Below are 144,179 nucleotides of genomic sequence, written 5' to 3' on the forward strand. Positions count from 1 at the left end.
CTTTATATAATTAATCATGCACAGCGTTGAGTCACCTGATTTTGTCCTAGAACAATGTTTTGCCGTGTACTACACCAGACCCAGACACCGGCACGCTCTAAAGGCATTCCCATTCCCAACACCATGATGCGGCTTATGAGCTGGAACACAGACCAGGAGGTCCTGAACCTGTTAAGCGTATAGTGGGTGGAGCAAAAGGGGAACACAAAGAGAATACACAGACAAGCACCACATCTTACCCCAGTAACAAAAATAACCATATGTCCTTATGGACATAACAAGAATTTATAAGTCATCAAATTACTGTAATTAAAGATCACAAACACAGCTTTGCTCTGATGACCCCTTTCAGATCTGTGAAATATACAAGGGCAGAATGTTGGCTCAGAGAGTCTGTTTGGTCAATTAATTGTGTGTATAGTTCATGTTTAGAAGTGTGTTAGACACAGAGGTGTTGAGGTTTTTGTGTTGTGGAAGGAGCCATTGACTTGATGAGTGCTGACAGATGAGTTGACACACCACCAACACCACCATCCTTTCCTGTCTCTAGGGCTAAAACTGTCTACTGACATTTTCACTCTCTATTTGCTCTTATGTTTAAATCAGAGGTCTTAAACAGAGTGTCTACCAATGTTTTCTTTTTTTGGGGGAAAAATGAAAATATGCTTTAAACAAAAATTCAATCTGAGCTAATATTACACATTCATTTAATATTTAAATGCAATGTACATTATATAGCATAACTGTACATCAGTAATAATAATAATAATTTTTATGGTTTTGCAATATAAGGATCATAACAAAGTTAAGTTAACAGAAAAATTCATTACATAGCTCTCTGGAATATTCAGCTGATCAGTCAGAGCATTCAGCAGTCTGACCAGCTGTGTTTATCTTATACGAAACAATTGGCCTATAGCAACATTAAAATAACAGTTTAAGTTAAAATTATTGCTCATAAATTTTTTTGTGTGTGCATTTTTTACCGAAACACTGAAACCGAAATTAAAGTTTCTGTAATAAAATTTGGGTAATTAAACTTTTTATGCTGTTCAAGATAAATTAAACCAGTCATAGTAAAGTTCTTCGGCAACGAGCTGCCTCTAGCTTAATTTTTGGTCACGGTGAAGTGCGTTCACATGTTGACGTTTACCTGTTGTAGCGCATTCACATTGTGTGACAGTCACTGACACAGTCAAAATGCATCATCGGAGAAGCACTAATAGTTGCCGCTATTTCGGTTAGTGACCCTCCAAAAAGTTATTTTGTTTAGCAAAATTATGTCGCTTCACTATATATACTGTATATATACAATTATAAGCCTAATAATTAAAATATATATATATATATATATATATATATATATATATATATATATATAAAATAATTTCAACTTTATAATTTCTAATTGTTCATGTCCATGTATACATTAATATAATATAATATAATATAATATAATATAATATAATATAATATAAAACTTAGAATACAAATGAATCCTTGGCCTAGTTTAAATGCTTCTATATGCTTCCATCATTGATCATTATTTTCCTGTTTATCACTGCAAATCTGCTTTGAAACAATCTGTATTGTATAAAGCGCTATAAAAATAAAAATGACTTGACAATACATATTTGTACAAATTTAGCTATTTTTTAAACTGCCTTCTTTGCTCATATTACTGCACTGCATTGTTTCAAATCAGCTTTTCAGAAAATGCAAGTTTCAGTGTTACAGTCAGCATGTATTCTGTTATCAGTCTGAGATGAGTGTGTTAATGTCCATACACGTAGCAGTAATATACAGCTATAAGACAGATAACACAAGTTATGTGGTTAGTAAACATCATGTATTCAGATACAATGAAAATTTTAGGCAAAGATTACAGCTTTGTCACACGCATTCATTGTTTGTTCTTACTTTCGATTTTCGTGGACTTTCAGTTTCATGTGTTTCTTTGTCCAAGTTTCCCGCCAGTCGTCGATTGTCATGGACACTCGTTAGATCATCACACATGTTCATTATCTTCTCATTATCACTGTGTATTTAAGTTGTTCTGTTTCATCCTTCAGTTGTCGGTTGTTTGTGTTGGACACACTGTTACGCCTGATTACCTGCTTACTTATTAAAATATTTGAAAGTTTTGTGTGTCAATCCAAAGATGGCATCAGTCACTCGTCATTTTTATGCTTCTACTGTATGTCTCTCTCTCTGACACAGCTGTTAACCCAGCACGGCCCCCCCCTGTTAGCCTTTAGCCCAGTTGTGTCTGTCTAGTAGCACTCCTGCTGTGAAAGGGTCTAATGCAGAGCAAACAAACATGTCAACAGTACATTGACTCTGTCACACACACGCACACACATATCGGTCTGTATGATAGGAGATGCCACTCACTAAGATATCAGCAGTAAAAATAGAGATCTGTTTTGGTCTGAATCACATGTGGGACATTGCTGAGGTTTATAAGCTTTAAACAATGGCTGACACTCAGATTCAGGTATTCTCAGTGGCTCAACATGACAGACCAGCCCATAAAACCCACTTTGACCCAACAGATGGATTTGATTTTATTGCTGTTCTGAGACCTTCCGGCCTCATCTAATGCTGTTACAGGAAGTGCATGCTCAACTGATCTTAGATCAGACCAAAGACACACTCCACCAAAGACTCTTGGGAAGAGAAAGAGTGAGAGCAGAGATGGTAAGATGTCTCTGAAAAGCTTGACTTTGAAATGTAATGGAAAGCATTAGTTACTTTCAGGTCTAATAAACTTAAGCCAAATGTATCGACAAAAGCAAATGCCTTCTGAAAGGCTTTTAACAATGTCTACCAAATGTCTTTTTCTCCTTCTCTCTTTCTCAGTCTGTTCTTTGGTCTTTCTGCTCATCTCTTTGCCACATCTCTTTATCCCTCATAACTCGTTCATTCTCTCACCAAACATCTCTAGTGGCAACTTGTCCACCCTACACACAGCGAGCGTTATAAATCACTTAAGAAGTCCAACACATATGTATCATTCTTTGTGACTTCTATTGAATTTCAGCTGTGGGGGAGGCACTCAGACGATAGAGCCAAGAGTGCTCAATCTTCATCTACTGAGGGGGGCTCATTTTGTCAAATGCCTCCTTGGTGCCAAAATGAGACCCAGGTGCAATGGACATTTCACTTGATTCAGTGGCAATCATTGCAAATTGTACATTTGGCTGAAGTAATCAATAAGGCAGTCATGTACTTCTGTGACCCTCAATATAGTTTGGGCTTTTATGTTCCCATAATCCCAGTCAATAATGATCTCCAACACAGTATAATGGACTTTTTTTGGATAGCTAAAATAACTTGAATCAGCTGAAACCGGAAGTCAAGATAAAAAAAATTTTTTTTAAATGGCTGTGCCCGCTCTTAAATTAAAAATAAGGTGGATACTATGGCTTTCATTTCTGAATTGGTATTTATTCATTTAGCCCAACTGCGTAATTTTTTTATATAGAAAAAAATAACAACAATATAATCTTCACTTCATTAAATATTAGAATTGAACAATTGAGGTGTCAGGAGCTTAAAAATATCTTCAGATTTTGCATTTGTGATGATTTACATTTAATTTATCTATGACTTATTTTTTGAAGGCCATGACAAATTTACAAATACTAATTTTCAATAATCAAAACAAAACCAGCCTTGTCTATTTAAGATGCTGTACTTCGGACAATGCTAGCAAAAAATAAGATGAAGTAATTAAAATAAGGGGACACAAACCTGTAATTATGACAGATATGGAATTGTATGTCATTTTAATAAGGATAAGTTACCATTTTAACAGGGTTAACACATCCTGGCCACACAACTTTATGTATTTTTAATCAAATATGTAAACTTAAGTATAAAAAGAATTAAAAAATAAAATTAAAAAATAAAATTCTCGTGGAGAAATAGTTTCTGAATTTTTGGTAACACTTTAGTTTAGAGTCAACTCTCACTTTCAACTTGCTTAACATGCATATTACTAGGATATTGGCTTTTTATTACTTATAAAGCACATATTAATACCTTATTCTGCATGATCATATTCTACATCCCTTAATCCTATTCCTAAACTTAACAACTACCTTACTAACTATTAATAAGCAGTAATTAGGAGTTTACTGAGGCAAAGTCCTAGTCAATAGTGAGAAATGGACCCTAAACTAATGTGTGACCTGAATGTTTGTTAACGTGTTAAGAAAAGTTTCACTATTTAACACATTGTAGTTGATGTCAGCTTTTTATTGTTAAATGTAGTAGTAGTTGTATGTAGTTATCAGGGTTTGTGCGTTTAAATAGCATGTTTAGCTAAGTCTAATGCCACTCAGATGAACCTGTAAAATATTCAAAAAGAACAGATAAAGGAATCGGTTGGCAGGATAGCTGTCACACACGCCGCTGTGTGGCGCTGATTCACTGTGCGTTGGGTTCCTTCTGACATCCCTGGAGAGCACGCAGGGATCGAGTCGGCGCAGCACAGCGCTCCAGACCTTTGCCTTCAGCACCGGCAGATCCTGCACAGAGCGTGCACCGTATCCAGCGCGGACAAACACCGTGAAAACAAGCCCAGCAGGATACTACGTGGGGTGATGGCTCCGTTAGAAACATCTCTGTGCTTTTTAAACCAGAAGCTAAAGCTCTGATGTGAAGTTTCACACCGCTCTCCGTTGAGTTGAGATGAAGATCTGAGACGCTGCGAGAGAAGGAACTTTGCGTCTCCGCGCACCCGGACGCCCTGCAGGGACATCGGGCGCTTCTGTGATCAGAGGACTGAACTTCTTTTCTGTATTTGTGGGTTTCTGACTCTCTCTGACATAGTAGATATAGGAGGGATCCTTTGGTGCGGATTGTTGAAGCCTCTCCGGTTCGTGGATGGAATAACTCATAATGGAAGGGCAATGAGACCCCTCTCTCCTGCTGGGCAATAATCCGGACCACCGCACTAACAGGTATGCAGCTTTCATTATTTATTTTGGTTTGACAGAAATTGACACTTAGATTTGCTTAAATGTTTGGTTTTTTTTCCTCCCAAGATGTCCACAAAGAAGAATAAGGTTGTGTTTAGTATTCCACTTAGTATATTTAGTCCACATAAATAAATAATAAATAAACCCGTAAAATAAACGGGTATTGCCTGTTTTAGTGATCCATGACAATTGCTTCAGTGAGTCATGCATTCGGATCGTGACCGGACGCGGGTCACTGAAACTTAATAGGTAGGTTATAGTCTGTGTGTAAACCCGAGAATCGCCCTTGGAGCTTTAAAGCTGGACTATTTTGTGTCAAGCGTGGTTAAGAAGTAATACTATAGAGTAAAAAGGGCAATGAGCTTGATGAGTTTGCGTGTGCGCGCGCGGGAGAGCGAGGGTGTGTGTGTTGACGGTGCATGTCTTCTTACCGCATTAACAGTATATTCCATGTTAAAGTCAGGCTTACCCCTGTAAATCAGCTTACCCTGGTTGGGAAGAGAGTAAAAGGTCTCCGGTCCCAGTACACGGAGCCTGGCAGGCTGGCACGCGCATCTAGATGCGCCGTCACGCGCATACGGCCACCAACTCACTCAAGTGATCTACTGATGGCAAGTCCGTTTCATTTTGTCCATCATTTCCTTTCAAATCAACAGTTTAAAACGATTCAGCTATCGTTAATGACAAAACACGTACACTTCTGTGCAAAAGTCTTAGTCACCCCCCACAAAAATGGTTTTAAGCCACTTATTTATATCTTTTGCTGAAGTGTGTCAGTAGGAAATATCAGCTTACATTTCCAAACATTCCTTTTGCCATTAATTGTAATAATCCAGTGAGATTTTTGTATGCACAAGGAGTCTGACAACAGCTGACACTCCACATTGAGATCTGATCTTACCATCATCAAGTCTGTATGGGATTACATGAAGAAACAGAAAAGACTGAGACAGACTAAATCCAGAAGAACTGTGGCAACGTTTCCAAGATGCTTGAATAAACCTAAATGCTAAAATACTAACGTGCCTACGTTTTTGCACAGTACTGTATATCGTATTTATAATGTATATATAGAGTCGTATTTCCAGCACTTCTTTTTAAATAATTTTTGCAGTAAATTGCACCAATTAAGATAAAGTGTTTTATAAATCATCAACATCACTTTGGAAAAGATAAAAGAAAGGGGAAAAAAATGAATACTGCTGAATATGGCCATATAAATTTGTAGTTGGAGCTATAATTTGCGCAGTAATTGCATTGCCTTGGCTGATGTGGTTGGCTGATATATCTCCCTTTAGGCCACAGTGCGCATTTATTCTCCTCTAACAGAGCTGGTTATGTGTTTGCTGTGAGGGAGGATGTTGTCGGGAGCAAAAGGCTTAGGAACACACAGATGCCCCGCTGATACTGGCTGCTGAAATAATCCTTTGTGAATCACAGCTGAATGTAGAAGTTTATTTGATTTGGCTCTGTTGTGTGCAGGTCCTGGATCTACTGTTAGTGTGAGAGTGGTTTAACCCGAGCACTTCATGCGGGACAGGCCTTGCTATGCTGATAAACTCATTCTCACTCACAGGATGGATGTGAAAGACGCTGCCAATGGTTGAAAAGGGGCAAGGGGCAGTGTGTCTGTCAAATGCAGTGATCTGCCAGTCCTGACACCCAGAGCAAGTTTAATTAGCCTGTAGATTGACAGGAAAGTGAAAGACATCATAGAGAGGGAGGGGCAGAGAAAGAGAGAGAATGTGCTTATTACATTTGACTTGCACCATCTGAGGTGGAACATTTGGAGACCTTTAAGAGCCTGGTGTAGTTTTAATGCCCCAAACCTGGTTTGAAATATTTCTTTCCAGTCATAATCAATCTCTTTTTCTTAATTATCTTTCATGCCAAGAATTTGTAATGCTAATGTTTTGGTTAGCTGCTAGCTGTTGCTTATTTTTCTCTCATTATCTCATTACCAACTTAATACACTCGAACTGCACGTGCATTGTGTGTGTGTTTGTGTTTATTAAGATGTTTGGCTGCATTATTGTGTGTGTTTTCACAGGCTATTAACTGTGACAAATAACCGTTACTTGTTGGAATGGCTGATGTCTGGGTCAGAGCGGGAATCTCGGGTTTCTGTAGCTGGTTTGGGTTACAGTTAAAATGATTTGAGTGTAGTCAGCTGACCAGACCCTGTTCGTTCAGTCCCACTAATTTATCGAGTGTGGTGTGAATAATTCATCAAAGCCTTCACAGAGAACCAGTGTGTGTAATTATATGTTTGTGCCATTGTGCGTGTGTGACTATCCACTCACAGCAGCAGAATACAGGTGTCAGTTCAGTTTTAAAGTGCTAAAATAAGTTACATTTACATTTGTAAAAAACGATATGATCAATAAGTTATGACAACATATTTATTTTTACATTGCTTTAACTCATCAAAATAAGTTAAGCAATTTTCAGCTTTTTTTTTCTAAATTATAATCATTTTTAAAATCAGTTTAATGTTGAATTACAAGTTGATTGTACTTAAAAAAAATGAAGGCAACAACTTTTTCTTTTCTTGGTGATTATATTTTTCTGCAAATTGAGTTTTTGCACCTGTTCTCCTCTCATAATGTGATGAAATACTCTATAACATTTCTTTGATGTGTTTGGAGTGCAATGAAAAATGAAGAAAATGATTACTTGATTTTTTACTTTATGGCATCAGCGTCTGAATAGGAAGTTATATAAAATGAATGACTATCAACTATTAAATAAACATGACAATGCTGTCAAAACGTTGGCAGAACAGTCTGTTGTGGATCTGCAGTTACTTGAGTGTGATGATGACTGTAGGTAAAACAGTTTATTTGGCAGACATGGTCTATAGTTGTAATGAGGTCAATTTTTTACGCATTAGTTTTCAAATTTTCCGTAAATGGTGAATTTGCAAGTTTATATACATTGATATGCCTTCATAAAGTGGGTTGTAAATGGATTGATTAAACAGAATTATTGATACAAAATGTGTTGTTTAGAAGGTAATTTGGAAGAAAGAATGGAGAAGTTTGAAACTTCTGAATATTTATGCATGAAGGTTTCATGGCTCTCATATTGGGGATTGGTTATTTTCAGTAAATTGCTTTGTGTGCAGCTGAGCCGTCTGCCAAAGTGTTGATTAATGAGAGAATAACAAAACACCAGACAGATGAAATCTGCACCTTTCACAAAAACAAACACTCTCTGCGTCAAACCTCATCCTACATTATGATCCCATCATGTGGAATCACACGGAGATGATCTCCCAATGAGAAACTAAGGGCAGGGATGACCACAGCTTCACTCTTCACCTCAGAGTTTACCAGACCTTGGCTGAGACACAGAGAGATAGAGAGCACTTTATTACTGCAGTCGTCTCGCCCTCCTTTCTTTCATTCGGTCGTCATTTCTGTCTCACAGGACAAGATTAACATTACTGTCATGACACAGCCTCTGCAGGAATCAAGAGATAGAGAGAAAGAAAGTAATAGAGAGTAAGTGACCCCCAGTGTTTCCCGAGGTGAAGCGTATACATTAAATGGATGACTTGCTCAGTCACAGGGTGAGCTGGGTGGAGAGGTTGTGTGTTAGAACGCGTGTGTGTTTGTAGGTTGAAGTATTTATTTGTTGAAAGAATCTTTATTTTTTACAGTGAGCGACTGCTAAAATAACTGCCTAAAAAAAAGAACAGGTAAACAAACAAAATAGAAATAACCAAAGGAGAATGTTACTCTTTTATGCTCAGGAGACTTGATATAGTTATCAGTTATGCTTCATTTAAGTTTCAACTTTATCCAAAGTGTTTCTCCTGAAACAAAAACAAAACTAGACGCAGATGCGGCATACATGTATAGCATAGAACATAGCATAGCATCCCAGAAACATTTGGTCTTGGGAGAATTCAATGATAAATAATTGTGTTCATAGTGAAATATCTGACATTTCATTGCAGATATTGGTATGTTGGCACAGTGATGTGAAGTTGTGTGAGTCTTTTTCTCGGGAGAGAAATTAGAAGCAGGAGACGTCAGCAAAGTCTGCATTTGATCTCCGCTTTATCACATTGCTGCTGTTTTTATAGTAAATGTTAATGTTATAAAATTGAAGTCGACTATAAAGTGAATGAGAATCTAATTTAAATTCAACATATAATACATTTTTGAGTATTAAAGGTAGGGTAGGTAATCATTTTTCTAAAAAAAAAAACATTCCAAATTTGTTTAAACTGTCTTTATATACCAATACATAATTAAAATGTAAGTACTCTGAAAAAGAAAATATAAAAATCGCGTGACTGTAGACCTTTTAATCTGCAATAAACACAGCTCATTATTTCCATTCACTCCACCCCCTCCCTTCTGAGCTCCTTCCAAAGCCACGCCCCCAAAACACATGAACGTGCGACGCCAAACGCTCAGGCTCAGCTGGAACAAGACGCATTTATTACCTGAGACGAGTGGAGAGGAATGAGCGCAGTACATACAGTGACATCATGTCAGAATCACATGTAATAAAATACCTAACTTTATCACTATGAATATAAACAAATAAGATTTCTTTTAGTACTCACTATCAAGCTAGCATATCGATAATGGTAAAGTTTCATTCGGTAACGAGCTATATTTATAAGGCAAAACTAAAAACAGGTTGCATTGATACACGTTTTTCCATTACCATCAGTTACACTGTGATGAAGATGAATTTCGTGTAAGATTCATAACATATACGGTGTTTTGCATGTAAGAGTTTCCATGATGAAAACATTGTTGACTCTAATGAAGACTAACGTACACTCCGAGTCCGGAGACAAGTACCGCATCGTCGGTTCGAGGACAGGTCCGGGGTTGAGGGCGAAGCAGAGGAGGTCGTTCAAGAGTGCAGGCAGGGTCCGAGGAAGTAGTTTTTGCCTTGTTTGCCTTCGCTGACTGCATGCAGGTGCTTTGAGCTGAATATTTCCGGGAACGGTGACATGTGATGAGTGCACGCAGGGCAGCGCGCGCAGTGGGGCTCGGGGCGGGCACGAGACATGAAGGCATCTGATTGGTTCTTTACATTCGCACCGAATGGCAGTGATTGGTCAGAGTTTTTACTGTCCTGCAGCTGCTACAGAGGTCTGATTTCTTTCATTCCTTTTTCTAAACACATAATGTATTGACTACTATCAGGATGGAAGGACCATTTCACCCAGTATAAAAAAAAGTGTTTCTGAACAGGATTACCTACCCTACCTTTAAAGGGATACTCCACTTTAAAATGAAAATTCTGTCATCATATACTCACCCTCATGTTGTTTCAAACCTGTATGAATTTCTTTCTTCTGCTGAACAGAAAGGAAGATATTTAGAAGAATGTCAGTAACCAGACAGTTTCTGGTCTCATTGACTTCCATAGTAGGAAAAAATATATACTATGGAAGTCAATGAGACCAGAAACTGTCTTGAGTGGAAATGGACGCTACTTAACATTTAACAAGTTACTAAAAATTACAACAAAATAACTGTGCAAATAAATGGACATACAGTGAAAACTTGGAACCTTATTAACTATGCATACCTAACATGGGAACACCAGCATTGTAAACATAATCACTTAATTTTATACCATTAAAATGTATTCAGATATAAATATATACTACAAGGCATTTCTATTTTGTGATTGATACTTGAAATTTTAACAAACAACTTAATACTACTTATTTATCTACCTTTAAATATACTTTAATGTTTCTGAAAAAAGTCTCTGCATGTTCGTTATTGTGTTTGAAAGATGTTCACCAAGGCTGAATTTATTTGATCAGCATTACAGTACAGTAAGGTTGTGAAATATTTACTTTTTTAATATATTTTTAAATGTAATTCCTTCTTGTTTTGGCAAAAGCTGAATTCTCAGCTGCCATTACACCAGTCTTTACGGGCAGTCAAGGACTAGTGGTTAGGGAGTTGGACTGGTAACCCATAGGTTGCTGGTTCGATTCCAGAACCGGTGGGAAATGACTGAGGTGCCCTTGAGCAAGGCACCTAACCCCTAATCGCTCCCCGGGCGCCACACAAAGGCTGCCCGCTGCTCTGGGTGTGTGTATCCACGTTTGCAGTGTGTGTGTGTGTGTTAACTACTCACTACTCTGCTCCTAATGTGTGTGCATTAACTTGGATGGGTTAAATGCAGAGGTCAAATTCCAAGTATGGGTTACCATACTTGGCCGTCACGTGTCACTTTCACTTTCACTTAGTGTCACATGATCCTTCAGAAATCATTCTAATACGCTGATTTTCTGCCCAAGAATCATTCATTATTACTATCAATGTTGAAAACATTTGTTGTGCTGCTTAAGCTTTTTGTGAAAAACATGAAAATTCTTTTCAGGATTCTCTGATGAACAGTATTTATTTTAAAAAAGAAATCTTTTGTAACATTACAAATGTCTTTACTGTAACATTTGATCATTTTAATTCTTGCTGAATAAAGGTATACATTTTTTTCTGTAACTGTATAGCGCTCATTTATACGTATGACCTATTTATATTTATTATTAAGTTAAAGCTTTAACTTAAAATAAATTATTTATTGTAGAAATCCCAAATAAAATTCTATTTAATTCATTATAGCCATTCACTGTTGCTGTTGATGTTTGAGTGATGTTCAGATCAGCACACCTTATGTATGGCCGCTCTGTCCCTGCATCTGTCAAGTGTGTTATAACTGGACACATCTATACACTTGTGTTCTAGTTTGAGTATCATAGTGGGTTTGTATATGGTGCTTCTGGCTGAGTTTCACTCTATAGGTCCCTGATGCTGTGGCTACTGATCTTGTTTGCCAGAATTCAGGCAAAACAAGCACCTCTGAGCCTAATTACACCAAACCCACTGTCTGATGTGAATTTTCACTTAAAGGGGTCATAGACTGAGAATTCAAATGTTCCTTGATCCTTTGACAGTTAAGAGTTAATTATATATTCAGGCTTTGCAAATTATATGGATCTGCCAGCAACGCCACAAACATGTAAGTAATCTTGTTTATTCTAATGCCTGATCTGTGATCAGTGATTTCTGATGTATTTATTCAAGTTCAGATTATCTCTCAAAATATTGTTCAATACTGTTTATGCATCAGTAAATCATGCCAGTGACTAAACAATCAACTTCACGTCGTTTTTCTTAGTAGGATGAAAATAATCTTATTTAAACTGTGATTAAATTATATAAAGAAAGCGATCAAAGAACGCTCCTTTTTCAACTGCCCATGTCAATCAAACAGCGCGAGTTTATCTGGACACTTGCCAAAACTCGTTGAAATCTATCATCACAAAATCATGACGCTGTTACAATGTACAGTACGAAGCTCTTACTGTATTTACATCGTGTTTGCATTGTTATTTGGTGAAAGCCAGAGGTGTAAAGTCCAGGTTCAGAAAGTAAAAGTCCTCCTCAGTAGCTATTGTACCAATCACCTGGATTTGCTAATTAGCACAGTTTTTCAGCCAGGAGATAGAACTAATTAGTGAAATTCATGGGTGGAATAAATATACAGCAGGAATTTTACTTTCTGACCCCTGGACTTTACACCTCTGGTGAAAGCATTCGTGAGAGTGCCGAAATCGCGTTGCAGTGATAAGATCTTTTCATATGCGATCAACAGACTGTCCGTCATCTGCTCAATGCTCATCACTGCAACCTTTCATGTGATGGGAATAGATCATTATGATCAATACTTTTCACGATTCCTTAATCTCAATAGCTGTAATAGTAAAAACGTAGTAAAAGTTTTAGAGAGAGTTCCACATGTAATACTAGCTATTTCATATGCAAACATGTCAGCCAATCACAGCAGTGAGCGTTTACACTGAAGTTTCACAACAGACACGCCCCTTAAAACAGAGCGTTCAAATCAGAGGCTAAAATTAGGCTTGTAAAAATGCCTTTTATTTATAAATTATGACAATTTTTTATGTTAAAATCATATATAATCAAACATTATATATAAAATAATAAAATAATCCAGTCTATGACCCCTTTAAAGGGGTGGTTGATTATGATTTCACTTTTCTAACTTTAGTTAGTGTTTAATGTTGCTGTTTGAGCATAAACAACATCTGCAAAGTTACAATGCTCAAAGTTCAAAGCAAAGAGATATATTTACTTTTAAAGAAATTGCTTTTAAAGGACTACAACAAACGGCTGGTTGGGACTACACGACATTCCTCCCGGGTTAGTGACATCACCTACCCTAGAACTTACATAAGCCCGCCCCCGGAACACGATTTATAGATTGTCAAGACAGAATATGCTAATCAATGACTAGAAGATAACTGTACATAAGCTACATAAATTCATCAACTAACCATTCAGAAACGTTGTCTACATGTTGTCACTTTTTCTTGAGTCTCTCCATCATTGTCTGACTCTGGTTTGAACATAAAAGGCTACAAGTTTTTGATATTCTTGTCTGTGTGTGTGTGAGCGCAAGCTGTTGTAGCTCTGCCCTCTGTGATGGGAACAGCAGTGCATTTGCATTTAAAGGAACAGACACAAAACGTTTTTGCTCACCCTCAAAAAGTAACAACTTTAACATGCTATATAAAAATATCTGTGGGGTATTTTGAGCTAAAACTTCACATACCCACTCTGGGGACATCAGAGACTTATTTTATATCTTGTGAAAGGGGCATTATACCACCCCTTTAACACACATGAACGGATCAGCCAGAATTAAAGCAAACAGTGGTGAAGGCTTGCTGAAGGATGATGCATAAGAATGGATCCACTTTGAGGTTTATTTTAGGACAAACACGTGTGTGACGGCCATCAATCATTCAGTTTGAGGTTTTCACTGGACTTACCTAGACTCAGTCAAGCTGTAACAAATAGCAAACTTGCTAACAGGGAACAACTCTGAACTCTGAACCCAGCTGAACTCTGGCTAACGTTCTGTCAAGGTTCTCTCAAGGTTATGAGCAAACATTCTTCCAGTAACATTAATAGAATGTTGATTCTAAGTTATTTGGTCTGAGGTTCTAAAAATGTTAAAACATTAAATAAAAAATTATTTATACATTGTTCATGGAATGCTTTTTTTCTGAAACATTTTAGTTGCACATTTGTCTAACATTTTTTTAATGTTACTACTTATCAGAATTAGAGATGCACCGATATAAAAATTTTGGCCGATACTGATAACCGATAATTCTTTATATTTGAAAGCTGATAACCGATATATTGGCCGATAAATCTAAATCCAAATTTTATATAGTTTTTGAAAGCATGTTTACAAAAGCAAGTCTCACCATTAAAAGCTATGTCCCAAGCACACAATTATAATGTTTTCATTATAATTTTATGTAGCCTATATGACAGACTTGTGCTGCATATGTTGCACTTAGCTGTATTTTCCGTTTTTGAAGTGATTCCAAGCATGTTTCAAGCAATTCAAAACCATTATGGGGAACATTGCGCATCTGAAGTGTCTCAACGGAAGGAAATAATCCATTATTTATCTGATTTAATATAACAGGCACATTTTCTTATCGGACCGAACAATGAAAAATGAACCGATACAGATATGGTGGCTGATAAATCGTACATCCCTTATCAGAATGCTCAGATACATTAAAAAGTAAAGTTCCCATTTTAATTTTTTTACATGTTTCAAACGGTTTGAATGTTCAGAGAACATTCCGAAAAATAACATTTCCATAAATAAATGGCAATGTTAGCAAAATGTTTTTAGAAATGATTTGTGTCAGCTGCAAAGGAAGCGTCCCACTGTACCTCTCTTTCTTAATTGTTTGTTTGCTATAATACTTAATTGTTTCATTCTGTCTTTTTTCCCTATTTTCTTTCTCCCAATCCTTTTCTCTCCTCTCATGTATTTTGGTGAGATACAGCTTTCATTCAGAACAATTTGTTTTCAGTGAACCACTAGGTTTTTCTCTTTGTCTCTTACTGTGTCTAGTTTTTCATTTTCTCTCTCTCTGTCTTTTCTCTGTTGTGAGGGTGTTATGGGAATTCATGCTGGAAAGAGGACTTTCTGCTTCAGGGCTGAAAAAACAATGAATATCAATTTTTTTTTTTTTTACCTTCTTTTTTTCCCCTTTACGTTGAGTGTATTTTTCCACTCTTTTTTTCTTGTGTGTGCATAATTCCAAATGAATAATCAGATATTTTTTAGCTATATCAGTAGTAACATCACTGCATGCTTGGGTAATTTTAGTTAAGTGAGTTCTGGCATTTCAGGTCATTAATTACAAACACACAATTGCTTTAATCTCATGATCTGGTCTTAATTAACAAATCACTTGATTTATTGTTTGATGCCTGTCTCTTTCAAAGTGACTCACAGTACATCTAATGCCGATGGGGTTAGGGTTCTTAATTAAGGGCAGAATGGTGATAAACTGGGGGCTTGAACCCGCAACCTTTATGTCAGCCTCATAGATCCTCAACCATTCGGCTTCCAACATCCTTTCCTCAGAACTCAACGCTCTAGTAATTTAGCTCGTCTATCATGCTGATCTCATAAGATAATGTGAAGTTTGTAGACGTGACTAAATATTATTAGTATTAGTATGAGTATTATTAGTATATTAGTATTTGAGTTCAGATGACTTCATTTATTTTGTTCTATGTCTCATTGAGAGGTCTCTGAATGCATGTAGATGTCCTATAACATTCTGGAGTTGAATGACTCAAGCTCTGGGTCGTTCCGCAGAGAGTTCTCATGATTACCAGCCCATAATTACGCTGATGAGAGACCGTTATTAACAGCACATTCGTTCACCCGTCTCATCATTGCGGACCTAACAGATTACACAGTTACCAGCTTGGTGGACGATGCTGGGAATCAAAAGTATCTGCTAATGCCCAGCTGCGTAAAATAATTAAAATACATTTTATTTTATTTTGTTTTGTTTTATTTTGCTTCCTTTTTGTGTGTTTCATATTTTGCTACTTTTTTGTTTTGTTTTAGCAGTAATTTTGGGGATTTTTGTTGTGTGCCATTTTTTTTTCTCAGTCAGAGTTTTTTGTTGGTCTTTTGGTATGGTGAAGTGATATGGATCTGTAATGTGGCCAAATGCCATTTCCTTTTCAGGCAGTTACTGTATAGAATATTAGTTAACACCTTCGGAATGTTTGTCAACCAATCAGAATCAAGCTTTCAAACATACTGTCACTGTTCTTAAATACTAAGTAAATAGCTTCCAACTTATTTTCCCCCTAAACTCTGTGGTTTAATTTTGTGTGAGAATCAAGTCACAGAGTTGACAGGCTGTTGCAAGATCCCTACAAATCTCCATAGACAATTTCTCATTCTTATTTGACACACCATATTTACTGCCATGGAGTTACATGGTATGTGTGTGTGTGTGGGTTGTTTAAGCTGTCTGAAATGAATTTGGACAATGCAGTGCTCTGACGTTGCTCAGATCCCCGGGCAGAGTGAGGTGATATCCCATCATCCTCTGCTCTCAGGCTTCGCAGCGCATCTGCAGCCGTTTGATAAAACCTCCATGTATCTTTCCAGTCTTTTCTGATTCTCTGACATGTCACACAGCAAGACTTGCTTTGACTTCACTCTGACTAGAGCGCTCACGCACATCAACAGAAAGAGCACCAGAGGAAATGGAGAAAAAAAAAATTTTCCCCCGTTTTCTGTCTTCTGTTCGTCTGGTGTGTCGCTGAGAAGGTTTGTTGGATGGCCTACAGCTACAGTGACATGACAGTATGTGCATCATATAATATCAGCTCTAAAAAATCCGGTCTGCGATTAACCTAGCAGTCAGAATCTAGAAAATGAAAAAGTCTGTTTTAATTTGCAGTTGTTAAAGAGCTGAAAATATTTAGAGGCCAAATTGTTTGGTTTCTTTTTTTATTGTGCGAAAGTTCATGTTCTTATATATATATATATATACACACTGTATATATATATGTATATATATATATATATACAGTATATATATAAGAACATGAAATGTGATATATGTGATAAATGATATAACATGATATATTCTCTCAATATATATTGAAATGTTTGTTTATTTTAATAATTCCCATTTTTATTATAGATCTTAATATTTGAAGATTGAAAGGACAAGAGAAAAATATTTAAATCTATACCTTAAAATTATTTGAAATGCAGCAAAATAAACGTTGAAGTCATGATAAAAAGTTTCCAAGTCAGTTTTAATCCTATAAATATGTGTATAAAGAGTGTGTTTTCTGTAAGAGGTTCTCATGTACTGTAGCGTAGTCTTATAATGAGGATAAATGTTGATGTATTGTCATCTAATGTTGAGCTAGTGTTTCAAGACTAATGCAGATACATTTTTAATTTCCTGTCTACGATGGCCAACTTCCTGCTTCCTTGATTTTAAGGGCACTTAGGGAGTCTTCCTCGAGAAAACACAGAACACCCCCTATACCCGTTCATTTCAACTTTTAAAACTTGAATTATTTATATACTACTGTTGGCAGTCGTAACACATTTCTTTGCTAACACTAACACTAACACACACACACACACACACACACACACACACACACACACACACACACACTGCGATGAGCTGCAGATTTGGGTGGACTTGCGGCCAAACTCAACTCATTAATTGATGCATGAATCCCTGCTGGAGACCTGCTATCTCCTCCTTCTTCTCCAGCACTCTCTCTTTCTTCACATTTTTCTTTTGGTGTGCTCGTCAGGGAGGTCGCAGAGGAAAAGATAGAAAATAGGTTTCGGCTGCGCTCAAGAAGGAGAGATTTGAGGAAAGGAAAGGGAGGGCGAAGGCAAGAGTTTTAAGCTTTTAGTGGATTTAGTTCAGGAGTGAGACTGAAAAGGAGAGGACAGTATGTAGCAATGCTTCAGTGCGTTAGCCAGCCTCTCTCTCTCTAACTTTCAGCACTCACGCCATCTCAGTTTTTCAATTCAGTGTTCTTTATGGCCATGGCTGGCTTCCAGACAATATTGTCAAGCACTCAGTCAATACAGGAACAGTGGTTAGGGAAAACAATTGGTTAACTATAAAAAATGGATGGTGGGTGGAGTTCATAGAGCTGAGTAAAAAGAACTGCAGAAAAAGAAAAAGCATTTTCGTAGATTTAAGTGTACTAAATCAACAAAAAAGATTTTAGTTAATAATAAATTATTCAAAGGCATTGATTGCAAATTAGCCTATATAATATTAATATTATTGGAGATATATAATAAATAGCATGCACTGTTCAAAATGCATTGCCCAGTCGTGGTCAGAATTATTGCCACCCTTGGTAAATATGATCAAAGAAAGCTGTGAAAATAAATCTGCATTGTTTATGCTTTTGATCTTTCATTCCAAAAAAATCACAAAAATCTAACCTTTCATTGAAGTAAAACTAATGAATGTGGGGTGGGGGGGTGGGTATTCATGTTCATGGCTCTGCGTATACTAAATGAAGCAAGGCTGTAGAGCAAACTATTTTAAAGCATGAAGAATTTTTTTTCACTGGAAAAAACATTTAAAAATTACATTTTTACGATCAAAGATGAGTTTTAAGGGATCAAATTATTGACTACAGGGGGACTTTAAAGTATCATCTGCAAAAATATTTACTTGATTAATTTAACAGCGTTTTTGCATCTCATGATTTCAGGATTTTTTGGTAAAAATTCCAAAATCAACGAATGTGTTAACATTATATTGTTCGTAAGTTTTAATTAATATCCTGAGTTAACAACTTGACTACCCTAAAAATACATTTTGCAGAAAAAAAAAAAAGTCCTCCAATTATGCCTTTGCAAACCCCTGGTGGTCTTTGAAAACCCGTTCATCTAGCACAATTATGTCTTTTGAATTATCTTCATTTGGGGACTTTTCTTAGCTAATATGAACATATGTCATTATTTGTGATTAATTGTGATTAAATAAATGTAATCCAATGAGCCCTATATCTAATATGAAATTACACAGACATACATAAACATCGAAAAAATATTCAAACTATAGCTATCAAAGTAAATTATTCTTCCCTCTGCTCCAGGGGATGTATATTATTGTAATATAAATGTACTGCAGTGCTTGCATAAGACTCTCCCCTGGAGGCAATTGCAATTGTTCATTTTCAAGTCATTTTAAAAAATGTAGTATAAACCTGAAAAGTTTCTCAAAGTATTTCTCAATGTGGATCAGCCTCTCAACTTTAACAGTCTGGCAGTGACCAACAATTCTTTTTCTTTTAGAACTCATGTCTCATGTCTCTTTTATACATGGTAAGTAATCACATTTTCTCCTTTCCTGTCCTCTTCTTTCTTTTCCTCTCTTCTCATTTTGAAGAAAAGAGAATCTCTTTGAAGACTTTTCCGTTTGGTGTGATATTTTCTGATCTTGATTTTGATACAGATTCTTTCACGGCAGAAGATCAAGGCATTGACCACTGAACCAAGGCCTATTGATTAATGAGGTTTATACGCTTAAAAAAAATCTGATGTCCACATCTCTCAGCTAATCTTTCTGATTTAATCAGATTACAAGAATATTTCGGGTTAAACTCAGTCAAGAGTGTTCGTGGCATAATATTGTTTACAACAAAAATCATTCTTATTTGTCCCTCGTTTTCTTTCAAATAACCAGCCAAAATGTAGATTTTAAATGTAAGATGTGAACAATATGGAGGTAAACATGATTTTAGTGTTAAAAAATAATACAGACACAATTGTGACCCTGGATCACAAAACCAGTCACAAGTCGCAATAGCCAACAATACATGGGTCAAAATTATCCATTTTTCTTTTATGCCAAAAATTATTAGGATATTAAGTAAAGATCATGTTCCATGAAGATATAAATTTCCTACCGTAAATATATAAAACATTTATTTTTGTGAGTGAATGCAGCACAATCGCGAACATAAATGGAAAACTTTAAAGGCGATTTTCTCAATGTTTCGATTTTTTTGCACCCTCATAATCCAGATGTTCATATAGTTTTATCTTGGCCAAATATCGTCCTATCAAATCATACATCAATGGAAAGCGTATTTATTCAGCTTTCATATTATGTATAAATCACAATTTAAAAAAATGTAGCCTACCCATGTGACTGGTTTTGTGGTCCAAATTGTGGTCACAATTTAGGTTTCATTAAAATATCTTGTGTTTGAAAAATTAGCCAAAGTCCTATAGGTTTGGAATGACATGGGGTGAGTAAATGATGATAGGATTTTCATATTTGGGTGAACTATCAAGTTACATAGGTCAGGTGAACAAATGATCTTTTGATATCACGTTTCTCTTGCCTTTATTTGCATACAAGACCTTTAAAAATTAGGTCAAATTAGGTTACTTAATTTTCACTTGCCATAATTTTGTATTTGGTTTATAGGCCCATCTCTGTCTAACACATCCTCTCTCTCTCTCTCTCTCTCTCTCTCTGTCTGCCTCTCAAACTCCCCGTCACTCTCTATCTTTCTCTGCAGCTTCACTTGTGTTTTTGCAGTTAACTTTGATTGGACCTAACAGTTTTCAAAAAAGCTCTGAAGGAAAGGCCTCCCAAATCCATAATGTGCTCTAAGCCAAAAGGGGTCATAAAACATTGATTTGGCCACATTTTTCAGAAGAAGGTGTCAAGTGTTTCTTTTTCTCCAACTGCACAGACAGCTTACCATACACAACTGCTCCAGGGGCCATCGCCGAGGAAGAAAAGAGAGGGAGCGAGAGAGAAAGGGAGCGAAAGAGGGATGAGAACTGAATGAGCGCATCAGAAAGATTCCATTAGAGGATCATCTGTGATCAAAGACATCTCGCCAACAGATACTTAGTCATGATTGGATTCATTAAAACGGGGCAGACCAGTTAATCAATGCGGATCAGGAGGAGTCCTCATTTATCTGAGGATAGAGCACATGAAATGAGAAAGGCATTAAATTACAATTTGAACTCAAAGTGTCCAATTTACTTACGCATTTGGATGTGTTATAAAGATCACATCACGTTACTCCTCGCTGATAATTACATCATTAAATAAATTGCATTTCTGACAGTAAGTAATAGTATAAATCACATGTTTCATTGGTTAAATATGTGCTGTGTCTGCCCATACATTATTTCAAATATAATTACAATTTCTGAAAATGACAAGAAGGTGGCCCTTTAAGATCTGCTTCCCTCTATCTATCTATCTATCTATCTATCTATCTATCTATCTATCTATCTATCTATCTATCTATCTATCTATCTATCTATCTATCTATCTATCTATCTATCTATCTATCTATCTATCTATCTATGCTTTGGTACATTTCTTGAATCATCCTCGACATTAGCAAAACAGTAAGTGCATTTCTCAAAACAATTCATACAAATAGCAAAACACCATGTATTACCTGCAAAAGCCAGTCTCTTGCTCTAAATCTTTAGTTCATCTCTCAAAAGTAGATATCTGTGTCAAGGAACATGTCAGTGCCATCAGAATGACAAGTCCTTGTGTCATTGTGTACGGATAAGACAGTCAGATTGCTTAGTCATGTTGTCAATAAAACACTGAACTCTGTTACCTGATGTAAACTATGGCAACAGTTTGGATGACAGTTACTGTATTGAAATGTACAAAGCTGCGGTTCTTCTGTATGCCATGTATCCATTTCAAAAGTACAAATTTACACACTACTGTACGTGAGTTATTGATTGAAAGAGACTGGATAGGGTTCACAGTTACAACTTTACTAGTGGTCTGACAAAAAAACATTACAATATCATTGTGATATAGAAGAGAAAAAGAAATAGGGGCACAAAGGCGAAAATACACCATTAGAAAGGCAAACACAGGAAAGACCCCTTAGGCAGAACTTTGCTTTTGCATGCAGCACTGTATGCTTGCCAATTGAAAGTTCATGAGATGCAACTTTGAGCTATTTCAGAGAACTGGTTTCTCATTTGTAGATCTACATTCTCTTCATTGGTGAAAGTCAAGATTCGCCTGCATAATTCATCAATTCATGGCACATTTACAAAAAGTCTAATAGAAATGTGTAGAAAATATGCTTGACAGTCTATGTCTATGACAACTAGATCAACCATTTTGCATTTAATGACTTGTACGATGAGCTAATAACTAGATGTTTTGAGGGGTAGGACTATTCCACAGAGAACTATTTAATACATTTTGAGCAACATGGCATTAGCAACTGATAATGTAGGAAACCGCAGACAATTGCACATAATCAATTGCATGAATGCACCAAAGCAATCGCAACTTGTTCAAAAGAATGAGAAACTGCTTTTATGATGTGCACAAGTGACTAGATGATGTGGAGGTTGAACAAGTAGTTTCGAGAATTTCATTTCTGATCTGAGAAATGCACCAAAGCGACTGAGAAAAACTGTATTATTTGAATTTGTCCTAAAGCTGCTAACTCCACTTTAAAATGTTATCCCATTCCACAAGGACAATTTTATATATCAGATATTTAGATTTGTAAATGCGATTAAAATAAGTGTTTTACAGTAACAAAAATAAGTCATAGCTTTAAAGGGATAGTTCACCCAAAAATGAAAATGCTGTCATCATTTACTCTTCCTCAAGTTGTTCCAAACCTGTATGACTTTCTTTCTTCTGCTGAACACAAAAGAAGATATTTTGAAGAAAGTCGGTAACCAAACGACTGATGGACCCCATTGACTTCCATAGTAGGAAAAAAAAATACTATGGAAGTCAATGGGGACCAGCAACTGTTTAATTACCAACCTTCTTTAAAATATCTTCTTTTGTGTTTAGCAGAAGAAAGAAAGTCATACAGGTTTGGAACAACTTGAGGAAGAGTAAATGATGACAGCATTTTCATTTTTGGGTGAACTATCCCTTTAAAACCTTTTGGGTCAATATGCCCCATTGGCTTCCATTGTAAGTGCATTACTATATGCATTTTTCCTCTTTGAGGGATGAATCAAAATAATTTTCCTTGATAACAGTTTGCCACAGATCTTGAGCTTAAGTAGTATTTAGCTAAGTTATAAGACAAACATACATATAAGAAAGTATAATATTTTTCTTCCCAGTGTCTTATAATGATGTCTAGGGATAAATGCTTTTCTTTTGTATATCACACACATTGTTACAAAACCTTAAAATCCGTGTACATTGGCGTGTCTTTAAATATATATATATTTTTTTTTTCCTACTGGAAACAAAAAGTTGCTTTTGTTTGTGAAAAAGTGATAAATGCTTGAAACTATATCATTTTGGCCTATATACTTTGCAAGTGTTTTTTTTTTAAATTTTTTTAGCATTAACAGTTATTAGGTTATTATTACAGTTAATAGGTTAACACTGGGATTGTGAAGTAGAAGCATTTATGTACATGTAGGTTCCGTACACAACTAATATTGAAGTGACAAAAGAGTTTAGCTGATATAATTGATATTCACTGTAGATATTGGACCACGAGAGCATGTTAAATAAGCTAAACAAGCGTTAGATGATTTAGTCAGTTTGATTAAGCATTAAGGATGCAGGTTTAGCTGGCCGTACAATGTTTATGTGCTTTCTTGTTCCTTACAGAGTGTTTAATATTAATGAGTGAATCAGAGTTATATATCTCTGGTCACATCTGAGCAATTTTCATGATGCATTACATTCAACATATATACCTAAATAACCTTCTTGTCTAGAGCTGAGCCCTACAGCAAAATAAGTGTTTGTAGATTACTTCTAATGCTGTTAAAAGCAATAAATGTTTGGTGAAAGCAGGACAGCACATTTTCTTATAAATGAGGAGGGTAAAAATGTAACTGTGGGAAGAGGAGCAGCTCAAACAAGCAAATGAAGAGGCTGGACCAGACCACTGGCCAGCTGTGCGCTGTTGTTTGGGTTGCCAGATTGGGCAGGTGGTGGTGAGAACCCTTTTCTCTGGGTGGATTATGCCCCTGTGTGCCCTCCATGTGTCTGTCTAGAACAGGATACGACAGCACATGAGCACATCGATAGAACAGCCTCACACGGACATACTCCATTATACCGCTGAAACTCTATTAATATTTAGCAGAAGGAAAACTGTGCATTACTAATGTAATGATTTTAAGGCAGGAGTCTTTTCCCATGCATGCAGTTTTTTGTTCAACCTGTAATTCTGATTGGACACATGAACTGGAACTAGGCTTTGGCCATATAACAAAAGAAGAATAATTTTTGTGCTTATTGTTCATAAATTCATTCTCATGCAGATGAGAATGAAGCCTAGGGATGTTTCACTAAAAAAGAACTGGCTCATAAAAGTTATTTGTTCAGGAATTGGACTGTGCTGGTTGCATTGTATGTTTTGGATTCACTAAATAGAACCTGCATTTACATCCATATTTATGAAAATGGGGTGGCAATGCTTTTTTAGGGTCGCAACTCCGCCCCTGTCGCACTGTCTGTGTCATACTGAGTAAATAGTGCAGGAAACTCTTTCAGTATGGTGTTCCGTTCTCACATGTGGAGAAACTCACAGGAGAGAGCCGTTAATGGAACCGAACATAATTGGAACTGGCTTTGAAAATCAAAATGTTTTCGGTTCGCAACCCTATTGAGGTTCACTGTACTTTGGGGTTTTGGTTAGTGATTTGAGTACTTGTTGTGTAGCCGGTGAAACTGAGGGCAAGCCAGATACATTTCTGAACGTTGCATCATCATATCAGCCAGAGGTTATTGCATGAAATGACACTTTGTGTTTCAGGAGGGCAAATGTCTCATTATTCACTGTCTTATTTGAACGAAATGAGACATTCTGTGTCACAGGTTAAGTTTACAATATTCTTTACAATCTTCCCATCAGGGTGCTGATGTGATATACTAGCACACAATGAACTGATAATATTTTAAAAGATGGAGCCCAGGCATAGATTACTGATATTATGCCACCTTCCCAAAAAATGTCATCGCTTCCCATGAGATGTTCCTGCTCTATTCTATTGCCATATGTGATTATATAATACAATAAAGCAGGAAAAGTCTCAGTTTCCACACAGTTTAAAATTGGTTCACTAGTGAAGCTCTATGTGTCATACTCAGGTATAATACCTTTTTAAGGTGTTAATAGAAAACTTTACTGTTCATTCTTCAGGTTTTATTTACTTTTAATTCTGTTAATTTGCACTGTATGTGTACATGTGTTAGATGTGCAGGGACAAGTTTGGTTTTAGTTTGTGTTATTTGAAAATGAATTGTCAGCTAAAATTCTGAATTGACTCGCTTTCAGGTCATGACTTGTCATTTGATTCAAATTCACCACATTTTACATGAAATTAAATTGGAAAAACAGGAGGGAAATTTGATTTTGTTTACTGTATTGTTATTTTTGTACATTTTATTACATTTTGCAAGACTGATTCATTTTTTGGCACCAATTTGAAGACTCTGAGGCAAATAAGACCATTCTGGGAAGTGTAGCAGTCTTCAATCATCGTTAATGTACCCCTTGATGCGTGTTTGATGAGAAGCTCATTGGTAGGCTAATGTATTATTTAAAATCACATTTACAGAAATTATATGAATGTCTTTAAATTTCATTCCATAGTCATTCTGCTTTCTTATAGAATTACAAAGTCTGCATCCTATTTGCATCTTCTTTCAAATTCAGGAATTTTAAAGCAATCTTAAAGTGCCCCTATTATTATTTTTTCAAATATTACCTTTCATGCAGTGTGTAAGGTTTGTGAGTGTAAAAGGTCTGCCTATGATCTTCATTTGCTGTCCGCGAACAACATCTATTTTGACCCACCCTCAAATATTGTAGTTGTAGGGGCACTTTAAAAATCTTATTAATCTTTTAATGGTTTGTTGTGTTATATATCTCATGATTATACTGTATTGTTTCAGTTGTAATGCTTTTGAGTGGGAGTTATTAGTTTTGGATGGTGATGGCTGGGTTTAGTGTGAGAGTTGGTCAATAACAGTGTCGTGTTTGTTGTTGGTTTGATGTGTTTGTTAGCAAAAGCAGCACATCTATAATCCTGTCACCACACACCATGAAGAACATCTGCTGAATGCTAAAGTACCATCAACTGGCTTCAGGACAAGTCTTCTGCCATCCTCTCCTGTTACCCTCTTTAAGGACATCTTCTACACACACACACACACACACACACAACTGTGTGTAAATGCCCTTGCATTCCAATAATTCTAGGAATAAATCTAATGGTTGGAGATCAGAAAGCTCCTGGTTTGTGTTATTCTTTCCTTTAAGACGCCTTGTAGGGAATTGAGTTTATGGTTCCATTGTCAGAATGTTTCCCTTTGGGTTCAGAGTTCTGAAAATGATGAACTCTCTGTTTGATTTAATGTGAGAAGGTTGCTGAAGCATCTAATAACACTATTAAGGGTGGAAATAAGGGGCGCTGCTCTGTGATTTGTTCCATAATTCACCACGTGTAGCTGGCAAGGAAACCATTGCGTTTTTGTGAATATGAGAATTTCGAAAACGCTGTTTTGAGAGCGGGTTGGTTTTGCTCTGTAAGATTGAGGCTGACATGTGGGTTAAACATATGATCAGTAAAAGCATGCCGGCTGATGAAATGGAGATAGGTTTGTGCCCTCAGCTGTGTGAGATCTGTCAGATGTACGTTGAGCAATGTCCTTGAAAAACAATCAGATCTTTTTTCCCATGTGGATGTTACAGGCAGGTCTTGTGGCTTCATTTCCAGCTGATGTTTTGTGTTTTAGAGCTGTTTGTGCAATGACAATGTTCTTGATGTTACTTCTGAGGCGATATTGGCCTACCTCGCAGCATGGAGCACTAAAAAGATAGTCACTGTTTAATTAAAGCTCTTTACAACTAATGGGGTAAAGATGTGTCACAAACTAAACACACAAAGGAACACAACTGTCTAATAGCATCGTCTTTCTCTCTCATGTGCTGCTTTTCAAGTCTTGCTGCCAGACTTTTGAGGAAAACAGTTGGCAGTTTGTGGAGATTAACTGGCTTTTGCTTTTCGACTCTATTCAATTCTTCTTAGAATAAGTGTAGTTCCGTTTAGTTAAATTCAGTTCATTTAGTTCATTTCTGCTCAGTTCAGTTCAGTTAGATTCAATTTAGTGGCTAGTTGCATGAACTGGTTAGACTAGTCTTAAAGGTTCGTTTTTTCTTCAAGACTTGTCTTAACTTTTTAAAGTCAGTTACATAAAAAGGTAGATCAGTCTAATTTGAATTGGAAAAGTAAAACTGATTAGCCTACCCCTTGGTTAGCTGCTATTGGTTAAACACAGTCTTAAATGTCCCGTATTGTACACCTTTCTGAAGTTTTATTTTAGGTTTTGATGTCCTTAAGAATATATATTTGCGGTATAAGTACCAAAAACCATCTCAATATATTTTTACAGCTCCTTTCTCGGGAGCTCTGCCAAGAACAGGTCGATTTTGGCCTGTCTACTTAATATTCATGAGCCTCTCTTCTGATTGGCCTGTTGTTTTCTGAGTGCCGCCAGGCCAACCACAGGTAACTAGACTCATGTATGCTGTAGCCTGCTGTGGCTTGGTGATGCTCACAAGTAAGGTAAATAAAACACCTATAATAATGGTGATAAATTATTTGTTATTAAAGCATAAACATTCACAAACCACTGTTAATTTAACATAAAAGCAAGCATAGGCTACTACGTGCATAGTTTGGCATGATGGAAGTAGCGAAAAGTGCGCTCCCAATTCCTAAAAAGCTGATATCTCAGTTCATCGCGATCTCACAAAGCTCAGTTATTATCAGTGAAGCTGACTACACAATACATCTTTCATAATGTCAACATTTCGTTTGTTATAATCAGAGGATTTGCCAGCATGCAGAATTCAGCACTGAACAAAAACTCAGTTTTGAGCGGTGAGTGGATTCTATCTTAAATGCATCTCATTGGCCATTGCGTTCAAGAAATCATCACATATGTCTGTGATTGGCTACATTGCTCAACGCTGCAAACATGTTATAAATAGAAACTTGTTCTGGCCTGTAAATAGTTTTTATTTAGTTTTAGTTATTCTTGTTGCTTTTGTGCAACAGATGAATAACAATTTATTTGTTTTTAGATGTTTTATTTTTAGATATTTCTATTTTGCGAGAGTCCCGCAAATCGTTTTATTCTCCCGCAACCCGCACACACTCGAGTACCTTACGCCCGCAGTCGGCCAGCAAATCTAGTCCCGCGCCGCACTCTGTTGCATTGGGTCCCCCCAAAAGGATGGAGGGATGGTGGGCAGTGCTCGGGGTGGTGACTGAAGGCGGTGACTGAGTAGTTCTGACATCACATTTTTATGGAAGTCACAACGGCTCGTGAAAAGGCACAGCTACTTTATGCAGGCTGTGTGCATTTGTCTGTGGATTGACTGTTTTGAAACTTATATGGTAGTTACATAGCCCCTAGATCTCTGTTATCATGAAAAAATCCAGGAAATTTCATTTTTGACAATATGGGACCTTTAACATGACTAAGTTTCTTCAACTGGCCCCAGTCCAGTTCAGTTTTGTTCGGTTCAGTTCAGTTACTTAGACTCATTTCAGTTCCATTTATTTCAATTCAGTTAATTCGTTTCAGTTCTATTCAGATCAGTTCAGTTTAGTTCATTCAGTTCAGCAAAATAGAAAATAATACTGCAAAATCTAAGAATGCATATAAAACAGAGTAACATTTTTAAACTTAAAGGGATGGTTTAATCAAAAATAAAATGTCTGTTTTTATTATTATTATTATTATTTTATTACTTTTTCTCACATTGGTCCAAATCTATATTACTTTCTTTCTTGTATGGAACACCACACAAGGTGTCTAATTATATTAATGGACAGAGGCTTACAAGCTTCAGAAAGGACACCATTATAAAATAAGTATGTTAACTGCCGAATCATCCAAGTTGAATTCAAGAACCGGATTCAGCCGATTCACTTTGTCCCGATTAATCATACTGGGGTGTGTTTCCCAAAAGCATCATTGGCCAACTATGATCGCAATTTCCATTGAACTCTATAAGTAACGACGTGCGTTGGGAAACGCACCGCAGAGAGGTTTTGTGCATTGGATCAACTGATTCATTAAAAAAGAGTCAAAGTAAAGTTCTACCAGAAAGACTCGGGAGGCAAAATAACGTAACAAGTATGCATTTATTAACAGCCCAGCAAGCAAGTATGATATAAAGTTCTTTGGTGTAGGCCACGTCCGTAGCTCGCAGTCCGAGGGTACGGAATCTGCATTTCCTGCCTGAAGATGAAGGCAGGGGTGCAGCCGATCCCCCGGGAGGTATGGGAAGGGACCACCCTGGTGGTGGTGGGGAAGATGTAGGTGAATGTAGGCGTCAGCATCTGCGAACTCAGACATGTGTAAGTACCGATCTTTTATACTACAAGTATTAGAACATGATTGGATAGATGAGAAGGCAATAAGTGACGTAACAATTGAGTCTTCCCGGCAGAACTTACGCTTAAGCTTTCATTTTTGTTCACTTTGTGTATGATATCAATCTTTTTTTTAATCTTTTTTTTAAAAAATTTCTCCTTTTTCTCCTGTTCTCCAGTCTGTTATTATTAATTAGTTTCTTAGAAAAATAAATCTTAGAAAGGAAGGATGCAAACAAGAAAGAAAACATTGTGCTTTCTTCTCTGGCTCCCATTTTGTGCATTGTTTACACTGAGGTGTGATTGTTTTTGAATGTTACGAGAGGTTCTGTGTCTTCAAGCCAGACTCTTGTGAGATTGTCTTGAATTGCTGTTCTGGCAACTGCTGTTGTTTTTGTGTTTCTGCACGATGTTTGAGATTAGATTATACTGAAGCATCAGCCAAACATCCCAACAGTGAAGAAGCTGAGAGGCTGCAGAGAAGCTTTCAAATCACAGGATCAGAAACTCAGAAATGGATAAGCAGCTCAAAAATGAAAACAGAGGCTGGTGTGGAATCCTTCCCCAAGTGTCTCTGCATGACTGTGTGTTTATTTCAGCCTTTTCTCTCGTATGCTTACTGCGTAAAGCTCTTGATTCTCCTGCACAAACACAGGAAATGCAAAAATGTGAGGATATTGGCAGCAGTTTGAATAGAAGCTTTGCAGCTGCCTGCTTCATCTTTCTTCAAGTTTAAAGATGGTTTGTCTGATTCATTTCGGAATTGCTGTTGTTTAGCGGTGAACGCGTGTGTGTGTGTGTGTGTGGGCCGAGTAAAATGCTTAGTGTGCACTCTCTCCCTCCCATTTCACTAATTCATGTAGTATTCTTCATATTTGTAGCCTCACTGATACTGTTGATGATATAGTCGATATAGTTTCCTGTTTCCTATAAACTACATTGCATATGGTCACAGTAACAGATTGATTTTAATGTTATGTGAGTCACTTCACCCTGGCACATCAACAATGTTTGCAAACATCATGTGTGTGTGTGTGTGTGTGAGGGAGAGAGAAGGACTGAAGTAATATGTTCAACATGTCCAGATGCTCTCTCGGCAGAAAGTGTGGACAGATGTACAGAGAGGAAGATGGAGGAGAAACACTATGTAAATTAAACACTATTCCACTTGACTTCCTGCTGTTTAACTGTGGATCGCAGCAATCAATAAACGAGTGCTGAAGACGAAATAATAGCACAACAGGCGCTAATGTTTTGCCGCTGCTGGCGGGACCAACAAGGCATAAGCAAACACATTTTAGACCAAATGTGTTAATTGTGCAGGTGACAGCATTATAGTGCTCTACAGACTTTTTGAACTGCACTAATGTTGCTTTGTAAATTCACCTACTGTATGTACAGTAACAGTGTTTAGGGCTCAGTGATACTGAATATTTACAATTATTTTTGTTGGTTATATACAATTAAGTAAGCTTGATTGATGATTACTTGATAATCACAGCCTTTGGTTAAGGTGGCTTTTGGTTTGCCAAAAAGTTTGTGATCCTGCCTTATGAGTAAGAAAACATTAAGACTGTCTTTGATTTAAACTTCTGTAGTTGTGATCTTGACTCTGATTCAATCAATGTTTCATTTGCACTCATGTGTCCTTGTAACTCTTTGCATTGCATATTTAATTTATTAAAATATTTTAGGACAAATATATGCAGATAAAATATTTAAGTTTAAGGATACCTTTATTATTAACTATTAACTATTTTGTTTTGTGTAGCCTTCTTTTTAAAGCTATTTTAGAGCAAAAGCAAAAAAATATGGTGATGAATATTGTCAAATAGGTAAAAATATAATTGCGATTAGTTGTTTAGCTATATCATGATTACCCTGATTTTCTACTCTACCTTGTGAAAGTGAAAGTAATGTGAAGGCTAAGTATGGTAACCCATACTCAGATTGCATTTAACCCATCCAAGTTAGTGCACACACATTAGGAGTAGTGAACACACACAGTGGGCATTCACTGTGGCGCCCGGGGAGCGTTTGGGGGTTAGGTGCCTTGCTCAAGGCCACCTCAGTCATTTCCTCCCGGTATTGAGAATCGAACCCTCAACCTTTGGGTTACCAGTCTGACTCTAACCATTAGGCCATGACTGCCCCTTGTGTGATGCTGCAGTACGGTACAGTGAAGACTTAGAATAGCATTTTGTCGAACAGATTACACTTTTATTTTATTTTTTAACCCCTTTTTGATGTGGTTTCCAATGAGTCCTGCCATAACAGTACATGGTAGAGCCCTAAGCAGATTGTGTTATTGGAGCCTCTGCCCTCGGCCCCTCTGGATCTGACCTGCTGTCACTGCTCTACAGAGGAGCTGCAGTCAGAGAATACTAATATTATGTAGTTTGTTGCGCCAAGGGTTTACAACAAAGACCAGATTCTCTAGCTGCTGTAATGCCTGTCTTCTCACAGAGGATGAGAGAGAGAGATCAGAAGGCAAAATAATCACTATATGCAATATGTAAAAAAATATTATTGATCATCTTTATCTTTATCCTTCTTATTTACTCATTTAACTAATATTACACTAGTAATTTATACTTTAATGTTTTTTTATTACTGTTTTAAATTTTATTTATTTCATTTCATTTCATTTACCCCATAATAATAATAATATTAATAATAATAATTATTATTATTATTACTATTATTATATAATATATACTAATTCTTGAATAATAATACAATATTTTTTTTTACAAATAATAATAAACTTTTAAACAAAAATAAAAATGTATTAAATTACTAATGAGACAATAAAAAATTATAATTATAATGATAAAAAAGAAAATAATTGTGTAGTTGTAATGTGCTTTTCTCATATGCAAAGCACAACAACAGAAAGCGTAACACAAAATAATAAACTGAAACTGAAATTTAATTTGAAATTGAGAAAGATGGAGGGAGAGGTGGTGGTTTTTCATGTGCTCCACTGGGGTTTTCTAACAGGTCGACAATTTGATTCTCCTCTCTCACTTTCGCCTATAATGCAAACCAGAGTTTAATGAGGTCCAGACACCTTCAGAGATTCATTTACAGATACTCTTTTTCTGCAGTCACTGCAGCAGTCAAATATCCATGTACATGTCAGTATACATGTGGTTGTCAGGCCCATCTGGTGATCACCATGTGCTGCTTTTACAGTGAGTTCTGTCACAAATCTGCGTCAGTGACCTTGGAGCACAGGCAATGGTCGAAGCTCTCTTTCTCTATCTGTCTCTCTCTTTGAATAAAGAGGATTAGAGCAGTTCTGGACATAAGCTTCCACTTATGTAAATACATGCAAATAAGCCGGTGCTATGAACGGATTGGCCATGATCCAGAACAACTTGTGTTTTTGAAAGGATAATAAAAAGTGCGGAAGACAAGTCGGGCCACTTCGCTGCTCTGTGCGTGGATAAATGTTTCTATGCTCTCAAATCCGTGATTACAGTTTAAGCTGTAGAGCTGTCAACCTGGAGAAGGACTCTGGAATCGGAACAGCTGTAGAGATTCATTAAAAAAGCACTGCTCGGGTCCTGAAGGCCATTAGGGCATAAAGTGGCAGGTAGACAGTGATGCATACATTTACAGTATTGGCTGTTATTTTAACATAAGAAGAAAATATACAAACACCAATACATAATCTAAGTATCCTTATTGAGTATATTAATCAAATTTACTGTTGTCATTCTCATCGATTATTTTCTTCTTTAATGATAAAAAATATTTTAATCATTTCACCGTAATCACAGTCATATCCTTTAATTCATATGATTAAACATATTTTATTATATCTCTATTAATTGCTCTACATTGAACACTGTTTATCAGCAGATATGCCAATAAAGCTTCAGTGAGCTTTGAACTCAAAACAGTCTTTCAACGATTCTTCTCTCTCTTTCTGTTAATTAGTTAAGTTTAATGAGATCTGTTAGTGAGAGAGGTCACATCAAAGTATATCTCTTCTGTAAAACAGCTCCAAGGGAAGAGAAAGAACAGACTGTAACTTGTGAGGATGGAGTTTCTAAAGTTAATACTTTTTTACTGGAAATCATTCTTGTTTCCGGAATTAAATAAATAAATAAATAAATAAAGGTAATGGTGACTTTTTATCTTACAGTTGGATATAAAGATATATTATATATACAGTATGTAAAATAAAAAATATAAAACAGAAATAATTGTGAGATGTAAATTTGGAATTGCAAGAAAAAAAAAGTTCAAAAGTTCACAAGTTTGTGATCAGTAAGTTTTTTTTAAATGTTTTTGAAAGCATCTCTTATGCTCACCAACTCTGCATTTATTTAATAAAAAATTAAATGGTAAATTACTAAAACAATAATATTGTGAAATATTATCACAATTTAAAATAACTTATATTAACTTCTTTTTAATATATTTTTATCTTAAAGGGGTTGTATAGGGTATTTGAATGATTGTATAGGGTATTTCACACTGTTCCATAAAGTATCCAAATAGGGTATGTAACATTGGTTGGGCTGAAAATTCCCCGGTGGCTGTTTTATACGCCCTAATGCAACCCTGAGAAATAGCCCCAGAATGAAACGAGCGGTTTTCTCCCTTTTATGGTATGCTCGTGAATATTTAGATGAGCTGCACACTGATTGGTTGGTTTACAACGAGGAATCTCCAAAGCAAAGACGTAACATACCCAATAAAGATTGGCAGCACTCACTGTGTATCTAAACTACTATCGAATAAATATTTCAATTAAACCAAACCATCTCATTAACTGTACCTGCTAGATAGCAATAGCTACAGGGTGTCTACAGATATGAACGAGTTAAATTTAAGTCTTTTTAAGATCTTTTTAATACCACCTTATATGAAATTTAAGACCAAACCTGCAATGGAAATACACACGTACACATATATACAGTGGGGAGAACAAGTATTTGATACACTGCCGATTTTGCAGGTTTACCTACTTACAAAGCATGAATCTAAGACGGAATCTAAAACAAAAATCCAGAAATCACATTGTATGATTTTTAAATAATTAATTTGCATTTTATTGCATGACATAAGTATTTGATCACCTACCAACCAGTAAGAATTCCGGACTTATGCTGGCAGACATGTTAGTTTTTCTTTAAGAAGCCCTCCTGTTCTCCACTCATTACCTGTATTAACTGCACCTGTTTGAACTCGTTACCTGTATATAAGACAGACTCCAGCCTCTCCACAATGGCCAAGACCAGAGAGCTGTGTAAGGGCATCAGGGATAAAATTGTAGACCTGCACAAGGCTGGGATGGGCTACAGGACAATAGGCAAGCAGCTTGGTGAGAAGGCAACAACTGTTGGTGCAATTATTAGAAAATGGAAGAAGTTCAAGATGACGGTCAATCTCCCTTGGTCTGGGGCACCATGCAAGATCTCACCTCGTGGGGCATCAATGATCATGAGGAAGGTGAGGGATCAGCCCAGAACTACACGGCAGGACCTGGTCAATGACCTGAAGAGAGCTGGGACCACAGTCTCAAATAAAACCATTAGTAACACACTACATGGATTAAAATCCTGCAGCGCACGCAAGGTCCCCATCCTCAAGCCAGCGGATGTCCAGGCCTGTGTAAAGTTTGCCAATGACCATCTGGATGATCCAGAGGAGGAATGGGAGAAGGTCATGTGGTCTGATGAGACTAAAATAGAGCTTTTTGGTCTAAACTCCACTCGCCGTGTTTGGAGGAAGAATAAGGATGAGTACAACCCCAAAAACACCATCCCAACTGTGAAGCATGGAGGTGGAAACATCATTCTTTGGGGATGCTTTTCTGCAAAGGGGACAGGACGACTGCACCGTATTGAGGGGAGGATGGATGGGGCCATGTATCGCGAGATCTTGGCCAACAACCTCCTTCCCTCAGTAAGAGCATTGAAGATGGGTCATGGCTGGGTCTTCCAGCATGACAACGACCCGAAACACACAGCCAGGGCAACTAAGGAGTGGCTCCGTAAGAAGCATCTCAAGGTCCTGGAGTGGCCTAGCCAGTCTCCAGACCTGAACCCAATGGAAAATGTATAAAATACTTGTTCTCCCCACTGTATAAATCATCACATATCACAAAATATCATTGTTCGATGATGATGTTGTTGATGGTTAATGAATAGATGCTCAACTTCTCATCTGCAGCGATGCGTGTTGCACTAGCGTCGTCATATCTAGCTATAACATGACATTATAGCATAACACGCTCTTACACGTTTATTTTTTTAGCATTTTGGGGAGGAGTACAATTTACATATGTGGTTTCAACAACCAGATGCATTTACACTTGTCTAGTTTCATCTGGAATGTGGCCCAGACCTCCTCCTGAAGTGGTTTCAGCGATCGAATTTAAATCCGTCTCTGCGTTTCAGAGGGCATTTACACCTGGTCTTTTCACGATCGGATAGCTATCCGATCACAGAAAACGCATGAAGAGGCCAGGTGTAAACAGCCCCCAAGAAATCAAAATTGACAGCAGCCAAAGAGCTAGAGAAATACAGTTCTACCAGAAAGACTCGGGAGATAAAATGATGTAACGAAGCATACATTTATTAACAGCCCAGCAAGCATTATTATAAAGTTCTTTGGCGTAGGCCCCGTCCATAGTTCGTAATCTGAGGGTAGCGGATCTGCATCTCCTGCCTGAAGACGAAGGCAGGGGCGCAGCCGACCCCCTTGGAAGGTATGGACAGGACCATCCTGGTGGTGGTGGGGAGGGTGGAGGTTGTTGTTGCGTCGGCATCTGCGAACTCAAACATGTGTAAGTACCGATCTTTTATACGGAAAGTATAAAGACGTGATTGGATAGAAATGAAGGTAATAAGTGACGTAGTAATTAAGTCTTCCTGGCAGAACTTAAGCTAAAGCTTTCATTTCTTTTGAAGGAGAAAATGAATTTTCAAAAACCTTGATTCCCATTGTACCCAGGTTAAAACATCTTTGACAAACGGCGCAATTTGCCTCGTATACATTTCCAGGCACCGGCTTTAACCACCATGAGAACTCATGTGGCCATTGTGGCTAAACTGTGTCTGACTGCACGACCACCATTGATATTCCTGGGGCCAGAAAGTGGGCTGTGTGTATGCAAAATTAGGGGCGTAACAAAGGTACAGACCAGATCCAAATAAGGAAATCCCCCAAGTGTTACGTCATAGCTGAGATGATTTGAGATCTGACTGTTTTACAGCTGCAGTTTAAAGTTTTGAGATTTTCATATTAAGGAGGTGACATAGGATTTTGAGATTCTGTGTATGGCCATTTTTATCCACCGAGCTGCTGTTATTCAACTATGCCAAGGTAAACTTGGTTTTGCATTCTTTAATATATTATAGCCTTTGTTTTATTTATTGCTGTAATGGCAAAGCTGAATTTTAAGCAGCCAGTACTCTAGTCTTCAAAAAAAAAAAAAAAAAAAAAGAGAGAGAGAATTGTACATAAATTCAAATTAGCAAGAAAAATGTCACAATTGTGAGATAAAAAAAAATTGTAACAGAAACAAGTTTCCATACATTTTTACTCTACATAGTTTATCATGTGTTTCATAAACACAATTGTCACCACCACGTCATCACCATATCATGGATTGTCTGCACCTGTGCTCGTTTGTCCCTAATTAGTTTACCTTCACCTGTCTAATTAGTTTCCTTCTGCGTATTTATACTCCCTGTTCTGTTCAGTCCTTTGTCGGTTCTTGTATGTGTTAACGTGGTTGTGTCTATTCTGCCTGTTTCTGTTTAAATAAATGTTATTGTTATCTTCATCATCGTCTTGTGCCTTCAACAACCTCCTACCACCCGTTACAACAATATCCTACTTTTTTTATTTATTCTGTGGCAGAAACAAGCTTCCATACATTTTTACTCTTCATAGTTTATCATGTGTTTCATAAACACAGTATCCTACGTTTGCAGTGACAAGTAATTTGTCTGTCCACGCTGAAAGTAAAAATGTCAGTTGGAACATATTTGCTTTTTAACACTGTAAACTATTAGTCCAAACTTCAGTCCACTGTAAACTGTATATCCTGTTAAATTTACAGTAAAAAAGGCAGCTGTGGTTTTAACAAAAAGCACTTAATGTACATTACTGATAACAAAATGAGAAGAAACAAAGTTATTTCTATACAGTATAATTATAAGTTATGTCACTTTGCTTGTCCTTTTACTGTTTTTACCATAAAGTATACGAGAATGCATAGTTTTTACTTTAAAAATCATAACATTTACAGTATTTTACAGTATAATGAAATATAATGCTGTGTTAAACCATTTACAGTTTTAGTAAGACACCTACAGTCAACCAATTAACAGGTTTTGATTGAAGCATTTTTTTCCCCATTACAGTTATGTGGTTACTATATGTGATTTTTTTGTGTGATTGATATTCTTTCCTCTACATTTCATCGTAGTTTGACTCTATTTGTTCTTGTTCAATAGACTGACTTGTTCCAGAGCTCATGTTTCTTTAAGATTACAGTTTTCACACATCCTCTAGAAATATTGATCCTGGCACCTGAAATGACCCGAAACGCTGCTAATTCCCTCGCGCTCTTCTCTCTCTCTCCTTCAGACAGGCCTGGTCTATCAGACAGTGTGATGTCAGAGCTTAACTTTGTCTAAAAGTGTTTTCTTGTTCTAGGTGTTGCACATAACAGGGTAAAACAGGCAGATGACATATGAGTAAGCTCCATTAGCCACAAAGACAGATGGAGAGATTGAGGCCAGGCTTTCATATAAGGGGCCCCTGGTGGACATGATATGTGTTGGTTGAAGAATCAGAAACCCCTTCATTTCTCTGTACACACACTGTTCTTTCTGAAGCGTCTTCCCATCTCTTCACAGATCTTGACAGGCATCATCAGAGTTCGGATCTGTTATGGCTGGATGACCTCTAAGTCTTGTAATGGTACACAGCTGTTAGTCTCTCACACATTGTGAGTCAGTGGCATGTTCTGCTAAAGTTAGCCGGGGTGTTGAGTGTCCCGGCAGGTAAAGGTTTGGCTGTGAAAATCTGCGTGGCCTCCGGAGAGAAGACTCACATGAGCTGGGCCATCACTTTACCGCAGGCTCAAATTTCTCCCCATATCACCTTCATCACATTCATTTGTATATTTTATGAAGCCCATACACTTAACTAACTGCACAATTATTATTTTTTTAAATGTGATATTTTTGTATACTTATACTACCGTTCAAAAGTTTGAGGTCAGTATGATTTTTAAAATGTTTTTTAAAGAATCTCTTAAGCTCAAAGCTGCATTTATTTATTCAAGAATCAACCTAATTAGTAATTACTAAATCAAACAGTTATATTATGAAATATTATTACAAATTTAAATAACTGTTTTACAATATATTTTGTAAATAAATGTAATTTATTCCTGTGATGGCAAATCTGAATTTTCAGCATCATTACTCCAGTCACATGATCCTTCAGAATTCATTCTAATATGCTGATTTAGTGTTCAAAAACATTTATTAGGCTACTATTATCAGTGTTGAAAACTGCTTAATATTTTTTTGTGGAAACTGAAACTGGATCCTTTGATCAATAGAAAGTTTTAAATAGAAATCTTTTGTAACATTTAAATGTCTTTACAGTCACTTTTGATCAATTGAATGTATCCTTGTTGAATAAAAGTATTCATTTATTTTCTTTCCCCAACTTTTCATTTTATGGGTCAATGAGAAACAACAGTGTCCTAAAGGAAAATCTATTTCAAAACACATGTGTCAAGTTCATACAAATGTGCTCTTTGTATTCACATTTGTTTCATTTGGATAAAGAAAAAAATATATATATATTCTTTAAAATAACTTTTAAGTTATTATTTATTTATTGACTCTAAAAATGTAATGTCATGTGGCTTTTTTCCCACTATTTTCATAAAAAAATTTTTTAAATGTAAATCATTTTTATACAAAAAAGTATTATTATTATTATTATTATTATTATTATTATTTTCTGTTTTAATAATTGTGAAATTAAGAAGGAGTTGTAGCCAATTACATTTTATAGCCTGAACTGCCATGGTCATAAGTAGGTCAAATGATATGCTATTTTAAGAGACTTAGGCTGTGTTCGAAATCGCCTACTCTTTTTGAATAATAATCACTTCTTGACTGCTAAAAAAGTATGTTCTATATAGTATGAATGTGTGTGAAAGTAATCTGGACATACTACATTTGCCACGCCTGTCATTATCATGTGACCACCAGCATCACTTCCATTCATATATCCTCTCCTGTGGCCTCATGGGATAGTAATTTGTCCATCAATTGCACACTTCAGAATCTCGCCAGTAGTAGGTCATCTGGGTACTTTTTGCCTACTATTATGAGTACTGTGAATTCGGACATACTTATTTTGTCTCACACTGTTTTTCGGCTACTAAATACTTTAATTTCAGATGCAGTCCTTTTGACCTTGACATACTCATGAGGGTCTACAGAGGTCCTCTCTATTATATAATTTGTCTTGTTTATTAACCAACTGATTTCAAGTTGACGAAATTGTCGAAATTATGCCGCAGGTTTATCCACTTGTATTAGTAGAGTTTTTCTAATGTTTAGGGTTATATAAAGACCTAGGATGACACAACAAAGCAACTGGCAGAACACTTTTTCCACGTTTCCGCCATTAATTCAGCCTTAATGATCAGCACGAATAAATTATACAGATGCATTATTAGACACATGCAGACAAAACACTATAAACCTCTCTATGACAATCTAATGCCAATTCCTGTTGTTCACTCTGGCAGCTGCAGGGTTTGCACAAAAGTCACATTAATTACAAGAGCCCAAATTATTTCATAGAGGGATGTGAGATGTTTCTGATATTGCTGTGACTCTCCTCTGTTCTAATGAGACTCTGGAGTCTGGAACCAGAGAGCCACATCTTCCTTGATCTTAGTTTCCCTCCCTTATTAACTCACTCCCATATGATAGAATGTGTGTGTGGTAGAGAGTGTACCTGATTTATCATGCATGGCACAAGTGTGGCAGGAATTATTCAAGAGACTCACGAGGACCCCTGGTTAAGTGTGTGAGTGTGTTATCGTGCGAGTCCTTTGTCTTTTAAAGCGGCCACGCCTGTAAAATTAGCATGAAAGATTTAGTCTCATGCACACTGTTTCATTAAGTATTATAGCAGAGACATTATTAGTGCACCATCCAGCCAGTAATAAAAGCCAGCAGCGTTGGCCCAGGTTCTGAAAGGTGGGGTGAGCGATCTCATAAGCTCTCTGCAGGCAGGAGAGCAGACGGACCAGGCCATAACACAGGTAATTATGCAAACTCTAGTGTTAAAGGTTCACAGTGAACACACAGGAAGAATAGGGGAGAGAAAGAAAGGCACAAAAAGAGTGAGAGGGGCAGAATCACACCTAGTTGACACAGCATGCTAATTAACAGCTATAGGGAGTGATATGCAGTGCATGCGGAGAAGGTCGGGTTTATTGAGTCCTTGCAGTCTTAAAAGGTTTAATTTAACTCGACTCTGCGAGGTGAGAGGTTGCTGAGGTTCTGGCTTTTTGCACATCTGTGCTTTGCACACTTACTGCTTCGCAAAAGCTGGGGCGTGGCGTGTGAAAAGAAGCAGGATCAGGCTGCTGTTACACCGTGTCCTAACCAGACGCGATGCGATAAGATTCCAGCAGCAAATAATTTGTCTGTCCACACTAGACGCGACGCGACTGCGAGATGCGTCGAAATCAATCATAACCCACAGCCAATCAGAACAGCATGTGGGCGGAGTCTCGTGGCAAGTGCACAGCACCAGAGAGCAATCTTGACGGCAATCGCAAGAAAATGGGTAAGTAGGCTACATAATCAAATTCACAAATATTACACCATTTAAACATTATTAAAAATACATAGGCTACTGAGTTACTAAAACAATATTTGTCACACTTGAAAATAGATACCTTTTATCGCGCGTCGTCATGTCGCGTGTAGTTAGGACACGGTGTGAGATTATCATTACCACACTTTGTGTGTGTTGTTCCAGCCGCGACGTCGCAGAAAAATAGAAACCGTTTCTAAAATAGAATTGTAGCATGTCGCTGTCGCGGCTGGTTATGACAAAAACTTACTGGAAAAGATACCTTTTATCGCACGTCGCGTCACGTGTAGTTACACCGTGTCCTAACCAGACGCGATGCGATTCCAGAGACAAATAATTTGTCTGTCCACACTAGACGCGACACGACTGCGAGATGCGTAAAATCAATCAAAACCCACAGCCAATCAGAACAGCATGTGGGCGGGCTCTCAAGGAAACAAAAACAAGGAAACAAGAACGTTCTTCAAACTGTGAACAAACAAGTGATTATTTGACAAATATTGTTTTAGTAACTCAGTAGCCTATGTATTTGTAATAATGTTTAAATGGTGTAATATTTGTGAAGTTGATTATGTCGCCTACTTATCCATTTTCTTGCGAATCGCCGTCAAGATTACTCTCTGGTGCTGCCGCGAGAGCCCGCCCACACGCTGTTCTGATTGGCTGTGGGTTTTGACTGATTTTAATTTTTTTGATTCACTAATTTTACGTCTAGTGTGGACAGACAAATTATTTGCCGCTGGAATCTTATCGCATTGCGTCTGGTTAGGACACGGTGTTATGCTGTTGGTAATGTAGGCCTACTGGTGGGAGCAGATGAAAGGATGGATTACGGAGGACAGATTTATAGATGATTATTTACTTAAACACAGAGGCAGATCTGTCGCAGCCATGGTATTAACATGCCACACATTCTGCTCTAAAATTCTGAGACTGCTAGTGACAGTGCTTCTATTTTGCATTTTGTTATTTTGTATTTAATTTGAGTAATTAAAATGTGTATAAGATTATATGCATTAGATGATTTGAGTGATAACATGATCACTCAAATAAATGACATCAAAAAGTCATTCTGAAATTCATGTTATCTTTTTAATAATAAACATAAACATTTAATTACAAATCAATACAATTTTGAATGACATTGAATTACAGTTTCCACCAAAAAAAATAGTAAGTAGCAAAAACTTTTCAACATTAAAAATAATAATTAAAAAAATATATTCTTGAGCAGCAAATCAGCATATTAGAATGATTTCTGAAGGTCATGTGACACTGAAACTGGAGTAATGATGCTGAAAATTCAGCTTTGCCATCACAGGAATACATTGCATTTTAAATACAGCCTTGGTGAGAATAAAAGACTTGAAACAATCGTAATTATTCCGAACTTTTGACCTGTAGTTTATGTGTATGCATTTTTTATTTAATTTCAGCATAGCAATTACATCATATACATACACTATATATATATATATATATATATATATATATACAGATTTTCAGCTGTTTTTTAGATTTTACAGATACAGACTGTTAATTCCCTTCTACTGTATATGTGCTAATTTGAGTAAGAGAAAGAGAGAGATGTAAGGAGAAGGATGTGTTTTTGTTGTGTATTTGTGTGTGGATAATCTCATGTGCTCATTCTGACCTTTTCCACTCACATTTCCTCTGTAGATGTCATTAGAGTTTTTACTCATTACCATCTATTCCCTGCCCCAGATATTCAGAGCACATATGTATGGATTGAATTAGTGATGCACTGAAATGAAAATTCTGGGCTGAAACCGAAACCGAATATTTAGGATGCACTTGGCCGAAAACCGAAGCTGAAGCTGAAAATGGCTTCTTTTAAAAACGTATACTATAATATATATATAGTATAAGTTTTTAAAAGAAGCCATTTTCGGCTTCAGTTTCAGAACAAATGTTACATTTTGCAACTTTGGTGTCCTCATCTGAAACTTTAAAATACTTCCATACCGCTGACATGCTTAATCTTTGATAGGCAGACGCGTGATAACAGCTCAACCGTGAGTGAAACCTAAGCGCTTGCGCACGGATGGGAGGGGCGGGTGACATTCATTTTCGGTTTACGTTTTCGGCTGTTTTTTTTCATTTCGGCCCGAAACCGATAATGCCATTTTCGGCCGAACATTTTCGCCGGCTGAAATTTCGGTGCACCCCTAGATTGAATAAAGCCAAATGTGATCTGAATATGTAAATAATATTTAGACCATCGCTACATAAAAGAAAAACATAACTACATACACTTCTAAAGCAGTAATATAATCTATCATCTCATATACGTTTAAAGCCCTGCTCGTCAAGATAAAATATATGATTGGTAAAAAAAGGTCACTTAGTCAGGTTTTGTTTAGTTTCATTGTCTTGTTCTGTTTAATTTCTACAGTCATGGTTTTATGTGACAGTTTTGCCTGTGTTCTAGTTAATTATGAGTTGTCATGGTTTCTGATTAGTGTCTCACCTGTTCCCTGTTCTGTAAATGATCTTTCCTTGTTTATTTCAATGCTCAGTTTTCCTCAGCTCTTTGTTCCGTGTTAACGTTTATAGTTTGTGTGTAGTGTTATTGCTTTTGTGTTTATTGAAGTCTATTTAATTGTTCATTCTGCGTCACGCCTCGTCTCTTTTCGCTCACCCGTGACAGTCCACTTTAGACATTCTACTATATTATCTTTGCAACTACATGTCAACTAACTCTCATTAATTTGCATATACATGTCAATTATCTCTCAAGTAGAGTATTAGTATATGGGTAGGTTAGGGTTAGTGGAAAGCTGACATGTACTTGCAGAGATATTTAGAGTCAGTAGAACTTCTGTTGGGGGACGATCAAAATAAAGTGTTGGCAGATATTGAGCAGACTGTCTACTAATACTCTAATGACTTCCAGCCGTGATTTAATTTACAGTAGCATCTAAGTTGCCTTAAAAGGTAGTGTTGTTTACAACCTTCCAAACACTGAATTTATGAGGCTCATTATACATGCCAAACAAGTCAGCCAGCCAATCAAAAACCTCAAACTGCCTTCAGACCAATTACAATCCTGCAGCTCTCACTACTAAACCAGATGCAGAACTAGAAATCTCATTCTGCAAGATCTTAAGAAATTATACGTACACAAACACACACTGCAAACTGTAAGAGTATTGTAAATCTAAGTGCTTTCTAGTGATGTGTATGTGTATGTTGACATAACCACAATGAAATAGTTATGACTGAATTAGATGAATCCACACACGGAAAATGCTTCTTAAGGACCAGAGCGCCCTTTCACTTGGCACTTCAGCTTCAGTGTTGTGTGTGTGTGTGTGTGTGTGTGTGTGTGTGTGTTTGTACGCATCATCATAATTTTCTAATTGTTGAGGCTCGTTGCTAGTCAGTGTTGTGTGTAATACATTATTACTTAGTGATTACTAAGTAATTGATTACTGTAATTTAATTACTTTTCCATTGAAAAAGTAAAGGAAGGGATTACTCTTAGTTGTTCTTTTCTTTAATCACAGTTAGTCCACTTCACAGTTAGACTAATTGCATTAAAGGTGCATTGTGTAATATTTAGGAGGATCTGTTGACAGAAATGCAATATCATATACATAACTATGTTTTGAGTGGTGTATAAAGACCTTACATAATGAGCCGTTATGTTTTTATTACCTTAGAATGAGCCATTTCTATCTTCATACACCGTGGGTCCCCTTACATTGTAATAGCCATTTTGCACCGACATGTTTCTACAATAGCCCTAAACGAACAAACGCGTTTCGTCACTATGTTGTTCTTCATGCAAAGATAGCTAATGTCAGCGAATAAAACTCTGACACGATGATGAACAAGTAACAATAATATTTGCAATAACATATTGTTTTACTGAATAATTAAGTAAACATAATTTCTTAATTTATCTTTGTAAAGAAACCTCATTGCTTAACTGGCTACTCTCTGCTGTCTCAGACGACGACAACTTTTCCTGGCGGCCACCGTAACTTCTGTTGGTTGCAATTCGCAATCTCACCACTAGATGCCGCTAAAAAATGCAGTTAAACACAGTTAGACTATAGATTTTTTTTTTTATAAAACAATAGTGTCCCAGTTATGTTTTGTTTGTTTTGTTATTCAAAGACTTTTAGGATGTTATTATTAGTTTCATGTTTCCTTTGTTCAGTTTTCCCACTTCTCATTTGTTTACATTGGTTCCAGCTGTATTTAACCCTCTGGGGTCTAAGGTGTTTTGGGGCCCTTGGGATGTTCTGACATGCCCTGACATTTGTGCTTTTTTCAGTTATTTATAAACATGTTAATGGCAAAGGTGTAAATTCACTCTATATAGCACAAACAGGGCTACCATAATATGTGAGCAACATGTATAATGTAGATGTTTGTATTTTTAAGAGAATAATGTTTATGCGTGGTTATTGAAAAAAATAAAAATGAAAGTTGCTGAAATAAGACCACAAAACTCATACTAAATATGTGTCCACAAGACTTTTGACTAATGGATGTTGTCGCTTCGAGTTCTGGCTTCAAAATTATGTGAAAATAGTCTTGCTTTATCGTTCACAATAAAACAATACATTGATTTAAATTGTGTAAGACAGGTTTTGCTTGGAAAGCCAATATGCGAGGGGGGCGTAAAGGGGGAGTAGTTTACACCTGAGAATACAATGTCCCACCCATTATGCGTAACGTCTTGCATAATGAGCCATTCATTCAGGTGTGACACTGACTGAGCCACAAGAATAAATGCAAGGACAAAAGATATATTTAGAAGAAGACTTATATTGACCATTTAAGATTTTGCTTACATCTATCTTGTAAATATGTTTTGCTATTTTATTAAAAAGGTTACAATTTTAGTCTTGTTTGTGCTCCTACTTAAGTTGTACACTCACATTCATTCTCTGTTCAGTCACGTTCACATTTGGTGTGTTTTCTCTACTCTGTATTGGATTATTGCCTGTTTGGATTGAATTTAGTGAGAGAGTAATTAGTACAGTAATTACACTGTTGAAGATGTAATTAATATCTAGTAATTAATTACTTTTTTAGAGTAATTTAACCAACACTGGTGCTATACTTTTTTCTGCTGACTGATATAGTTTTGAGTCAGAATATGAAAATTTCCATTCATAAATGCTTAGATATTCTCAGGATTTGCTAATAGTGTGATGTGTGCTGTATGCATGTGTGAGAGGGTTCCACTGAAATATCATATCAAATATTATTACATTATAACTATTTTACATTTTTATAAATATACCATTCTTTTTATATTTTATAAGATAAATACTATAAAATGCAATGCTCTGCATTAAAATATTTCACTTTGTGAGTGTTTGTGTAGATGCTCAGGATGTATTTGTCTTATTGAAAATATTACACAAAATACTCACTAATGTACATTAAGTATATAAATAAGAATTCCACCACAGCAAAATGAATGATTCCTTATACATTTGTCATGAATGACTGGAAAAGTAATGGAAAACTCACAGGAAATGCATGGTGTGGGAACTTAATGGGACCTGGGTTTTTTATGACTGTCACATAAGTAAAGTAAAAACTCATTCAGCTTCACGGTCTTGGATTGCGCTTTTGGCATCATCCGTGTGTTTTAGTGCTGATGCAGAGCTTATTGAGGAGGAAAAAGTACTGCTTGCTTCTAAACTTGTGCTTGTCAAGGAAAATGGTGCATGAAATCCTCCTGAGGTTGATTAAAGGGAGTGTTGTTAATGCATGAGGATTTGAGAGAGAAATCCCTTCAAAACAGATATAGTTAAAACATCTTTTACACCACTGTTTGATCTCTCATGTTTAACCTGTGTGAAGAATTATTTAATAAAAGATGAATTAATGCTATTTAGTCGTATTTTTTCATTAGTCAAATATTGAAAAATTGAAAAATAGTTAATTATGTTTGTCAATTACAGCCATGATTTAGAAAATGTATGCTTCAGTTATGTTCGGTAATATTTATTTGCATCTTCTTTCCTCTTTTCTTCTCTCACATTGTGTCTTCTCCACATCACACCTCATCTCATCTTGTCTTCCCTCTTCTTGTCTTGTCTTGTCTTGTCTTGTCTTGTCTCCTCTCTTCTCTATTCTCATCTCATCTTGTCTGATTTCTCTCATCTCTTCTCCTCTCATTGCCTATTCTCTCGTCTCATTACCTATCCTTTCATCTCGTTTCCTCTCATCTTGTCTCATCTCCTCTCTTCTCATTGTCTCTCATTTATTCTCATATTGGGTACCCTCCTCATTTCCTCTTATTATGTCTGCCCTCCTCTCTTCTCATTTCCTCTCATCTTGTCTCCTCTCTTCTCATTTCCCCTAATCTTGTCTCCTCCTCTCTTTTCATCTCATTTCCTCTAATCTTGTCTATCCACCTCTCCTCTCATTTCCTCTAGTCTCATTTCCTCTTCTCTCCTCTAGTCTCATTTCCTCTCATCTTGTCTCCTCTTGTCTAATTTTCTCTTTTTTTTGTTTCCTCTCATCTAATCTCATTTCCTCTTATCTTACCTCCTCTCCTCTTGTCTCCTCTCATCTGGTCTCATTTCTTTACATAGAATCGAATCGAATCGGGCATTTATATAGCGCTTTCATATGTACTACTGTACACCCAAAGCGCTTTACAATCATATCAGGGGATCTCTCCTCATACATCTCGCCTATTCTCCTCTTGTCTCATTTCCTCTCATCTCATCTGCCCTCCTCTCGACTCCTATCACCATATCTCGTTTCCTCTCCTCGTCTCCGCTCCTCTTGTCTCATTTCCTGCATCTCCTCTTATCTAGTCTGCCCTCCTCTTAACTCATCTCACTGCATGAAAAGTGGGATTTTCGACAGTTACCGGCGCTGTAGATTGTCGTGGAATTTCAGGTTTACGACTGCAAACGGCAATTTACAGGCAACACTGCAAACTGTCGGAAATTGTCGGAAATTGACGTGGGACTTGCTTGACCCGTGACCCCCCTCCCTCTAATGCTTTAACATGTAAATGAGACTGCTGTGAGCTTTACAAATGCAAATGAGGGTAGCAGGGGGAGTTTTATCCCAGGTGACTCAAAGGTAATAACTTAATTCTAAAAAAAATACAATATTTATTTATAACGCAAAATTAAAAACAGCCAAGGCTGACCAAAGTGCTGTACAGGGCAATAGATAAAATGCAGGGCAGAAACAGGACAATTAAAAAAAAAAACAATAGTTGTGTCAAGGGGTATTAAAAGTTTTCAAGGATGTTTTGAAGATGGAAATTGAGGGAGCTAGTCTGATATAGAGGGGTAGACTGTTCCAAAGTTTTGGGCCTGCAGTCGCAAAAGTGCAGTCGCCTCGTTTTTTAAGTCTGGATCTGGGCACGATGAGAAGACAGTGATCACTGGATCTCAAAGTACGAGATGGAGTGTACGGGCAGCGGAGATTGGTCAGATATTGGGGGGCCGGTTTGTTAAGAGCTTTATACACAAATAGTAAAATTTTAAAATCAATCCTGAATGTGACAGGTAGCCAGTGGAGTTTGAATAAAATAGGGGTGATCGACTCATATTTGCGTGTCCTGGTGAGAAGTCTAGCCGCTGCGTTTTGAACTAGCTGTAGACGAGAGAGAGAGGCCTGAGATAGCCCAAAATAAAGTGAGTTACAATAGTCTAAGGCCATCCTTAAAAATATTCTTGTTTGCCGTAACCCGACCGACCCTGTCAATTTAGTAGCCTACCGACCCAATTATTTATTTTTTCCCCCTTTTAGTCCGACCGACTTGCCGGCTGAAACTTGTGTTAAGACCGACCGCTTTTTTGTAACTCTTCAAACAACTAATATAAATGCAATAAAATAATATTAGTTATTAAGTATTGTGAATATAAATTCCGTAGGCCTGCATACAAACATAAGCTATAGCAGTGTGATTTTTATTTCAAAATAAGAGATTTTTGTTTAACAGTAACACCAGTGACACAACTCCAGGGGACCACTACTTTCATTATAAATTTTATAATATGTATTCTGCATTTTTTTTATATATATCATTTACATAATATATTTGATAGTTATGTATACATTATTGTATTTTAAATGGTGTGAAAATCTGTTATTGACCTCAAAATAAAGCATTTTCCCTCTGTACATGACTGTGGGGACGAGCACTTCTGTGGTGCTTGAAATTCTATATAATTCATAAAAATCAAATATTGCCACATTGATGGCTCAAGAGGGTGTAATTGTTCAAATAACATATTGTTTTATTTTAAAATGTAAAGAAATTGTAACCCTAAAGTGTTTTTTAAGTGTAATATTTCTGTAAAGGCTAGGGACAGAAAAATTGACATTTTCATAGAATGACCCTCTTACATTTTAGCTTAAATTGATATATTTAATGAAAGTAGCTAGATTAGTTACTATGTGTCATTAGCAATAGCCAATGTTATGTAAAAAAGACACAAAACCATTTATTTCAACAATTAATTTCAATCAGGCTTTGCCACAAAGGTAAAATGTGCATTCCATGCAAACAGCATCACAATCTCTTAGAGCCCAACCACTGTGCATAATACAACACGAACAGAAGATTGTATTTGACTCATGCTGCATACACATACGCAATGACAAGAATTATGCCTACTGTACATATAGAGTTACAACTACGATTAGAGTTGTTTACAAAATGTACCTCGTTTCTATTTTGCATTAAAAATGTTTGTGGCCCCTTTAAGAAATCCCTCTCTTCTCGCGATACTATTCACTTGTGCTGGACGCGTGCGCGCGACCAGAGAACGGCAGCCATTTTACACTGTTCAGGAGAGCTCCATGACGGTGCGTGCATCGATCGGATTCTGTGTTATACGTTCTTCTTTCTTGGTAAATATTACTCCAATATCTTTAATATGCACAAATAATTTGTGAAGCGAAGTTAAAAGAACATTTGATGTGTACATTTTTGTTTATAGATTTATTTGGAGCGCATATGTGTGACGAGTGAACCTCGTGGTGATCGGACGGTAAAGGATTGGGTATGTACGTTTTATGGTTTATGGGGGAAATTACTGATGGCATGTTTATTTGATAAATCTGTTAATGAGTTGAATCTATATTCTGTGATTATACAGTATAACTTTATGGTTAAATGCATATTTCTGGTTCCGCATGGCATGATTAAACGTGGGTTGTGGCTTTGTTAAAGTGCTTTTATTTCTCTTGTAACTTAGGCCTAAGTTACCTCAGCCACTGCCGTATTCCAGTTTGTGTTATCGTATTTAATTGTAGCCTAACATATTTTGGTTTGGAGAAATCAATTTAAATCTGACCAGTTGCAGTGTATTACACTGCATTTCAGTTTGAATTAAGTATTCTGTGGATTTGGGCATTGATCCACTGGTTAAGCTTTTTGTGACATTTGATTGTCATCTTCAAATTTACTGTAAACTGTTTCTACAATTTCTTTCTTTTTTTTTTTTTAACTAGTGAAATCTATTTTTTTTCTTGTGAAATCTCTTCGAACAAGGCAAACTTTTTTCTTAATCAGACTTTTATCTGTTTAATTGTGCTTCCATTGACCGCTGTCACTTATTTTAAACAGCAGTCAGAATAAAACCCCAATTTCAAAAAGCATAGTTTGCTTCCGGTGTGTATTTCTGCAATTTCACCCGGTTGCATTTTTTCTCCTTTGTTTAATTTTACTGTGACTTATGTTGTTCTTATTAATTTTACTGTGACTTATGTTGTTCTTATTAATATCACTCTCAATTAATTGTTTTCCAGCTGCCTTAAAGACATATTACAAGATAGTGCGCAGGAGCTTCAGGTACAAACAACCAGATCTTGCATTGCAGGCGGAAGCTGTGGTGAATTCAGCTCGGAGTCGACCGAGAAGAAAGACGGTAAGATTTATTAGATTAGATTCGTTTTTGGTCAATGTGACTATTTTTCAGGTGCATTAATAGATGTGTGTTGTCCATACGCAGTGCATTGCGCAGTATTGATTGTCTTTATTGGTTTTAACAGCTGCTAAAAGCGAGACAGAGTGTGCTAGCTGAGGATGAGGTGGGCCTTCGGAAGTGTGCTACCATAGACCTGATGTCTGATGAGGAAGACGGCATCGTTGGCGGGGTGTCTGGATGGATTGTGCGACCTCCGTCCTGTCGCAGCCAGGAGCTCACCGAGCTCTGTACCACGCTGCAGTCGAGATTAGAGGCGACTCCAAAGTACAGGGCAACGCACCACAGACGTCTGCAAAATGGACCGAATTCAGACAGAATGCCGCTAGTTACCTGCAGCTGTATTTTGTCAGGCCTTGTGAAATGTAAGAATATTCTGTTTTTCATGATTTCATCATAAAGCAAGAGGTCATGGGATTGATGGCTATTATTTGTTTAATAATTGTAAATAATCCTGTAATTTACAGGAAGCCGTATGCCATCTTCACAACTCTGAGACAAATTGTGGGCGCTACGAACTGGATCAAGGTAAAAAAAAAAAAAAAAGAATCTTACATTCTTTTATTTTTTTACTTTCATAAAAACTTACAAACATTTTAAAGGTAAGATTCAAAGAATATGCTTTCATTCTCTTGTATAAGAAAATAGATCCGTTATAGTTTACGATCTTATTCATACATTTTGTTTCCATAGAGTAACCTCGCCTCATAACGAGGGCGTAACCTCACATTTACTCAGAGCTATGTCTGCAAGTCCAGATTTTCATGACGCTGATCATGACGACATTGTAAGTAACTTTTACTATTTTCTCCTTGTTTCATTTTACTGTGACTTGCGTTGTTTTTATTCATATCACTCTCATTTAATTGTTTTCCAGCTGCCTGTAAGACATACTACGAGACAGTACGCAAGATCTTCAGGTACAAACAACCAGATCTGGCATTGCAGGCCGAAGCTGTGAAGAGTTCAGCTCGGAGTCGAGCGAGAAGAAAGAGGGTAAGATTTTTAGTCAATGTGACTATTTTTCACGTGCATTAATAGATGTTTTGTGTCCATACACAGTGCATCACAGTACTGATTGTCTGTATTGGTTGTTTTTACAGCTGCTAGAAGCGAGAGGGTGTGCTAGGTGAGGATGACGTGGGCATTTGGAAGTGCGCCACCATAGATCTGATGTCCGATGAAGTTCAACCACCAGCCAGGAGCTCACAGAGCTCTGTGCTACGCTGCAGTCGAGATTAGAGGCGACTCCTAAATACAGGGCAACGCACCACAGACGTTTTCAAAGTGGATCGAATTCAGAGAGAACGCCGCTAGTCACCTACTACAGCTCCGAAGATGAAAACAGACACTGAGCTTCCAATTTGTTGTGTGTGCAGATGATCTATGCTTTGTACATAGGTGTATATTGTTTTGTGTTTGTGCTAATAAAGCTCTTTCTTTGAAAGAGGCAAATTTTCCTTTCCTTTATAAATTCATGTCCTTGATGGTAATAGTGTAGTCCATAGGTTAACAATGACATGAATATACCACAGAATAGCATATTATGAATATAAAAAAATAATTTATATAGGCTATATTATTATTATTATTTATATTAATATTATAATTTTTTGAATTTTTAATGAGCGAGGGTGACCAATAGTAACAGATCTGCCAACCAATCACGAGTGATTTTTCTTGTTTAAACCACGTGGGTTCAACCAATAGTGAGTGAGGAAATTCAAGCCTTTCTCTGGCGGGAGCTGCTATTCATATGGTAATTAGAGCCATTCACACCTCCTGCGCGAGCGCTCTGCATACGTCATGGTTCGTTTCCGACAATATTCGGCACAGACGAACGCGACGTTCACAGGCTGTAAATTGTCGTTAACTGCCGAAAATTAGGGAGATTTGCGGCCGTTTACGGGGTCGGAAATCCCAATTTTCATGCAGTGTCTCATCTCCTCTTGTCTATTTTTCTCTCATCTTGTCTCCTCTCCTCTTGTCTCATTTCCTCTCATCTTGTCTCCTGTCATCTTGTCTCATTTCTTTTCATCTCGCCTCTTCTCTTCTTGTCTCATTTCCTCTCATCTCATCTGCCCTCCTCTCAACTCTCTCGTTTCCTCTCATCTCCTCGTCTCATTTCCTCTCATCTTGTCTCATTTCCTCCATCTCCTCTCATCTTGTCTGCCCTCCTCTTGACTCCTCTCCTCTAACCTCATCTCGTCCCCTCTTGTCTAATTTTGTCTCATCTTGTCTCGACTCCTCTAGTCTCATTTCCTCTAATCTTGTCTCCTCTTGTCTAATTTTCTCTTTTTTTTGTTTCCTCTCATCTAATCTCATTTCCTCTCATCTCATTTCCTCTCCTCTTGTCTTATTTCCTCTCATCTTGTCTCCTTTCCTTGTCTCATTTCCTCTTATCTTACCTCCTCTCCTCTTGTCTCCTCTCATCTGGTCTCATTTCTTTACATCTCGCCTATTCTCCTCTTGTCTCATTTCCTCTCATCTCATCTGCCCTCCTCTCGACTCCTATCACCATATCTCGTTTCCTCTCCTTGTCTCATTTCCTCTCATCTCGTCTCCGCTCCTCTTGTCTCATTTCCTGCATCTCCTCTTATCTAGTCTGCCTTCCTCTTAACTCATCTCATCTCCTCTTGTCTATTTTTCTCTCATCTTGTCTCCTCTCCTCTTGTCTCCTGTCATCTTGTCTCATTTCTTTTCATCTTGCCTCTTCTCTTCTTGTCTCATTTCCTCTCATCTCATCTGCCCTCCTCTCAACTCTCTCGTTTCCTCTCGTCTCCTCGTCTCATTTCCTCTCATCTTGTCTCATTTCCTCCGCCTCCTCTCATCTTGTCTGCCCTCCTCTTGACTCCTCTCCTCTAACCTCATCTCGTCCCCTCTTGTCTAATTTTGTCTCATCTTGTCTCGTCTTCTCTTGTCTCATTTCATCTAATTTCGCCTCCTCTCCTCTTGTCTCCTCGCATCTTGTGTCTTTTCCTCTCATCTCGCCTCCTCTCCTCTTGTGTCATTTCCTCCCATCTCATCAGCACTCTTGTCGACTAGTCTTACCTCAACTTGATTCCTCTCATCTCCCCTCGTCTCATTTCCTCTCCTCTCGTCTCATTTCCTCTCATCTCCTGTCCTCTCCTGTGTGCAGTGAGAGTTGGAATGGTCTCCCATTGGGATGCTCCTTTCTGTTCTCAATAATTCATAACTGCATGCAGAGTATTTTTTCCTCACCAGAAACAGACACTGAGCTGCTCTTGCATAAATGATTCAGCGTGTGTGCACCTAGCCCCACACAGTCTCTCATTAACTTTTAAAACTACCCTGAGTCCCATGTTGTTGCTTTTTGGTTCTGCCCTAAATGCTCAGGGTGAATAAGTACCTGCACCAACACTAGTGTGGTGTGTTTTATGTCTTATCGCGTGATCTTCATGCAACTGGATCGCCCAAAATGGATATTTACCAGGTGTAAACGACTAATGTGAATTTCCCATTGGAAAGTTTTAATGCTAAAGTGTGATAATCAGAAACAGAAGGGAAAAAAAGAGTGAGAGAAATATAGATGTAAGCGAGAGAAAGCAAGATGCTCCTAAGACATTTGATCATTACTGCCGGAGAATTCCTCTAGGAGGCATTTTGACTTGGGCCAAGACACAGACAGAGTTCAAAGTAGCACTTGGTCAATCCAATTTGAATCCATGGGACTCATTTCGAACAGAGTGTGGATTTAAAGTGGATTAGAGGCTGTTTGGGGCACGCTGAGGGGTTTTCTGAGTAAACCTGATATCGGTGGTCTCTCTCCACCTCTCCCCTCAGTCTCCACACGCTGATTGTTTTTCAAAGACTTTCATGCTGTGCTATTTGCATTTCAGATATATTTCTTAAATTCCCGAACGTGTCCCGGAACCAATCCTGCTTTGGTTCAAAGTGTTGGGGGGACTTTTCTCTCCCTGTAAATCCTGAAAGATGAATATAAAGGCTGCAGATGCACTGTGGTGCTTCACTTTGATCTTGTTTTATATTTTTTATCCTGCACAAAGTCTTCATTTGTGTAAAACTCCTCACACTGGGTTTGAGAATATCAGCGCTTAGCTGTGCTGCATCAGTGAAGCTGCTCCATCACACACACACACACACACACACACACACACACACACACACACAGTGGCAGAGAGAGTAGGGGATAGTTTGAAAACCGCAAACTACTGTGTGTGTGTGTGGTCCTGGTAAACCCTTGTGGGGCCTCAGTGATCCTCTAGGGGCGCCACGAGATCTTTAATAGGTTAAATTAACAAAGCACCAGCTTTCTCGTACTATACTGTGATTGTTTTGGTCCAGCCCAAGCCGTTTGTCATCGTGCTGTGTGAAATAAAGACTGAACAGCGGCTCAGAACACCCAACTGTTTCATGAACACAGGATATGCAAAATACATCTCTCAGTTGGATAGAGAAGTCGCTAATAAAGTTTTGATGGATGACGATTGTAATGAAGGTAAAGACGATTACATAATCGCTATAATATTTCTGCATGAACACAGTTCAATATATATTTGCGTAGTTGTCCAAATGAATGTACTGTCAGTGTTTTATAACGGATGCTCACTGAAGAAGCGTGTTTTGGAGACATTTGTGAGGATCAGTGGTCAGTTTATGTACACATGGGCATCAGGGGCCTCATTTATAACCATTGCGTACGCACAAAACAGGCCCTGAAAGAGGCGTACGCCACTTCCGACGCATAAGTTGTGATTTATAAAAACAAACTTGACGGGAAAATTTGCGCACCTGCACGCAAACTCTGACCCATGCGTACGAACGTTTTGGAGATGGAGCAGTTTGGCGACACCGATGGTGAGCTGGAGTTAAATGTTTTTTTGGTCACTTTTAGACAGAAAATCTAAAGACATACAGAAAGATAATACAAAATATAATTTCACTCACCAAGCCTATCACTTGAAGCAAGTATCCATCCCTTCTTAAATGTCTGCGCCAGCGAGCGCGTTGGGCCGTTTAGTGAAACTGACGCAAATAACAGTTTAAATAAATAAAATAATGATTTAAACTATGTTTTACTTCTGAAATAAACATTTAGATTAAATATGCCATTCAAATTAATGGAGTTTAACACTTAAACATGAAATCATTACTGAGAAGTTTTTGAACACTTTTCCTGTGGCGTGCTGTGTTTTAATGTTTTAACCACAGAGATAATTGCTTATCATGATAATACCAGATTGTCTGAGAAAATAGTTTCGTGCAAATAATGCCCAAGGCCTATCTGTTTCCATTAAAAATATAAATCAATTAAAAATACAATTCGGCCAGTGGAAAAGATTGAGAAAAACTTTCTCTGAAATGTTTTTTACACTATTTGATTTATGTATTCAAAAACAAGGCAAGATATAGGCAACTACTTGATTTTTATTAATGTAATGTGTCTTGTACCGTTAAACGTTATCACGTGGATGAATAATCATATGCAAATGATATGCAGATGAGGATCTGCATAGTAAAACTAGGCGTTGTAAGCTCCATATTTGGCTATTTCGGGGTGGAGACGCATGTGCGCACAATCTTCCGCTGACTGGGATTTATAAAGTGAATTCTGCGCAGGTTCTTGCGTACGAACGGTTTTATAAGTGTGGAAATTTTTTTGCGTACGCCATTTTTGGCTTTCGGGCGCACGTACACTTTTAGTAAGGTTCCTACGCACAGTTTTATAAATGAGACCCCAGATGATCAAAACATAGATATGATTGCTTGTTCTGACAGAGGGACTGTTCACTGATGACATCAGTTGCCTTCAGATTGCGGAGTTTCCACACATTCAGAATGTTTCTATTTTTCATTTGTATTTGGGTGTGTTTAATAAGGTATGGCAGGTTGGCTTGTGCTTATTTGTTTAAGTTACCGTATAACTGAGCAGAGAAAGTCATTTTAAGTTGTAAAGAATGAATTACATTTTTGCTAAGTATGTTTGCAAAAAAGAACACTGAAGGTTCAAATCTATCTTGAATATCTTTTGTTTAAAAAATAATAACATGGAGTTTGGGGGGGGGGGGGGGGGGGTATTGATTTGTAGTATTGATTCGGAGAGTATAGGGGATCCTTGAAGTAAAAAAAGTCGAGAACCACTGGGTTAGGGGATAGAATATACAGTTTGTACAGTATAAAAATCATTATCTCTATAAGAAAAAAAAAACAACAACATGAAAAACCAATGTGTGTGTGTGTGTGTGTGTGTGTGTGTGTGTGTTTACACATTCTTTTGAGGATGTGCTGTAAGACATACTTTCCTTGTGCTGTAAGAAACATGGGAATTGCATATTGTGTGTCTACACTCTTCATGGCTGTGTCATGACAGTTAAACAGGAATCTCATTGCTCATGGTGAGTGTGCAGAACTGTGCATATGTCACATAACAGTACAGTATTGGTGGGTTTTCTGCTGCCTTGTTATACTAAACCGTGTGACTTTTCTTCTGTGGAACACAAGTATAATATAAATAGTATTTATTAATATTTTTATTTGCATTTATTTTCATATTTTGGTTAAAACATTTTTTTTATTTTTTTTTTTATTTTTTTTTTATTTATTCATTTTGTTATGTGATTTTTTGTATTTGGTTTAAATATTCCATTATAACTTTATTTCAAGTTTATTTTATTTTAGTTCAGATTTAGTCATTTTAGTGCTTAAATGAAAATGAGAAGCATTGCCTTCACAACTAACAGAAATTTTTCATCTAATATACATTATTTTATTTTATTTCAATTAACGATTTTTTTAAATAGTTTTAGTTAACAATAACAACACTGGTCCAAAGACCAATTTATGTAAGAATTACGTGTAAGATATTTTCTGTTCTGTAATAAATAATCTGAAAATTTTAAAATATTTATATTTGATTATATTTAGTTATTTTTCGCTATATTTTTCCATCCTCTTGCATCCGCCGTGTGTTCCCGGACCCCAGTTTGAAAACCTTTGAAGAAACTAATTTGAATAGTATGGCTGTTCTTTTCCATCTTAAACCAGCTTGTACCAGCCTGAAAATTCAGAGTTCTCCACATTTTTGTCTTTCTCAACCAGCTAAAAGTTGTTATTTCTGCATTGATGCTCATGGAATCATTTTAGCGTATTTTCAGTGTTTAGCGTATTTTCAGTGTTCAGCGTATTGTCGTGTTTGTTTTTAAGGATAATGACTGACATTGTAGAGTCCTAATGAGTATTTCTTGAAGCATGACTTCATTAGGACGTCTTCCATTCTGTTATCCAGGAGCTTTTCTCTTTCTCCGGCTCTGCCCTCCTGTCTGGTGTTGGTGTCCTGGCTGCAGTTTTCTCATTTTTAATTGGTTGTCATTTCTGGTGCCAGTGTCTGATTGAGATCAGGTGTGTGTGGGTGGGATTAAATGGCTGATGTAAAGCATCATATTTATTTGCTGGCCAGGTCTGACCACCTGTTCGGCCCACTAGCACAGAAAGCGAGTCACCCTTTCTAGCTCAGATCTTCATCAGATGCCCGTTACCTGACAGAATCTGCCACATGACAGAGAACGGATGCCAACTCATGGTCATTATTTTCACCAGCACAAATATCCCTGTGTAAAAAATACATCCTCCACCCCCTCTCTCACGATATCTGTCTTTCTCATTCTAGTAAGTTGGTTCAGTCGAAGGCTGAAATCTACCAGTGTGCCGGACATGATTTTTGGCCATTTGAGTAAACTGATACACACTAACTGATCTTATCAACCCACAACCGAGACATTGTGTTTTTGTGTAGGGGTTATACAGATTACACACCCATAAACAGATAAAGACCCAGGAGTCTCATAAAAGCTTCGTCCTGTTAGGAGAAAACTCAACAGATTCTTCTACTATTTTGAGACATGGTCTCTCCTGAATCCCTAATCAGGTTTCAACATTATGGATGGAGCCGTTCTAAGGGAGTTTGGGTCAGTTGACTTGCCCTATCTGGATCAGTATTGTGTTTTATCTTCTATATCTTATGTTCATTGATCAAGTACATGTGTTTTTATGTATCGCAAATGTTTGTGATGAATTGATGTCAAATTTTGCTGATTTAAATGCCACCAAAGGAGCGGTGTCTATAGATGATGAAATTGCGAGAATGACTTTGATTGTCTTCATAAACAATTTTTTATATTAGTTTCACACTGGATGCCATTATTTGGGATTGTTGTCAGCAAAAGTGTGTTAAACACTTCATTATAAACATTATACTAAACCAAATTATACCAATTTGGTTTAATTATACCTTAAACCAAATTATAAATATTATTCAGAAAAATATTTACTTATTAAAATAAATGTAATATTGTTTGTAAAATAAATATAGAAATATAATTTATAAATTATTCCAATCAGTATTTATAATAGGGAGATAAATAAATTGTATGTTATAATTTTTAAATAACTTTGATAGCCTTAAAGGAGAACTTGGTAACTTTTTTAACTTAATAAAACTGTCTAGAAATCATTTGGATGGTTAAACAACCTGTTCTGGTGATATTGGTGACTTTCCCCGCTCCCCCCAGCGTTCCCAGGCGGAAAACCAACCTTGCAACTTGGGCACTACCGTCCCGGCAAGATAGAAATTGGAAGTCTCGTGAGAAGCGAGAACTAGAACGAGAACGAGCGCGAAACACAAATTGCTTTACGGCAATTCGACATAAACACACACGCATGTATGATGTATTACCAGATTACCTACCTCGGTAGACATAGCTCCACACGATACAGTTGGCTTGCTCCGATCAAAACAAACGCACATGAGCAGCGGTAGAGAGGGGGAGGAGGCCGCCACAAGTGAGTTTTTTACGACCGTGTTGTGAAATATACACCCTCCCACAGCTGTAGGGGGAGCTCGTGGGGAAAACATGCGACAACAAAAGGGAAAATCAGCAAAGAAGTGACTAGAGTTCGCTAGAGTTGCCGAGTTCTCCTTTAAAATGCATGTTGTAAAGTCTTAAGAATATATATATATATACGCAAAGCTGCATATGCATCAGTACTCATAAGAATATATATATATATATATGAAGACTTCAAATGCAAAAGCCTCTAAGTGCCATCTGAAATTTTCTTCTAGAATGATCATTTTTATCAAGCTTGTATGTTTATGTTCAGTTATTTCACTTTAATGGCAATGAAAATGACCTATTAATTGTCATTAAAGTGAAATTACTGAACCTAAATATACTATCTTGATAAAAATGCTAATTTTATATATATATATTCTTATGAGTACTGATGCATTAATATATTTAGACATTCTTATGCAGCTTTGCGTTCAGATATGCAGATTGTTCCTTTAGGGGGAGAGAGAGGGAGAAAGAGAAAGAGAGAAAAAGGGACAGTAGAGGGAGAACAGTAGAACTACAAACACATTAATTTTATAGTGCACAAAGCAGCACAGGTACCAGCCTGCAGCATTTGTTACAGGACTGGAAAACCTGTCTGAATAGAAGCAGGAAGGGAAGATGAAAGGGGCTTTAGGTGATGGCTGAATATTCTTTGATGCCTTTTGGTCTGTCGGTCATAATGAGGTCTACAATGCAAAAGTTGTATGAAGGAGATGTGTGTGTGTTCATTATTTTATTTATAGATTTTTAGCAAGTGTTTGAACCTAAAATGTTACATGGAATGATGTTAGCTCTCTGACATGGCATGATTGTTTCAGTCTTGGACAAGACCATTAGGGTATGATTTAAAACACTGCATGAGAAAGAGACACAGAGAAAAATAAACAGCAAGTGCAAGAGAGAGAGGTTTGATGTGGACATATGCTGTATTCGGGGAGAAAATGAAACAGAAATGTCTGCGTGTGATGATGTCACCATCTGCAAAAATTCCAAAGGGACTAATTAAATGAATGGAACAGACACGCCTGCCCCTCTCTCTCTCTCTCGCTCTCTCTCGCTCTCTCTCGCTCTCTCTCTCTCTCTCTCTCTCTCTCTCTCTCTCTCTCTCTCGCTCGCTCTCTCTCTCCAATGTTTAAGATGCGGCTGGTGTACTTTGAAACACTAACTGGGTTAAAAAAAACCTGCAAGTATAGGCTTATTACATTTACACTTCAGAAACACTCCTTCTCCCTCACACCTCAAATATTGCTATTTTACCTTTAAATGGGTGCCATCTTACCTCTGAAATGCAACTTTCCAGCTCAAAATACAACTTTATAGCTCTACAATACTGTAGTTCTCTGTAAAACAACCCTACATCACCCTCCATCAAACAACCTTTAACATTCAAATAATGCACTTTTATCTCTGAAATACTGCCACTCTGTTTCAGAAATATCATCCTATACCTCTGAAATTCTGTCCTATACCTCTAAAAATTATGCTGCTCTGTTTCTGAAATAGCTTCCTATACTGTACAGCTGAAATGCTGTCGCTCCTTCTCTGAAAAACCATCTAAATACTGGTTCGGAAATATTTTCTCTGAAATTCTGCTGCTCTGTCTATGAAATATCTTCCTATATGTGAAATACTGCTCCTCTATAATACAATTTATTCTTACTCTACAATACTGTACAGTTAGCCTGACGTCGTCATACTCAGATTCTAGTCTGATCCTGCTCCATTGGGCTGTGATTAAGGGGCGTGTTTCAACCGAACCAGGAAAGAAAATGTCTCTGCACTCAATTGGATAGACTTACAACCAATCAGAGCAACGGAGTAAGTGACGTATTTTCTTCATTCATCTTTCCGATCGACAAATGCCTTGATTGCGGTTCTCTGTTCCTCTTTTAAAATGAATGCACTGTCGATATCTTCTATAACATACACGATGGCGGAATCTATACACTGTACACATCTATAATTCTCCAGCGGCAGTCATCTTTGTTGTAAACGAATTCAACCCTAGCGCTCTTTGGTGACATGGATGATTACGTTACTGTTGATCATCTGTCCATCATCGTACACTCTCAGAAAAAAAGGTACAAAAGCTGTCACTGGGACAGTACCCTTCAAAAGGGTTCTAATATGTACCATTTAGGTACTAATATGTACACATTTGGTACCAATATGTACCTTTGAGGGACTTAAATGCACTCTTTAGGTACAAAGGTGTACCTTTTGAAAAGGTACTGCCACAGTGACAGCTTTTGTACCTTTTTTTCTGAGAGTGTATAAAGCCCGCCCTGACAATTTGATTGGTCAGGTTGAATTTGCTCAGCGAGTTGCTCACAAGTTGAATTTGCTCAGTGAGTTACTCTGGCGTCGAGTAATGATGCTCATTAAATATGCCCTTGTATCCGAGCTGCACCAATCACATCGGGTTATCTGATATAGGCAGGCCAGAGGCGAGCTAAACAGATGACGACAGCGCTGTAACGTCGAAGTCATTAGTAAACATTGCAAGATGGCTATGGATGAACACCAGTTGTTTGAAACGGCTTTGGCCGCTACAATGAACGAGTTAGACTTGGCTTTTTAACTAAAAGAGGAACAGAATACGGCGCTCAAATCGTTCCTTTGCAAGAAGGGCGTTTTTGCTGTTTTGCCGACCATATACGGATAGCTAAGCGTGGGGCTTGTTGTGATTGGTCGTAGTGTTATCCAATTGCGTGCAGTGAGATTTTCAAATGCTTGCTTGGTGCCGCCCCTCGAGCTGGCCGATTTTTCATTAGTCGATGCCAGACCATTAATCTTTCAGATTTAGGTCTGGATTTCCAGGCTACCACAACGTATCAAGTCCAGACCGAACTTCCCGACCTCAAATGTTGTGGGCGGGGCAAAGTTTGGCTGGCATCCAGGCTATTGTACAGTAGGCCTACTTCTGTCTTTGAAAACAGCTCTGTGCAACTCTATCCCAAACCCTTTTACCCTCAAATACTTAATTTCTGAAACATTGCCCCTTTGCCTCAGAATTACTGAGGTTTTAACTCTAAAATCTCATCTATACAGTTTAGTTTATTTGCGATGGCAAAGGAAAGAAGTGAGTGAGATGTTTTTGCTAAATCAATTGATTAAAAAAAAAAGTTTCCCAATGCACAATTTCAACCATAATCATTCTCTCTCTTTTCAGCATTCATTTGGCCTGAAAAATAATGGTACATTTGCTGCAATTGCAGGCCTAAATAATGGTAAATAATACAAATAAAAAATGGGTGGAAAAAACATAATATTAACTCTTTCCCCGCCATTGACGAAAATCTTCGTCATTTATGAGACAACGCTTTCCCGCCATTGATGTAAATTTCCGTTATGCGGTAGGGGGTGCTATAAGGCATCTTCTGAAAGGGTAATGAGTCTCCTAATCAAAACACAGATGAAGAAGCAGCAGAAACAAGTGATATCTTATGTAAGCATACGCATATGTAAAATAATGCGATCATCAACATTAAACAGCATATAAATCAAAACTGCCTAATGTTACTGAATGAAATGTCGACCCAGGACGAGCTGTAGGACTGTGCAAGCTTTCCGCAATTGATGACTCAATCTACTTCATCTGTGTTTTGATCATCATCGTACTAAACCCGATCTGAATGTAGTCTTGGACAAAAACACAATAATATCATTTTTTTCCTCAAAATGTTGCTCTTTTTTAATTAAACTTACCCACATTCGTTTAAGGGGCTGTTTACACGACACCGTTTTCAACTAAAAACGAAAAACTTTTTATGCGTTTTGGCCGTTCGTTTACACGTCAACAGAGTTTTGGGTGCCTGAAAACGTTTTGAAAACGGGTTTTGACGATGACGTCATGCACATGCGTATTACGTGCTCAGTCTACAGTGTTTCATCGCCACCTAATGGCCTGGCAGCAGAATACAGGGTTTTTAATACTTTTCGTGGATCCATGTGAATGGGGATCGTTTTGACAATGGTGTCGTCTGTACGCGAAAAACTCAAAGGAAAAACTTCTCTGTTTTAAGCATAGTGTTGTTGTGTAAACGTACCCTCAGACTCTTTGCTTTTTTCTGACATTGAAAATGAATTGCAAAAAATATCGAGCAATTAAAGTCTTGCTGGAGATTTGCTAGTGATTAAGCTGGACTGGTATTAATGCAAAGACATGTTGATGACACTAGCCAGTGGGTGTTTGGCAGTGTTTACTGAGAGTTCCTAAAGAACTAATGAACACACAGCGGAAGTTTAGTTCACACACACACACTCACACTTACGCACACACAATGCCCTTCTGCTGTGTGTTCAGTCCGTTGAGATTCCAAAAAGGACAATGTTAATAAGTATAATAAAGCTTGTAATGAAGCTCAGTGGATACTATTTTAAAAATGTTACTGATTAGAAGTCTAATGGAATGAGACTTGACTATAAATTAAATTCCACTTAAATTTGTTAAAATACATACAGTATATCCCAACTTATTGTGCAGTATAAGTAAACCCAGGGACTATCTGTTTGTACAGCAATGTGGGGCAGGGAGTGTTTGGAAAACCTGTTTGGAAAAGGTTTGGTGTCACTAATGGTGCAGAAACTACACTGCAGATTTCTGGGTATGATGTGAGAATATAAGTGACAGTCAGTATCTTTTTGTGTGTTGGTGTCTGTCCACCTGAACACTGTAAAACTCCCCCCGACAGGGGCTCTCCTCCCCACCCCTTAGCTTTTAACAGAAGAGTTTTCTAGTGAGCTCTGCTGGTTGAAAGATAATTAGTACGCTAAATCTGCATAATCTGACACATTCCCACAGCGACTCATAGACTTTCCTGAGCCAGGAAAAACATTTCCAAATCACCTCTTCATGTTGTTTATCTCTCTCTAACGTTTCTGTTTTTCCCCACACAAAGTCTATCTCGTTCAATCTGCTGAATAGCTATTTGTGTCTGGAGTTTCATTAGTTTATGTGTGTATTGTGTACCATAAATACAAAGAGGCAAATTCATTATTAAACACATTGATACTAATCAGGAGCAACTCACAGACCTCCATTACAAAACTGCAGGGGGAATAATGGGGAAGAGTTCGCTAAGAATGAACTCTGCCCATTAATAATGTCATTTATTTTTGCATGCTGTTTGTGTTGTGTTAGCATCCAATACACTAAAGGAATTATGCAAATCAGGTAATGGCGCAAACATGCTCAAAATTAGTGCTGAACGCCATTTTCACAGCACAGTTCCCCATCTTGCAGGCCGATTCTGCATGCTTTGAGATTGTGGAGGCTGCAGAAACTACTGTACTACATCGCTCCATTACTGGAGTCCAAACACCTGAATCAGCTCTTTAAAATGCAGATTCTCATCAATGCCATGTTTTTGGATTTGTGCCCGGTTATAATGCTTTTCTCCATCATTTGATCATCATTGGATGAATTACTGTTGCCATGATCAATAGAAAATGTACACAAATTTCTCTTTGTAATAAAATTCTGTTAACCGTCCGTTTTCCACAGAAGACTTAATGATGAAAGTGTGCTCTCATTGGCTGGCTGATACTATTACATGCTCTCACATGATGTCATATGACTAAAGCTTACAGTAATAGCATAAGCACACAACTGCACACATGCATAGAGTTTGTTTGTATCTTTTGCATTTTCAGATTTCAATTCTCTCCAAATGAAATGCTTAAATCTGTCTGTAGGATTAAAAGAGTATCAGGATCAGAATGAGGAAGCTGAATAGTGCTTTATATTTTGCAGTTTCCTTTGGAACCAATGGTTTATGTAGTTTTGCGATTTAATTTCACTAAACCCAACATAAATATTCCTCAGAAATGTAAATTATTTTCAGTGAGAGTGTGAAATGTGAGGGGGCTAGAGGGGATCTGACTCTGATAATTAAAGCATAAATAAATCCCCAATCTGCGTCATATACTTAAAAGCACACTTAATTCTACACATAACATTTCAACAGCTCTTGAAACACACACACACACACACACACACACACACACACACACACACACACACACACACACACACACACACACACACTTTCTACCCTAACCCTAAACCTACCCATCACAGAAAACTTTCAGTATTTTTATATTTTCAAAAAACATCGCTTTGTATGATTTATAAGCTGTTTTCCTCATGGGGACGATAAAATGTCCCCACAAGGACAAGGATTTCGGATATTTCCATCTTTATGGGAACACACACATACTTCTGGCCACACACACACATTTTTTACGTCCATATATATATATATATGGACATGAAAGTTCACAAGACTACCAACATCAGCCACTATCTGCCAGAAAACCCAGACCCAGCCTGAAAGCTTACTCTCTCTGTAAGTAATTGTATATTTCAGTGTTTTGGTGCACTCAGCAGTGTATCAGAACACATTCAGCGAGAGCATGATGACATTTAGATAGCGCTAGAGAAGAGAATGAGATCCCCTCCAGAAACATGCCGTCTAATAGCCTTTCTGATCAGTGTAACTCTCCTGTGCTGATATGGTTTGTGTGTGTGTGTGTGTGTGTGTGTGTGTGTTTCAGAATGCAAGAGCGGGCGGTACAGAGGGTGTGCGCGTGGTTCTTGCTGGTGTTTTTGACCCTTCTGTCTCTCTGGGGTCACCTGTCTGACGCCTCTTCTCATCGCAGTCACATCGGTAAGTCAAGGTCAAAGTTCATTCAGTCAAGCCTGTTGTTATTGTTTTACTTTCATTTAAACCTACAGCGTTGATCATTTTAATGAGCCATCTCATTTAAAAAACAGCTGATGTGGATTGCATGAATTCAGATTTGGGGCGATATTACCATAAATATTTTCCATCTGTTTTTATTTTAAGGATCTGCTTATATTTGTCTGAAGCAGACATTTGAACAACCCAAAGAGAGAAAGCAGTGTGTTTTGTAGACAGCTCAGTGGTAGGTGGATGCTTAGATCAGCTTAAAATAGTCTAGAGGATGTTCTCTATTTATGAGAAGCACTGATGGACCGCAGGACACTGACATCTTTGGGGTCATGTAGAGGCCACTGCAGAATGTTCCAGTAGAAAGTTCTGATAAAATGATAAGAGTTTATTTGTCCTAAGCACTTTTTTCTCTTATAATTATTGAAGATGACATTGATTTTGATTTATATAATTGGCAGACGCTATTAAAGCTTCTGTTTTGTGGCAAGTTACACTACCGATCAAAAGTACAGGGTCTGTACGATTAAGTCTCTTATGCTCACCAAGGCAGCATTTATTTAATAAAAATACAGTAAAAATGTTTTTGTGAAAAATTGTGAAATATTATTACAACTTAAAATACGGGTTTTTTTTTCTGTTTTCATATATTTTAAAATAAAAAATTTAAAAAGATTTTGTAATGGCAAAGCTGATATTTCAGCATCAATACTCCAGCCTTCAGTGTTCCATGATCCTTCTAATATCATTCTAATATTCTGATTTTGGTACCCAATTGTTATTATCAATGTTGAAAACAGTTCTGCTGCTTCATATTTTTGTGAAAAATTACAAAAAATGAAGGAAAAGAAATGTTAAATAGAAAGTTATTTTATAGATATTATAGATGTAGAAAAAAATATATTTTGTAACAGTGTCTTTTGATCAACTTAATGAGTCCTTGCTGAATAAAAGTATTAATTTCTTTAAAAAAACAATTCCCAAACTTTTTCCCTAACTATCTTTAATCAGTAGTAAATCAAATGTAAGTTTTGCTATTTGTTCATTTTCATAACCATGTTGCAATATCTACCTGAATTTATAGACAAACTTCTGATGCAACACAGTGCAATTCACACTTTTTTCAATAGAGTGTATTTTGTCCGTTAAAGCAAAATGGTAGTTTTTAAGAAATGTTTCTAAGAAATTATTTTGACGAGGGTGGTAGACCTATCTGTCTTTTCCTGACTTGTGCAGTCATTTTAGGCCACTTCTCTGAAACTATTAATTATGAACTTCTGTCATCTCGCAGCAGAATGGAGATTCAGACTATTTTTTTGGAGAGGGTGGAAGGGACCATGAAAGGAAATATTAAAACAAAGGGAATGATTTGTGAATACATTGCTTTTATTGTCACTTTAAAAATATATATATAATTAATTATACAGCATACTACTGGAATGTACTGTATGATGTAGGTCCCTATAATACATAGTGTCACACATAGTGTCTCTGTTTACAGTATAGGAGTGTGCACTGTCCCATTTGTGAATATGAAATCTGCGTGCTTTTGTTGGCTACCATCTTCCCCACAAAGTATTTCTTTTTTTAGATTGGATAAGTAGTCCAGAAGTTGACCGTGTGAGACAGTCAGAGGAAGGAAATAGTTCAGACAATCAGTTAATTACACACTACTGCTAACAGGTCAGAGCAAGGTGACTGAATGAACACACACACACACACACTAAACCACTGGGAGGGAAAAACTAATAACTCTAAACTCTTCTTCCCTTCGAGCAGCAGAGGCTTCAGGGACAATGAGCTAAATGAGAGTGAAGTATTTGTTTCACACACACATACACAGGGAATATAGCCAGAAAGTTTGCTGCTACTGTAGGTCATTCTTTATGAGGCTCATCCTCTCAATAAAACTAATATCCCTGGAGAGAGAGAGAGAGAGAGAGAGTAAATGAGGGAGAAGGGCTGCAGAGATCCATTGAAGGGCAGAAAGAAGAGAAAGAGTCAGAAGTGTGGAAAGAGAGACCGAGACAGATGAGTGTGTCACGAGATGAAACGCAGGAAGAGACACAGCTCTTGTGGACGACTGCAGTCCTGAGCTATCATGCCCTCTCTCTGTGTGTGTGTGTGTCCTGTGCCCTTCTGCCCTGTAAAACATGAGTCTCTCTGACATCTCCTAAACCCTAAGCAAGACACTGAGACCAGTGACATCAAAACTATGAAGATGAACAGTTGATTTCATCGGGGACGGTGTGGTGCAAGGATGTAGAGGAAAGAGTTTTTTTTAATTGTGAAAAAGCTTTATAGCTGAGCAACCTTTGGAGAAAGTCTGAAAAACTTGTGAATTGGTTCATTGGGAAGATCCATGGAGATTAAATTGTTTAAAAAGAATCAATTCACTGATTCAAGTCGCTGTGTGTTTAGCATCTTTTTTAATAGCGAAATAATTAAATGTTGCTTTTTGTGCTATCTATATTTGTTTTGACTCATTTTAGATATTTATTTAATGTTTATTTAATGTTTTAGTGAATTGGTTCAAAGATTTGAATACATTTATATACTAAATACTTTCATAACTATATTAGGAGGAAGGTTTGAAAAACTTAGCATAGCATCTTGTGTTGACAAAATACTTTGTTAAACACTGCTGTTTTTGCTACAAAGTATGTTTTTTTAATAATCTGGGGCCTCATTTATAAAACTTTGCGTAGGATTTGCATCAGATGTGGCGTACGGATGAAACATAGGACGTGCGTACGCACAGAAATATTCGGATTTATAAAACCGTGCGCATGCACATCCTGCGGTTTTCCCTTAATAAATCACAATCAATTCTAAATGTAGCGCAGCTTTTGCGGCTTCATGTCACGCCCATAGTTGCCCATAAATAGTCCGTGAAACGCCTATTAATATTAAAAAGTTAATATTCATCGATTGCGAAATCATGGCAAACACAGAGAGGAAAACCAAGAAACGTAACTTCACTCAATGTGAAGTAGAAATGATCGTTGGCGAGGGGGAAAAGAGGAGTAAAATGTTGTTTGGAGGGCACAGTGTGGGCATTACTAATGCCAAAAAGGCACTTGAGTGGCAAAAGGTTGCAGACATAAAAATAAAAAAGAAATGGTCGGACATCAAAGTCTTCTTGCTGTCTGAAGATGCGTTCACTTCGAATCCTTCCATTTGCCACATCTTCTAAGAGCGCAAGATCAGCCATTGTGCGTCATTACGCATTGTGATGGCATCATGGCATTTTATTACCATCCATTTGATTGCATCTGACAAGCTACAGATGTGTTATGAGGATGAATTGCATAACATGCCAATATTATTGCAGAACATATTTCACTTTTCTTTTTGCAAATATGTGTTAATTTGCATTTCTGTTGTAATCTTCGTTTGATTTGGTTTGTTTTACACTGCAGATCGATCAAACGGGTGTTCGTGTAGGCTGTTAATTGTAAGACTTGCTTTGTGAAGTCTTCATGTTATTTATGAGAGGCAGTATTGCCATTTCTTTTACACAACGGTCTACAGTTTCTCACACTTTCACGTGTTTCTTCCATCTGCCGACGGTGTCGCCATTTCTCATTTCACCCGTTTTTGTGCGTACGCCTGGGTCAGAGTTTGCGTGAAGGACCGCACATTTTCCTGTCAAGTTTGCTTTTTATAAATACCAATTATTGCGTAGAGAGCGGCGTACGCCTTCTTTTGTGCGTACGCAACGTTTATAAATGAGGCCCCTGGTGAGGAATACAAACCAGTTTTTACAGTTAATGTAAATTTATATGTCAAATTGCAACATTTGCACCCTAATTGAGTGTCATTCATTCAGAAAGCCTTTTTGAGCCAGATACTAGCCACAAACAAATACTATTCTGATTAAAATGATATAATCTGATAGTTTAAATATGCTTACATAGCTTCGGTATAACTGCTATTTGTTGCTTGTAGCATTGCAAACTTCTTTTCCAATAGCAGCTTTTACAGCCCGATCTCATGAAAGTGCGTATCTATACCACAAATTGTATTTCTCGTGCCATTTACAGGCCAAAATTTTTTTTTTTGTGCGTGCATATGATACATGCTTTATGGCGTGTATCATATGCACCCCTCCGCACCCCTAATCCTACCCAAGGGCGCATAGCATTACAGTGCGCATAGCATATGCACATTTTTGGCGTATAAATGGCACGAGAAATTAAATTTGTGGTATAGATTCGGACCTTCATGAGATCGTGTTGGCTTTTACTGTAGTTCAACACTCCAAATGATGAGCTTTGAGTTTTAAAGTTGCTTCCCCAACACTGTTTGTGTGTTTGAGAGTGTGACGGTCACATTGTCATTGACCGATGGCGCTGTCATGTGACACAACCGTTTTTATGATTTCTGTCACCCCTGACCTTGTTTTATCCCCAATCTGCCGCCTCCCATATATTCTCTCTGTCTCTTTCTGTGTGTATTTGAACATCAACAATGAAACCAGATATTTCAGAGTCACATTCCTTGCACTGATCTTTGAGATGTCAGTGAGGCTTTTTCAGTTATTAAGGATTATACTGTATGCTTAGAAAATTGTATAAAACATATCAACAGAAGAACTCCACTTTCACTATAACAACGGCAAAGAAATAGCTTTTGCACTCAGTGTTTGTCAGTATGAAACATGTTTTTCAGTTTTAGATCAAATTAGATTAGAATACTTCCACATTTCTCACACACGCACATTCTTTTAAATTCAATAGATGTTGTATCGCTACTGATGAATCACATCTCCCTGGTTATTTAACCAGTAGATGAGTTTTTCTGTTTATGTCATATGGCTGAAGGTCTTTCTTTTTGTTCTGTAATAACTCTAAAAGCAGGCCATTTCAGACTGTCTGACAAAAAAAGAAAAGAAAAACGATTCACAACTCCTTTTTGCTTGAGTTCTAGCATGATTCTCTTCTGTGTGTGAGCTCTTCCTGTGACTGTTCTCAGTCTGTCCATGACACCCATATGGCCTGTGAAGAGACACAGAAGGAGAATTAAAAATGTGAAACTTTCAAGCACGCTGCTCCGTTTTCATCTGTGGGATAAAACATGTAGGTCACGCCACCATCAAACCCTCCCAGAGCTCCTCAGCCTCATTCAGTTTTATTCAACCATCTTTTTTCACCACTTTTGGGCTTTAGTGTCGCTGTTTTTGAAATCATGTCACTTCAGTAGCAAAGCTATTGTGTTTAGTTCATTACATATCAGTATAGTGTTCACAAAAGTTATATTTTCTTTACGAATATTTCATCAATCAAGCTGTGTCCAGTATTTTACACAATTGTTCAAACTAGCGGTTGGTAAGATTTAAAAAAAGAAATCTCTTATGCTCATCAAGACTGCATTGATTTGATCAACAATACAGTAACAATTGTGAAATAGTATTACAATTTAAAAGAACTTTCTGTTTTAGTATGTTTTAAAATGTAATTTATTTCTGTGATGGCAAAGCTGGATTTTCAGCATCATTAATCCAGTCTTCAGTGTCACATGATCCTTCAGAAATCATTCTAATATAATGATTTGATTTTCAAATACATCTCTTATTATTATCAATATTAAAAACAGCTATGTGGCTTAATATTTTTGTGGAAACCATGATAAAATTTTTTTCAGTATTCTCTGATAAATAGAACTTTTAAAAGAAACGCATTTATCTGAAATACATTTTTGTAACGTATGTCTCAGCTCTCACTTTTGATCAATTGAATGCATCCTTGCTGAGTAAAAGTATTAATTTCTCTTTTTTTTAAGTCTTACTGACCAAAGTTTTGAATAGTAGTGTATGTCAGCGGTTTAAAATCAGAATTTCCCAAATTAATCACTTTATTTGAGTTGTTTTGTTTGATAAATCAGGTGAACAGGCTACAAAATGGAATCAATTCACGATTCACTCTGAATCATTTAGAAAGCCCACTCACACACTGAATTGCTTTGGAATGGTTTTTCACTCTGTAAAACTGATCTACAATCAATTGAAACCACTTACTGTAAATAAGCATGTATTAGATCAAATTACATATTTTAAGTATTTTTGTTTATATTTAATATTCCTAAAACTATATCAAGTAGTTTTAAACTACGTTTGCCATGTAAGGTGTAGTGTAACTAGCAACTTTCCTCTTTCAGCTTAGCTAAGCTAATTTTCACTGCTTTAAAGTATTTTTATGCACCCCTTGTTTCATTAATTATTAGCATTCACGTTCCATTTCATTTAGATTGAGGCACCCTTTTAAGCTACTGGCTCTAGGCTCCATTAGTGTTTGATTATTCAAAACAACATTATTTGGTCTTTTATTTATAATTTGCTGACTATAATTTTAGCGAGACTGTTGCTTTAGAAAAGAAGTGCCTCTGGTCATATTTAGCACTCTTACCTCTGATTGGTCAGAATAGTATTCCCTGTGTTTGTGTGTGTGTTAAGAATGCACTGGAGTAAGTGATTTAAATGAGTGTTTATGAGTGTCTTAAACAGGCTGTTTTGAGCTTGATGGGTGTTCATGTATTCCATCAGAGCGTGGTGTTTAATCTCTGAGCAGATGGCAGCGAGCTCACACTCTCCATAAACAAAAACAGCTTCCTATCCATCAGGCGTCCTGATTACCGTAGACTCAAACATGTGTTCAGGCAGAATTCTGCGTGAGAAAAGGTGCTGACACATTATTCTTTTAAAATAAAGAAAATGGTGCTGATAAGTGTGATTCCTGTGCTCACAATTGTGGAGGTGTTATTTTGAGAGAGCTGTTGAAAGGGAACTTTTATATAACTATGCAAAATATTATCATACCCAACCTGTGAACCTGCTAATAGATTAACGTTTTTAATGTTAGTGCCTCTAGTGCAGAGAAACAGTACTGAAAAGATAATACCTTTCTGGCATGAAACTCTAGATGTCTGTGAATGTAATGTATTCGCAGTAGCAAGTCTCAGTTGCTCTGTAGCAGCAGCATAGCAGATTTCCGTCAACACCAAATTATTATTAACATGCCAATCTCCCGAGAGTTGTCATGACAGAACTTCCTTTTTAGAGAATATGGAAAAACAGATTGACTAGAAATATTCTCTCCTAATTTAAAGGGATAGTTCACCCAAAAATGAACATTCATTTACTTACCCTTACGTTGTTCCAAACTTGTGTGGCTTTTTTTTCTTCTTTGAAACACAAAAGATGTATGTATGATGAAGTATGTTTCAACTGATTTTGTCTACATTATGAAAATCATGGGGGTGCCTCAAAAAGGGGTGCCTCATAGGGGTGTGTCATGTTTTGGGTTTGTTCATGTCATGTTTCCATGTCTGTCATGTGATTCCCTGTTTGTCATGTGATCCTGCCATGTGTCTTGTCATTGGTTAATTGTCTGATCATTGTTCACAGGTGTCCCTTGTCTTGTCATTAGTCTGTGTATTTAAGCCCTCATGTTTGCCATGTGTGTTTGTCAAGTATTGTTTCCTGTAACCACTGTTCATGTTCATGTTCATGTTCATGTTCATGTTCATGTTCATGTTCATGTTCATGTTCATGTTCATGTTCATGTTCATGTTCATGTTCATGTTCATGTTCATGTTCATGTTCATGTTCATGTTCATGTTCATGTTCATGTTCATGTTCATGTTCATGTCTTGAGTTTTCATGCTGAGCCATGTTTTTGTTTCATGTTTGCTTTTGTTTATAATAAACTGCACTTGGGTTCTCATTTACACTTGCCTCTAGTGGATCACTTTACAGAGTACTTGACCTCCAACAATGAACCCAGCGGTTGCCCTCCTATGCTGTCAGGTCAAATTTAATGATGTGGCTCTTAAGGACATTTTTCGTTTTGGGCTGAACGATCCGGTGCGGTCCCGATTGCCAGGGGTAAAAATAATTTTTTCCCTGGCCCAGTATATTGATTATGCCCTTTTATTAAGTGGCTCAACTTTTACTGTGGGTTTGGCGGACGAGGAGCCCCGCAACCCTACAGTACCCGCCAAGTCTGAGTTTCTTCACATCAGGCCTGCCGAGCCTGAACTTCACGTCATGCCTGCCAAGCCTGAGCCACTTCACGTCATGCCTGCCAAGCCTGAATCTCTTCACGTCATGTCTGCCATGTCTGAGTCTGTTCACGCCACGTCTGCCGCCGAGCCAGTGTCTCCGGACAAGATGGCCGCCGCCGAGCCAGTGTCTCCGGACAAAATGGCTGCCACCACGTCACCTGAGCCCTCAGCAGAGATGGCCGCCGCCATGCCTGAACCTGAGCCCTCAGCAGAGATGGCTGCCACTAATCCAGAGCCCTCAGTGACTGCTACACTAACCATTATGGCCACAGCCATATGGTGTGTGTGGTCGGTGCACACATTTGAAGTTCACGTCACATCTGCCGAGCCAGAGACTGTTCACGTAACGTCAGCCAAACCAGAGACTATTCAAGTCACGTCTGCCGAGCCAGAGACTGTTCACGTCACGTCTGCCGAGCCAGAGACTGTTCACGTCACGTCTGCCGAGCCTGAGACTTTTCACGTCATATCTGTTCCTGAGCGGGTATCTATTCCAGGCCAATACCCCATAGCTGACCCCAAGAAAATTTTGGGGGAGGGCAGTGGGTCCCTTGATAGGACCATGGAGGCCGCGCCGCCATGGTCCCCTGAACTGTCTGGTCCACCCTGGCCGCCAGCACCAATAACTGCAAAATTAACCAATATGACTCATCTAGTATATTATTTTGCATCAAATATGAAAACATGAACCATGATGTTTGGTCATGTGATGTGCGAGAACCAATGAGGTTTGACTTTGAGGTTCAAATTGCATATTTAATGTAGTTTGCCTATGCGTGCATTGATCAGTGTTTTGATTTGATTTGAAAGTGTATAAAAGTTTAATTATTCAGACACAATCACATAAAAAGTTATCGTATACATCAGAAGTATATTGTAAAACAGACACCATGTATTGACACTAAACCCATAGACCTTTCAAAAGATGTATAATTTGTTAACATTATTCATATTTGTAGACAGTAGTCTATATAATGTAAACAAAGGTGAACAAACCCCAAGGGCGGACCAGTGAGATTAATTACCTTTATGTCCTTTTTGCAGCTTGAAACTTTTGGACCCCATTGACTTTCATTATATGGACAAAAACAGCTCAAACATTCTCCAAAATATCTTCTTATGTGTTCCACATTAGAAAGAAAGTCACACAGGTCTGGAACGACAGGAGGGAGACCAAATTATGATAGAATTGTCAAATAAAAGCAAAGCAGCCTATGATTCTATTGCACATACCAGTCTGTGAAGGTTGTTTTTGAAGAGCTTTGGTCAACTGACTAGAGCAGTGTAAAATACAAGAGATGGTGAGAGAGAGTGGCATCTCCTGGGACATTTCCATCATATTCTTACTAGGTGGTCTCATCAGGGTTCTGTATAAAAGTGCTGACCCCTTCCACTGGACCTGAGGGAGATCACACCACAAATATGTATTTGAAGATGCAGATGGAGCCAGCACTCTGGGACAGCATGCTGTCCTCTGACATTTGATGAGACTCTGGATGACAAGACGGAAATGAGGAAGAGATGATTGCGAAAGGAAAGAAGGAAACACAGAAGCGCGGGATGACAGGAAAGGGGAAAGGTTCCGTTCCTCTCAAATTGGAGCGAAAGAATAACATCTTCAGCTTCAGCGGGATTGGACAGCTGTCAAAATGCCACTTTTTTTCTCTTTACCCCTCCTTTTGTCTCTCTCGAGGGTCTGAAGTGTATTGGATAAAATTTGTTTGAGAGTTGGCTGTTTGCACTGGGAGTTTGACTGAGGTGTGTAAATGTAGGTCGGGCTGAGAAGGAAGGAACACTGACCTCTGGATTATTGGAAGAGGCCTGACCAGAGCAGACAGGATGTGTGATACTCATGTCTGGCAATGTTCTCTTCTCGTTTATCCCCACAGGCATCTGTCTGACATTTCAGAATATTTTAGAAAGCCAAAGCCTATATGTATTCTGTTAACAGGACAAGAAAAACACAAACATATGTAAGGTTGCATGGCATATAATATAGTAAAATTACAGTGGAATCAAAACTTCAACAGTATTATATCAGCATTTTGTTTCAGGCACTGTGACATGAAACAAAAATGTATGCAATGACACGTGAGATTCATTAAATGTTTTTTTTTTTTTGTTTATATGTAAATTTGCCGTTATTAATGTTTAATCATGTATTTAATCTATTATTGTGAGTAATACTAATTTGTCAAGTTAGTGATGTGAAATTATGATTTAGTTTTGTGAAAATGTAAGTACACCCCATGATTTCCCTTTTTCCAACTGGCACTGACTTTGAAATATTTAATTCTGCAAAAGACCTACAGCAATTGAATTTCTTATGTGGAATTCTTTTTTCGTTTGGCTCGAGGTCATGGTGCAAAGGACCCTAGGTTGAAATTACTCAGAATCATCCCTTTAAAACACTGAATGGGTTAATGTATTAACTCCAAAAGAAAATACGAAACTAATTGTAAATAAATGATAATTAATTATTAAATCTATTGATCATCATACAGTACCTGAGGCAAGTTATTTACTATTTAAATTCACAATGAATTTTCCACTGTGACGTGACGTACATCTGAGTGAAGTGTATTATCAAAAAAGGCGGGGATTCAGTTCTATGCATCAGTTGTTAATTGAATGGAGGCAGATGCAAATGTGAGCTTGCAGTCGATTGTAAGAAAGGGGTGGAGTTTAAGTAGAATAAATCATTGGAGAAGTCCTGCATACATCACAGAGAGAAGTCTGTTTATTTAGATTAGGTTAAAAAAAAAAAAAAAAAAAAAAGAAATAAACCTACATGGATGAATTATTCACAATATGATCAAAACGTTTATTTTTTCATTTAAAGCCAACTTTAAGATTAAGGGCCCTATCTTGCACCCAGCACAATTGACTTTGTACACCGACACATGTATCATTCCTATTTTGCACCCGACGCACAGCGGACTTTTCCCTCGACAGACGCACGTCGGTAAATTAGGGAATGAACTTGCGCTCCCGGGGGCGGTTAAGCGAAAAGAGGAGGCGTGTTCCGGCGCAAACGTTCCCTGGTGCTATTTTGCAGTTCCAGAAAACAATTCCGCCATAGACCAGGAAAAACCTAGTCTAAAGTCAGTGGCGCTTTCAGGTGCTATTTTAAGGGCGCATGCTTGGCCATAATGTAGCGCGTGCACAACACGCATACACTTTGCTTCTTTCATCTACACACAGAAGCAGCAGTTGCCATTTTTGCAAACCATACATAATTACAAGGAAAAATATTCCACATGAGGGAAATCATTGGGGTGTCCATGAAGATGTGAAAAAATAGGCATAAATCTAGCTTACGCATTTACCAAAATTATTATACGCCTGTTTAACTGAAGCTAATTTGGGTGAGTTTCTCCCATTCCCATACAATAGCCGCTTTCCGACCGGAGGAACCTTTTCACAGTTCCTAGAACTATTGGCTAAAGTACCCGTATGTTCCTGCGGTGCGAACACGCAGACTAGGAACGACTTTAGTTCCAGGAACTCCATTTGGAGGAACTAATTTAGCTCCTACTTCAGAGTAGCCAGCACTATAGGAACTACCCGTGACGTTAGTGTACGCTGATGACCGAACGCACGCAAAACACCAGCACCTGCCATTTTTAAAACAGCTATAATGTAAACACAGATTATAGCCTATATATTTACTCCAGAAACTAGATATAAACATGGAAAACAGTGATAGATGGGCCTCTAAACCTTTATGCTGAAGAGAAAATCCAACGCAACTTTGAGGGGACCAAGTCAAACATGATTATGTATTTCTGCTCAGCTAGCAACACTGGACATCAACCACACGGCATAGGCTAATAACTTTTTTTTCATATACTGTGTACTTTCTATAACAATTCTATCTAATAACATGTTAAACAGTACTGTTAGACAGATCGCTAACTAATGAACACAGAGAATGCGAGCATTGTTTGCTCTGGCGTTCTCAGCGCCGTCAAAATAAAGGTCCGTCGCTCCGTCAAAATAAAAGTCGCCGTGCTTGCGTCACTCCCTTACCCCTCCTACCAGTTCCTATGGCCACTTGGCCAGTGCGAACGCAAACAGCAAAACCGAGTTTGGGGGAGAGTAGTTCATAGAACTGTTTAGAAGTGGACAGTTCCTATAACTAAGTTCCTGTAACTACTTGGTCGGAAAGCGGCTATTGTCACTTCTCTGTCTTTTACGGCCCTGACGAGAACGTCGGTCTCCTCGGCTGTGAACCGCTCCTGGCGTGCGCTTGGCAAATCTGCCGTTATAATAGCAATCCGCCATGGAACAAGCGCGCCTGCTCTTAAAGGGAATGTGAGATGATGCTCTGATTGGTTTATTTCACATTACACCTAAACCACACCTATTAGTAATGTAGCTACTTCAGACCAACCCATTTTAGATTTGTGTCGGGATCCGCCCACAAAGTTACTTGCGTTTCGCGTTTGATACTTGCGTTTCAGATCGTTAAAATAGGGCCCTAAGTATCAATACTGAGGTTTCAGAGGATGGCATCGTAGGGAAGAAAAAAACGTGTTTCCATTGCAGCCCTATGAATCATGTACTCTGTCTCTTCTCTCAGTCAATGAAAATCTCAGTGTGGGATTTAAGTGTTTATATTTTATATCCTTACCATGTCTCACACTCTCAATAAGTCTCACATCTTCAGTGTGTCTGTCTTTGATGGATGGAGCTTTTTACCTCCATTCGATGGTCTGTAATTAACGTCAATGCTGCCGATGCCCTAATAGAGACTGAGAGCGAGGGAAAAAACGGGTTAGAGAAAAGTGCTTGCTGGGCAGATTTTGCGCTCGGCCGTCATTTTACATGAACCTCTCCATTTCACAGTTATCAGGAAGGGATGATCTCCTGTCTCCTGCTACAGTGGGGGCTTAAATAATCTAACACCACACTGTCCCAAAGAGAGCGTATGCTGGAGGACAGCATGTTTTAACAGATTAGCAGATTAGAGGGCAGTAGAGCAGATCTCTCCACCTGCAATGCCACACGCAGACCTCTCGCTGCCAGATGCTCAGGAAGGAGACAAGACACAAACCAGATAAGAAGTGAGAATAAATATCCCCAACATGGCAGTGATCTGAAATGTGTGAGAGAAATATGCTTAAGCTGGGTTTATATTTGCTAGTCCTTTAATATTAGAACTTTAAATATAACACAAATGCTACTAAAATACTAATCCGCTTTTTTTGCCCTAATCCGACTTTAATATTACATACTCTTTCTGGGCAGAGAGAGGGAGAGCGTAAGTGTGTGTGTGTGTGTGTGTGTGTGTGTGTGTGTGTGTGTGTGTGTGTGTGTGAGAGAGAGAGTCAGAGAAAGACAGAGCCAAAAGAGACGTTTTTTGCCATATTTTGATATTTAATGATGCTTCGATATATATCTGCACAGGAAGTGATATCATTAACAGCACATTCTCGCCATCTGCCAGAGTTATATTTGTGACACATTCTGGGAACAGGATGTCTAAACGCTTACTTTCTGTGCAAGAGAGGTCACTATTGCTCCCAGCCGTACAGATTTTCAAAAGTGATGCATAATCACACATGACAGAAATCTGCTTAGGGAAAACAGTAAACAACAACAACTGTTCAGGCTGGTTCAATTGCCTGATGTCGCCTGACAGATTCAAGCTTTAGTCTTATGAAATTTTTGTGTGTGTTTTCAGGTACGTCTCTGTCAAAGACACACAAATGACACATTAGCTCTGTTCCTAAAACTAGTGAGCTGCCTTGAAAATATAATCGAATAATTTGCAATTAATGCATATTGAATGTTAAAATGCCTTTCAAATAATGCAATCAATTAATTATTGCGATTGCACTTGTCTGTCTGTTGTGTTTTTCTTTAACCTACATATATTTTAAGAAATGGTTATGGGTAGGTTTAGTGGTAGGACTGGGATTAGCGGGATTAGTTATATTGTTACTAAAATTTTTATTTTCCTACACATTTCTGTCCATTGTGTTTTATATACTTTTTATATCCTCTATTAAATGGCTATGTTTGGGTTTGAAGATGGGTATGATATAAAAGATTTGTAAATATCTTTAGCTATAAATATGTAATAATGATTACGTTTGAATGTTGTCAATATGTCCATATTGTACATTTCAGCATCTATCCAAACATACAAAAATGTACGTTTTGTACCTGTAAATGTTATGTGTTAATACCTACATATTAACAATGAGACCAGGCTGGTCATTTCTGATAGTGAATGCAGTATACAGTGTTATTTTACTATTATTTATATACTGTTGTATAAATCAATTCTAAAATGCTGTCTAGGTAGCCAGCTCACTAAGTGTTGATACAGAGCTATTATATCTGTGGAACTCATTAGGGAAAGCAGGATTCATAAGAACCATCCCGCTTTAATCGGGTTTATACATGCTCCAATAGACACTACAACAAAGGAGCAATGGTCTTGTACTTTAATAGAGAAACAATCTCTTAATGACTGAAGAGAAAGCAAGAGAGAGAAAGAGAGAGAGTGCACTGGTGCAGGTGTAATTCCATTATCCCTCTCAGTAGTGTAACTGCTCCAGGTGTCTTCAGTGCTCGAGAGCAGCAGGGCGTTTCCTCTCATCAAGGCTTCATAATCATCTGCGCTAATGAATATAATAACTGCACAAGTGCAGACTGTGATTGGATGATGGCCTGAGATCAGCCCCTCCCACAGATTAAAAGCCTCTTAAAGTGACTCATCCTGTCTTGGTTAATGGGCCGTCCAGAAGTGGCTGTCGTGATAGCCAGGATACACACTTAAACACATACATACACAATGCACTTTCCACAAGAAAAATAAACATGAATACGGTACACTTTAGTCTATTTAATGCATTTCATTTTTTTCTATGAGAAATACAAAGTTCTGCCATGAAGCTCTAGATGGCACAGTTGATAGGTCCTTAACTCAATCTACTTGCAATTACATCATTATGTATAGGGCACAGCTGATTGGTTCCTGCTGTATCAGTAACCAATGAGCTCACTGCTCAACCTTCAAATACTGGTAAGCATTTTCTGTAGCAGTTGCAACATGCTTTCAGAAACCCTCCACCTTCTCCAGCTCCACCTGTATAGATCTGCTACGGGCAATTCATGTACGCTATATTGTACAGCAGCAGCATGTCTTACTGCTCACAGCTGTGTGTTGTGTGTGTATTGGCATCTATTCCTCCATGACCAAACATATCAACATTGTCATATCCATTACCATGCCAAACTACCATGACAGAACTATTAGATAAACTGTAACTTTAATAAGTTATCGTTTAAATTTTTTTTTTTTTTTTTTTTTTACAGTGTTATCTGTATTTAAACGTCTCAGACTTTGTAAAATTTCTGCACAAATTTTCATTTCGCTGCTCACTACCTCAGAAAAACAAAATAAAAGACAGAGATAAAACCACTCTGGTTCTCCGTGTGGAGAGAGCTATAGCTGTTACAGTAGAGCATGGTATTGTATAGTGGACAACACTAGAGAGCAGGTTAAAAGGGTTTTTAATGGGACGCCCATATTCCCAATCCATCTAGCCTTTATTTTTAATGCATGCCTCCACTGATGCAGACTGCAATAAAGCACACGGCTGGTGAAACTTGCTCCGGCAGACACACACACATTTAACTGAACAAACCAAATCAAAACTACATCATTAAAAGAGCATTATCAGCATCCACCTGATAATGATGATGAACCCTACATTATGTAACACAAAATGTCCCCACAAAGATATCCTAAAATATTCAAAATCCTTATCCTTGTGGGGACATTTATTGGTCCCCATGAGGAAAACAGCTTATAAATCATACTAAGTTTGTTTTTTTTAACATGTAAAAATGCAGAAAGTTTTCTGTGAGAGGTAGGCTTAGGGGTAGGGTCAGTGTAAGGGGATACAATATACAGTATAAAAACACTGTACACTACAGTATACACATTTTTATGTCTATGGAATGTCCCCATAAAACATGAAAACCAAACATGTGTGTCTTTGTGTGTGTGATGGTAAACTATCTGTATGAATTGTGATGTGTGTGGTGATCTGGTGAACCCTGATGTGGGGTGGAGCTCAATTTTTCCTCTGAAATAGAGCCTGATTGAAATGGCCATAAAATGACACAGGCTTTAATAGCCATGTCATGAAACTCCCCCTCACAAAGCGGGAGGAAAAAGCCGCTTGTAAAAGTGAAATATGTTTCTGGGGATGTTTATATGGTTGAATCTCCAGAGGAGATCAGATGTCATCAGACTCACTTTTCAGTCCATCTCGACCAATCAAAACAAATATTATATTATATTATATTATATTATATTATATTATATTATATTATATTATATTATATTATATTATATTATATTATATTATATTATATTATATTATATTACATTAATCAAAACCAGCATAAGACCACAAAATCACGCTCGTTCACACACTCTGTCAAGTCTGTATAACATGTCTGAATAATGTATAGGATTGCATGTACAGAACATGCTAGTGCCATTCGGGGAGATATTTCTAGTTACAGTACTGTATGAATGACGTACGTTTGTGTGATCGCTGTGCTCAACATACATAATAGAACACAGATGTTAGCAGTAAGCACGCTTACATAAGTTACCAGTCCACAATGATCATGTATGAAAGTTAACAGGTGGATGCATTTATAGTACCAATAATTTAATACAAAATAGAAATATAGTCACCGTCAGCAAAGATGTCCGAAAAAGCCTTTACAGAATAATCTTAAAATGAGCTTAAAATGACTTCAAAGCAACACTTGTTGTGATGAATTTTTGTTTTTAGCACATTATTTATTCCTTTTGAGACTGTGTTGGAGGAGTGTGTACCTTTCAATGTATTTTGTTGAACAGTATTCTGTGTTGAAATTACATTTGAAACTTTTTTGGAAATAAAATTGCAGGCTCTCTTGTTTAGCTAGGATTTAAAGGGATAGTTCGCCCAAAAATGATATTTAGCCCATGATTTACTCACCCTCAAGCCGTTCGAGATGTATATGTCAATCTTTTTTCAGACGAACACATTTTCAGTTATTTTAGAAAATGTCTTAGATCTTTCAGTGGTTATAGTGTGAAGCTATGGGGTCCAGCTCGTTGAAGTCCGCAAATGAGCATGCATCCTTCACAAAAGTAATCCATCCGGCTCCAGGGAGATAAACGAAGGCCTTCCGAGGGTAATCCGTGCGGTTTTGTAGTAAAAATAAACATATTTAAAACTTTATAAACGAAAATAACTGGCTTCCGGTGGCGGTCGGCGCGCGTTCATGGAGATGGAAGCGTCGTGACGTAGTACGAACGTGACAGCGCAGCCAGAGAGCAGAGCAAAACAAAACTCTACGTTCGTTCTACGTCACGACGCTTCCTACGCTACGTCGTACGTCATATGCCAGCATCCATCTCCGTGAACGCGCGTCGACCGCGACCGGAAGCCAGTTATTTTCGTTTATAAAGTTTTAAATATGTATATTTTTACGACAAAACCGCACGGATTACCCTCGGAAGGCCTTCGTTTATCCCCCTGGAGCCGGATGGATTACTTTTGTGAAGGATGCATGCACATTTGCGGACTTCAACGAGCTGGACCCCATAGCTTCACATTATAACCACTGAAAGATCTAAGACATTTTCTAAAATAACTGAAAATGTGTTCGTCTGAAAAAAGATTGACATATACATCTCGAACGGCTTGAGGGTGAGTAAATCATGGCTTAAATATCATTTTTGGGCGAACTATCCCTTTAATGTGTCCTAAAATGCAAAAATACAACTTCATGTATTACAATTATTATTATCTTTTTTTCATAATTTGACAAAGTTACAGCTTTTGGAAAATTATGCATAATAAAAGTATTCTGTTCATATATGATATTTACCCTGATTTTTCTTCACACGTCACATGTCTCACTTTTCATGCTCTTCAGGGACATTACTGTCTCCTTGGTAAGCATGTAATGTAAAAAAACAAAAAACAAATTGTGTTTAACGTGGCCTTCATATAACAAAAATACAGTTCAATATATTAGGTCTAATAAAAATCACCTCCTGGGACATTTCTTGGACTTCTTGACATTTTTGCTCTCTGCCTCAGCGCAGTGTAAGTGTATTGCTGAGATATATTTTCAATTTGAATGTTTTCAAACTTTAAAGGGAGATTCTCATAAAACCCATTACCTTCAGCAATGCGTCCCATTATGCATTGTGTCTTATGAAAAGTCAAACAGGTTAATAGTATATGAGAACATGTGTCTATGTTCACTGCATTGTTTTATAATACCTGCCAGCAATCTGCTTACAGTGTATTACAGTGCAGTGCACAAACAATTGAGTGCGCACCTACACACACACACACACACACACACACACACACACAGGCACAGTGAAAACAGTGATATATTAAAGCCATCCAAAAGATCGATAACGAAATGAAAGCTTTAGACCTGCTAGTATAACACAGCAAGTTCAACAATAGCGTTGTGCTTTTCTCACTACATTTCTCTATTGGTAGAATATCTCTTTTATATCCCTCTGACTCTCTATCTATAGGATACTTCTATGTGTGATTAAATTTGATATAGAGAGTTATTAGAGTCAATCCTATTCCTGAAGATCCTCCTTCCTCCAGAGTTTAGATTCAGCCATGCACTATAACACGTGATTTTCAAATGAACCCAAAGACTGTGATTAATGCTTCAGGTTTGTTTGATTAGAGAAGAAACCCAAGCTACCTATTTAGATTCCTGTACCAACCCTGACACATTTTATTATGAAGTTAAACACTTGAGTTTCTTTCTTCCTTGTCTTTTTTCTTATTAATTTTTTATTACTGTTGTATATTTCATGTTGTCTCTGCTGGTTTTGTGTGAACCTCCTTTTAAAGCATCTGTGCCCATGTTTGTAAAATGATTTAGCTCATCTTTGTGCATGTATGAATATGTTTATGCATTTGAGGGCTCTTCTTCTAAAGAGTCAATTTTAAAGCTATGCCACAGGGGATGCGCCTTCAGAGACATAATGACTGTCAGTTTCCCCACAGACATTTGAACGAGAAACTGTTTGATATATCAGTGTGGGATTGTATAATTATACAGATAAACTGGTTCTTGAAGGCTGCATGTTTTTTGTTGGAATATCAGAAACTTCCCATCATCATCATCATAATGACCAACAGAAATTACAGTAATGTATAGTGATATGTTATTCAGAATTGAATTAAAGGTACAGTGGAGGATTTTCCCGAATTTTAGAAAAGAACCGCCCTCTCCACTTTTTGAAAAAATGCACATGCGCAACACTCTACCTGCTCCCGAGAGGGAATGCCTATTAAACGTGTGCACGAGAGAGCATGCACAAGCCTAGTTCTCCTCGTGCACGCTCTGTTTACAAGTTGCTGTTGGCATGGCTCATACAAGCCTACTTTCCTTTACCTGTCGAGTAGAAACTTCGCGACTGAGGCATCAGTGGGAAGCCCAACCTGTGCTTTTAGCGCACGCCAGCGTGTGAAATATTCTCCCAAAAACACTCTAACTTAAAAACATTCATGCAAGACAAAATGTCAAATGCCCTTCCGTGTTTTATTTACTTATTATACTGATCGATTGAGTGAGGACTCAAGACATGATCTGCAATGGAGAAGTAGCTTGTTGCATTTGTGTAATAAATACTATGTGAACACATTGGAATTATCAAAAATGAACACACAAGGTTTTAGAACATTTCAGCGTGATACCTTTTACCATTTGGTCATAATTACTTTAGACAAATTGAGATGTTTACCGTGTCTGCGCGGTGCGTGACTTGTGCCAGGGCTAGCATCGCTAATCATAGCTTACATTAACTTTTACTAGCAGTGCTTTTAAATGGATTTCTCCAAATAGCATGCCAAACTTTACCTGTTGAATAGAAACTTCGCGACTGAGGCATCAGTGGGAAGCCCAACCTGTGCTTTTGGCGCACGCCAGCGTGTGAAATATTCTCCCAAAAACACTCTGGTCTTGTTTCTTTCTTCAGTGGCCTTTCTCTTCTTGTCATACAATTCGTAGACATTTTTTCTCTTGCGACGCAAGAACTCTTGAGAACGCGAGCTTCAATGAATGGCTGAAACCGTAACGTTAGCTCACCACACACATACACCCGAAAGTGCGCATGCGCAGAAAGCGAAAACTACCTAGGGACGAGCACGTACGACGCCCTTACGTAAACATATCACCAGAATGATTGACAACTAGGAGGACCAATAGTCTTGATGATCCACCCGGAAAAAGAAAATCCTCCGCAATACCTTTAAGAATGCCTTTTAAATTCCAATTCCCAAATTTGAATTGAATTTTCATCAAGGTTGCATTTAAAATCGCTATAATCTCTGTAAGTGTAGTCATTTTTCATTATTCATAATATGTTATAATATACATAATACAAAGGGCATTTCAAGAAACATTATATGATATAAATAATAAATGTCTGAAAAGCCAACTATGAAAATGTGTTCATATTTTCACTTTATGGCCCATGATAGAAGAAAACTTCAATTCCCAGAATGCCACTTCACCAAAAGCCTTTAAAATGAAGCAAATTATCAACATATAACCAATAGATTCAAAATTTACGTGAAAACAATTTGGTGGACATTTTGATGTAGTGCAAAAATAATTGTAAAACTTTTAGTTAATAAAAATATTCCTGTCATGACAACTCTTGGATTGTTTGGCATGGTAATGGATATGACAATGTTTTATGATATGATATGTTTGGTCGTGGTGGAATAGATCTTCTACGCTGCTGCTGCAGAGCATATATGGGACTTACTGCCAAAACACACACGACACACAGCTGCGAGCAAGTAAGACATGCTGCTGCTTTACAATATAGCGTACATGAAATACCCGTAGCTGATCTATACAAGTGGAGCTAGGGAAGGTGGAGGATTTCTGAAAGTGCACTGCACTGCTACAACAAATGCTGACCAGTGTTTGAAGGTTGAGCAGTGAGCTCATTGGCTACTGATACAGCAGGAACCAATCAGCTGTGCCCTATAGATGATGTGATTGTAAGCAGATTGAGTTAAGGACCTATCAACTGTGCCATCTAGAGTTTCATGACAGAACTTTGTATATTCAACATCAGGAAATAGAGAAAATTAATGTTGACATATTCATGTTTTGTTAAAAAAAATGTGAGAGCCCAAGATAGACAGAGTTTCTGGAAACTAAGTGAGCTGTCTTAAGTAAAGCCGCCAAACACCATGAAGATATCATTAACATACTGAGCAATTAACAGCATCTCTTGTGGCTAGTAAGGTGCAGAATACAAATCTTTTTCTTTCCATCCTGATGATTTCTGATGCATCAAGCCTGTCTCCCTGCCGTCTTGTGGTCCCACGATACAGGAAAGCCATCGCCCTCTCATTCCGATTACACAAATATTTGCATTTGGCATTTACAGCTGATTTCGGCTGCACTCCCTCTGAGCTGTGCAATGTTTCCCACACGAATTGAAGGTTTTCAGTCTGTAATGACTGAGTAATAAAATTCACCCTTCTGAGAGGATCCAACACTCACAATATTTACACCTTGACATTTCAATCAGCGGAGTTTGATAAGTTGGTATTAAAACAGGCAGAGGGGAGACCTCACAGAATTCGCCACTGGAAGAGAAAATATCTCACTAAAAAATAGATTCAAAATTGAATGTAAAAAAAATAAAAAAATAATATATATACACTCACCTAAAGGATTATTAGGAACACCATACTAATACTGTGTTTGACCCCCTTTCGCCTTCAGAACTGCCTTAATTCTACGTGGCATTGATTCAACAAGGTGCTGAAAGCATTCTTTAGAAATGTTGGCCCATATTGATAGGATAGCATCTTGCAGTTGATGGAGAATTGTGGGATGCACATCCAGGGCACGAAGCTCCCATTCCACCACATCCCAAAGATGCTCTATTGGGTTGAGATCTGGTGACTGTGGGGGCCATTTTAGTACAGTGAACTCATTGTCATGTTCAAGAAACCAATTTGAAATGATTCAAGCTTTGTGACATGGTGCATTATCCTGCTGGAAGTAGCCATCAGAGGATGGGTACATGGTGGTCATAAAGGGATGGACATGGTCAGAAACAATGCTCAGGTAGGCCGTGGCATTTAAACGATGCCCAATTGGCACTAAGGGGCCTAAAGTGTGCCAAGAAAACATCCCCCACACCATTACACCACCACCACCAGCCTGCACAGTGGTAACAAGGCATGATGGATCCATGTTCTCATTCTGTTTACGCCAAATTCTGACTCTACCATCTGAATGTCTCAACAGAAATCGAGACTCATCAGACCAGGCAACATTTTTCCAGTCTTCAACTGTCCAATTTTGGTGAGCTCGTGCAAATTGTAGCCTCTTTTTCCTATTTGTAGTGGAGATGAGTGGTACCCGGTGGGATCTTCTGCTGTTGTAGCCCATCCGCCTCAAGGTTGTGCGTGTTGTGGCTTCACAAATGCTTTGCTGCATACCTCGGTTGTAACGAGTGGTTATTTCAGTCAAAGTTGCTCTTCTATCAGCTTGAATCAGTCGGCCCATTCTCCTCTGACCTCTAGCATCATCAAGGCATTTTCGCCCACAGGACTGCCACATACTGGATGTTTTTCCCTTTTCACACCATTCTTTGTAAACCCTAGAAATGGTTGTGCGTGAAAATTCCAGTAACTGAGCAGATTGTGAAATACTCAGACCGGCCCGTCTGGCACCAACATCCATGCCACGCTCAAAATTGCTTAAATCACCTTTCTTTCCCATTCTGACATTCAGTTTGGAGTTCAGGAGATTGTCTTGACCAGGACCACACCCCTAAATGCATTGAAGCAACTGCCATGTGATTGATTGATTAGATAATTGCATTAATGAGAAATTGAACAGGTGTTCCTAATAATCCTTTAGGTGAGTGTATATATATATATACATATATATATATATATATATATATATATATATATATATATATATATATATATATTAGAACAATAAATATAATATTATTACATAAATATTTATATTATTAAATAAAATATTTAAAAATGTATTTACTATTGAATAATATATTACAAATTAATTTGTTAATAAAATTGTAATTAAATATGTATTTAATTAAATTATCTATAGATAGATAGAGAGATAGATACAAGTTTCTTGTGGTGCTCGGTCTGATCCACTTTCAACAGCGTTTTTTATTTTATACATTTATGACATTTAGCTTCAAGTAATCATTTCTCAAGTAAATGTTTAGATAGTTGTACTGGAAAACAAGACAAAAATACTGAGTAGGAAATAAATAAAAATTGCGGGACAGATAGAAATGAAAAAAGAAAAGAAAACGGGACCAGAGAGACGGATAAGAAAAAGATAGTGGGAGGTGAGAAAGTGAGAAATGAAGAGAAAGAAAGAAATAAGAGAAAGAAAGAAATAAAGAAATAAAGAAACAAAACTCCCCTAGGACAAACACAAGCTCTCAGACCCCTGACCCAAACTCCTCTCAGGCGCTGTATGTCAGTGTGTGTGTGTGTGTGTGAGAGAGAGAGAGAACAACACCCTCGTTCAAACCTTCAGGGGCCATATTGTGGAATCCCATCATGCTGGGAACACAGAAATGAAATGCCCTGTCACTGCAGATAGTGAGATGCATGATGAGAAAGAATATGGTTGAAAGAGCCGTTTCTCAGCTGAGAAGTCGATCTCTCGGGACGTTTGACATTTTCACATTTTGTGCACACACACACAGCACAGACTGTTGACCAGCAGCGTCAGCCCCTGTTTTGACCCAGTCAGGATGGATTAATCTGGTGTGAGGTAATGTGTGCAGAGATTGAATTGATTGGCTGTTTCACCCTGTGCTGCCCATCCACTGAAGGACAGAGCCATTCCTTAAAGCAACATAAAGCATGCTCTGTTCTGAAGGATATTCCATTCCAGCACTTTCATGTTTCAACTAGATAAAGGTCATTCCATTCTAACACTGTATGTAACATTTGATCATGTTGGTTGGTTCATCGTAGTCCTTTACAACAACACAGTGGTTCCATTGCTTAGCCTGTTCCTCATGCTACCGTCGGTTAAGGGCTTTTCACACCAAGTCTGATGCAATTAAATTACACAAAAGTATAACTTTTTTTCACAACAAGTCCAATTCAGAATTATATATATTTTACTTAATCAGTATTTTTGACTTGTTTTCTAGAAAAATATATATAAACATCCTCAAAACAAGACACAAAACTGCATAAGATGTTAAGACTTGTTTTATACAATATATCTTAAAGTAAGTTTATCTATTTTGTACTTTAAAAAAAAAAATTTGCCTTTAACTAAAGAAACCTTTTCAATGGGGTAGGAACAATAAACTTACTTTAAAGATACATTGTTTTGAAACTAATTCTAAGTCTTATTATACCCCATTTTGCAAATCTTGTTTTAAGGATGTTTGCAAAGCTGTACTGCACTAAAATAAAAAAGTAATTATCTTACTACCCCAGGTTTCACAGACATGGCTTAAGTCTAGTCCCAGACTAAAATGCATGTTTGAGCTGTTAAATAAAGCAACTTGCCCTGACAAATCTTAAAATATGTCAGTGCCATTGTTTTGTCTCAAGATGCCAACACGTGTTAAGGCATGTTTATAAAAGCTACTTAAATGCCCTAATTGAACTAAGGCTTAATCCTGGCTTAATCTAAGCCCTGTCTGTGAAACCGGACCTAATGTTTTGCTTAAAATGTCATCAAATATTTGGACTTGTTGTGAATAGGCCTTTACTTGTACACTAATTTGCCAAATATGTACGTTTCGTGTGTGATCAGGCTGCAAGTGCAGAGAGACGCAAATTCAGCCTGATCTCACACACGAAACGTACTTATTAGACGTAAATAAAAACGATCCAATTCGTACATATATTTACGTATTATAGTGACTTTTACGTATCATATGGACGTTATTTCAGGTTCGATACGTATCTATATTTACGTATTACAACTTAAAATACGTATAGATTCAACGTATATCCATAAATGCATGACAGCCTGGTCTCACTGTTAATACGTAATTTTCAAAGATAGAAAACGTACGTTTTATAGATAAATGGAAGATCACTTAACCCCACTCCCAAACCTAAACATAAAGTTAGCAGCTACCCATTTTATCCAGAATATAAAAAGGACAAAACGTACAGAGATGTGTGGGAAATGGCAATTTTATTAACAATATAGCATTAAAAGATTTTTTTAGCAGCTAATCCTACTCCTACCCCTAAACCTACCCATAACAATTTCTTAAAACTACATAGGCTACAATTATGAAGAAAAATTACAACATACGTGTAATCACAATAATTTATTTATTGCGAACATGTCAAAACCGGTACCAAAAGTCGTTCACATGACGATGTGTTGCAGTCACAGTCCTCTCTTTCAGTATAATAGTTTTGAATGAGGTACAGGGCAGAATTTAAGTTATTAATCCAAGAAAATGTTAATCCGGCTTCGCTCTGTGTGAAGGCGCGCGCGCTTCTCCATTTCAAATGTAGTTTACCGACTGAAATACGGCATGTCGCAATCTGTGGCGAGAGCCAATGATCGTTTGATATCACTGCCGTAAAACATGTCGTAACGCTTCTTGAGGGCGCAATTTTTGAATTTGAATTCATCACGAGCGCGGAATTTGACGGTTACAGACTGCGCTGCTGATAGCCTGTGAAATGGAGATTAAGATCACTCACTGGATAAAGGGCTGATTTTGGATCTCTTTCTTGCAAACGTATGGATTCTAAAGACAGGGTTTCCGCGGAGTCATAAAAAGTCATAAAACGTCTTAAATTTAATAATAAGAATTTTAGGCCATAAAAACGTCATAAAGGTCATAAATTTCATTTAGCCACGTCTTAAATTTATATGCTCGTTCATTCGTTGGTTCTACCATTGCCTTTCCCCCCTGAAAATACGCTGGCGGCATAATGTTAAATGCACAGGTTAAATGCGCCAAAAGCGGAACGCTCATTTGAAACGCGCGCCACACGGACCATTTACCCGCTCGGCTCCAAGTCCAAACGGCAGCGCAGCGCGAGCTCGATAGAACCAGAGAATGTCTAATAGGAAGAGAATTGGCACTCTCTGCTTACTTCCGGTTTCTGGACTGGCTGCAGTAACACGTCTCTGTCCATGCGGGGGCGCTCGCGAGCGAGTGCAGAATGAATGGAGGTCTATGGCGAAAAACCCTCAAAATCCACTTTTCTCAGGATATAATTTTTTGTCTAGTAATTTGAATGTTGTATTCGAAAGGAGATGCAAAGAAATTACACATTGCTGGGTGTTAGATTTTTTAGAGCCACTTATTTGGTTTAAAAAGTCTTTGAAAATGTCAATGACGTCAGAATGCTGACGTCATTAGCAGAATGCTAGCGTGTTATGGGCAACAACAACTCAACCTGTAAGAAATCGAAAAGAAATAAGTACTCGTTCATTCAACTTCCGACCTATAACCTATGTTGAACTTGCAAAGCCTACAATAAAATCTGAGATTTCTCAACGGCAATCGGGTGAAAGAGACACATTTAGCCGTATAGCCCCATTGACTCCCATTCAGTCTGCACTCGCTCGCGATCACCCCCAGTGGAATTCTAATGGAACTGCAACCAAAATCAATACAATGGGGCTGAATAGGGAGTGCCAAGGCTCTCCGTAGACGGGCTCTGATAGAACTGACGCGTTTACTCTGACCGGTCTCGGTCACAAGATCCAGTGAGAAGCGCTTGAATTCAGCGAAGAACACACTGTCTCAGTGATTTAAACCAGTTTAAAGGCAGATGAAACCGCGCTGACCAACAGGAGAAACTCTGCACAACGATACAGTCAGAAGGCTTTTCCGTCTACAATCTCCCATCATTTATCATGGATTACTTTAGCCTAGTAATATTAACTGCACCATGTGGGATATACATATTGAATTTTATTATATTATTAGTGCTGATAATGTATTAAAGGACTAATGGAATATTTACAGTATTTAATAATGTATTTAGGCTACTGTTTTTCATACATTTCCTGAAGATACGTGCCATCAAAGTTAGGCAACACAAACCTGTTTCAAGACTTGACCCCTATTAGCACATGCAGAAACTAAGTAATTATTTTCCCAATAAAGATATTTATTTTGTTAAGGACAAACGACACATGTTTGAATGTCCTCCTAGACCTCAGATTTGTGAAATGTTCACCTGTTTTAGCAAGTGTTTGTCAGAGTAAAGTTAGTTTAAAACCACAATTAACGCTCTGGTTTCTACAACTTTCACTTAGAAGCAACAGTCTGCCTTTAAACTTGAAAGAAAATAAAGATTTGACATTTATCGTGATAATTATCGATATTGACTAATATAAAACAATTATCATGATAATTGTTTTTGGCCATATTGCCCAGCCCTAACTGAAATCTCCCGGTCTATCACAATGGGAAAGTGTAGGCCTACATTTAACGAGCCATGGCTCAAAGATGGTGTGTTTAGTAGTTGGCTCAAGCCCATTGCAAATAATCAGTATCAAGCATATTGCATACTGGGTAAGAAGGCGTTGGAGCTGTCTTTAGGCATTTAAATAATACATCTTGTTACTTTCAATGAAAGTAGAAAAACATTTTTTAAAAGGAATTTTAATGAATTTTTCATAATCGTGTAGGTCATAAATTTAAACCATAATGGTCATAAAAAGGTCTTAAAAAGTCTTAAATTTGACTGACCAAACCCTGCAGAAACCCTGTAAAGATTTGGATTATCAAGCTAATAAAATTAATGTGAATTTATGTTGGGTTTTGGTGTATTATTGTTCTATTGGAGAAAACGCATTTTGTGTCTCACTGTAAATAAACTAAATATTACAAAATGGTTAAACGATTAAATAAGGTATTTTTAAGGTTTTAAAGTGTATTCTTGTGTAACTGCATGTAGGCTAATCCTCCGAAACGAGTTTGCAGCAGAAGGCACGAACAGAGCGAATGATTATTAGCCTATTTCTTGAGTAAACTGCATTTAATAATAATAAATGCGACTGAAAACGTAATTGAGAAGACATTTGAATGCAATAGAGTCAAAACATTAATGCCACGATTTTAATATGCATAAATAAGAATACGTACAAATATGTACGTCGGTAGAGTTGTTCATACGTAAATAATTTACGTTTTTGTGCTGTTAATATGTAAATATTTTACGTTTTAGAGCTGTAAATACGTCAGTATTATACGTTTCTGTGTGTATAAAACGTAAGTAAATGTACGTATGGTAGAATTACACTTTACGTAAAAATACACACGTATTCTCATGAGATCACGTTGGCACTTGTCTGTCCTGTATCCCTATTATTAGTTATAGAGGAAGTGCAGCAGCAAAACTATCATGTCATGTTATCCATATCCAAAACCTACATATGATTTGACTGGAACAACAGCTTGCTTTAGAACATGGCTGTTTCGTTTTTCTAATAAACTAAAGCCAAAAACTAATGCACAACTTGCTTTTATGGCCAATAAATCTGGAACGAGCAAGTGAGATTTGGAATAGAAGGCCCAGCACAGATTTAGAGGTTTTATTTTGGGCGCTATTAAAAAAAGCACCCCAAAGCTGCAGTATCGATCTTTGTGCAAGTCCGCATAACTGTCCCTGTACTAAAACTCCCTCCACAAACAGGGATCAGAAGCTTTATACTACCTGACAGTTAGAAGAGTATCCCCCTGCAAACATGATGGCTGATGCTAAGACCCACTCCAAACATTAAGGGGCATGTTCAATAGCTCAGGCTAAATTTCATCTGAAGCCTTTGGTGTTTTTTCACTAAGCTGTACTGATCCACAATAAACTGTTTTGAATGCTCCAGACAAGGTGGGTGGATTGAGAAAGATCAGGAGAGATTTTTGAAAAAAAAAATGAATTCAGACATTTGTTTTTTACTCATTATCACCATTTTTCGCCTTTCTCTAATAGAACTCTGTGTTTTTCTGCTTTGCAATTTCAGCTTTAACGTTTCAAAGGCATGTCTACAAATTTCAAACACTCGGAAAGAAAAAAACACTTTTCATTGATGTGATATTGAGATAGTGAGATGGTGAAGATCTCTGTTAGAATTTCAATCATTTTGATAGCCTAGCAAGTAGCCGTCAGGCACCCAGAGCAGTTCTGTTATAAATTTTTTGGTTATGTCTTCTTTTCATCTCTATGGCCCTTAGAGCTTTAATTAAAGTTCGCAAAAAATACCGGGAAGCTTGTGTATGTTTCCTGCATAAGAAAAACAGACCTAGATTATTTGAGTATAGGTTAAAGGATTGCTATAAAAAAATAGCTATAAATGATTGCTATCATTTTAACTTTTCAATTTAGTACAATTAAATATATATAAAAAAATAACAGAACACATAATGTGTGCGATTAATCATGCCCCCTGACCTGTATGTAAATTCCATAATAAAAATGTTTTTACAACAACCATTTAAGTTCAACTTTTTAACTCACAATGGATTTTGGTAACACTTTACAATAAGGTTTCATTAGTTAACATTAGTAAACTTCTATATTAACATGAACTAAGAATGAACTTTCATTTATGAATCTTATTTAATGTTAATTTTAACATTTACTAATACATCATTAAAATCAAATGTTGTGTTTGTTAACATTAGTGAACCGTGAACTAACATGAACAAATGAACAGCTGGATGTTTATTAACTAACATTAACAAAGATTAATAAATACTGTCAAATAAAAAACTTTATTGATCATTGTTAGTTCATGTTAGTTAATACATTAACTAATGTTAACAAAGTGTTACTGAGGCGCTGAGATACTAAAACACATTGAGAAAAGATGATACAGCCAAATATGTCATTCAAAAAATATGTTACAAATCCATGAAATTATTTTTTAATGTTATTAATGTAAATATAATTAAAATAAAATGTGTTTCACGTAATTCATTTGATTTAAAAGTAAAATGTCAAATTAATTACATGACAAATTAAAATTAGATTTATGTATACAATTAATTGATTGACGGCTCAACTATAAATATTGCATAAAACATAGCTGTACCCATAGAGCTGGTAAGTTCCGCCCATCCGTAAAACCCCAAGTGGACCTCTAGGTTGAAAAATCGTCAATGCAAGTGAATGTGAGAAAATAATTATTTTCTGGTCCCGTTTGAATTGTGCCATGAATGTGAACATATGTTGTCTGTGAATTTTTTATATAATTTTTCATGTTACGAGTTTGACAGTATATTGTATGATTCTTTGGCTAGCAGTTGTGGAAAAGACATAACGAGAAAGACTACATGTCGCCTATGTGACGTCACCCCATAACACATTTTCCCTCCACTTGTCAAATCACGGTGCTAATGCTGCGATAATCTATGGAGACAGATCGAGATGCCTGTGTGTTTTGTACCCAAATGTCACAATTCAAACCAAATGGGCTGTTCTTTCTTCAGATTCCCGTCTGATGTAGCGAAGAGTTGTAGTCCACAAAGTGCTCTCACACAAAGTCTAACCGTATCAAACTTCTACCCGCTAAATTGTAGCATTCTTCACACGAAAAATTCTCTTAAAAATTCACAGACAACATATGTTCACATTCATGGCAAAATTCAAACGGGACCAGAAAAGAATTATTTTCTCACATTCATTTGCATTGACGATTTTTCAACCTAGAGGTCCAGTGGGGTTAGCGGAAGGGGCGGGACTTACCAGCTGTATAGCATGGTAACAGATTGTGGTGAAATGACTGACTGCAGGTGTGCCTGTTTAAATGAGATGCTGACTGCAATGTCATTCAGAGACAAATATTCTTATGAAATGTGCGTGTGTGTTCTTTGTTGCAGTGCACGTGAAGGCTGGCACATGTGAGGTGATTGCCGCCCACCGCTGCTGTAACAGAAATAAGATTGAGGAGCGATCACAGACGGTTAAGTGTTCCTGCTTCCCGGGACAAGTCGCTGGAACGACAAGGGCTGCACCCTCCTGTGTGGATGGTAAAACAGATCTTCAGATCATTTCAGTTCTATTCAGGCAAATGGCACTGGGTTTTAATAATAGCCTAATTCACAAATAGTGTTTGTGCTTAAAATGAATAACGACTAAATTTAAATACTCATTGACAGAGCTTCAGTGCATTCAAGTGTCTGGATGAACTGGAATGTTGGTGCAACTAGCAAATTCATCCCTATATGTATGATGATAAAGACAATTGCGCCCCTGCATCTTTCACTCTTTCTCCCCCGTCTCTTTGTCTCCCTCAGCTGTCTGGCTGTTTCATTTAATATTGTGTCAACACTGTCCACTTGACAGAGAAATCGATCGTTATCTTATTTTGCCTGACTGTAAGCTCAGGAAAAAATAGCTCAAGTGTCTCTACACACAGCGCTCTGCGTGAGAGGAAATGTCAAATAAGCCAAGTTTCACCCCATCTCATGCTTCATTCTTTCTCTCTGAATCATCTCAAATAACTCCTCATCTGTTTGCCATTTTCTTGCTCCTGAGCTGATCCATGATCCACTGTGTTTAAAGGGGTCATATCCTATTTTCCTTTTTCTTTTTTCATTTTATGTCTTTCCCTGGAGTCCACTTAGCTTAAGTCAAGGTACAAAAACAGTCTTAATTTATGGGGCTTGAATTTTAATGGAATTAATTATAATGAATTACTAGACTGCTGTTGTGTCACATCTTGCATTATAATTGGCACGTTTTTAAGATGATGTGCCAAACAGTTCAACTTTCAAAAATGCATCTCAGGACCCCTGCTGTCCTGTCACATCCCATTTAAGTACTCATTCTGTACTGCCTGCTCTCTGTAAGTGTGACTTTTGTAGTAGTGTACAGTACGTGTCAGGGAGCTTGATTAAATTCATTACTGTTTTTTAATTAAGTGTTCTAAATTAACATGTTAAATCGACAGCACTAGTAATTTAGTTTTTCAGGTCAATTTTCCACCCTTTCTCCAACCCTACGAAATTAACAGGCTGCTTTTGCTATGACCTCTAATGCCCTCTTTTATGATTGGCTAACCTTTGTGCATATGAAATAAGGCAGTTAGAGCCTGCACTACATTGTGACAAATTCACAAAACAATCCACACTGAGTTGGTGTGGGACCTATACATTTGTAATGTTGGGTTTCTTCAAAATGATGCAGAGTTGTAGGTGCTACACCCAGCCAGGAACAGCACAACATTTTGCCTGATTTGTTTTCCCCCCATTCCATGATATGACCCCTATACTCACTGGAAGTGACTGTGTCTGTACTGTATGTACTAACCTAAGTGGTCTTGTCCATGTTCCCCTTGATGTGTGTGTGTAGCATCTATAGTAGCTCAGAAGTGGTGGTGTCAGATGCAGCCGTGTGTGGATGGTGAGGAGTGTAAAGTCCTGCCCGACCTCACAGGCTGGAGCTGCAGCACAGGCAACAAGGTGAAGACCACCAAGGTTAGTATACACACCCACCCACACACACACACACACACACACACACACATACATGCACATACACTTCAAAACATGAGGACTGTCCTTTTGGCCTGAGGATGCCGTGACTTTGAAAGCTGTCATGGTCATTTAAACTCCCATTTCTGAATGAATAAACAGAAAACCCACAAGAGATTGATTTTATTAGATACAAATTTTCCCATTAGCATATTGCTAAGCTAATACTGCAACACTCCAGCACAAAATACATGTCACACACAAATATTAGATTCGAATCAGAATCACGTGCCTTATCAGGTTTTTGAGCCAAATGGATTTGAATGCAGCTTCCAGAAGACAAAAAAAAGATATTTTTACATTTGATAATAAAGACTTTGAAACGTACGTTCACACCGGTGTGATTAGAATGTTCAATGCGTCACGTCATCAACTGCTAATTTCAATTTAGTCAAAATTTGTCTGGCGCTGAGCCAGAGACAGCGCTCTTCATATATCACAACTGTTCAGTGTTTTCAACCATATAATGTGTATTTTATGTTTCTGTCTGACATTTAAATACACAGAAGTAGCCTACTTGCAAAACACATTCATAGTTTGAAAAGTATACACTGATGTCTATGGATGCGGCAATAATCCTTTCAAATAGCCTAATTTGACAACGTGTTCTATTGATAACATATCTACACATTGCGTAGGTAACTATAAAGTTTACTTTAATCTTAGAATATTGTAGGTAGAAAATGAACGGTGCCCCAACTAATTTCTTAGTTTTGAAGCCACAGCCTGGCACTAGGCAATTCGTGCAGAACCATAGATTTTTCGCATGCATTCACAGGTAGTTGGGGGAATTCGTCAAAAAAATTGACCAAAAAAAAATGTTTAGTCACAAAAAGCTCTGTACAACGCTGAGATAAGGTGCAGTTTGCCCTGCGGTGTCAGTGCTTAATGCTTTAATTCAATTAATTTCTATAAGCTACAGTATACGAGGAAGGTCGATGCAGGACTTATAGTCCTAATATTCATAATAATAGCGCCAGTAAATGCGTTAATAATGTATGCCCCTCCCTCCAAGTGGTGCCCTCTTTAAAAATACTAAGTGCATGACGACCCTGATTAGAACTGATAATTGACATTATCTCACTTTGTTCATCATCATCCTTTTTTTTTTTTTTACAGTGTTTTTGCATTGATTGCCCTCTCTGTGAAAAAACAAGCAATGATGCCTTATAATGTGGCTAAAAGAAGGTGTTTGTCAGTATTTAAAATATTGTCTAGGTAGGCAACTCACTAGATTTTGGAACAAAGCCTCTGTCTTTCTTTCTCTCAGTGACCTAATTCTTCTTGTTGTGAACACGCTCTGTACCATACCTTAGGAGTTCATGTGGAGAGATCCTGAAGTTTGTTGGAACTGACATCAAACACAGTAGAGCCTGATTTAGAAAAAAAGAAGAAGAACAAAACAGAGAAAGAGAGACAACCCCTTTTTTATCCTGCCAATAAAACTGCTTGAATCTTGACAAAGAGAGACAGAGACAAAGAAAGAGAGAGACAAGCTAAGCAACAAACACACAAGCACTTATGTTATGAGTGACAGATGTGAAGTGACTGACTCAGACTCTTCTCAACAGAAAAAGTCAAAGGCAGAACAAAGCAGTAAATAAAATGAAGTGACCAGAAGACATGATTTCAAGTTTTATTGTGATCTTTATAGTCACTGAAGATCAGGCTAAAACGAACTCTTGCCAAGCGGAAAATGTGAAAACCTAGGAATACCTACATATATATATATATATATATATATATATATATATTAGGGCCAGAAATGATGGTAGTCATTTATTTATGGTAGATTTTGTCACTTCACCTGAAATTGGTGTGACAGAAAGTTATTTTGGACTCTGCTGGAGAGGAAGTATCTGGGACTGGCAATCAAATTATGCACACACAACTACAATTATTATTATAATTATTATATTAAATGATAGAAGAGGCCTATGTATTTTTCATACTCTGCAGTTAGAAATACTGAAAACTTCTCCAATTAAAAGTTTCAACAGAAATAAATTCTCTAGACTTCCTTAGTCTCTTGATTTTTTTTCAACGTTGTGAACAACACATGGAGACGTTTTAATACATTGCCTCAAAAAAGAGTCATGGTGATTTTTTTTTTTTTATGGCAAAAAATAAAACAGGGGAGGAGTACAGAAGTGAAGGAGAGGGTCTGGTTTGATCAAAGACTGATAAGCTATTGTGTGCCACATAACACTGATCCATTTTTCATCACAATGAATTCATGTGAATTTGGACCATCCACACACATCTCTCTCTCTCTCTCTCTCTCTCTCTCTCTCTCTCTCTCTCACACGCACATTCTGTCTCTTTCTCTATGGGTAGATTTTGGTCCCACAATGTAGACAAAATCTGGATCAAAGCTTATTGTTAGTAGTTCCTGCTAACAATAATCTGTGCCAAAAAAAAAAAAAAAAAAAAAAATTCATAAAGACTTTTGTCTCTTTTGGCTTAGGTGCGCAAGCAAGCACCTACAGTATGTTCTGACAAACACCCAGAACACCCTAACTGCATAGCAACAAGCCGAAAACCACCTAATTCAATTTATATTACAGCACGTATATTGTCTTATATTGTCTTCTTTATTTACTTTATAAATAATTTTATAGGTCTGTGAAAATTTAAGAGAGGAGAAAAGAAGAGTTGCTTTGATCAATTATGGATGTTTAAAATGATTGATCAGCATGGTAACTGTTCGTTCTATGCCAGCACACCTCTCGCAACATAAAACTTGCCAAATCTGAAAGAGACACCAGGACAGAAAGAGGAAGAGTGAGAGGGTGGATCAAGTATCGGGCATTGTGCCATGGCACTCTCTTCAGTCGTCCCTCTGTGCCAACTTGGAAGGCAAGGTGCCAGGCTCTAAATGAATGAGTTTGCTTGGGCGCCAACTGTTTCACCCACTGCTCCAGCAGACCATGCCCATCAGCAGCCAGGACAACAAGTCAGCGCAGATAAATGTCAAGCATTAATTAAATCTGTACTAACAGAGACGGAGAATCAGACGACTTCTTCCTCTGTACAAAATAGGGCAGTATAGTTCATAATGATTCATATTTTATAGGGTTATTGGAGTCAGATGTGCTGGTAAACAAAGGTGCAGGTGTGTCTAATGGGAAAACACCAAAGTGTCAAACCTACATTCTTTCTCGTTCTCTATTTCAGGTGACCCGATAGTTCTACGCTCCATGGAACCATCGGACCCAACTTACTGGGACAAAAGTGCTGAAAGTGAAGACTAACTATAGACACCATTGAGCTTCAGCTAACAGGATCGATCAGTATTAGTCATACGAAGATTATTTGAAATCAAAACGTCTGAGGAACAGACTGATCTCCAGAAATATATCCACCATAAACATTAGGACCATCCTAAAAAGTTAATGTGTCCTCCTCAATGGACCCCCTGGCCTTCCGGACGCTTGATCTTCTGGGTGTGGATCTATAGCTGCTGGAATGTATTGGCTGGGGGGTCTCGATGTACGTATGCGGTTGTTTTTTTTTGTTTTGTTTTTGTTTTATACAAAAGATGTTTGGATCATCTACACCAGTGCAACCCAATGGAGTTTAAGCTCTTCAGCAACATGCTCTCCTTCCTTGCCCTTCAGTTCTTCCCAAAGTTCCATGATCATTCCTGCGCTACCTAATCAGAAGGTCCAATCATTCCTTGCGGAATCTTTGAAACAGCATTTAAACATGTAAAATCGATCTGGACCTCTAACGGACTTCTGTATATTGTTTGTTTCTAAATTAAAGCTTTTCAGCCCCACAGTCTGAAATAACAGAATAGATGTACCAGTATATTCTAGAACATGTAAAAGTGTAAAAGATCAAAGTGTTATTCTCAAAACAAGCAGAATAAAGTTTATTAAGGTTATCATTTTTATTATCAATGTTTTTATCCAGCCTGGTAACTGCTATTGAGTACATGTGTCAGTATTATATTCAATAATTAAAAATGTCGAAAATATTTGTTCTCCATACTCTGATTTCAGAGGCTGCAAGCTAGTGAAACCTAATGGTTTATTGAGCCACAGATAACATGATTTATTTATTCACTTCTCCTCCACTGGTACTGATACATGGGAAAATAACATAATCAGCATTATATATATGTTTTTTGTTTTCTGACCTTTACGTCTGAAGACAAAACCGCAGTCATTCCAAATGCACACCCTCATGTTTCAAAAGGAACTAAAATAATTATTTGCAGTGTAAACATTATGCTCTCTCTGTCTTTGCCTTTCTGACAACAAATTGCATTTTGTATTTGTCTAATCGAGTGCTTGAATCTGTTCAATGCACATGCAATTTAGCTTCGAGGAAATCCTGAGAACGTTTTTGCGCATGTCATCAAGAGATTAGAGAAATTAGCCCAAAATAAAAATTCATAAATACCAACCACAATGGCAGCATAGAGAGAGGCATAAAGATAGATATTTGAAAGTGAAATGATGCATAGGCCGTGTATGGAGATGCATGCTGATATCATAATACATGATATCATGAAACACACACCCACAGGCGCACGTACACCGAAGCTCACCGCAGCAGAAATCCCCCCTCACAACAGCGAGACTGTGAGTTTTAAAATTCCAACAGGAACACTGTGGAATAATAATAGGCGCAGCTCACTTCTAAAGCATATGGGATGGTTGGGCTACCTTGAATCAGTAGGAATCTGGCAAAATACAAACAGGTGAACAAAGCTGCACGCATATATTGTCAGACGCTGCCACTGTACTGTCTATCTCTCACTCGCACACACCAGGAAATTACACGTCACCCTGGGATGTAGGTGTTGAGACTTGGTGTCGCTTATGCAAATACAACTTGCAGATTTAATGAAGTCTGACGGCAGAGGGAAAAGGCCAGGAGAGATACCATACACACTCTGACAGCACTGACGAAAATAAAATATGAGCTATATGAATAAATAAGAAAGAAAGAAGACGAGAGAAAGGGGGGAGAATCGTCGTACAGTTGCTTGACTGTGCGTGTGAATGAAGCACATTGCATTCGTGTATGAAAGTGCACATGTCGCATGTATAAATGTGTTGAGATGTGATGGGTATGCAAAAAAATGATGTAGGCTAATGCTGTAGGTGAAGTATATGTTTACCTGCAGCTATTTGCAAAATAGTATACAATAATAGTATAGAGGTGTTCCAAGAGTACCCGACTCTGCAGGTTATGCCAGTAGCTGGAGACAAGCTGCCGCCTTTAAGAACAAGTCATTGAGTCATTCAGTCAACCGATTTGTTCTCGGACAAAACAAGCAACTGTCATTATCAGTGAGTCTTTGTATCATTCACTAAACCGATTCATTCAAAAACACTGGGTCAGAACTAAACACTGTGTGTTGCTAGATAATTCAGTTTTGACCTCGTTTGGACTATTGTTTATTGGACTGTTATACTGTAAGCAATATCACACTCAAAGTTATTTTGTTGATCTGAATTCAGCAGGGCTTTGATTATCTAAAGCCGAATCACATCCATGGTGATGTTCAGAACTGCATTCTTGCTTTTTGAGATATAGCTAAATTAATATGCTTTTTATATTATGTTTTACTTTTAAAATGCAAATATTATTGAATAAATCAGCATATCATTAAAAGTGGGTAGATAATCAAAAACATCTGTAGATTATAAATTAGCATTATCATCATCACGCACACATAGTTACAAAAAGAGGCAGATGAATGCATACTAATCATGCTTTATCTGGCTGTATCATGTAAGTGTCTCCCACCATTCTGAAGTTTAACATCGATGCCCTACATAACTCTTTGCTGATAAAAACACATAATTCCTCATTATTTTCATATCAGCCAGGCAGATGAACAATAATGGAGGAAAGATGAGATAGAGATTGAAAATGTTGTCTTTTGCACCAAAACACTGTTTGGGGCTTTAATGCAGTTCGGCTAAATTGTGATGCATTAATAGCAATTTCCCAGCACACAAGCACATACACACACACACATCAAATTATATGTATGTGTGTGAGGGAGGGAGAGAGAGAGAGAGAGAGTTTGTCACATACAGTATCCTGAAGTCTGAAAGGACATTCATTTTTCAAGTGAAGCAGAAATGGAAGGTTTCAGCCCAAAATCGCAAAGTGACGATAAATGTTTGTGACCTGAAGTTGGCTCTTAACATGCTCACAGAAGAGTCCTTCCCTCCAGAGACCCGAGAGGGTTGTGGTGTTCAGAACAACAGAGACAAGCCAATAGGTGAATTGGGTGTATGCCACTGACAACAAGGATAAAAGAAACATCAAGTAATACTGAGGAGAAATCCTTCTGTCTGCTCGTGGGTACAAGCCCCTGTAGCATAATAATGTGAGAGGACACCAAGATCTTTTTGAGGAGGGAAACGCTGCAAAGCTAAATCTAGCAGATCTTAATAATTCAGTTGGCATCATGGTAACATTTATCTGACCCCTCTTTCATTCTACTGTTCCATATTCCACTAGACACAAACATCCCCATCAGACTAACATGTTTGTGAACATTAATTATTCATTAATAGTAGTACTAAATCTGGGACTACGGTGGTCTGAAAGAATGTTGTTCGTTTTTTTCTTTGGGGTCATACTCTGGTGAAAACAATAATGTACCTTGGTTCAGGTTTTGCCTACATTGTGGGGACCGAATGGCTCCACAAGGATAGTAAAACTTGAAATAACCTACATTATGAGGGCCAAACAACAATCCTCACAAGGAAATTGTTGTAACAAACATACTAAATAATGTCCTAATGCAGAAAGGTTATGTGAGGGTTAAATTTAAGGTGAGGGGATATAAAATATCATTAGCTCAGCATTAGAAATCAATGGAAAGTCGCACTATAGAAAAAAAAAACATTTGTTAACATTTGTTAATCGTGAACTAACAACGAGCAACAGCATCTTTTAAAGTATTTATCAGTCTAGGTTAATGTTAATTTACAGTGTTCATTGTTAATTCATGTTTGTTCATAATACATAATAACTAATGTTAGTTTGATGTTCAAATTTATTAGTATGTTGCACATATAAATAGTACATTTGAATAAATAGTGAGACCATTTTTTACTTACATTTCTGCTGCACTGCAGGACTGTTATGGCCCTTGGCCAAAATATCTTTGAAATATTTGCTATATATGTTGTAAACAGCATGGCACAGAAAATATTATTTTCAAATTGAACATATATTTATTTTAAACCTAAAGACTCTACCAAACATACATTTCCAATCTTAAAATACTTTTGGGTAAATGCAAAATGTGTGTTTTGTTAATAAACATTTTGGTTAAAAATATAAGAAAAAATTACTTTAAAATTAAATTACTACAACATATTGAAGATACATAAAATATATGTATCGTGTTTCCTCTAATTTTTGATTATATTTTGTTATTCATAATACATGATATTTCCTCTTATTTTTCTGCTCACATTATTCTATAAGCAATCATGACTGGCGATAAAATTTTTGGCAATGCCAGATGAAGAACAAAATATTATAAACTTAAGGGTAAAAAAAAGTCAATGAAAAGAAGCTTAGACTCTTTAAAAAGTCGCATTTTGTCTAAATTTGGTCGTGCTCAATTAAATTACATGAACTACATATATATATATATATATATATATATATATATATATATATATATATTGTGAGGGAAATCCATGCTGAGAATGTTGTTGATTCAGTGACAGACATAAAATATTAACAGCACAAGAGGCTTAAAATGGCAAGTCTAAAATAAACAGCCTCTATCTGAGTCACATCTACGGGTTTATAGGCCAGACTGCTGCTGGCACACATGAAGCTTCCTTTCACTCATCTTTAAGTACCTGAGTCTGTACTCAGATTCCTTGACGTTTGCCGAATATGTGCCACATGAAAATAGTTCAGTATGTGAGGGTTTTCTGATGTTCTAATCTGGTCCTGTAGGACTCGCTAAGCTAATACGACTCCAGTGGTCACATTCCTTCAGATGCTGCCAACAATCTCCTCTGCTGTGATCCAGAGCTGGAGTTTAATCCTGTGGTCTAATCGCCTAATTAATACTTGTGGTTTACGCTGGACTTTATGCTATGGTATTATGTTGCACTTTTAAGTTTTATGATGCATTAAATGGAGTTCAGTGGTGCATCTTGGTCTGCAGTTGATGTAGTTTAGTGCTGTCTTGTGCTCTAGTTTATTCATGCAGTCCATTGCTCCAGTCTAACCATGCAGTGTAATGTTATAGAATAATCTCATTTGCCCAGTGCTAACACATTTACACACCCTATTTAAATTTGTTGTGATTATCATATACCAGGACACTAGTGCCATTTAGCATCACACAGTCCAGTGTGTGTGTGAACAGATGGCCCCGTCACAGAGCCATTAGCACTGAAGAGGATAAGTACAGAGCAACAACAGATGAACAGAATGACTGAAAGCGAGAGAAAAGGGGAAAAACAATGAGAAGATGAGTGAGATACAAAGATTTAACTTTGTAACTCAAAATTTGGTCCAGAGTATATAGACCTTAGTGTGTTGCCAAAGTTTTCTGCATTCATCTTTTTACTTACCCAAAAAGCTCATTGTGGTTTATGGCAACCGGCGTCTGCGGACCCCCAGGGGTATCTGTGGAAAATTTCAGAGAGTATTTTTTAAAATTGTATTTAATAATTAAACGGTTAGTTTGACCAAAAAGGAAAATTCTGTCATTATTTACTCACTCTCATGTCATTCCAATCCTGTAAGAATTTCATCTTTGCAACACAAATGAAGATCTTTTTAATGAAATCTGAGAGATTTCTGTCTGACACTTTGAAAAGTTCATAAAGAGATCGTAAAACGAATCCATATGAATTGAGCGGTTTAGTTGAAATATTCTGAAGAGACACGATTGCTTTATATGCTGAATAGATTTAATTTAGGCTTTTATTTACATGAACATTCAACAATGCACACATCAGTTGTGGTAAATGGAAACTCAGGCATGCTTGTTTGACGTGCGAGAACCAATGAGGTTTATCCTCGTGTGTTACGCAGCACATTTGAGGTTCTGCAAGAACCAATGAGGTTTGTTCTCACGCGTCAAGCAGGTACAGTTGAGCTTCTATTCGAGCTTGCTGATCAATATATGTGATTAAAATCCTATCTGTTCATCAAGCAATCGTGTCTCTTCAGAAAATTTCGACTAAACCGCTCAATTCATATGGATTAGTTCTACGATCTCTTTATGAATTTTTTTCAGCGTCAAAGGGTTTGTTGCGTAGCTGACAACAGAGGGACAGTGTTACAGTATGTATGAATAAAATAATAAAATAAAATAATATTTTTATAATATTGCATATTTATCTTATTTAAAAAAAACAAAACAGTATAAATGGACTTTTATACATGAAAAATATAGATGTATATTTATATTTTAGGAAAGGGGTCCCTCAAAAGGGAATCATCATATTCATATTAAGGCTGGTCTAAAATAAACAAAAAACTAAAGGATAAACGTTACATTCTCATACATGTATATACAATATGTAATGTATATGATAATCCCACATACAGATCACCCTGACAGATGTCACTCTGGGCAGAAGGATTTTGACAAATGGCTTATGTGAGTGTACAAGTGTGTGTGTCGTGCAGAATTAAGCAGTGCTTAAACCACAGCCACTCGGTTCAAATTTAGAACTGCACTGACAAAGGCGATTCCAACATAGTGGGATTTGTGGTGAGAAACCAAGGGGTGGTTTTTATTTGAAATGAAATAACAAAAATGTCCACTGGGACGTAAAGGTCATGCTGTGCAGGGGCCGGTAGGTCCAGAGGTACAGGACCAGGCGGTCATTGTCTCTGCAGGGGTCAGGGTGTGTCACTCCCCTCCCAGGACCTTGAGGACACCTTGTTTGTGCACGTGGGAGACCCGTGTCCTGTTAGAGAGACGTGCGGGAGCCTTTATGGCATCGGTGATGAGGCACAGTTCAGGTGCGCCTCATCACACACGGGCAGAAGTACACAGAAACAGTCCCCCTCTTAGCCACCTGCTCCTGTGAATCTGCCGAGACCATCATGATGTGAGGGGAGGCAGACACTCTGTTGTATTTATGGTTTTATGCTGCTATTGTTTGTTTGTCTTGGATGAAGAGTACAGAAACCAAACTTATGTTTAGACATATGTGCAACTTAATATTGTCCATCAACAAAAACCTTCAGTTTAGATGCATAACAGGATTAACCTCAATTTCAAAAATATTATTTTCAGTCCTCTCTTCCCTCTTCCTGTGTGTGCCAGCCCAGTATGAATCCTGTTGTGAGAGCTTGCGACCTGTATTTGAGTGAGAAGAGGGGGGAAAATGAGTCCCATGGTGCCGTTGCTTAATTAGTAAGCCAGAACAGTGAGGGAAAAAAAGAAAAAACATGAGAACAGAGGATGGAGACAGCAAGACAAATGGCTAGAGAACAGAATGATAAAATGGCAGCAATTATATCAGTTCACTGGCTGTATGGATCCTCAAAACACATGTATACTCCATTTCTGGATTTTTGTAAAGAATGCACACTGAGAACACGAGAAAAAAGGAATATTTCAGAGCTGGCCGTGACAGTAACAGCACACCAAGTGACTGCCATCAGAGAGAGAGAGAGATAAGACTAAACTTACTGGAACTCATTCATTTTCAATGAGAATCGGCGATTTGCGGCGACACAAGAGACTGAGACCATTGTAGATGTGATGTGGGTAAGTCCAGCTACAGTATTCAACAAATTTGAGAAGTGGGATTCCTGTCATGCAGTATGTTTTCAATTCATCATATATTTTAATCTAATCAATAAATATTTGAAACAAAAGAGATATTTATAATAATATTTATAATCAAAAATATTTCTTGAACAGCAAATCAGCAGCAATGATGCTGAAAATTCAGCTTTGCCATCACAGGAATAAATTACATTTTAAAATATATTAATAATACAAAACAGTTATTTTAAATTGTAATCATTTTACAGTATTACTGTTTTTACTCTGTATTTGTATACTGTAAATCTTACCGACCCCAAACTTTTGAATGTGGTAGTGTAAGGTAGGTCTTAAAAATAAGGATGTTGAGGGTTGTGTCACTGTGAATGATTTCACTGTTCTCTATGATTTATCTCTACCCACATCCCGCGATTTAATAAAAAATGACGTGTTAAAAACCATGTCAGAAATACTTTGATAATCATTCATCTTGTTCGTGATATGACGCATTATGCACTGCTGCAATTTATAAACAAACGCTTTCCCATGCAGAATGGCCATTTTTACGGTAGCAGCACGAAAACTGATTCCTTGTCAAAATAGAATGGCATCATATTTTTACCCGCATTTTGAGATCATATTTTCAAAATCTATTGTCAGTAAAGCAGCCCACTAATCCAGCACTTCAAGCAACTACTAGTGACAAACAGCACAGGGACCTGACAACCTACAGCAATTAAACTGTGCTCAGTGTGAAAGGGGAATAAAGTCTGTATACAGTATACATTTATTAAGATTATTTTATTAAGGACACCTACTGTGAGGTAAACTATGCAGAGCAGTTCAAGCGTGGTTTAAAAAACCAATCTTTCCTCCACTCTCAACCAAAACACCCCACGAAGCACCAAGAGACACTCCAGTGAGAAGAAGATACTGCAGCACAGTAATTTCATTTCTTTTTTATCGGCAGTATAAAATGATGCAGCCTCTAATGGCTTATAGCCCATCAAATTAATGTCTGTCATAAAGCTGCATTCACTGAAGGATTTGGGCTAAAACTGACAGTAACAGCTGCAGTAATTGTACCACGAGTGAACATTGCCCTTCACTCTCCTTAATAAAACCGAAAATTGCTCATTTTTTAAACATCTATTTGAGCATGATTCAGTGAATAGAAACTGGCATAGAGAATTAGTTCTACAATAATTTACTTTGGCAAAAGCATAATAATATCAATGTTGCATTTTTTTAAGGACAACTTTAATAGGGCCATTTAATCTTGTCTCTGAAGGTAATTTATACGAAAATGGAATCAGCCACATCTTTTCTTTCAAATTTGTTACGTACATCTGAGAAAAAAGAAAAAATGCAGGGCAGGGACTTGGTTCTATCCATCGGTTGTTTGATTGGATGGAGGCAGATCCAAATGCATGCTTGCAGTAGATTGTAAGAAAGGGGCGGGGTTTGAGCAGACTAAATGATTGGAGAAGTCCTGCATACATCACCAAAGAGAGAAGTCTGTTGTTTTAAAAAATGAGGTAAAAATAAAAAAAGACACATGATTGTGCACAATATTTTTTGCATTTAAAAGATGTCTAATAGCCGTCCAAACACAGCCCTGACATCTAGGTTAAAACAAGGCAAAATTTGGCCAGTCAGTGAAAATTTTATAGACGTCCATCCATAGCCCAAGAATAGACGCACAGGCTACATATAGAACGTCAAAGAAATTAAACCAAACACCTTGTAATCACTGTTGACTTTGCTTACATGATAGAATATCATACATCTCGGCTATTGCTTGCTGAGCACGTATAACATGCATTTAGAAAATAGATGTATGCATTTTCAGTTCATGCTGACTTTAGGTCTGTGTGACCTCATACTGAAAAGAGCAAAATTTCATCCGAAACAGGTGAAACACCCCTTCTTCTTTTTTTTTTTTGCGTAGGGCTTCAAATTGATCTGTTTTAAGGTTAAGAAGGTAACCTATATTGTAATCTCCTCAGCTAACACCAATGATTGTAAATAAATTTCACCTTAAAACCACACCCACAATTGGTTTTATTAAATTACTTTTTTTTACTTTTTGACTAGTCAAGTTAACCTATAGAAATATCACCAAACAAACATTTTTGCAATTTTTAGACAAAATAAAAATGAATGTGCCCAAGAAGCACTTAGAATCCTTACTTTTGTGTTTTTAGAAGGCTAGGTTGATTTACATTGTCAGAACAAGCATATTGTAACAGGAACGAATGTTTTCAAACAGGTTCCCAAAACATTGCTCTCTGAATGCCATTGGTCGGACAAACAGGTACCCCATTGGTTGATCAAATGTTGCTATGGGATGGTCAGAAATGGTGATGTTTTTACAGTGCCATTGGGCCTCAGTGTTAGACTTTTCAGGGGAAGTCAGCCCACAAACTGCTACAGTAGGCTACTTATAGTTGTCTCTGTATATTAGGCTGTAATAAAAGAAAGTATTTTAACATGACAAATAATTTAAAAGCAAATCTAAAGCTTTAGTGCTTAATTTTGATTACTATGCAGCAAAGAAACACTTATTCCAGATGGTCTCCAGTTCATTAAAAGGCCTAAATCTTCGATGTGACAGCTGTGGAAAATAACTCAGGCGCTGAATTTCACTTGACGTTTTGAAAGATTAGATTAATTTATAGGTGCCTCCCCCCAGCATTAATCCACACTTCTATCAGACTCTATCTCTCCTTGTGCTCCTTGTGTGTTTGACGGAAGGTGAAACTATCAGTCAGCGTCCGTGCCGATCAATCGCTTCGATCGAGCAGCTGCAGTCGGGCCTATTCATCACCTCAACCTTGTTTTTTTCTTCCTTTTCATCCCTCCTTCCCTTCATTGTCCATCTCTCTGCTCCTCTGGGGATAGTTGTGCAGGTGTTTGACCCCTGTGAAACCAGAATAAAAGCTACTTATTATCTCTCTCTCTCTCTCGGGATGTGAGTGGAATGGTTGTGAGGATGCGTGTCAGGTGTCACAGGGAAGCTGGCAGACATGTTGGCACAAGTTTCTAATGTTTGTCCTCTATGTGTCCTGAAGGCAACAAAACCTGTTCGGGATGCTGTAACTTGTCATGAGTTTTGCGAGCAGGGCAGGTGTCCTCTTTCAGGGTTGAAGCCATCCATCTCACTTAAGCACGCGCACACGAACACACACAATTGCGCGCACACACACAGGTTCTGCTGATGGTTGTGGTCGGAGTTGGTGAACTGTGCAGAGATTCATCCAGCATAACCCTGCTGATTTCAGAGCTTTTCTGAATTAATGCTGCCACCCCCTCATGCCTGCATGCTTTGAGCATCAGGCGCTCAGGTAATTTTACAGTTGCTTGCAAATTGAGGCCGATCAGCATCAAACTGCATCATAATGGCATTAACTAGAACTACAGATTTATTTGCAAGCCAATCTCTCTGGAGCTTAGTAGACTAGTTTTGCTCGCTGAATCAGCTTTGACATTTAACTCAAATCTCAAAAACAATGCTGTAAAATAACTGTTTTGTATTTTAACATATTTTAACATGTAATTTATTCCTGTGATGGCAACGCTGAATTTTCAGCAATCATTAGTCCAGTCTTCAGTGTCACATGATCCAGAAATCATTCTAATATGCTGTTCCCTTTCAAAAGCTACACTTAATGCTGCGTTGCCGGTGTTGGTGGACACCTGTTCTAGGGGCGGCTGGCCCTGAGAAAGGTCGGATCACGGGCTGAGGGTTTGGCGGCAGGCCATGGTGATTGACAAATGGAGCACGCTGCTCTGCCACGGTCACCCCGCGACTCGGCCGTGAAGCCAGTGCTGAAGAGGTCTTCATATGGAGGAAGCCGTTCTATTGCGGCTGCGTCTGCCATATGCCCCAGGAGCCTCTGAAAAGTTTCAGTGGGACCCTTTCTCACTTCTGTATAGCACCGACCGGACACGTTCCTCTTGAGAGACGTGTTGGACCGAGTCCATCTCCATACCGGAAAAAGAGATCCTCAGCTCGTGGGCGAGTTTACTCTTTTCCCAGTTGACCCGAAGACCCAACTGGCTGTGGAGCACTCGAAGGGTAGGACTTTGTACTGACTTCAAACCCTTGAACACAAAAACACAGGCATGGCCTGCGTTGCGAAAGGATAGAGATCTGAAGTATGTCCTTCAGGTCGAACACTGCAGACCAGTCTCTGGGACGGAGCATTCGAAAATGCGTCTCTGCGTTAGCCACTTGAACGGAAGCTTATAAAGGGCCTGATTCAAGAGTCGCAGGTCCAGGTCAGGACATTACATAGGTCTCATAGCAGCTGCGTCCACAGTGATCCCTCTGAGCCTTTTGCTAACGAAAGTGGTCGTCCAGCCCAAGGGATCTGAGAGGCATCATCTTGATTGGCACATCAATTGCCTCGAATGGATGGCTGTATTTTTGGCCCTGAAATACTTCCTCCAGCAGTTAAGGGGCTATCATGTCCTAGCGCAGGTGGACAATACTATGGTAGTCGCCTTCAAAAATCGTCAGGCGGACTGTGTTCGTGCCTTCTAACAGGCGAGTGCAGCAGGCTCTGTCAGGACAAGTTCCTGTCCCTTAGGACAATTTACACCCTTAGGAGTCCTGGCCAAGGTTCGTTATCAAGGGTCCTTGCCTCTTACTGATAGCGCCTTGGCTGAACAGAGTTTGGTTCTCGGAAATAATATCTCTCCTCGACGGGAGAGCAGGGACCATCAGTCTCAAACGCAGGGGACAATATCCCCAGCCCGAGTAGTGGAACCTTCATGCTTGGCCCCAGAAGGGTACCAACTGAGGGACACTGGGTTTTCAGCTGATATCATAGAGACCATTCTCAGTGCTGGGGCTCCCTCCCCTAGAGGAAGTTATGCCAATAAATGGGGTGTCTTTGAAAGGTGGTGCACTGCACGTAATGCAGATCCAGTTAACTGCCAGATTGCTTCAGTTCTGAACTTCCTGCAGAAAAAATGATCAACAGGCACATGCCCTGCCACTCTCAGGGTTTATGTGGCCGCTTTATCTGCTTGCCACGCCTTGATTGACGGGGTGCCATTTGAGAAACATCCTCTGCTTGTCCGCTTCGTTTGTGGAGCCAGGCGGCTGAGGCCTCCCGTTAAAACCAAGATCCCTTAGCTATAGACTTAGCTATAGTCCTTGAAGGGTCTGGTTGAGACCCCCTTGCAACCTCTTGGGTCAGTGTCTGATACATTTCTGGCTTTTAAGATGATTTTCTTATGGCTATCACTTCTTTAAAAAGAATCCTGCATCCTCATCCTGACTGCCTGCCTAAGGTCCCCCTCTCGACCGTACATCCGGTCACTCTTGAGGCCTTCTGCCCTCCGCCGTTCACAACGTGGGATCAGGAGAGACTCAGTCCGTGCTCTTCAGCCCTACGTCCACCGCACTAGCCAGTGGCGCAAGTCAGAGCAACTATTTGTTTGTCATGGTGGCCGTAACAGAGGCGGCCGCCACAAAATGGACAATTTCACATTGGGTGAGGGATGCAATTTCCCTTGCCTATGAGGCGCACGGTCTAGCTTCTTCAGTAGGCATCAGGGTTCATTCTACTAGGGGGGGGGGGGGGGGGGGGGGGGGGGGGGGTCACTTCTTTTCACTTTTTTTTACAGTAATGAATAAGGTCAAATTGACCCGCAATACCTCCTTCATTGTTTAATGATAAGTTTATTTTACATTTGTCATGTTTAAATCACCTCTGTGGATGATGTCATAAGTTTCAGGCTGAAAAAGATAAAACTGAAGTTAAACTCTTTGACAGAGAAGCATGTCATTTATGTCTATGCTGCTCTTGCAGCAATCGTGGTTATGACCGATGAACAACAGAGAGGTTGTAATAACTATTATTTTATTAGAGCTATTATGGTTAAATCAGTGAGTATTAATCTCAAGGTTGTTTAACTGGAGGGTCAGAGTGTCACAGGTTTTAATAAAATAAAGGAGAAGTGGCTGAATGGTTAACAGCCTTCATAAATACTACAGAAGCAGTGTAGACCTTATTAAATAAATGGTCTACTAACTTCACAGAACTCTCTCTGCTTTATCTCCTCATTTAAATACGAAGCTAAACCCTAAGGGCCCCTCTCTCGCTCACTCTTTAATTTCACTCATCCCTTCTTCTTTTTTTTAAATCAATTTTATTTTATCTTGGGAAAGTTATTTTAATATGTCTACATATTATTTCTTTCTCAGCAAGACTGTGTAACATCAATTATTCAATGACTACAGAACTGTAAAATAGGTTAACATTCATTATGCGCACACTTCATCTAAGAAAATTTAATTTAAACAAAAGCAGGGACAGAAATTTTGAAAGTACCCCACCCAGGCAGTCATGTTCATTTGCGAACGCTAAAACACCTGTTTTCACTGAGATGAGAATGAATGGGGCAGCTCTGGCCACCTGACTTCATTAGGCACTTTATTTTCTGGAACATGTTTAAAAGTTCCCTTAGCCTTTTGGCATTTTAGACAGCTAGGTTAGTGTAACTGCTAATTAGCGTGCTAGCAAAGTTGAGCCATGAAAGCTGAGGTTCATGTTGCCAAAACAACCGTAATATGTAATGTGAGTTTTACCACTGGAGTCTCAGGCGGACGCACTCGCTCTGCAAGGGTGGACACAGTGGAGAATCACAGGCAAAGGCCAGGCTAATCACAAATGCTGGCGCATGAAGAAGAAAGCACTAAGGAAATGGAAAAAGAGATGACTGTAACTGGAGGGTTAACACGTCAACACTGGAGCACCTCTGATTTCCCGGCGTCTGATAATTTACAGCTGTGTCTGGCTGGCTGATATACCGAGTGGAAGCATAATTCTGTCCGATCAGGCTGAAAAGCCATGGCTGACAGCTTATTGCTGTTGGCCAATAGGGGATGTACATCACTCTCTTACTTTCGCTCGTTTACGCTATACTGTTTGGGTTTCTGTGCGCTCTATTGATAGCTTTACCAGCTTTACCTAAGACTGTATACAATCATTCTCATATTCTCAGTATTCCTGTCATTGTCCATAAATTACTTCTCAGTGTTTACATGACATTAATGCATTTTACACATTTAATATGTTTAAACATAACAGGTGTTTTCTCAACTCTGAGCACTTTTTGGGCCCTATTTTAACGATCTAAGCACATGATCTAAAGCGCACGGCGCAAGTTCAGTTAGGGCGTGTCCGAATCCACGCTCATTAAATAACAAATAAAATATTGCGCCATTGACTTTAGACCAGGTTTCAGTTGGTCAATGGTGCAGTCTATTTATGTTGCCTCAAAATAGCAACACGCCAACAATACGCCTGAACACACCTCGTTTTCAGACCAGCACGCCCATGGGCGCACAAATGGGCGCAAATGCATTTGCTATTTAAACAACGTGGCACAGGACATGAAAAGGATAACTGCGTCCGACTGAAACTTGCGTTGCGCCTGGCGCTGCATTGCTCAGTGTAAGATAGGCCCCTAAATGTCCCAGGGGTTGATTTTTATTAAAACAACCGATTTAAAACATTTAAACATTAAAAGTCCTTTATAAAAATATAGATTAGGCCTATTACATTTAAAACTATGATTTTTGTTTCAGATTTCATGTTTTTTGTTTGTTTGTTTGTTTGTTTGTTTGTTTGTTTGTTTGTTTGTTTGTTTGTTTTGCAGTCCAGATTTTCAAAACCCCATCTGGATAAAATCTGGATATGCAAAAAATTCTATTTTTGCGGGTAGTCTGAACATAGACGAGAGTACACAGCAGCCATAACCCTTTATGGTGCAGAGTTTCCATATGGCAACAATTAATTCCTACTCATTTCCTTGTTATTCAGAAAGAAAAAAAAACAATATATTGCACTATGGGAATTAAAAGGGCAGGCCTTAAGGTAGCCAATGATGTGCTGTTTTTAAGTCAAATGACATTTGAATGTCTCTTTCCTACTGTCACCCTCACACGGAAGACACCTGTTGAAGTGCTCCAGAAATTGCTCTATTAACCTCATTTCTAAACATCTCTTCTCAAGGGGGATTTTTTTCAGCATCTTTGATAAGTAAATTAGATATTTTTATTCACAAATCAACTTTTTCTAACATAGTTTTACTGTAAATTGAGAAAATAACAATGTTTCCATATGGCAACGCTGTACCACTACGGACAAAATAGGTATGTTGCCATATGGCAACGCTGTAATGCTAGGAAACAAAGTGGAATTGCAGTAATGTATTTTCCCATTGGGATTTTTTATAGATAGTAGCATCAACAATATGATGCAGTTATTTATTTATTTGAAGTGTTTATTGTAGGATAGTTCACAAATTTATTTCTTCATTGTAGAAAATGAATACAGCAATATTTTACGGAAAGGGCAATAGGAAGAGTGCAGAGTTAGCTCTTCCATGTGATGAGAGTGAAGATGAGTTAGCCAAATGATGGGGAAGGATAGGGATTAAATGATAGAGTTCCATATAAATGTATCAATTTCTAAAAGAAATGTGCATTTAAATAGAAAATAAAATCATAATTTTATTATTAATTACTTTTTTGACCATTTTCCATTGTGGTACAACATTGCCATATAGCAACGTTTCCCAACGTTTTTTTGTTGTTTTAAAACGAAAAAATATTTAGAACATAATGCATACCATAGAGGGATAATAGTAAACCAATACAATATAAAGAAAATAACAAAATAAAATAAAAGTGAATCATTTTAGATGTGGTGAAAATTACTTTTGTCATGTCAAATGTTCATGATTTTTAGAAAATGAAATGTCAAAAATTACTGAATTCTCCTCTCATGTACTGTATGTATATGCACTGTCGGACATTGTTAGTGAACAAATTAAACAAGCTAGAGTGTTTTAAGTAAATGTTTCTAAAGGTTTAATGCCAAAAGTGCCCAGAGGCAAAGAAACTATTTCCCCAAGCAGATATTTCTCTCCATATTTTTGTAAGAGAGATCCAAACATCATAGCAGTTAGAGCAGTGCCAGCCAGATCTAGCTTTTTCAATATGTGAGTACAAGCTAGAAAGCCTGAGTTAGATGCAGCATCTATCAAACACCTGCAAAGATGAAATCAGCCCAGAATTTTTCATTTTCAAAACAATATCAATATATATCCACTAGATCCAAAGCCTTGTCTGCTTAGTTGACCGCGGGTGCATGGAAACCCACCGCAGCTCAGCTTAGAGGTGTATAGCTGCACACATTCGAGTCTTACAACTACAGTAATGGTTCTTGGCAGGCAGGGTTGGCAGATGTTCATCAGACATTCATATACAGCAATATTGAGATTAGTGCTGAATGCCTGTTAAGCACAAGATCTATTGATAATCTGAGCAACTGATCTTTGACTAATGGAGTTACTATGTTCTCTATCCAGCCACACTCATTCAGTCAGTAACACTGTTGTAAACATAGAAGCACAAGCGGATATGAACATCCAAGAATGATGTTTAAACTGCACCAGAGAGACTGCTGCTATATATACAGTAGGAGAGAAAGTCTCTTTGTATGTAGATGAACATGGGCTGCTTGTATCGTGGAGGATTTATTTTATGATGTTTTGCCTTGTCTTTTAAATTGTGTTTTGCAGAGTCAAATGTAGGCCCTAGGCAGAGAGCGAGAGAGAGTGAGGGAATATGAATGGAGTGTTTGTTAGTCAGTACGAGCTCTCTCTCCTCAGAGATCAGACATCATTTGTACGTGGTGCAGCAGTTCATTCATCATTAATTAGCAGAGCCGTGTGAAACAATGTTTCTCTGTATTACTTACCTGAGCAGATGCAAGTGTGTGTGTGTGTGTGCGTGAATATCAATCTATGCCTAATTTACCCAACATGTTTTTGTTGTTCAGACAGGCCTCTGTAAGGATTTCACAGTCCAATTACACATGCTTGGGTGAATTTTTTATTTGATTTTTTTAACGCAGAAGTAGTATGTTCGCATTCACACATGCACACACACATAAAGCCTTCCTAACAAAATATGTTTGTGGTGAATTTTTCTGTGCATGTATCTTGGTCTAAAATTAAAGAGATTTTTTCACTCAAAAATTTAAATTCAGTAGTCATTTACTCACCTTCATGTTGTTTCAAACACATGTGATTTTCTTTCTTCTGACATAAAGGTATAAATGTAGTCCAAACCTCTTGTGTGTAACACTCCAAGTCTTTTGAAGTCATTTGAAGTTGATCAAAATCAAAAATCAAAAGATTTGGAATATAGCACAGTCCGGACAACTTTTATCATACATTGATAAAACATACTTTTTTTTATTTTTTTTATGAGGGTAAGTAAATAAAAACTGAATTTATTTCAACATACCGCAAGGGCCAAATGTGCATAGAAATTTGCTTTGGCAAGAATGCTAGCTGTTTGTTAGGCATTACTTAATCAAAAACATTGTAAGAACTTTAGTCAGACCCTTTTCTGATGTAAATGAAACGATTGCTTCAATTCAAAGACGCACAAAGCTGCAATCAGATGTTTTCCTCTATAACTCCATGTTGCGATACATATGAGAATTTTCTTCACATTAAGCCACTAAAATTAATCATAATGTGTCTCCATATTTTGTGATAGGTGGTTCATTCAATATATACACACACACACACACACATAGCGCAAAGGGGTGTAAAGTTATTCATTTTAGTTTAGTATCAGTTTGAGACATTTTTATTTTATTTGAGTAGTATTGAAATGGAATACTTAATTCAACATTTCCAAGGGAAATTTCCAAGGGTATACAAAGGGTATACTGTCCCTTCAAATCTTTCCTTTTTTATCCATTTTATCGAGCAGAAGCCAATCAAATTTCACAATCATCCAATTTAAATGTTAAGTGTTCAGTAGTCAGTTCAGTTGTCCTTGTGAAGCAACATTCACTAAAAATAAGTCTTTTTCCTAAAGGTAAATGTTTTTAATAAATTCTGGTAGTCAAACCTAACTCCAGTGCAATGTAAGAAAAATCTGTAATCTTTGTTCATGGACATTTCCTTAAATCTTAAAACACAATGCAATGCAATGCATAATTCAAAATACAGGTAAAACACCTGTGAAAAATCAATACAGGACATTCCTTCATATTAACTCAGTACCTTGGGCCCTCTTTTCTTAGAGTGTGTGACTGATCAAAACACTTGATGATTTGTGATCGGTCTATAAACAACTGTATTTAATAGTCAATAAGCAAAAAAAAATATATATATGTTTTAGTACTATACATGCTTTAGTACTGTGTGTGTCTGCGGGGGATCAATGGCAACAGTGTTTGACTGGGATTGCGTGCAGCACTGAGGCTGATTAAACTCAGAAATGAGCTGCTGAGTTTGACCTCTCTTTCAAAGCCATTATTTCACACTGTAGGGCTTGATAACCAATCAATAAACACCATGCACTCTGAGACCTTCAACTGCTGCTTTACACACATACAGACATTGTAGGTTTGCTACTTTATAAACTATTTATGTTTTGTAGGAAGGGTGACACTCTAATGATTAGATTTGATGTTGCTGCCCAAACACTTGACTTTTGGTTACATAAACAGAGGAACAGGTAATGTCAGAGGTGGGAGGTTAAGTGAGGACTACAGTATGTCCTTATTCACATACTTAGACCAACTGGTCAGGGTTTGGCCGGTTTGGCAGTTATCCTTTAAAAGCACACTATTATTATGTGGGGAAATGAAAGCATACGTACACTTCTGGGCCAAATAAATAACTAAAATTAAATAAATTGGGCCAAGCCCAAAATGGCTACAGATTAAGCTTTTATTGTCTTGACCACAAATTATTGGTCAGGAAATTAGCTAAATGCACTACTTAAAAAGCCATTGCTGTCTCAGAAAAACATCAACGACAGAATGAAGTTTTTGGCAGAATATGCCAAGTTGTGTGAGGCGTGATGAATCACAATGAAACACGAGTTGCATGGTGATACTCCAGAGCGGTGCCTTCGAAAATCTGCTGAAAAATATAATTAAAAATGCATCTCTAGCATAGAGAAGCATGGAGGCAGAGGTGTCATTGTGTGGTGAACCTTTTTTTAGCTTTTTTTATTGAAGAGCTACTTCTGTGATAACTCATTTAATGCTTTGGAGAATATTACACAATGGCTTGCTTCCCACAAATGAAAAGTTGTTATCTAAAGAGGAATGAGCAAATGTTATTTTTCAACATGAAGACAATGCTCTGGGAGACTGGGAGACAACTACTCATGAACTGTTTGGAGGGAAGAAACATTGACTCTTCTTCCTGTAAAAAGCTGTCTGCAAGTTAGGGAAGGCTATTCGGTGCTTTATCTGCAGTATTTCTGTATTTCTTGACCAGTGATTTATGATTAAAATGGTTAAAACCATTAAAAGACCACTAAATATTGTGACATTTGTTACATTTTTTTTTGTACAGTACAATTTGAAAGAGAACAGTACAATTTTTTTTACTTTTCCAAAGTATTAATTGCTCTTAGTGAAATGTTATAATATTTCAGGAAGACAGAGGATGAGTTGTGTGTGTTCAGGTCTCATATGGCTATAATGGAGTGGATTCTACATACAATTTTTCTTTACCATTTCAGCTGTTCATTACGCTGTTCCCTAATTAACCTTGTTTTGCCTACTTTTAAGGCAGCAAGAATCGTTCACTGGCATTGCAATCCCAAAATACAGCAATGCTACACCAGTGGGGAAAAAAATCCAAGATGTCAGAGGGGGAAAAAAGGATAAATGTTTCTTATCCATAAATGTGTATTGTATCGATCAATCAATAAATGTTTAAAATGGATGTGAGGCATGATATGTAGAAGACAGCAGAATATGTAGGCAGTGAGACAGCTTCTTTCATTGTGTGTGTGTGTTTGTGCGCTTAGAGAGTGTTTCATTCATAGTAAAATCCGAAGAAACCTCAGCTCTCTACGGTGTTATTGATCTGATGAAAAATGTAAGGCTGGACAGAAGTGAAACTGAACCTCAATCAGAAGTGAGTGTGTGGGATTACAAGGATCTGCACATCAGAGAGCCGAGAGCTGTAAACAATCAGAGCGCAGTCAGAGGAGCAAAGCCAGGAGTAAAAGATCATCTGGGGAGCGGGTCCGAGGAGCAAAGAGCAGTTACTGGAGCACAGAGAAGCAACAGAGGTGTCGGAGAGCTCATGGCTTCAATAAAGCATGAATGAGACTGAATGCACCGCAATAATTTAATGTTGCCACACGATTCTGCCTTCAGCTGTGGAAGAAAGTCTTGATGTCTCAGTGAGAGCGTAATGATGTTTCAGTGACAGTGTGAGTGCGCACCTAAAAATAGATCTATTGATCGCAGCACAGCTAGTGTGTTACATTTCACCCCACGACGAGGCAGGATTTTATTATATGTAATCCACAACCTCAACTTCAATCATCTCAACTCATTTTGTTGCTATGTCTAAATATGTGTGTTTTTTTAATGTCAAGAATAATAAGAAAGTTAAGAGGTAACAAGCGCTGCAGGTCACAGATGAGTCATAGCATCTGATGAGGTCTAACCAGTAAATCAGCCACAACAGGCGCTGTCTGCAGAGCTGGAAGTTTTCCGACTTTCTTACAGAAAGTAAATATCAAGAGGCAGATATAATGGCCTGTGAGGTTAAAGTTTCTGAAATTTAACATGGTCTGAGGATTTCATGTCCATCACTGGGAGAAACCTCAAGAGACATAAACAAACAAAACCCTGCTAACAACTGATAAACAGTTATACAAGAGAGAGAGAGCAAGAGAGACACATAAATAAAGATAATAAAAGTGATAAGTAAGTTAGATTTTTGAAGTACGCTTTATACCAAAATCCTATTTCAGGTTTGCATGCAAATACATATATTGATCGTAAAATGTTTTGGACCCCATTTACATCTTGAAATTGGAAATCAACATGTTAAGGTGTAAACAGACAGACAGAGAGATTTCGTTTCTCTTATTATCCTGAAATAGTTCAAATGGGAATAAGGTTTCAAACTCCATCTCCATTGAAGGTCCTCAGTTCCACAGCATTACTCTCTGTCAAACATCCACAGCTGTAAATGTGTGTGAGGCACTTTATCACTGCTGAAAATGTGATACTGGTCCAATGTTTTAATGCAGAGCATGGAGAAATACATCAATAGCACTGTGAAAAAGTTTTAGATTCCAAAGGGACTGTCTATGTGTGTGTGTGTGTGTTGTACTTTTAGATATGTGCTCTCTATCTGAGATAAAGCTTGACAGCAGATTACACACATCACACGACATCTTCAAATCTAATCACACAGAACTATGACTCGCACACACACACACCACGGAGGACTGTGTGACACCGTGTCATTTTCCAACACTATATAGGACTGCTAAAACACAGCTTGAAAAGAGAGGATGGCCTCCTTCCCTTATTCTGTAAAAATATCTTTGCTGAGCTTGCCTTTTGGAGATTGTGCTTTCTAATCAGTTTGAGTGTGGCAAGAACATGGTACTTCCCTCTGCCGAGATCTAAAGCTCTGATCTACAGCTTTGAGAGAGAAAGAGAAGGGCAATTCACTTTCTTTCTCTCTTCCTGTGGGAGTCATCTGCGTTACACTGATGTATTAGGGGGTTCTGGTGTTGTTGCGAAGTGAAGACTCTCTGCGGAGCGTGTATGGGTCTCTGGAGTCTGAGGCTTTGTGATGTGAAGTGGGTCAAACAGGGCTGTTACTGGGAGCAGTCCAGATCTCCGCTGGGGATTCTGCTCCCACGGCTCAAACACAACGGGCTACTGCGGCTAATGCTGCAAGCTGCACACTAACAATGCTACGCACTTAAAATGCTGCTTTATACTGTACTATACCCTGCAAACTCTACTTCTAAACTCTAAACTCCAAGCCTAGACACTCTACAGCTAACTAATACTACAAACAGTAACAGTGCTAATTATACCGCATTGCTGACATTAATAATAGGCTACCGCACACAGCCATACAGTGTTAAATGCGCTACATTGCTAACATTAATAATACTGCACATCATAATCCAGTGCTAATTATGATGCATAGCTAACATTATTTTATTCATTAACAATACCACACATGCATTGCAAATTATACTGTACACTCAAAAAAATAAATTGTTGAATGAACATGATTTAATCGTAGCACCCATTATGCATCTAATCAAATCAAGTAAACTTGGAAAGCTTTGAATATTTTATTTGAACACAATATTGATTTGTAGATTAAACATGATTTTAATATGTCAATGCAACTTCTCTACAACTAATTGAATCAAAATGTTTGTATTGTGTTAGACTAATCAAATTTATTCTCATTCACTCAAAGCACTTCCATTCAACAAAATTCTGCCTTGTTACATCAACTAGTTAATGTCTTGTTCATGTATGGTTTTGGTAGTTTAATGAATATCTATCTTTTTGTTTCAATTAGATTTGTTTTAGATGACGGCACTAAAGCCCAATTTATACTTCTGTGTCGAACTCACGCCGTAGCTACGTCGTAGGCTGTGTGTAGCGCGCGTACCCTTCGGCGTACCCTGGCGTGCACCTCTCCAAAAATGTAACAACGCGTCAACTCTACACGGATGCAAGCGCTGTGATTGGTCTGCTAGGATCGCTCCCTGGGGTTTCACATGCTCCCTCTGCATGTGTAATTGCGCGTCAACGTGGACAACGACGCAGAAGTATAAATGAAAACCAACGCGTAGTCTATAGCGTAGAGACTCCGGCGTAGGTCAGACGCAGAAGTATAAATCAGCCTTAAGCATGACATCACCAAAACTTCAGTAATCTATAAAAAAAAAAAATACAGAAAACATGCAAACAATTAAAAAAGATATATTTTATTTTATTTGAGCTCAGGTTCAAACAGTATATCAGTCCAAATAACAGAGCACAAGCCTGTGCAATGCTACTCATTTCACTGAGGACTTCCACATCTTCAATTATGACACCAATGTCTGCTGGGTAATTGTCAGACAGCGCTCCCCCACAGTTTGCTCCAAGGTACTTTGTGACTCAATGTCTGAATCCTGTGGGACGAAATACATGAAAGATCACAAACAAAAATTAGCTCAAATATTGATCACAAGAATTGCACATTACACACTCACTGGCCGCTTTATTAGGTACACATGTTAAGTAAACGTCAATCCGATACAGGAACATTTATTCTACATTTACAAGGTTATAATTTCTCAGGTTTTAAGTTGAAACTGTCAGAAAGGTGATAATTCTACTATGTTTATTATTGAGGTCACAGTGGGTGCTGGGCTGTCATTGCAGTGCATTATATTATAAGATTGTTATAATTTATTTGGCCACCATATTTAAAATGAATGAGGTGGCTAAAACATTAGAACCATCTTAGAATATAATGCACTGCAATAAAACAAAAGCATGCATGTACAGTTTCTGATGCCATTTCTTTTTTATGTAAATTAAGCCCCAAGAGAGCTCAACCGATATGAAAAAAAAAAAAAAAAAAAAAAATTGACTTAGTGCATCAACCAATTCACATAAGAACTTTGTCATGGTGTACCCTCAGTTTCCTATAAATTAACAATTTGTCCAGCTCAGTTATTTGACAAAGTTATGTGTTCTCTTATGTCACATGTTTGTTGTAGCAAATAGGGAAAAACACGGCCCAAGTACAGATTCAATGGGCTTTTGAAGCTGTATTTTCTCATCAACTCACCATATATGCCTTCACTAGTTTTTCAGGGTCTTCTTTCAAGTAGGTGCACAGAGACTTGATGACACAGGCTCTTCGGGTGTGCAGTGTCATCCTGTGGGGTGGGGTGGTTAAATTTAAATATACACAAACATAATGATTGCCGCTTACAAAACAATGGTATAGTTTATAATGCTTAAGTAACTTGTACCTACAACTCTCCTTTGCAACACACTGCCACATACATGTCCCTGAAAGAGAAAGAAAAGGAAAGTTCAGTAATCAAGGATAGTTAGTTGTACATTACTGTATGTGAGTGTTAAGAAAAACTACTTACCATGTAAAAAAGGTGAGGTTCACACCAGAAGAGCAAGGGGCCAGCCGGCAGCTTTATATTGTGATGCATTTCTTTTTTGTATGAAGAAAAGGAACATTTTCACTGTGAAAAAAAAAAAGTTTCTAAAAGTTAATCTGCAAAACTGCAACTTATTTACCCTAATGTGTACGCTAAGGCCAGAAAACAGAAACACACATAACACAAGCAGTATTCTCCTAATTTCAAAGACTGACTTTAAAAACTGGGCCAAAGAAAATACCACTACTGGCTGTTGTTACTAAATATCAAGTGTTTTACTTATATTAATAACCATATTCCCTGAATAAAACCATGCAAACCTATTCCATCATGACTTTAATTATAAACTATTCCTTTTGTTAGGACATTTCAAATGTATGGTCGACTGCATCATAGATTTTACTTGACAATTTTTGAATACTGTATTCAATAAACTGGGTAGCATGTGGCATTTTGGAACTATGTTTGAAAAGACAGAAATGTCTAGTTACAGAACGTTTAAAGTAATATTTTTTTTCTGATATACACATGAAGGGCCAGGCCAATATTAGTTAATTTAGATAATAACAACAACAGTCCCTCCGTTGGCACACTCTCAGCAAAATCTCAAAAGAGAAATAAATAAAGCTCTAAACGTTAACATGAAAGGAGAGATGAGAAGTGCACATTGATCATTCAACATTAACTTCTGTTGTTTCTGATGTAACCGATAGATTACGTAAATATACCCCGGGTATGTCGTAAAAATGCCACATTAGGCATAAACCAGCAAACGTCACACTAACTTACAAACAGAAAAAAAACGAGTGCATGGTGCGTTCGACTCTGCATTCACTTTATCTCCTGTTTTACCCTCCCATGGTTGAGGTAGAGTTCAGGTTTAACGTGGGTTATGTAGTAAATAGTTAGGCGCGTAGCTAACATTGAATTGTGACAGAAATGCACCAAATTGTAGCGCATATACGTTAAGGTGAAACTCGTATCGACGAAGACACATGATTGAACCCAACATAGCCTATGCTTCAAGTATGGGAAAATAAACCTGCAGAAACATCGACACAGTGTCTAATAACTTATATTTAATCTATAATCCCACAGTATTAATTACAAACAGGTAAATATCAAGTACTTACCCTCAATATCAAGGATGCAGAACAATTAGACCGCTCACAAAACTCCACTTATAGCCGTCTCTGGACTCGCGTGTGCCCGAACTTCCCGCCGTAGTGCTGAGCATGCGCAGTGACTCACCAGAGAGAATTGTTGATATGAAGCGCTTCAGTCTCGTTGAATCAACAAGTGCTGATCTAATTCATTTAATTATTTCTTAATTTAGTTACAAGTAACAAGAATGAATCATTTAACAGAAGTAAACTCGTTATATTCTTATTAATCAGACATATTTGTATCATGCAAATCAAGCAAGTGGCTAGTTGACTTTTTTGAGTGTAGTGCTAACATGCACACAACTATACAGTGCTAATTACACTGCATAGCTAACATTAATACAGCACACAACTATACAGTGCAAATTGGACTGCATACTGTGGCTATCATTAATAATAACGCACACAACTATGCAGTGCTAATTATACTGCATAGATAACATAATACTGTACCACATACACAAATACAGTGCTAATAACACTGCAGCGCTAACATTTAAAATACTGCACACAACTACTGTGCTAATGTAGTTGCATCGTTAACATTAATAAAACTACACACAACAGTGCACTGGATAGCTAACATTAATATTACCGCACACAACTATACAGTGCTAATTACACTGAATAGCTAATACTACCACACACACAGCTAACACGGATTATACTGCATTGCTAACATTACTACTAATATTACACAGAGCTAATGGCACCAAACAATGTATACCTTGCACCAATAGAGACAGAGCGCAACGCGTCATAATCTGAAGACCATGCCCACCCAGGGGGAAAACAAACCAACCGTCCCCATTGACTTTGCATTGCGAGAGGCTGCCTCCTTGTCATTTCTTGCTTCTAACAAAAGACAGAAAAATGCCTAAAAGCTGCTATGTGACAAGGTGTACAGAAAACAAGCTAAGAAACCCAGAAATAAGTTTTCATAAGCTGTCGACCCCAAAAAACGAGCGTTTGAGGACATAAAAGTGGATACAGGCTGGAACGAATGGGTAAATTGTGGGATCCTGACACTCAGTATGCACTAAAAATACACTACATCTGCAGTAAGTTAAACATTTGGTCACTGGTGAGTCAAATATCCAAATGTCAGTTTTATATATTATATTTCTGTAAGATAAACTATCCTGTGTCGCCGATTACGGTCTCCTCCTGCGGGCGTACGTTAGTTCTCAGAGTAATGAGACACGTGACGCTCTGTCTCAACTGCCTGTATCCACTTTTATGTCCTAAACACTCGTTTTTTGGGGTCGAGAGCTATAAAAACTTATTTCTGGGTTTTTTAGCTTGTTTTCTGTACACCTTGTCACATAGCAGCTTTTAGGCATTTTTCTGTCTTTTGTTAGAAGCAAGAAATGACAAGGAGGCAGCCTCTCGCAATGCAAAGTCAATGGGGACGGTTGGTTTGTTTTCCCCCTGGGTGTGGGCGTGGCCTAAATGCGCTCTGTCTCTATAGCACTACAAATACAGAGTTAACAGTATGGTTTTACAGCACACTGCATATCGCTACAGAACTACTAAACATTTCACACAGCATGTCTATTAGAATGAAAACACTATATACACACTCTGCTGCTAATATGCTTTATGAATTACTTTAAGTATAATATAAAAAGGTCTGGTCTACTGAAAATACTTATTTTATAAAAGCGAACGTTTCAGCTGGGTGAATTTTCAGTCTTTTATCTTCTGGAATTTTCTGTCTATGCCTTTGATATTATGTTTAATGGAGCTAACTCTCTCTCTCTCTCTCTATGATGTTCGAGAGCATTTTATGAAACGCTTTTACGGAGGGTTAGCTCCTCATAATGGAGGTGTTTTCCCTGTTCCTCCACGGTCCACGGAGAGTCATTAGTTTACGTAAAGCTCTTGCCATGTGCATTTAGACCGGCTCCCCCTACCGAGTTATCTCTGTCCAATTACAGAGCCACTGAGGGCCAATACAGGCTTCGGCAATCAGTAATCCTGCTCACACACATCCTCAGCAGGCAAGAAGAGTGAGAGTGGACTAGGATTACAGAAACATTTTAACAGGTTAACGGCCCTTCCAAAACTGATGCTCATAAAAACTAATTAAAAGTCCCTGTGAAATCAAAACTGAAAATTCTTATTTTTATGGAATATTACAGCTTTTATTAAAATTTTAGATTTAAAATTTTAAAATTTTAATGTTTAATCAAAATAACTTCCCCTCCCTCTTGCAGTGACATCTCTTCTCTAATGACGCGTTTACTGGTGTGAGGGTGGGACAACCTGTCACTCACATGAGATCACAACAATAGCAAATCACAACAATCCAACGATCCAATCAATTCCCCATGGACAAAATCAAGTCATGCCCTACATTTTTTTCTTGTTCGAGAAGCTGTTTCACTCTGATATATGTCACATTAAGAAGGAATACTATCCCAAATTCCATTTCTGCCTGACTTAAAAATGTTTTTTTTTTTCTCTACTACACTAAAACTGAAGACATTTATTTGCCCTTCTGATGTTATTACATCTATAACTACACAGTTGACCCTTTCCTTACACCTTAACCCATCCTTAAACCTAACCAAACCACCAAACCTGTCCTGTACCCATATCCCCCCTCGATAAATGTGCAATACAACACGAACACAATAAGTAGGTACATTGTACTTATTTTTTTACGAAATTACAGTTAAATACATATAAGGTGTGACCAAAAATGTTTGTTTCATTGAAGATGACATAAGATTTAATTGAGAATGACAGCCTATTTTCTGCTCTATCATACTACTGAATAATATGCGTGCCCTATACATTCTGTCTCAAAGCTAATTTAATGTAAAATCAGCATCAGGGACTTTAAGAGAGTGAAGCATTGTATTATATTTACTACAATCTGGTGGCCAGCCTGTTAATACCCATCAAATTTCATTAAACTGTTGCTACATCATGAAACACAGCATATCTCTCTCTCTCTCTCTCTCTCTTTAATCTTTCTTTTTTTACAGATAGAGCTGCAGATGAAGGTTCTCTTTCATCATTCTCTCTGAATACATTTAGTTTGAGAAGAGATGATACTGATAAGCAGCAGATAGAATCAAAGACTAGTTTGACTTCACTTAGTTCTCTGTTATTTCATCTTGACCTGACCTCTCATGCAACATCAGAAGCATGTGAATTTTAACACATTTTAAAGATGTTTCTGTTGGAATGTTATGGAAATGACATTCACGCCATCTTTGCAGAGTCATGACTGTTTACAGTGAGCTGTTTATTTCGTTGAGATGTTATGTTGTACAATAAACCAGCTAGAGTATCGGCGGAGCAGGTTTAACCTGTAACTATGGAAACAGCGAGAGTGGTGTGTTTGCAAAGGTGTTTGCTTGTATGGGGTCGGTGAGAGTCGGTTCTGTCCTACTGCCATTCTGTCAATACTCTGCTGTCAGCTGGGAGCTCTAAATCCATTCATTAGTTTCACTCTGTGATTTCCTTTCCAAAGCGCAGCTACCTACATACACATAGCCAACAATTCAGCTCATACTGAATCCTCCGAAAAGACAAAACAAAAGTTCACTGCAAGAAATATATAATAATAATGCTTATTAATAATAATAATAATAATAATAGATGATAAATAAAATAAAGTATCAAGTAAAATAAAATACATCTACTGTGTTCCACATACCTGAACCTTCTTAAAACAAACAAACAAACAAACAAACAAACAAACAAACACACAAACAAACACACAAACAAACAAACTAACAAAAACTATAATGACTTCTCCAAGAAGACAAAAGAGAAGTGCACTGCAAAAAAATGGTTTTAGAGAAACATCTTAAATTACATTTATTTTATTCTAACTTTATGGAAAATAGTGTTTTGTTGTTTCTTGTTTTAAGTATAAATATCATTAGGATTCTTCAATACAAAAACATTTTTTGATTACACTTTATTTTAAGGTGTCCTTGTTACAGTGTACTTATTCATTTAAGTACTTAGTAGTATTAATTAACAACAAGTACTTACTATAGGGTTAGGGTTAGTTGCATGTATTTATGCATAATTTATTTTTATTACTACAGTAAGTACATGTAACATATGTAACAAGGACACTGTAAAATAATTTGTTCCCAAAATATTTTCCAATGAGGTAATAAGCTAAACATAATTATATCGGCAAGTCTTTAAAAACAAGCAAATGCAGTTTTGCTTCTCAATCTAGCTTTAAGAATTCATAGATATTGCATTAGAAATGTTACTGCAAAACAAACAAAACAAAAGAAAAATGTTTTGCAGGGTGTAAGGAACCAGATGAAATGTAAAATCTCAAGTCGATTGAGCTGAGGATACCGATGAGCAGAATGGACAGCTGTGAGGTGTTGGGAATGTGTCTGTGTCCATGTTGTTGTTTGTTTGTTTGTTTGTTCATGCATATGTTTGTGCATTGTGATAAGGAGGAACATAGCAGCTGTCAGCATCACTCCCAAAGCAGTGACCATGGACAGCTCCGCAACTCTTCACAGGAAGTGAGGTGTCAGACACAAAACAGAGGCATGGCTGTCGGCTCATCATCACACTCACATTGCATCAGTCCCTGTGCATCAGAGGCCTCCTGAAAGCTTCCAGACACTGGTCTTTTGGAGCAAAGACAACATGCATCACATGTTGTCTCTCTAGACGAGAGGATTTGGATTGAAATGCTATGTTTGAAATGGAATAGTGTAATGCTTATAGATCACAATATACGTACAGTTTACTTCAGTCAGGTTAATGCGGACATATTAAATATCCCTTTTTATTTTGATTTGAATAAAACTAGCTGAAGTATACTTTAAGGTTACTGGGGAGAAAAAAAAAACTATTTTGTAAGGGATAATCTGGGATTTGTGTCTGATTGGTGGGTTTTGCACATTTCTTTCATGTTTGAGTTTGTTTATGGTTTCTCATTGTTTGATTATCAGTTACACCTGTTGTTCATTTCGTTAATTATTTTGTTCTGTGTATTTAGGCCCTGTGTTTATTCAGTTCATTGTCCATTCTCGTCTATGTTGGTTGTTCTGTTCTGTTTTGAGTTTGTTTTCATTAAACTTTTACTGCTTGCATTTAAATCCAGACTTTTATTTTATTGTTTCAACCAGCGAGTGACATTTTTACAGTGTATACTATTTGTAATGATAAATATTTTGAAACAGTCCTGCACTGTTGTCAGTTGATCTCACCATGTTTAATTTCAGAAATGAATAATTTTGCATTGAAGTCCATGTTTCTGTACAAATATTTTAACAGTCCAATCAACCAAAAAGGTCAGAAAGAGATCTCGCTTCCAATTCATTCATCAAAGTTATGGAAAGTAAAGTTTAGTGCATTGCATTGAGGGTGACAGCATCCTACACTTTGACTAAGCATTTAGGTATTTCATGCATACATATAAATATAGAAAACTTAATAAAATTTATTTATAAATATTCCAATAAATAAACAATTGTATATAAATAATAAATAAATAATACAGTATGTGCAAACTCTACACAATATACAAAAAAAAGGTGTATGAATAATTTGAGTGCTATTATGAATATATACTACTGGTTTGTTAGAGTAGGGATCATCATCCATTTTCCCTACATATAAAATCCTCCGCCAATTACAAAGCCTGAGGCACTGATACAAATCTGTCTGTTGCTGTTTAGGTGTCACGGAGAGAAATCCAAGCACATCCAAACAAATACACAGATGTCCCATGCAGATCTGTGATCAAAGAAAGTCCATGGAGCAGGACTGTCATCGCATATACCCTGGATATTTTTCCACCATAAGGGACCCATTAGGGACCCGTCTGGTGTATGTGTGTGTGAGCCGCTCTAAATGTGCCTAATTTTCCCTCTTAATTGCCTTGTGTGAAATTCAGTGGGCTTGTACGAGACTCTGATCATGGCTCTTCTCAGGTGCTAGATTAATCTCCCTGAGGTTTCAAAGAAAAGAACTAACACAGCTTACTCTGTCTCCCAATGTCTGAGTGTGTGCGTTCCTGGCTAAATTGAGCCAGCACAGATAGAGAGTATGTGAGCAACAGCACAAGAGTTTTATGAGATGATAATAATAATTAAACGTATTATTATATCACAAAACAACAAATGTAATTTCACAAACCTCATAAATGCTCATATTGGTATACTATGGCACAGTTTGATAAGCAAGTTTAGACGAATGTACTGGACACCCTCAGACATAAACTATTGATAAACACAAGGGGTAAGAAGATGAATAAGCAAGAACACCTGCTTGATGGAATTTGATAAATGGTTAAGTAATCATATTTAAGAGTTCTGTGACTTAGGCCATAACTATTAGTTTATATATTGTATCGAATGTGTACTCCTGAAAGTTAAGAATTTTTCTTCATAGAAAATTAACCAAAAAATATTGATGAATTATCTTGAGAGCACAAAATGCTCTTTACAATGAATGTATCTTTCCCTTTATATACTGCTGCAAACAATAAGAAGTAGCAAATCATGGTTTTGCAGGCTATAAACAAAATTCACAAGGCTTTTGATATGATCTGCCCCAATTTTGTTTTGATAAGAAATACCTCATCACAATAAATAAAAAAAAGTGGCAACATTGACTTCCATGTGGAAAAAAATACTATGGAAGTCAATGGGGTCCATCAAACTGATAATCTTCCAAATATCTTCTTTTGTGTTCAGCAGAACAAAGAAATTCATACAGAAATGAAACAACCTGAGGCTGAGTAAATTATGAAAGAATTAAATTTTTTGGGCGAACTATCCCTTTAAAGATTTTAACTATAATACATTATTAAATGGTAGCCTAATAAAAAAATATATAATGTTTTATATAATGAAAAATACAATAATGGTTATTGTTTAGCATAATGTTTAGTATAATGAGGTCCAATTGTAAGGTGGAATCGAATTAAGTGGAAACTTAATCACAGCAAACAGCAGCAATGACTGTTATTAAAAGGTAAAAAAGCTGTACTCAGGGAACTGAAACACTTCTGAAAAACTTCTGAAAGCGAATCTGCAATTAAGAACTAAAAAGTCATTTTTTCATTTTAGGAGCCAAATGCTCCCTCCATTAAATTACACCTTCGACTGCAATGTTGACGTTATGCTGTAAAAAAGAAATCCGTCAGAATCACAGCAGTAATGTATGGAAGCTTGTTTCCGCCACAAAATAAAACATTTTAAAAGATAATTGCGACTTTTTATCTCACAATTGCGAGTTTACATCTTTATTTCTCAGAATTGCGAGATATAAAGTCAGAAATGCGTGAAATAAAGTCAGAATTGCGTTGTTATAAAGTCAGAATTGCGAGATATAAAGTCAGAATTGCGTGTTATAAAGTCAGAATTCTGACTTTTTTTCTCGCAATTGCGACTTTATATCACGCAATTCTGACTTTATAACACGCAATTGCGAGTTTATATCTCGCAATTCTGACATCTTTTCTCAGAATTGTGAGATATAAACTCACAATTGTGAGATATAAAGTCCAATTCTAAGGAAAAAAAAGACAGACTTTTTTTACCTCAGAATAGTTTACGTCACAATTCTGACTTTATAACACGCAATTGTGACTTTATATCGTGCAATTCTGAGTTAATATCACCCAATTGCGACTTTATTTCTCAGAATTGCAACTTTATATCTCGCAATTGCGACTTTATTCCCAGAACTGCGACTTTATAACACGCAATTCTGACTTTATATCTCGCAATTGCGACTTTATTTCTCAGAATTGCGACTTTATTTCTCACAACTCTGACTTCATATCTCGCAATTGTGAGAAAAAAAGTCACAATTCTGACTTGATATATCGCAATTGTGAGAAAAAAAGTCAGAATTGTGAGATAAAAAGTCGCAATTACTATTATTTATTTATTATTCATTGGCGGAAACAAGCTTCCATAGTAATGAGAGTCACATGATTAATCAAAGCTCATCACAAGTAGTTCTTCCACAAGAAAGTTAATACTAATATATATATATATATATAGAAGCTGCACAGTGTCATTCACACAAACATTAAACACCATCATGGTAACACACATGAAATTTTAAAAATACAATAAACATTAATTTAACAACATTAAATGTAACATAAAACCCTAATGTACATAACTGATTAGAAAAAAAACGAAGAAAACTATGATGAAACATCAAATCAAATGTGAAGTGTCACGCAGTGAATTGTGGGAATGTCAATTTACGGTTTCACACTGTAAATTATACAATGACTTGTTCGTTTTTACTTCCAAAAACTGTACATTTAACGGTATTTTACAGTAAAATTACATTAAATGTACCATTTGATCTATCACAGTTATTTACCGTATATAGTGAGGAAACTTTCTGTTAACCAATGAACAGTTTTTCACTGTAGCATTTTTACAGTCTTAAACTGTTAAAATCACAACCATTTTTTACAGTACTTTCTAAAAATCTTTGATTTGCTTTGATAAAATAACACTTTATTTGATCTACAACTAATAAACGGTAAGAAACTGTGAGAAACCATGTTTTGGAGCCGCCTCACACATTTCTGTGTGAAATTAAAGTGACATCTGAAAGCAATCCAAGCACACCTCTCTCTCCCCTCAACTAATCTGAGGAAGAATATTGAAAAGGTCATGAAGCTCTGTGGGACTTTATTAGTAAACCATGTCTGAACTTCGCCAGACCTGCTGTCTCATTTTCTCTCTGTGCCGAGCAGACATTACTTGGGAGGCACGAGAGCAGCAGAGAAAAAAAAGAGAGATACAGAATAAAGATTCAACATGTAGGCCTATTTTCGAAGTATATTTCGGGAGGCTGGGAGAAACATTAGCCTCAATTTTCAACAACACAACTAAACACTAAACGAAACCGGTTGACGCCAAACACAAATTAATTAATTTCTTCGAGGCCAGGTCTTTTATCCGTGAACAGAAACACTAAATGAGATTCAGCTCTCGGAGGGAGATCACTGCCTCAGTCAGACCACCAAAAATTAAATTCAGATTCGAGAACAACAACAACACTGGCACAGAACTCCTTGCAGATATTGAAGGAGAAATTACTTGCAGATCAATGGCATCTCCTGAGGAAAAGTTGGCAAATAGCTCTAGATTAAAGGGCTGTGGTGTTTTTATTTGACATTTCGTGGGTATTGCTAATCAATTGATAATGACTGAATGCAATTCATATTTGGGGATTACAGTCACAGCGTGAGTCATTCAGCTTTAACAGTTCTTTTAGACGTCTCCCTCATTATCGAGTGAGGAGAGGCCAAAGGTAATGCTGAGGATCTTCTGCATAATCACAGCAGGTCAGACTTTGTAAGACTTGTCCTGTGAAAGTGGTTCAATTAAATCCAGGGCTCTCCACTTGCCTCCTTCATCCACACTCTCAGCCTTTCCGTCTCTCTCCAACCCCTTTCATGCTCCACGCTTGGGATTATCATATCAATCAGAATGACCTTATTATGAGAGGTAGAAGGATTGAGAAAGGGACAAAACCAGGGAGAGAAAGAGAGAGACTGCTAAACCCATTCTGACTCATACCTGTGATCTTTTAATTCTCAAGTACCCAGCCCAGTCCCACACACACACACACACATACACACGTATACATTGCTCTTCCTAATACGTCAGAATAAATGATAAACTTCTTTTCTCATGGTCTTTTCACAGTTAAAATGAGTTAGCCCCGTGTAACCTTGTTCCGTTTGTCACACTGTGTATATATTCTATCCTTGGTTAAGAATTAATCAAGGGAAATTTGGCATTGTGCATTTGCAAACCCTGGGTTAACATTGTTATTTTCATATTTATGATGGTAATAATATTGATTGGACATGTGCAGCGTGCAATAAGAATGCAACCTTAAGTTTAATAACAGCTTATTACCGTTTGAATCTGCTCTGGTTCTCAAAAAGTTTGGGGTCATAAGTTGTCGTTGTTAAAAGATAACACTTTTATTCAGCAAAGATGCAATTAATAAAAAATGACAGCAAAGATTTTTACATTGTAACACAAGCTTTGCTTTTCTGTCTTAAACACATTAATACATTTCTTATAAAAACTGGCCCCAAATTTTTTGAATGGTAGTGTAGTTTAAGCAATCTGTCATTCATGTCGTCTGCAAAACAAACACAAATAAGGTATTTTGAGAAAAACTGATTTTCAAAATATCTCTTTTTGTTTTCCATTTTTTGGGTAAATCATAGCTTAAGCATAACATAAACATCCAGCCAAATAACACTTCTTTTTTTAACACTCCAGTTAACACATATGTCATTCCTTTTCAGCATTTAAACAGTTTCCAGAGCAGCGTTTCATCATAACCTAGGGTACAACTTGGTGCTAACCACCTTCTTCCATTTGCATCTGTTTTATTTTAAAATGACTTTAGTGAAACATTACTGAGAACTCCATTAAATCTCTCAAGCTATAAAAGAGCAACCTCTGAGTGCTAAAAATGTTCCTCTGGGAAAGGATGTTAACCTAGGGTTAAGTGTAATGTGAAAAGCCTTTAAGTTCACTTCACATTGCATGCTGTTTGTGCTGCGTGGCTGAGTCTGAACTTTAGTGCATTTTACTCTGAACTGGAATAGAGAAAAAACAATCATTGGCACATAAAAATAAAATAAAAAACCTGCTGATTTCTTGATGCTCTGTTTATTTACTGTAATTTTCACCTAGCTTCATTGTCGTTTTTCACAAAATATTGCATTCCTTACGGACAGGGCATTCAACCACATATTTTTACCTTCATCAAAACAAACAGCAAAACAGCTTCTGGCTACTAAACACTTCCTCAGCATTTTTAGATTGTCTCAGTGGAGGGAGTTCAGTGTATTCCCATTCAGTCTTCATCATTGGGCAATTATTGCTGGGAGTTGCCCTGGGCAACAAAGCAGCGATTTGAAAATTCCCTAAAGCGGGGGAAAGTTTTGCAGGCTCGGATACACACAGCATCAGATGTCAGACTGCTGAGGAGCTTATTTTGTTGGGAATGGGGAACTTTGTCCTCTCTCTTCCGCGGATCACGCCGTAGCTCCCTCTCTCAGGGGGACAGGTCAGCGCCTCTCCAGCCGCGGCTCGTGAGCTCTTGTCCTGAAGGCACGCATGTTGGCTGCGAAACAGCACGCTCCATGAGGACAAGGACCAGACCAAGCAGAAAATGATGCAGCAAGGGCTACATGATGCAATGTGCACTCAGCCTCTGTATGACCCTCTTCTCTCACAATAGTTCTCAGCACTTTAGTGCTCTTCTGTTAAGACCAAATCACAATCCTCTGAGCCTGATCAGAGTTTTTTTTTTTTTTTTTTTTTTTGGCAATGGTTAAGGGTGTGATTTAGAGCAGTCAGATCTGGTCTGAGATCAGCATTTTAAGGTAATGTTCTCTCAAAGCATCCCGAACTCTGAACCTGATATAAAGCTCTTATTAGTACAGTTACAGTGAGACAGAGACAGAGAGCAAAGACACTGGAAATGACTGTGCCACCTGGGCAGTTGATGCTGTTTGTTTTTGCAGTATTATTGAACTTCGTGTTTGTGTTTTAAAGAAAGTAACCAAGATTGTAAAAATATTCTCTTAAATGTAGTAAAAAAAAAAAAAGCAGATATAGAAAGAAATAACAGAAAAAAATGCTTCAGGCATTAAAATAATAAAAACTTGTATATATATATATATATTTGTTTAAATAGCTTAAATATTTATTTATATATATTAATATTATAATTATATGTATTTTTATTTTTTTTAATTCTCTTGTATTTTTATTCATATTTTTCAATAAAAGGTCCACACATACAGGGTCGTCAGGGTAATACACGACAATTAAAATGCTGCAATAAACAGAAATGTAAAATAAAAGCTAATATATATAGAACTGATAACCAAATAAGAAACATATATAGCTATAAAACATACCTATTTAAATAAATATATAATGAAATGATGCATCTACATGGAATATCCTTTTATAGTTTTTTTTTCATAAATTATATAAAAAGTACATATACTTTTTTTTTTAAATAAAACAAGATTTTCAACAAATTATATCATTAATATTTGTACTTCCAAAGGGCAGTTTTCACATTATAAAAAATAAAAAAATAGACCAAAAGAAGAAAACAGGTAAATGTACTGTTAAATCTATTATACTTCACTGAATATGGTAAGATAATTAATGAATTAAAGGTTCTTACTGTAATATATTTTCATTTTTTTCTGTAAACCCTAATGCTAAAATAATTAATTGGTTTGAGTAGGGTAAACTTAAATTAAACAAATTAGTTCAATCAAATTAACTTATGAGTATTTAGAAAGTTTTTCTCCTTTTGAGTTCACAAAACTGACACATTTCAAGTAATCTGAATTGTTTCGCTGTTTTGAGTTTTAATAACTTCATCATCCATAATTTAGACAAACTTCAATTTAACTGAAATGGGGCTGGGATTTCTATTTCCCAGCATGCTTTTACATGCTAAAATTAAGTGTTAATGGTTTCAAGATTAATGTTAAATGGGAGATTCAGTAATGTTTAGAAGTTTCTGTTATGTTGGGTTTTTGTGGGTTACCATCATGGTGGAGCATGAGATTGGTTTGAGGACAGAAATGTTCTGTCGTATTCAGAAATTGCTATGCTATGCTATGCTATCAAAGCATTGTGTTACCAATTAGCAGGTTAGCATTCACCGAATTAGCTAGTTAAAACTAGCCAAGTTCCCACTACTAAAATAATGTAAGTTAAGATTATATGATACTTTTAAGTTAAATGTATGACTTAGCTTACTCAAATATTTCAAGTTAAGAATAATTAAAATGTATGAGTACAAAATAAATGCCAGTTCTGCTTACTTAAACTTTGAATTTCTTAACTTATAATTTGTTATGCAAAAAAATCTAAATTAATTTTTACTAGTTTTGCCAATTCTATTTTTACATTTTGCCAACTTATTGGGGTTTACAGTGTGTTTAAGTACTTTAGAGTGCACTGTAAATTAGTTGTTGCTCATTCTATTTCAGGATGTGTTCCACATAAAGTTCCCATTACAAATGAAAAGAAAATCAAGTTGGAAGAATAAAGTTATTTGTCTCAAAATCTTTGAAATAATTGCAGTATTAGTAAATCTCATATTCTCTGATGCAATAATCTGGCATCAACATGCAAGGAACCATTTACAGGGCATCAGTCTGCTGCAACACACTGATTTTACTCAGAAATTAAAATATAACCATTTTGATTTCTGGGGCTGAAGTGAAGCTGTTTGTATTTGAAGTCAGCAAAGCAGCATGCGAGGGCTAAAATATTCTCAGCAAGCCGAGTAAAGCTCCATTCCGCCTGTAACAAATTACCTCCCTCTCCCCTCATACACACAGACACATTTACGTACACGCTGTGCATGCATTCACATACTGTTCTTTTAATACACTGGGTTATCTTGTAAATGGGAGATACGATAGAAATGTTATTCATATACACACATATCATGTGGAGAATACAAATCGTAAGTCCAGAGAGCCACACGATACTCCAGGTCTCATCTGCTCTGAGCAGCAGCTTGAAGCTGTGAAGGTTTCAGCGGTGAAGGACGGGTTTGAACAATGTTTGTGCGCAAGTTTTAGTGTAACTATAGTCAATAACAGAGTGAAGTGGATATTGGGACAGCAGGAATGAGTGACTGAGACAGTGAACAATGTGAGACCTTGGATAGAGAAACATCCTCTCTCTCTCTCTCTCTCTCTCTCTCTCTCTCTCTCTCTCTCACACACACACACACACACGCACTAATATTTCATTCAAGTGTGGTTTAATTCAATGTTATATAGTTTGAGTGAAACATATAGCAAAGGAAACTTCAATGAAATAGTTAATGCTCAACCTTTTACTAGCTAAGTTAAAATTACTTATTTTATTTGTTAGTTTCACTTGACTTAGTTAAGTAGAGTTTACTTAATTCCATATATGAAATTTACTTTAAAAAAACTTTTGCAAAAAGTTGCCAAATAAAAATTAAGTAAATGTTTTCAGTGAACTTTAATTGTACTTGGTGCTTTTAGTCATTTTAAAGCGTGTCATGCATGTAAATGGTGACGATTTTCATTTTTGGTGCATTGTCCCTTTAAGGTATCGGCGTTCGCTCTCTGAGTCAATAACTCAAGTGACAAAACTGATTTAGTGCAGACAGACTTTACTCCCTCAGCCCAGATGCATGGGCTCCGTCAGCACACACACATGCTCAAAAATGCTCGACGCATCGTAGACTTAACCACACCGACATACAAATCATTCAAATACACCCATCACGCATCTCCTTCAGGCCACTGACATACAAACCCAGCCCAAAATAGATTCTTTCTGCCGGGGATTGTAAATGAGAGCCCGCTCTCTCCTCACAGTGTTGGTTTGTAAACAACTTTATATTCATAAAGACTTTAGCCTTGGAGCAGAAGAGAGAGGGGCTGAACATGAAGGGTGATGCGGCATCAGTGATGTCAGGATTACAAATGAACACAACGCACTGTAATGGACATGAAGGGAGGCAGGCATGTGTATGGATCTACTCGTCTAGACCGTGTCTTTTCTGTCTTTGAGCAGATGTGATATTTGTCAAAGTCAGCGGCTCTGGGTAGGGCAGTATGTCACAGCAGGCGCGGAGCTGAAGGAACAATCTTTAAGGTGAGGCAAGTCCTTAAAGGAAGACACACTGAGACTGTGATGCCTGGATTTATAGCTCTTGACCTGCACAATTCCCTCCATACTGAGAAGATCTATCCACTAACCATCATTCTTTACACAAGGATGCGTGTGTCTTGACCTTTGACACTGATGCGCAGGTCACATCTGTTAATGGTGTTTTAATAGCATGTCCAGCATGTAAGTAGGAGGCCTAGAGCTCTTTTTTTGCTTAATAATCATCACTTGAGGCGCAAAACAATCATTGCTCTCGTTTAAAATGTTATGAAGAGTAAAATGTCTTACCTAATGATGTCACTAAAGGCTTAAAGGGATATTCAGTGCATGGCAAGCTCAGACAGCACATAAAATAACAGACACCAAACAATCATTTTCTCTCGTCTCTCATTGATAATAAAAGCAAAAACAATGGAAGTAAATGGGGCATACATACTTCATTAAATACTCACTGTTTCAATTAGCCACAAAATATAAACAATAAGAGTTTTACCATGATTTAAAATTCTATCAAATTTTACAACTTCATCGACATGACAACGCCATTAACCTTTTAACAACTGTAAAAAAGGCAAGAACATCTCTACATCTCAAATAACCTATCAGAATGTAAGAGATTTTATTAAATTATAAGCTTCACATTTTATGCTTTTAAATCCTCTAAAAATGGCCCTATTCACTTTTAAAGGTATAGCGGAGGATTTTCCCGAATTTTAGAAAAGAACCGCCCTCTCCACTTTTTGAAAAAATGCACATGCGCAACACTCTACCTGCTCCCGAGAGGGAACGCCTATTAAACGTGTGCACGAGAGAGCATGCACGAGCTAATACATTAACTTTTACTAGCAGTGATTTTAAATTGATTTCTCCAAATAGCATGCCAAACTTTACCTGTCAAGTAGAAACTTTGCGACTGAGGCATCAGTGGGAAGCCCAACCTGTGTTTTGAGCGCACGCCATCGTGTGAATCGTGTGCACGAGCACGTACGACGGCCTTACGTAAACATATCACCAGAATGATTGACACTTAGGAGGACCAATAGTCTTGATGATCCACCCGGAAAAAGAAAATCCTACGCTATACCTTTAAGTGCCCCATCATAACCTCAATTTTGGCTTTCTTTCTTTTTTTTTAAGAAAACAAAAGTCTA

General features: G+C 37.5%; 1 protein-coding gene and 1 long non-coding RNA gene across 2 annotated transcripts; both read left to right on the forward strand.

The window, feature by feature from the left end:
- Positions 1 to 3,895: 3,895 nt before the first annotated feature.
- On the forward strand, positions 3,896 to 103,367 carry tafa3b (TAFA chemokine like family member 3b). The gene is made up of 5 exons (XM_084390429.1): positions 3,896 to 4,970; positions 66,601 to 66,713; positions 97,738 to 97,887; positions 99,212 to 99,336; positions 102,571 to 103,367. Exons 2-5 carry the CDS (start codon positions 66,602 to 66,604, stop codon positions 102,580 to 102,582), a joined length of 399 nt encoding a protein of 132 aa, XP_084246555.1. The 5' UTR covers positions 3,896 to 4,970; position 66,601; the 3' UTR covers positions 102,583 to 103,367.
- On the forward strand, positions 50,991 to 52,610 carry LOC311278080. Its single transcript, XR_014625378.1, has 6 exons — positions 50,991 to 51,109; positions 51,234 to 51,531; positions 51,634 to 51,694; positions 51,860 to 51,953; positions 52,044 to 52,162; positions 52,270 to 52,610. It is a non-coding gene; the product is annotated as an uncharacterized lncRNA (long non-coding RNA).
- Positions 103,368 to 144,179: the final 40,812 nt, after the last annotated feature.

Source organism: Rutilus rutilus, assembly GCF_951802725.1.
Source record: "Rutilus rutilus genome assembly, chromosome: 19".
In the NCBI taxonomy this organism is placed as follows: domain Eukaryota; kingdom Metazoa; phylum Chordata; class Actinopteri; order Cypriniformes; family Leuciscidae; genus Rutilus; species Rutilus rutilus.

What these genes read in the sequence shown, in the direction of transcription:
- tafa3b (XM_084390429.1), top strand. Translation starts at nt 66,602, where the DNA reads ATGCAAGAGCGGGCGGTACAGAGGGTGTGCGCGTGGTTCTTGCTGGTG. An exon ending in TTCTCATCGCAGTCACATCG is followed by an intron (nt 66,714 to 97,737) that starts GTAAGTCAAGGT and finishes TCTTTGTTGCAG; the next exon opens with TGCACGTGAAGGCTGGCACA. An exon ending in TGCACCCTCCTGTGTGGATG is followed by an intron (nt 97,888 to 99,211) that starts GTAAAACAGATC and finishes GTGTGTGTGTAG; the next exon opens with CATCTATAGTAGCTCAGAAG.